General features: G+C 47.0%; 2 protein-coding genes across 2 annotated transcripts; both read left to right on the forward strand.

The window, feature by feature from the left end:
• The first annotated feature begins 7,012 nt into the window (after positions 1–7,012).
• On the forward strand, positions 7,013–51,402 carry ESPNL (espin like). The gene is made up of 4 exons (XM_075571175.1): positions 7,013–7,210; positions 24,106–24,222; positions 46,794–46,973; positions 49,256–51,402. The coding sequence occupies exons 1-4, from the start codon at positions 7,013–7,015 to the stop codon at positions 50,723–50,725; spliced, it is 1,965 nt and encodes a 654-aa protein (XP_075427290.1). The 3' UTR covers positions 50,726–51,402.
• A 144-nt stretch (positions 51,403–51,546) lies between these two features.
• Positions 51,547–107,825, forward strand: KLHL30 (kelch like family member 30). The gene is made up of 8 exons (XM_075569516.1): positions 51,547–51,655; positions 57,278–58,100; positions 84,032–84,194; positions 90,805–90,891; positions 91,329–91,484; positions 91,896–92,084; positions 104,405–104,550; positions 106,243–107,825. The coding sequence occupies exons 2-8, from the start codon at positions 57,327–57,329 to the stop codon at positions 106,498–106,500; spliced, it is 1,773 nt and encodes a 590-aa protein (XP_075425631.1). The 5' UTR covers positions 51,547–51,655; positions 57,278–57,326; the 3' UTR covers positions 106,501–107,825.
• Positions 107,826–119,579: the final 11,754 nt, after the last annotated feature.

Below are 119,579 nucleotides of genomic sequence, written 5' to 3' on the forward strand. Positions count from 1 at the left end.
TTCTCTGTGCTCCCGGTCAGTCTGTGTGACTGATTCTCTGTGCTCTCGGTCAGTCTGTGTGACTGATTCTCTGTGCTCCCGGTCAGTCTGTGTGACTTATTCTATGTGCTCCCGGTCAGTCTGTGTGACTGATTCTCTGTGCTCCCGGTCAGTCTGTGTGACTGATTCTCTGTGCTCCCGGTCAGTCTGTGTGTGACTGATTCTCTGTGCTTCCGGTCAGTCTGTGTGACTGATTCTCTGTGCTCCCGGTCAGTCTGTGTGACTGATTCTCTGTGCTTCCGGTCAGTCTGTGTGACTGATTCTCTGTGCTCCCGGTCAGTCTGTGTGACTGATTCTCTGTGCTCCCAGTCAGTCTGTGTGACTGATTCTCTGTGCTCCCGGTCAGTCTGTGTGACTGATTCTCTGTGCTCTCGGTCAGTCTGTGTGTGACTGATTCTCTGTGCTCCCGGTCAGTCTGTGTGACTGATTCTCTGTGCTCCCGGTCAGTCTGTGTGACTGATTCTCTGTGCTTCTGGTCAGTCTGTGTGACTGATTCTCTGTGCTCCCGGTCAGTCTGTGTGACTGATTCTCTGTGCTCCCGGTCAGTCTGTGTGACTGATTCTCTGTGCTCCCGGTCAGTCTGTGTGACTGATTCTCTGTGCTCCCGGTCAGTCTGTGTGACTGATTCTCTGTGCTCCCGGTCAGTCTGTGTGACTGATTCTCTGTGCTCTCAGTCAGTCTGTGTGACTGATTCTCTGTGCTCTCGGTCAGTCTGTGTGACTGATTCTCTGTGCTCTCAGTCAGTCTGTGTGACTGATTCTCTGTGCTCCCGGTCAGTCTGTGTGACTGATTCTCTGTGCTCCCGGTCAGTCTGTGTGACAGATTCTCTGTGCTCCCGGTCAGTCTGTGTGACTGATTCTCTGTGCTCTCGGTCAGTCTGTGTGACTGATTCTCTGTGCTCCCGGTCAGTCTGTGTGACTGATTCTCTGTGCTCCCGGTCAGTCTGTGTGACTGATTCTCTGTGCTCCCGGTCAGTCTGTGTGACTGATTCTCTGTGCTCTCGGTCAGTCTGTGTGACTGATTCTCTGTGCTCCCGGTCAGTCTGTGTGACTTATTCTATGTGCTCCCGGTCAGTCTGTGTGACTGATTCTCTGTGCTCCCGGTCAGTCTGTGTGACTGATTCTCTGTGCTCCCGGTCAGTCTGTGTGTGACTGATTCTCTGTGCTTCCGGTCAGTCTGTGTGACTGATTCTCTGTGCTCCCGGTCAGTCTGTGTGACTGATTCTCTGTGCTTCCGGTCAGTCTGTGTGACTGATTCTCTGTGCTCCCGGTCAGTCTGTGTGACTGATTCTCTGTGCTCCCGGTCAGTCTGTGTGACTGATTCTCTGTGCTCCCGGTCAGTCTGTGTGACTGATTCTCTGTGCTCCCGGTCAGTCTGTGTGACTGATTCTCTGTGCTCCCGGTCAGTCTGTGTGACTGATTCTCTGTGCTCCCGGTCAGTCTGTGTGACTGATTCTCTGTGCTCCCGGTCAGTCTGTGTGACTGATTCTCTGTGCTTCCGGTCAGTCTGTGTGACTGATTCTCTGTGCTCCCGGTCAGTCTGTGTGACTGATTCTCTGTGCTCCCGGTCAGTCTGTGTGACTGATTCTCTGTGCTTCCGGTCAGTCTGTGTGACTGATTCTCTGTGCTCCCGGTCAGTCTGTGTGACTGATTCTCTGTGCTCCCGGTCAGTCTGTGTGACTGATTCTCTGTGCTCCCGGTCAGTCTGTGTGACTGATTCTCTGTGCTCTCAGTCAGTCTGTGTGACTGATTCTCTGTGCTCTCAGTCAGTCTGTGTGACTGATTCTCTGTGCTCCCGGTCAGTCTGTGTGACTGATTCTCTGTGCTCCCGGTCAGTCTGTGTGACTGATTCTCTGTGCTCCCGGTCAGTCTGTGTGACTGATTCTCTGTGCTCTCAGTCAGTCTGTGTGACTGATTCTCTGTGCTCCCGGTCAGTCTGTGTGACTGATTCTCTGTGCTCCCGGTCAGTCTGTGTGACTGATTCTCTGTGCTCTCAGGCAGTCTGTGTGACTGATTGTGACGGTGAAGGGGTAACCAGGCCATTAATAAAGGTATTTGGCCCAGTTGGGTGCCCCTGAACCATATTGGGGAATTGTGATTGTCAGCTCTTCAACCCAATCATGGCATGTAACTGAATTGGTAATAAAGATGTATGTGTATTTTTACTGTTCCAGGAGTGCCAACCAGCGGAGATGGGCAGGGCGTGGGTTTCAGGGGTGATTTTACGGTAAAATGTTGTCAGGGTGTGTTTGGGTAGAAGGGGGCAGTTTTGCGGGTTATCCCGAAACATTTACTCAGGAAACCTCTCAGGTTCCTGAGGACATGAGGAACGCAGACCACCGGATAAAATCCTACATGGAAAGCAGTTTGCAGCTCACTGCCAAATCTCCCTGCTTCAGCACAGGCCAGGACAGTTAGAACGGGCAGGGAACTGAATTACATTACAGGTCCCGGTATATGCCCAAACCCCAGATCCCAGTGTGGGGTTCAGTGTATCTGTCAGGTGAAGAGAGATATAGGTGTTTTAAGTTAAAGTGTAGAGTGTCAGTTCTGCGACCCAGTAATGGCTGTAATACTGTAATTGTATTAAAAACTGTCTGTGTGTCTCCCACCAGGGATAAGGTGGCGAGAATCATATCATGTTTTAAATGTATGGGTTATTGGAACAGTGTTTCCCTGTAAACCGCGCAAAGGAAAAAAAGGTTTTAAAAAAAGCAGCAGCTTGCAGCACAGTGCATAGCATTTAGCTAACTGCGGCTAGGAAGGTCCTGGAGCGCTGAGTTTTGCTGTGAGTGCTGCTGGATTAAAATCATTAAAAAGGTTATACCACAATTTTTATAAAGATATATAAAAATTGATGTATAAATGTCCTCAAGGGTTATGTTTTAGTAAAGTAATGTTCAGAGGAAGTCATTCAGTCTGGATGAAGACCCATTTGCATGGGAGCCAGCGTGGCTACTCCACCCCTAAGCTTCAAAGGACAAGTTTCAAAGGCCGTCCAGGATATGAAGGTGTTAACCATGTGTTAGCAAGGGTTTGGCAGTGTTAGACCCTGTGTTGTGAGCTGGCAGGGGGTCTAGCATGACAAGTGGGGAAAAGATGGCGTTTGTAGCACATGCCCAGTGGCTATGCTGAAGCTCCCAGTGGCAGGCTACGCAAGACCGGCAACCTCCAGAATAGGTGGGATAATTTATTGCCACGTAGAGATTGGCTGGCCAGGTTAGGTATAGGGAGTTTTAAACCTATAATAATCCGTGCAGCCCATCAGGAATCAGTTCCATCTAAGTTCCATCTGAAAGTCAACATGCGGTAACAGATTCACCTAAGATTTATCATGCAGTGAAAGATCCATCCTGTAACAAGACTTAACATCGTAACAAGTAAGTGTAATTTTCGTTGTAATTGTAAATCAAGCTGTGTATGTTCATTCTGTAAATAAATTACAATTTATTTTATCTCTTGCTTTGCTCAATCAAAGAATCTGAGTAATTAAGGTGTTAAAAGCATTGGTCTCACGTGACACTGATACTCTGTGCTCTCATTCAGTCTCTGTGAGTGATTCTCTGTACTCTCGGTCAGTCTGTGTGACTGATTCTCTGTGCTCTCCGTCAGTCTGTGTGACTGATTCTCTGTGCTCTCGGTCAGTCTTTGTGACATTCTCTGCTCTCGGTCAGTCTGTGTGACTGATACTCTGTGCTCCCTGTCAGTCTGTCTGTGACTGATTCTCTGTGCTCCCGGTCAGTCTGTGTGTGTCATTTTTGGAGTGTCTCCTCTGTATGTTTCTGCACAGTCCTTTGTGTAAAACTGGCTTAAAAGTTTAAAGTTCCTCCCAATATATTTTAGATTCAGTGCTCCATCTGATGCCCAGACTCCCAGGGTTGTCCAGCTGGTCCCCTTCCTCTGCCTAGCTTTCCCTCCACGGCAATGGCAGCACAGAGCTGATTTCCCATGCAGTCTGCAAAGGATCTTATATTATAATAATAACAACATGTTCTTGTATAGCGCTGCTTGTTGTACGTAGCGCTTAACAGAGACATTTTGCAGGCACAGGTCCCTGCCCTGTGGAGCTTACAATCAATTTTTTTGGATCCTGAGGCACAGGGAGATAAAGTGACTTGCCCAAAGTCACAAAGAGCCGACACCGGGAATTGAACCAGGTTCCCCTGCTTCAACTCAGTGCCAGTCAGTGTCTTTACTCGCTGAGTCGCTCCTTCTCATATAAAAAATGTCTTCTCTTAAACCTATTTAAAACCAAAGACATAACATAAAACACAGACAAAGCTCAGTGCACATCCAGAAAAACTTATATACGGTACAGTCCCTAAATATACATGTTTAAATAACTAATAAATAAAATGGTCTTTTAGTTTAACATTTTGGCCAAATTGTTGTAAGCCCTTGAGCCAACTGCACAGCAGACCACATTTCAAGGGTCCCTACACTAATATAGATTCTTAATAACCTGTGCATTGCCAGGAAGAATGATTTATAATAAATCTGTCAATATTAGTTGCAAAAGTTCTAAGTCTGATTGAAGCTTTTATTAACCTGTACATTACCAGGAAAAGCACTCTGCAATAGATTTGTCACAATCACACTGTATGCAGGCAAGTTCCCCTGAGAGTGGGAGATGCCATGGAGTGAGCTTTTAACCATTTAAATGTGGGAGTGAGTGAGCTTCAATTAGGTAGGAGGTTGCCACCCTCCAATCAGCTAAGACTAGCTGAACAAGAATTATAAAACATACAGAACACCTACAAGCTCATATTGAACCCCCAAAATACCCACAACATATATAAGCATATAAGTTTCACAGAGGAGAGCTACTGAGCATGGCGATATATATATTTAAAACCAAAGACATAACATAAAACACAGACAAAGCTCAGTGCAAATCCAGAAAAACTTATATACGGTACAGTGCCTAAATATACATGTATAAAAAACTAATAAATAAAATGGTCTTTTAGTTTAACATTTTGGCCAAATTGTTGTAAGCCCTTGAGCCAACTGCACGGCAGACCACGTTTCAAGGGTCCCTACACTAATATAGATTCTTAATAACCTGTGCATTGCCAGGAAGTATGATTTATAATAAATCTGTCAATATTAGTTGCAAAAGTTCTAAGTCTCTCACTAAGTCTTCCCACTCTCAGGGGAACTTGCCTGCTTACAGTGTGATTGTGACAAATCTATTACAAAGTGCTTTTCCTGGTAATGTACAGGTTAATAAAAGCTTCAATCAGACTTAGAACTTTTGGGGAATCAACCCTGTCCGCCGAGTGGAAGGATCGGCTAACGGTCAAGTTGGAAGAACACCCGGAAGTGTTCTCCACCAATGAGATTGATGTGAGCTGCAGCCGAAACGCCCAGCAAACCATCCAGCTAACTGATACCACACCCTTCCGGGAGCGTTCCCATCGCATAGCTCCCAGAGATGTGAGAGACGTCTTACAAGAAATGGAGACGGCGGGCATTGTAACAGAATCCCATAGCTCCTACGCATCACCGATTATGGTGGTTCAGAAGAAGAATGGGTCGGTCCGATTGTGTGTCGACTATCAGAACCTGAACAACTGTACCATGCCTGACCAGTACACCCTTTCGCAGATTGAAGAAATTCTCAACGCACTGTCGGGAAGCTAATGGTTCAGTGTACTGGACCTGAGATCTGGGTACTTACTAGGTACCAATGAGTGCAGAAGACCAAGAGAAGACGGCATTCATATGTCCCCTAGGCTTCTACCAATTCACCCGCATGCCCCAAGGCATTTGTGGTGCACCAGCAACTTTCCAGCGTTTGATGGAGAAGACCATTGGTGACATGAACCCATGGGAATGCTTAGTCTACCTGGACGATATCATCATCTTTGGCAAGACTCTGGAGGAACACAAAGAACGGCTACTGAAAGTGTTGGATCGTCTGGGCCAGGGAGGCTTGAAGCTGTCTTTGGACAAATGCTGGTTCTGCCGCACCTCAGTGACCTAGTGTCCGCGGATGGGATAGCTACCGACCTCGCCAAAGATGAATCCGTGGTGAACTTGCTGAGACCAGAAAATGTAATGGATCTGCGCTCCTTCCTAGGATTCTGTGGTTTCTATCGCCGCTTTGTGGGAGGATATTCAAGCAAAGTGAAGGTCCTCAACAACCTTCTCAAGATCTACCCCGAGGATACAGGGCAGATAGCCACCTCTGCGTGACTACCGTTCAACGACAAGTGGACGATTGCCTGTGAAGAGACATTCATCAACCTAAAGAAAAGCTTAACAGAGGCACTCTTTCTTGCTTACGGCGATCCCGAGCAGCCCTACATCCTTCATGTGCATGCAAGCTTCAACGTCCTAGGTGCGGTCTTGCACCAGAAGTTCCCGTCTGGTCTCCGACCAGTGGCATATGTCAGCTGCAGCTTGACCCCCAGCGAGCAGAATTACCCGTCCACAAGTTGGAATTCCTCGCTCTCATGTGGGCAATTGTGGACAAACTTCATTACTATCTGTATGGAGTCACCTTCAAGGTGCGTATGGACAACAATCCGTTGATGTACATATTGACGTCTGCCAAACTGGACGCCACCAGCCACAGAAGGCTGGCGGCTCTCTCAAACTACTGGTTTTCAATTAAATACAAACCGGGCCCCTGAACATCGGAGCCGATGCTCTATCCAGAAGACTGGGACTGAGTACCAGTCCGGATGATGACCTCTGGGAAGAAATCCCTAGACCAGGGATGCGGGCTATTTGCTCAACCGCGGCCATCGTGAAGATAAAGTGGCCTTCTCAGAACTGAGGGTCGCAGATTCATTGGGATGTCAATCCAAGTCTACCCCTGCCGCCTATTGCCACCCAAAGGGAATGAATATCACCCCAGACAAAATCATCCAGTGGCTGGAGCTATCCTATAGGCCATCCAGCAAAACAAGCCCTCCCTGATGAAACGTGCTCCCAGTGACACAGTCGCAATACTAATGCGGAAAATGGACAAATTAGAAATCAACAAGTGTTTACTCTATTGGGTGGTTCAATACCATAACCACCCAGATAGAAGACAACTGGTTCTACCCGGGAACCTGCAGCACAAGGTCCTTAGATCACTATACGATGAACATGGGCATCTTGGCGTAGACAAGACCTTCGGCTTAATTCGAGACTGGTTCTTCTGGCCTCGCATGAGAGTCAGTAGAACACCACTGCAGCCGCTGCTCACGGTGCATCTAACGCAAGACACCCCCTATTAGAGCCGCTCCAATGGCTCACCTGAAGAGCTCGTACAGTACGTACAGTGACTCCAAGAAAGCCTGCAACGAGCCTACCTAGCAAGTAGCGGAGAAAGCATGAGCTTATCTGAATTCCGGTAATAAAAGGCGTTACGACCATAAGGTCCACCATTGGGAAATTCGTCCTGAGACGCCGTTCTCCTCCGCAACTTTGGGATCCCGGCAAACACAAGCTGGCCGACTGTTGGCGAGATGGAGTATTTGAAGTAGAATCGCAGGTGCTGGGCCTCCCGGTCTAGCTATTAAGAGACGCTGATGGCTGGATAAAAATCTGGCACCGAAATCATCTCCTGCCCATTCGGCAAATGGGGGATGACAATCTCGAAATAGAGACTACATCATTGGACAGTGAGCAGAGTGAGCATGGGCGTCCGCAGAAATTTTTTCGGGGGGGGGGGGGGGCATAATTTTAACGGCCAGTGCCCGGCGTAAAAGTGGTGGTGAGTGCACCGTGGCGAGCGAGCCCGACCAGCATAAGGGGGGTTTCCCCCCCCCCGAGAAAATTTTGAAAAAAAGTGTGCAAATGGTGCATTTTCAAGCAAATTTGAGAAAGCAGGTTAATAAAGCAATTGTGAAAGTGTAGTTATGACATCAAAAAGAGCAACTACTCAGGGTTGCCGGATCTGGTGGGTGCCTGTAGATCTTGCCATGTCACTCTGGCGCTTAAGTGCAGAAAGTCTTCTGCGTTAAGGGGAATTCCGCTTTCTCCCGTGTGAAGCTTGAGAGTCAGATCTGGAAGAAAGCAGTATAGGTTATTTTGGTGTAGGTACAGTATAGGTGCATGTATACTGCTGCGGCCGAGTTTATTCGAGCATTTGCCCGGTCTCGGCCGCAGCAGTAACCTGGCGCGCGCCGGAGTGTGCCGGGCGCGCGCCGAAGACACGGAGGAGCGCCCTCCGATCGGGGCTTTCTCCCTCCCCTCGCCGGGTTCCCCGGAACCCCCTGCCGCCGTCCCCCACATCGCGGGACACCAGGGCTCCCTCGAGGAGCCCTGGACGCGCGGGCAGGGGGCACAGGCACCCGAAGACGCGTGACCGTGCATCGGTGACGCGCGGCACGCCGAGGGGATGGGGCTAGCAAGCCGGGAGATGCCCCGGCTTGCGGTGCTAGCCCTGTCATAATAAAACGTGGCGCCTCTGTAGGTACAGTTAAGATATATAGGGTAAATAAGATATCCAGATCCAGAGTGTGAGACAGAGAGAGCGAGGCAGGGTGACAGAGAGAGCGAGGCAGGATGACAGAGAGAGGGAGGCAGGGTGACAGAGAGAGCGAGGCAGGATGACAGAGAGAGGGAGGCAGGGTGACAGAGAGTGAGGCAGGGTGACAGAGAGAGCGAGGCAGGGTGACAGAGAGAGCGAGGCAGGGTGACAGAGAGAGCGAGGCAGGGTGATAGAGAGAGGGAGGCAGGGTGACAGAGAGAGCGAGGCAGGGTGACAGAGAGAGCGAGGCAGGGTGTCAGAGAGAGCGAGGCAGGGTGACAGAGAGCGCGAGGCAGGGTGACAGAGAGCGCGAGGCAGGGTGACAGAGAGCGCGAGGCAGGGTGACAGAGAGAGGGAGAGAGGGAGACAGGGGGGGAGACCAGGGGAGACATAGGGGGAGGTCCTGGGGAGGCTGTGGGGGGCCAGAGGAGGTCCAGGAGAGGTCGTGGGGGACCAGGGGAGGTCTTGGTGGGACCAGGGGAGGCCGTGGGGGGACCAGGGGAGGTCTTGGGGGGACCGGGGGAGGCCGTGGGGGGACCAGGGGAGGCCGTGGGGGGACCAGGGAGGTCTTGGGGGGACCAGGGGAGGCTTTGGGGGGACCAGGGGAGGCCGTGGGGGGACCAGGGGAGGCCGTGGGGGGACCAGGGGAGGCCGTGGGGGGACCAGGGGAGGTCTTGGGGGGACCAGGGGAGGTCTTGGGGGGACCAGGGGAGGCCGTGGGGGGACCAGGGGAGGCCATGGAGGGACCAGGGGAGGTCTTGGGGGGACCAGGGGAGGTCGTGGGGGGACCAGGGGAGGCCGTGGGGGGACCAGGGGAGGCCGTGGGGGGACCAGAGGAGGCCGTGGGGGGACCAGGGGAGGCCGTGGGGGGACCAGGGGAGGCCGTGGGGGGACCTCTGGAGGCCGTGGGGGGACCTCTGGAGGCCGTGGTGGGACCAGGGGAGGCTGTGGGGGGACCAGGGGAGGCTGTGGGGGGACCAGGGGAGGCCGTGGGGGGACCAGGGGAGGTCGTGGGGGGACCAGGGGAGGTCGTGGGGGGACCAGGGGAGGTCGTGAGGGGACCAGGGGAGGCCGTGGGGGGACCAGGGGAGGCCGTGGGGGGACCAGGGGAGGCCCTGGGGGGACCAGGGGAGGCCGTGGGGGGACCAGGGGAGGCCGTGGGGGGACCTCTGGAGGCCGTGGTGGGACCAGGGGAGGCCGTGGGGGGACCAGGGGAGGCCGTGGGGGGACCAGGGGAGGCCGTGGGGGGACCAGGGGAGGCCATGGGGGGACCAGGGGAGGTCTTGGGGGGACCAGGGGAGGCCGTGGGGGGACCAGGGGAGGTCTTGGGGGGACCAGGGGAGGTCTTGGGGGGACCAGGGGAGGCCATGGTGGGACCAGGGGAGGTCTTGGTGGGACATGGGGAGGTCGTGGGGGGACATGGGGAGGCCGTGGGGGGACCAGGGGAGGCCGTGGGGGGACCAGGGGAGGCCGTGGGGGGACCAGGGGAGGCCGTGGGGGGACCTCTGGAGGCCGTGGGGGGACCTCTGGAGGCCGTGGTGGGACCAGGGGAGGCCGTGGGGGGACCAGGGGAGGCCGTGGGGGGACCAGGGGAGGCCGTGGGGGGACCAGGGGAGGCCGTGAGGGGACCAGGGGAGGTCTTGGGGGGACCAGGGGAGGCCGTGGGGGGACCAGGGGAGGCCGTGGGGGGACCAGGGGAGACCAGTGAGGGGGCCAAAGGAGGCCAGGGGAGAAGCATGGGAGGACATGGGACATTGCTTACCTGCTCTAGAAGAAATGGCGGCTTCACAGCTCAGAGCCTGGCTGCGAGCCAAAAAAAAACAAATCCTGGCAAAGCGCCAGCCAATCAGGTTGGGGGGGGGGAGTCCGGCAGGGGAATTGTAGGGATCGTCAGCGGGTACAATCTGGTTGCCAGGGTTGACTGGAAGGATGTGTCAGCACTGCGCACGGGGATTTTTTTTTTTTGAGACTTCATTGGGCATGGCCAGGACTGCGAGTGATCCAGGGGGGGGGGGCAAGCGCCCCCCCTTTCCCCCCCCTGCCGACACCCATGAGAGTGAGGTACCCTTCCAACCGGGTAACCTATAATTTATTAGGGGCACCCCACTATTAGGCTCAGCAGTGGTCTCGTAGTAAAATTAAATCTGTCATTGTGATGTTTACAGAAATGTATAATCTGATGTAAAGCCATTGCAATGCGTTAAGTTGTATATACATGTCATGAATTTTTATTATGTAACTTCTGTTGTTGGTTATATCAGGGGTGAGCAAACTTTTTATGCCGAGCCCCCCTTTTCATCCATGAAATTTCTCGGGCCCCCCCTGCCTGATGTAATCAAAATCACATGACGTCAGTGCATGTGCAGTGCATGACGTCAGTGCGAACCAGCTTTGTAACGCCCCCGCCACGCGTCTACAAAAAAAGTATTTATAGCACAAATTACATAACTTAAAAATAAATATTATAATATTTGTCTAATAGCGTTCCCATTTCCGCTGTATTATTAATCTCTCTCTTCCCGCCACATTAGAACACCTCAGGACCTCTCTAACCTCTTCCAGTCTCTCCCTGTATTTCTCACTCCCCCTCCAGTCCCTCTCTATTCCTCCCCTCAGTGTCTCCCCCTCCCCCCCTACTCTCTTTCCCTCCCCCCAGTGTGTGTCTCTTTCTCCCTCCCCCCATTGTCTCTCACTCTCTCCCCTCTTCCAGTCTCACACTCCTCTTCCAGTCTCTCCAACTCCCTGTATTTCACACTCCCCCTCCAGTCCCTCTCTATCCCTCCCCTCAGTGTCTCCCCCCACTCTCTTTCCCTCCCCCTGTGTGTCTCTCTCTCTTTCTCCCTCCCCCTAGTGTCTCCCTCCCTCCATTGTCTCTCACTCTCCTTCCAGCCATTGCCTCTCCCTCCCCCCAGTGTCTCTCTTGCACTCTCCAACCAGCTATTGTTTCTCTCTCCACCCAGTGTCTCTCTCACACTCTCCCTCCAGCCATTGTGTGTCTCTCTCCCTCCTGCCAGTGTCTCCCTCCCTCCCACCAATGTCTCTCTCATCCCCATCCCCATGTAGCTCTTTCACCCCCCCTCCCCATGTCACACTCACTCTCACCCCCCTCCCCATCTCACACTCTCACCCCCCTCATGTCACTCACACCCTCCCCATGCCTCAGTCTCACACTCACTCCCCCATGTCCCAGTCTCACACTCACTCCCCCATGTCCCAGTCTCACTCTCCCACCCCCCCATGTCCCAGTCTCACTCCCCCCCCATGTCCCAATCTCACTCCCCCCATGTCCCAGTCTCACTCCCCCCCCCATGTCCCAGTCTCACTCCCCCCACATGTCCCAGTCCCCCCCACATGTCCCAGTCCCCCCCCCATGTCCCAGTCTCACTCCCGCCCCATGTCCCAGTCTCACTCCCGCCCCATGTCCTAGTCTCACTCCCCCCCATGTCCCAGTCTCACTCCCCCCCATGTCCCAGTCTCACTCACCCCCCCCCCATGTCCCAGTCTCACTCCCCCCCCCCATGTCCCAGTCTCACTCCCCCCCCCATGTCCCAGTCTCACTCCCCCCCCATGTCCCAGTCTCACTCCCCCCCCATGTCCCAGTCTCACTCCCCCCCCATGTCCCAGTCTCACTCCCCCCCCATGTCCCAGTCTCACTCCCCCCCCCATGTCCCAGTCTCACTCCCCCCCCCCATGTCCCAATCTCACTCCCCCCCCATGTCCCAGTCTCACTCCCCCCCCATGTCCCAGTCTCACTCCCCCCCATGTCCCAGTCTCACTCCCCCCCCATGTCCCAGTCTCACTCCCCCCCCATGTGCCAGTCTCACTCCCCCCCCATGTGCCAGTCTCACTCCCCCCCCATGTGCCAGTCTCACTCCCCCCCCATGTGCCAGTCTCACTCCCCCCCCATGTGCCAGTCTCACTCCCCCCCCATGTGCCAGTCTCACTGCCCCCCCCATGTGCCAGTCTCACTCCCCCCCATGTCCCAGTCTCACTCCCCCCCCATGTCCCAGTCTCACTCCCCCCCATGTCCCAGTCTCACTCCCCCCCATGTCCCAGTCTCACCCCCCCCATGTCCCAGTCTCACCCCCCCCATGTCCCAGTCTCACCCCCCCCATGTCCCAGTCTCACTCCCCCCATGTGCCAGTCTCACTCACCCCATGTCCCAGTCTCACTCCCCCCATGTGCCAGTCTCACTCACCCCATGTCCCAGTCTCACTCACCCCCTCTCCCCATGTCGCTGATGCAGGAAGCAACGAGATGCTGCTGTGTACTGTAGCGCAGCACAGCGCCACCTAATGGCCAAAAGAAAAATTGCAGCTGCAGACGGCTTTTTTCCCTCTGCTCCTGGCAAAATCGCCGCTGCTTCCTGCGCCCCCCCTAAACAATCTTGCGCCCCCCCAGGGGGGCGCGCCCCCCAGTTTGCGCACCGCTGGGTTATATCATTCCCAAGCGGGGTCGTTGGTTCTTTAACCAGGGGGAGATTATAGGCAGGTCCCCCATAGGTCTTCCTCTGTGCTTCCCCTTTTGCCCCCTTAACTCTGATAGAGCTGCGGAGGGGTGCCGGAGCATCCGGTGAGCTCCGGTAGCTGCAGGGGTAGTTGCGGGCTGTTGGGGAGGAGAGCGCATCGCTGGAGCTCCTCGGCGCAGGTGGCGGCCATTTTGCAACTCCTTGCACATGCGCACAGGACTTCAGAGTTGCGGCGGCCATTTGGCACACCCCGCCCATGCGCACAGACAGTTGGAGGTGCAGCAGCCATTTCAGAGGGTGTGTTTTCTAACAACCAGCTTTCATTCAACTTATCACCAGAGCTTCGTCACAGGAACCCCATGTATATGCTAATTGGACAATATCTATACCCCATACCATACTAATTTGGGGATTATATTTCCTACGGATCTGGGATACCTGTGGTGGGCCTTAGAGGAGCCCTATCTACCCTCTTTAACACTGTGTCACCCTCACCTTATTTTTAATACACTTGTATATACCCTACACTTAAGGCTAAACTATCTATTGTTCCCCAATAAATCTTTTTTGTTTTGCGTCGTTGGGCACTTAGGCTACCATTTTGGGATTATACATTGTCCCATCTTTTGTTGCCCCCATAGAGTGTAATAGTGGGTTTCTTCTCTAGCTTGGATTATTATCCAGACTAGATTTTTGTGCTGATTGAAGTAGCCAATGATCTACATGAAGCCAAATCCTACGGTCATTTTCCCTACTAATCCTGCTCAATCTCTCTGCTGCCTTCGATACTGTTGATAACCCTCTTCTCTTACATATTCTATGTCCTGCTTGTCTTCTGCGTTCTACCCACAACTGTCTCCTTTCCTTTCTCCTCTACTGCTTTCTCTCTCGCCTTAAACCTTTCTCCCTCACTGCCCCTTACCTGTGGAACTCCATCACACTCAATATACATATTTTCTCCCCACCTGTAAGACGAACCTTAAAACTCACCTCTTACATGAAGCACTCCAATAACCTGGACTTATGGCTACTGCCACACACCTACAGTCATTCCTACCAACGACTGCCATCTACAGCACTTATTCCCTCACCTGCCCTCTGTAAGTTTCCCATCATACCACTTAGATTGTAAGATCTTTCATGGCAAGGATTTCTTTCCCTATTGTCTGATCTTATTTGTTGCACTTTTGTAATATAATTACCTGTACTGTATTGTCTCTCTTGTAAAGCACCAAGCACAGCTATGGGCGCTATATAAATAAAGATATACATACATACCCAACACCCTCACTCTTCAACTGCTGGGGATTATACCTCCCACAATGTGTATACTGGCCGTATAGTGCCTAACCTCCATTCATCCCCCTCTAGGCACCTGCGCTGCTTCAGGTTTGTATATGTCTGCGTTAAGTAAATATTTTAAAGGCACTAAATTGTTAGACAGGTTTATCTTTCCTGGTGTGTGTGTCACTTTTTCAGTGACACTTTCATCTGTCTGTCCTTCCCTATATCTGTTACTCTCTGTGGGAGGCATGGAGAGCCTTTATTTCCAATGACCTTTGCCCAAAGTGCTCTGCATGTGTCTCATTTCATTAATGAGTCGGATGTGACACGGATCTTGCTGTGTAGTTACATGATCTCTCTGTCTGCCAGTGCAGGGGGCTGTTTGGAAGTGATAGGAGGGGTTCAGAGGCAGTTGAGCGAATCAGTTTCACAATAAGCACAGGTAAAATATCCCACATGACAGCAGAGCCCCCCTCCTTCTAGACACCCTACACCTATATCCCTGCCTCCCCCCTGCACTGTACCAGAATTATTACTGCCACACCATTCCCCTCCCCTCCAAGGGAGGCATAGCAGCCGAGGTGAGAGTGAGTGAGAGAGAGAGAGAGAGAGGTCTGTGAAGGAAAGAGAGGAAAACAGGTGTGTGAGGGAGGGAGAGGAAGACAGATGTGTGAAGGAGAGAAAGACAGGTGTGTGAAGGAGAGAAAGACAGGTGTTTGAAGGAGAGGAAGACAGGTGTGTGAGGGAGAGGAAGACAGGTGTGTGAGGGAGAGAAAGATAGGTGTTTGTGAGGGAGAGAGGAATACAGCTGTGTGAGGGAGAGAGAGGAATACAGCTGTGTGAGGGAGAGAGAGGAAGACAAGTGTGTGAGGTAGGGAGAGGAAAACAGATGAGTGAGGGAGAGAAATACGGGTGTGTGAGGGAGAGAAAGAGGAAGACAGGTGTGTGAGGGAGGGAGAGGAAGACGTGCATGAGACAGAGGAAGGAAAACAGGTGTGTGAAGGAGAGAGAGAGGAAGACAGGTGTGTGAAGGAGAGAAAGACAGGTGTTTGAAGGAGAGGTAGACAGGTGTGTGAGGGAGAGGAAGACAGGTGTGTGAGGGAGAGAAAGATAGGTGTTTGTGAGGGAGAGAGAGGAATACAGCTGTGTGAGGGAGAGAGAGGAAGACAAGTGTGTGAGGTAGGGAGAGGAAAACAGATGAGTGAGGGAGAGAAATACGGGTGTGTGAGGGAGAGAAAGAGGAAGACAGGTGTGTGAGGGAGGGAGAGGAAGACAGGTGTGTGAGGGAGGGAGAGGAAGACAGGTGTGTGAGGGAGAGTAAGACGTGCATGAGACAGGAAGGAAAACAGGTGTGTGAAGGAGAGAGAGAGGAAGACAGGTGTGTGAGGGAGAGGGAGACAGGTCTGCATGAGGGAGAGGAAGACAGGTCTGCATGAGGGAGAGCAAGACAGCTGTGTGAAGCAGAGGAAGACAGGTATTTGAAGGAGAGGAAGACAGGTGTGTGAGGGAGAAAGGAAGATGGGTGTCTGAGGGAAAGAAAGACAGGTGTGCGAGGGAGAGGAAGATAGGTGTTTGTGAGGGAGAGAGAGGAATACAGCTGTGTGAGGGAGAGAGAGAAAGACAAGTGTGTGAGGTAGTGAGAGGAAAACAGATGAGTGAGGGAGAGAAATACGGGTGTGTGAGGGAGAGAAAGAGGAAGACAGGTGTGTGAGGGAGGGAGAGGAAGACAGGTGTGTGAGGGAGGGAGAGGAAGACAGGTGTGTGAGGGAGAGTAAGACGTGCATGAGACAGAGGAAGGAAAACAGGTGTGTGAAGGAGAGAGAGAGGAAGACAGGTGTGTGAGGGAGAGGGAGACAGGTCTGCATGAGGGAGAGGAAGACAGGTCTGCATGAGGGAGAGCAAGACAGCTGTGTGAAGCAGAGGAAGACAGGTGTTTGAAGGAGAGGAAGACAGGTGTGTGAGGGAGAAAGGAAGATGGGTGTCTGAGGGAAAGAAAGACAGGTGTGCGAGGGAGAGGAAGATAGGTGTGTGGGAGAGAAGAACTGGTGTGTGAGGGAGAGAAGACAGGTGTGTGAGGGAGAGAAGACGTGTGTGTGAGGGAGAGAAAGGCAAGTGGGTGAGAGAGAGAGACAGGTGTGTGAGGGAGAGGAAGACGTGTGTGAAGGAGAGAAAGACGTGTGTCAGAGCGAAAGAAAGGAATGTGAGGGAGATAGGAAGATGGGTGTGTGAGGGAGAGAAGGGCAAGTGGGTGTGAGAGAGAGAGAGAGAGAGAGAGAGAGAGAGAGAGAGAGAGAGAGAGACACAGGTGTGTGAGGGAGAGAAAGATACGTGTGTCAGAGAGAAAGAAAGGTGTGTGATGGAGAGATGAACACAGCTGTGTGAGGGAGAGGAAGACAAGTGTGTGAGGGAGGGAGAGGAAAACATGTGTGTGAGGGAGAGGAAGATGTGTATGAGGTAGAGGAAGGAAAACAGGTGTGTGAGGGAGAGAGAGAGGAAGACAGGTGTGTGAAGGCGGAAGAGGAAGACAGGTCTGCATGAGGGAGAGCAAGACAGCTGTGTGAAGCAGAGAAAGACAGGTGTTTGAAGGAGAGGAAGACAGGTGTGTGAGGGAGAGGAAGACAGGTGTGTGAGTGAGAGAAAGATAGGTGTGTGAGGGAGAGAAAGATAGGTGTTTGTGAGGGAGAGAAGAGAGGTGTGTGTGAGGGAGAAGAAGACAGGTGTGTGAGGGAGAGAGGACAGGTGTGTGTGAGGGAGAGGAAGACAGGTGTGTGATGGAGAGAGAGGAATATAGGTGTGATGGAGAGAGAGGAATACAGGTGTGTGTGTGTGAGGGAGAGGAAGACATGTGTGTGAGGGAGATAAAGACAGGTGTTTGTGAGGGAGAGAAAGGCAGGTGTTTGTGAGGGAGAGAAGACGTGTGTGTGTGTGTGTGTGTGTGTGTGTGAGGAAGAGGAAGGCAAGTGTGTGTGTGTGAGAGAGAGAGAAAGAGACAGAGAGAGAGAGAGAGAGAGAGAGAGAGAGAAGACAGGTGTGTGAGGGAGAGGAAGATGTGTGTGAAGGAGAGAAAGTCAAGTGTGTTAGAGAGAAAGAAAGGTGTGTGAGGGAGATAGGAAGATGGGTGTGTGAGGGAGAGAAAGGCAGGTGTTTCTGAGGGAGAGAAAGACAGGTGTTTCTGAGGGAGAGAAGACGTGTGTGTAGGGAGAGGAGGCAAGTGAGTGAGAGAGAGAGAGAGGAAGACAGGTGTGTGAGGGAGAGGAAGACAGGTGTGTGAAGGAGCGAAAGACAGGTGTTTAAAGGAGAGGAAGACAGGTGTGTCAGGGAGAAAAAAGGGGTGTTAGGGAGAGAGGAAGATGGGTGTGTGAGGGAGAGGAAGTCAGGTGTGTGAAGGAGAGAAAGACAGTTGTTTGAAGGAGAGGAAGACAGGTGTGTGAAGGAGAGAAGAGAGGTGTGTGTGAGGGAGAGGAATACAGGTGTGTGATGGAGAGGAAGACAGGTGTTTGTGAGGGAGAGAAGACAGGTGTGTGTGACAGAGCGAAGACTGGTGTGTGTGTGAGGGATAGGAAGACAGGTGTGTGAGGGAGAGAAAGATAGGTGTGTGAGGGAGAGAGACAGGTGTTTGTGAGGGAGAGAAGAGAGGTGTGTGTGATGGAGAGAAGACAGGTGTGTGTGATGGAGAGAAGACAGGTGTGTGTGAGGGAGAGGAAGACAAGTATTTGTGAGAGAGAGGAATACAGGTGTGTGAGGGAGAGGAAGACAAGTGTGTGAGGGAGGGAGTAAAATACAGGTGGGTGAGGGAGAGAAAGGAAGACAGGTGTGTGAGGGAGGGAGAAGAAGAGGTGTGTGAGGGATTGAGAAGAAGACAGACGTGTGAGGGAGAGAGAAGAAGACAGGTGTGTGAGGGAGGGATAAGTAACAGAGATAGAGTGTCAGGTCTGTGATGGGGAGATACTGTAGGTATTTGATATGGATGTAATTAACAAAGCTGTTACAAGTACTTCAGATTAATGATGTGTAAAAACGAGAGGGGCGCAGTAAATAGAATTTGCATGACAGGTAGGAGTGTGGAGGGAAGAGACCTGAAGTTACATAGGGAAGACCAGTGATGGTGGAGAGGAGACACATCTTTGCACAGAACAATGAATGATATACTTGTCTTAGGGAGAGACACAACAAAGGTTTTTTGAGGTGAAGGTTTTCGGTGCACAAGTTTATGTTTTTGACGTGGTTATGGAGCCTTTGGAGCAAGCAGTGATTTCGGAGCCGAAGGTTGGAAGATGTCTTCAGAAAGCCAAGATCGAGTATGCAGAGACTCCAATTTGTATCCTTCAATCTGAACTGTAAAATGTATACCTTCTGACCTGTACCGCTAAATCTCTACATACACAACCTATATTCCCCCGTCCATACCGAAATACCTTTCTATCTGAACCTTTCAATCTTTTCCTATGTACCTGTTAAATCTGTACCCTAAAAATATACCCGGGTATCTGTGCCATAACGTACCTCTTATATGTACTTTCCATTGTGTTAGATCTCTCACCTCCCCTTTAAATCTGTTATCTGTGCTTCATTCTTCTTAACTTGTACCTTTGAAGGGCATCTACTCTCCTGAACACCTCTCTCAAAACATTACTGTATGTGTAAATGTGCTCCCTGAAATGTATCCTCTAATCTGCAACCTCTATTTAGTTATTTCCCTAAATCCTTACACTTTAAACAGCATCATCTTAATAGTAGTTACATACTTACATAGTTACATAGTAGATGACGTTGAAAAAAAGACATACGTCCATGCTAAATTTAGATGACAGATACTTTATCCTATATTTGTATTTGCAGTATTTTGATCCAGAGGAATGCAAACAAAAAAAATCATTGAAAAGTCACCCAATGATGTCTCATAAGGGGAAAAATAAATTCCTTCCTGACTCCAAATATTGGCAACCAGATTTCTGCCTGGATCAACATCCTTCCCATGTTTACTTATTTTTATATGAATGTATAACGTTCCTTTCTAAAAAAAAAAAAAAAGATGTCCAACCTTTTTTTGAACATTACTATTATATCTGCCATCACAGGCTCCATGGGTAATGAATTCCACATTTTTACTGCCCTTACTGTAAAGAACCCTGCGCTTTTTTTGCTAGTGAAATCTTCTATCCTCCAATTTTAAGGTGAAAGCTCCTTTTCTTGTCCCTGAATATATTTGTATATAGTTATCATATTCCCTCTTAGACGCCTCTTTTCTAATGTAAACAAATCTAATTTAGCTAGCCTCTCCTCATAAGTCAAACTATTCATCCCCTTTATAAATTTTGTGACTCTTTCCTGCACTTTTTCTAGTTCTATTATGTAGTTTTTATGGAGTGGTGCCCAAAACTGTACTCCACGTTCAAGTTGTTGTTGTACCTTAATAGAAGGGCATAATTATGTTTACTTCCCTTCCATCCATTAAACAGTTTATTCCAAGATAAGATCTTGTTTGCCTTTGTAGCTACTGCATGACATTGGGCTCTATTGCTAAGCCTGCTGTTTACAACCCCTCCTAAATCCTTCTCCATCAAGGATTCTCCTAATTTATCCCCATTTCATTTGTGTCATCTGTTTATTCGTGTTTCCCAAACGCATAACATTACATTTATTTGTATTAAACCTAATCTGCCATTTACCTGCCCACGTTTCTAGTCTCTCCAAGTCCTTCTGGAGAGAAATTACATCCTGCTCTGATTCTAATACCTTACACAATTTAGTGTCATCAGCAAATTTGGAGACTTGCATATTAATTGTAAGGGTTTGACTATTACTGATGTAACTCCTTGAGAACTCTTGGATGTATGCCATCGGGGCCAGGTGTCTTATTTACTTTAATTTTTTCAAGTCGGTTATGAACTTCTTCCTCAGTTAACCAATTGGTCATTAATATGGAGGTTGTGGCTTCCTCCTGTGGCACTACTATTGAACTTGATTCTTCCCTGGTAAACACAGGGGCAAAGAATTTGTTTAATACCTCGGCTTTTTCCTTATCTCCAATAATCTGCCTACCCATCTCACACTGAAAGGGTCCTATATTTTCTTTTCTCATTTTTTTGTTATTAAGATACTTAAAGAACTTTTTAGAGTTGACCTTACTTTCTATTGCAATCCTTTTTCTTCAATTTTTGCTAATTTGATTGCCCTTTTGCAACTTTTGTTACATTCCTTATAATTCTGATACGATGTCTCCGTCCATTCTGACTTAAAGAATCTAAACACCTTCCTCTTCTTTTCCATTCCCTCTCTTACCTTTTTATTTGCGACGTTGGTTTAGAAATATTCCTTTTATACTGTATTTATTACCCACACTGATAAGTGTGCTTTTCTAACAATGTTTTAATGACTGCCCATTAATCTTCCGCATTTTGTTCCTGCAAAAACGTCATCCCAGTGTATTCATTGTAGATTATTTCTCAATTTATTAAAATCTAAAATGTAAAGTCTTTTTAGAAAGTAATATGGTTTTTGATAATTTATTTCAAATGAGACCATGTTATGATCACTCTTTCCCAAATGTCCCAGGACTTGAATATTTGTTATTATTTCTATATTGTTTGATATGACCAAATCCAGTACTGCCCCTCTCCTGGTTGGTTCCTCAATAACTTTTGGGCCATGTAATTGTCTTTAAGCACCCCTAGAAACCTGTTTCCTTTAGTTGTAATCAGCGGCGGATGAAGATGTGAGGGTCGCCTGCTTGCTGTAACCCTCCTCTTTCCAAATTGCAGCGTCAACATCGGATATTTTTGACGTTCCCAAATTTTACCACTGTAGGCCCTATCCTATCGGGCGTAATGGCAAATCATCCTCTGGTTGTAATGCCAATCTCATTGCCCCAGTCTATGTCTGGATAATTAATATCACCCATTATGCAAACATGACCTAGTTTTGATGCTTCTCCATTTGCAAAACTATTTTAGCTTCCTCAATCTCACAGATATTTGGTGGTTTATAGCATATTCACACAAACATTTTCTTTATACTTTTACCTCCACTGCTAATTTCTATCCACAAAGTCTCTACATTTTCATCATTCCCTTCATAGACATCATCCCTTATAATAGGTTTTAGATCCGGGTTAACATATAAACTTACTCCACCTCCCCTTCTATTTGCTCGATCCTTCCGAAAAAGGGAATAGCCCTCTAAATTAACTGCCCAGTCATGAGTTTCATCCCACCATGTTTCAGTAATGCCTATGACAGCGGTGCGCAAACTGGGGGGTGCGACCCCCAGAGGGGGCGCGAGACTGCCGGCGGGGCGTGGGGTTTACAGAGGCCCTGCGCGCTTCCCGAAGGCACTTCAATTATGTGCCGGGGGAGCTGCAGGGCCTCTGTAAACATTGCTTACCTTGGCTCTGGCGGCTTCCTTCCTGCGTCGCCATGGCAACGCGGCGTCAAAATGACGCCGCAAGGTCATGTGACGTCACGTTGCTATGGCAACGTGACATCATGACGCCGGAGCGCGGGTAAGTGGGGGCTGGGGCGCGGGAGTGAGGGGACCGCCGTCAGGGGGCGCAGGGACAAAAGTTTGCGCCTCCGTGGCCTATGATATCATACTGCTCCCTTGCAGCTATTAATTGAAGCGCCCCCATTTTATCTGTCAGGCTTCTTGCATTAGCAAGCATGCATTTCAGTTTTTTCCATTCTGTGGTACGGTTATCTTATCATGATAACCAACATATCAGCAATCACTTTCCACTCATATACAGCTCAATATTGCAATCTCTAACATGCACCTTTTTGCATCTGCAATCTACAATTTGTACATTTAAAATATAATATTGACCGAGGGTCGGTGTGATGGAGATGCCGTCTGTGCCACTGCCCCAGACCCCATTGTTACAGAGGCACCGTGCTGATTCCGACAACAATAAAACTGATTGCTGGGGGTGAGTGCGGGGCTTCTGTAACCCTCTTACCCTCTCGTGCAAGGTCCCATCATCATCGTGGCGTGACATAAAATGGTGTCACATTGCCATGACAATGGGACATCACGTCTCCCAGGGGACAAACTAGGGCAACACAGCACACACACACATACTGTGTCCCACACATACACTGTCCCCCCCTCCCCCACACACACACAAAGCCCCCCCTCCCCCCCACACACACACAAAGCCCCCTCCCATGTTACAGGACTCACAGCACCGCTCCTCTCTCCCGCGCTCCTCCGATTGTCGCGCACCTAGCCCTTCTCTGCTCTCCCTCCTCCCGTCCGGGGAGCGCTGCACACGCGCCCCCTCTCTGCACCTGTGAGCGCGAGCCACCGGGAAACGTGCAGCAGGGAAGGTGCGGGGCCTGTCCGGCTGAGGGGGGAGAGTGACGGCCACTAGGACTGGGGAAGGTGCGGGGCCTGTCCGGCCGAGGGGGGAGAGTGACGGCCACCGGGAGGGGGAAGTTGCGGGGCCTGTCCGGCCAAGGGGGGAGAGTGACGGCCACTGGGAGGGGGGAAGGTGCGGGGCCTGTCCGGCCGAGGGGGGAGAGTGACAGCCATCGGGAGGGGGTAAGGTGCGGGGCCTGTCCGGCTGACGGGGGAGAGGGACGGCCACAGGGAGGGGGGACGGAGGGCTGCGGTCCGGCTGACGGGGGAGAGTGACGGCCACCGGGAGGGGGGGGAGGGTGTGTGTGTGTGGTGTTGGTCAGAGGCGCACGTGGTCACGGTGTGAGGAGTGTGTGCGTGTGTGTCTCTTCTCCTTGCCTGGCTCCTCCCTGTCTGGCCCGCAGGCCAATGAGCTTCCCAGCAGACATACACACACAAACATTATTTGATACTTATATATATATAGATGGGAATTTCTTCTTTTTTTTTTGCACAATAGTCAAATGGCAGAAACTATTTCATTCAGCGCAGCTTGTAAGAAGCCAGAAAGTTATTATGCCCCCTTAAAGCAACATTCCACCCCTTTTTACCTATTGATTTATTTTACAGAATGTGAACCGCGTGGTCCTCCAGAGCAGAACCGGCTATTTTTAGCTCAGTGTCGCCCGCCCGGGTTCCCCAGATATTTTTACCTTTATTGTTTCCAGTAAGGGGGCCAGCAGCATTGTCCAATAACATTACAGCCTCCTTTTGACCAGGAGGCTGCTTTGGCATCCATTTTTATTTCCCAGGGGACCCCCAGAGCTAAAAACAGCACAGTTCAGCACTGGAGGACCTTCTGCTTCAGAGCTTGAAAAAAAACAAAAATTTAAAAAAAAAAAGGAATGGGAATTGCTGCTTTAACTATAAAGATTTTTTTGAGACAGATTGAAGAGAAGTGATGCAGAATTTGATACCAAATTATATATATATAGCATGTTTTAGCACATTACAACCTTTACATCACGTAACTCCTCCCTAGCTCCTTCTACTGACACTGCGCGGATCGCAAGATGATGCTCTTGGGGCAGTTCCCAGTTCTTGTAGTCCTAATGTTTTTGTGTACAGAACGCATAGGTTTGTTCTTCACATGTGCTGCGTGGCTTTAAGACAAAAATATCAGACAATGAAAATTATGCTCTATATGTCAATTTCACTACAAATTTGGCTTAGTACATAGACCCCTATATGTTGATTCATAGACCCCCTATATCTTTAAATGATCTCCATGTTGCTGTCTCTTGTCTATATTTGCCCATATCTGTGTCTCTTTATTCAGGTAGCTTTTTACCCTTTGTCTGTAACAGGTCATATATCTGCAATGACTTTGTTTGTGTCTTTGTTTAGATTTGTTCCACATGTCCGGTATCTATGTCTTTGTCCCTTTCTCTCTTCTTCTGTCATTGCATCCTCATGTCTCTTTGTCACTCACTGGGCTTTTCTCCTAGAGAGGTGCCCTGGGAGAGCAGTCTGGGAAGGCAGATGATGTTCTACAGATCCCTGACAAATCCAGAATCAGTCAGTGCCTTCAGAAAGCCAGAATTACGGGGATCTTCCTTCGTGCTGTGAGTGTTCAACAGATGGAATGGGAATAACTTTATATCATACTCGTTATTATCCATTTCCCATGGGGATGTCATCATCTCTTATACTCGATTAACAGATGACTATTTCTTGTGGCATACTCATTCCTCACATTTCCCAACATCTGTATGTCCCAGTATGGGACACCGAAGGTGTCGGGACCAGGGAAGTTAATTGCACCGACCTCTTCTCTACTATTCCAAATCCTTCAGTATATGATATAGTGGAGTCAAATAACCCATATTATTTCCCCCAGTCATTCACAATATGATATTATCTGATTAACTTACTGCCTGGGGCAGGAGGGGTCAGTCCATACATTGGCCCACTCTAACCCCAATTCTCCGAATGAAGGAATGACATTCCATTTGGTCCACTTAACATTTTAAAAATCAATGACCTGAAGCATTCAGACAACTACATACTGTGTTGCCATTTATACCTTCCTGTATCTTAATCATTTAACACTGTTATGCTCCCTTTACCCTCCTTGTTTCTAAGCAGACACAGAAGAGAAAAATGCCCCCAGAACTTGCACTTAATATCCACCAATACAATGTAAGGTTTAATCCTCAGTTAAAAACTATATGCAATATTAGAAAATGTATCAATTAAAAACGTTGTTGCGTTAAAATACAGAGCTAGGGCAGTTGTTCCAATCAGGGCCGCAGACAGATTTCCCGGGGCCCAGGACTAGAGTTACGTCCGGGCCCCCCCCCCCCCCAGCGGTATTGTGAGCCCCCCCATCTCCATTTCACACCACGAGCGCCCTCCCTATCCCACCCTCTTCCCATGTATTTCTCTCCCCTCTGTCTCACTCCCTCTTCTTCACTCACTATTAAAAAGACCCCCACTCCCCCAATACATATTTAAAAGACCCCCAGCACCCCAATATATACTAAAAAGACCCCTGTTCCCCCAATACATTTAAAAAAGACCTCCGCAGCACCAATACATTTTAAAGACCCCCACTCCCCCAATACATTTTAAAAAGACCCCCTCTCCCCCAATGCATTTTAAAAAGACCCCCCACTCCCCCAATACATTTTAAAAAGACCCCCACCCCCCCACAATACATTTTAAAAATATCCCCACTCCCCCAATACATATACAAAAAGACCCCCACCCCCCCACAATACATATAAAAAGACCCCCACCTTCCCAATACATACATAAAAAGACCCCCCCACAATACATATAAAAAAGACCCCCACCTTCCCAATACATATACAAAAAGACCCCCACCCCACCACAATACATATAACAAAAACAGTGTCATGGAACAAGAATCACATTCCTGCCCGACCCCCCTTCTGCTTGTCAGCTCCTTAAGTTCAGCTGCAGGCATTGGCTCCACATACACACACTGTGCCTGTGTAACATGCAACAATGTTGCATTTTTTGCCTCTGAGCACATAATCAGTGAACTGCTACTGCAGCTTCTCCAGTCCTCCCAGTTAATGGACTTTCCCATGTTCTCCCCTGTCTTTTGCTGACAGTTAGTGCAGTCCCACTCAACCTTTAGTGTGACCCCTGCCCCTCACTTTCTTTTCCACCCTAGATTACAGTGAGTACAGACCTGTCTGCATCCACCCCTGGTAAGGCCTTTCTCTCTTACCATAGTCCAACCTCATAGAAGCATCCCACATAGAGAAGCACTCTCTGCCTACACTACACCCACAAGTTCCTGTGTTTTCTAATCCAGCAATAAAATTAAGAAAGACATTAAGGACTTGTCGTGCTTTGGAAGAGGGAGGACATGAGTTGAGCTTACTGGAACTAATCATACATCATTCGTGACCCTGGTTCCAGGAAAGTAAGAGAGAGACCGTGTATTAGAGGTCTACGCAGAAGCTATCACTCACAGCCTTCATGCTACAAAAGTGCAGCTCTACACAGCTATACAGCAAACTGCTACAGCTTTCTGCAAAAACAAGCAGCAGTTTAAACAGAACAGTAAAACAAAGACCTGTGTTAGGGAATCACACAGGAGCTACTACTCAAAGACTTTATGCTAAACAGAATAGTCTCTGCACCCCAGGACAAGCAGCAGCTTCACTCTGCCAGACAGGGCAGCAAGCTTTATACAGCAAACTGCACACAGCCTTGCAACTAACAGTGCTTCTCTCACAATACCTAATTGCCTTTTTCTCTGTCTGAGTCCACCCGCTGCTCAGCCCCACAGTGAGGAGCCTACGGACACCTGTAAGTACAGCTACCCCAACGCGGCACGCTGCAGGACACCGCTCGGCACTATCTGAGACAGACGCCCTACGCTGACAAGGTAAAAGACCGCACGCCACACGCACTGGCAAAAGGCCTACACACACCTACAGCATGGCAGAACTCAGAGCCTCACCAGACATCACGCAGGAAAGCGATCTCTCAGACACAGAGACCGCTGCGCATCTGCAACAGGCGCAGGCAGGCGCAAGGCCCAAACGGACAGTCACACTGACACAAAAGGGCCGCGAAAAATATGAGAGCGACATTGAAGCGCACCGCGCTAAATTAGAGTTGGCCTGGGAAACAACCGCATTGGAGTTACGCAATGTCGTTAGTATTGGCGATAATGCACAACAGCTCGCGCAGGCAATTATTCAAATAAAGTCTGATCACTCGTGCTACCAAGGGCTGTCAGAAACATACATCACCTACTTGACCAGAATCAACACCGGCGAAAGCCTGCAAGAAAGAGACTTACAAAATAACATTGATCTTGCACGTGACAGCCGCGTGCGGGCCGCCATCACAGACGCTCAAAGCGTGAGAAAAGACCTTTTGCTGGAAACTGCATCGCAGCGCTCAAGCACATCCAGACACTCATCAAGGTCAGCAAGATCAGTGCAATCTCACGCGTCTAGCGCAAGCGCGAGCGCTACCAAGGCGCGAGCCACAGCAGAGGCCGCACGTGCCAGGGCCGAATATGGTCGGAGAGAGGCAGCCGTAAGGGCAGAAAAGGCGCGCATAGAAGAGGAGGAGCAGGCCGCCTCCGCTGCCAATGCCGCCGCCGCTGCTACTGCCGCCGCTGCCAATGCCGCCGCCGCTGCTACTGCCGCCGCTGCCAATGCCGCCGCCGCTGCTACCACCGCGCTGCCAATGCCGCCGCCGCTGCTACCACCGCTGCTGCCAATGCCGCCGCGGCTACCACCGCCGCTGCCAATGCGCGTAGAAAGGCCGAATTAGACGCGGATCTAGAGGCTCTAAGCAAAGAAGAGGACGCCGCTGCCGCCATAGCCCAAGCCGAAGTCCTAGAAGCAGCTGCGAGACAGGACGGCGGGGAGCTACCGTACAGACGGATAGCTTCAGAGGATCCAGCCCAACGCACTGAAGACTACGTAAGGAGCCTCTTCAGTGTAAACACCAGCGCACCATCTCAACACGGAGGGAGCGACACCACAGACAACGAAGACTCGCTAGGACCACGAGGAGAAGACGCTGCTCCGTCAATGGCACACGCTGCCTGGGATAGCCACAGCCGCAACAGTGATCCACACGCCAGGGCGCACACGGATGCACCACCACAGGCTCGTAATCCAGGTACACCCACGCGGGAGAAAACAGCCCCTTACACTGGCCAGCAGCCATCACGCGTCCACGCCAAGGAAGAGGCGACCGCACAGACCGTCCCAGCAACTACCTCAGAACGGGGCAAACGCGCCGACGTCTCAGGTCTGACAGACATAGCCAAGTACATGATCCGGCGCGACTTGGTGCACGCAGGACTCATCAGCTTCGACGACCGCCCTGAGAACTACCGGACGGGGAAGTTCACGTTCAAAGACGCAATCGACAGCTTGGACTTCTCAGCAAGGGAAGAGCTCAACCTGTTAGTTAAGTTCTTGGGGAACGTATCCAGGGAGCAAGCGCAGAGACTTCGGACGGCAAACGCACATCAACCCCAAGTAGGTCTGGACCTAGTGTGGGAAAGGCTAGAAGAGACCTATGGCAGCCCTGAAGCAGTCGAGGATTCACTCTTCAAAAGAATCGAGAGCTTCCCCAAGATCACGAGTAAAGACTACTCGAAGTTACGAGATCTTGGAGACCTGCTGCAAGAACTGGAGTTCGCAAGGAAAGACCATTCCTTAATAGGTCTCAACGCCCTAGATTCAGCTCGTGGAGTGAGACCCATCCTGGAGAAGCTACCCTTCAACCTCCAAGAAAGGTGGCTTTCACAAGGTTCCAAATACAAAAGGGAGAAGCAGGTTGTCTTCCCCCCATTCTCATTCTTCGTGAGCTTCATCTGCGAAGCGGCAAAGACAAGAAACGATCCCAGTTTCATCTTAGGTGCGCAAACCACATACAGTGCAAGCAGCCCGAAGAACGAGAGACCAGCGACGAGATATGGTAACCCCCAAACACCCATCTCGGCCCGCAGGACGGACGTGCCTCCCACGGCCCAAACTACTCCCGATCAGTCGGTCGCCGGAGACAAGGAACCAAGGGACCCAAACAGGGAATGTCCCATACACAAGAAGCCACACCCACTCAACAAGTGCTTTGGGTTCAGGATGAAGTCCCTAGAGGAACGCAAGAGGTTACTTGGAGAATTCGGAGTTTGCTTCAAGTGCTGCGGTTCCACGACCCATCTAGCCAGGGACTGTAAGGAAGAGATCAAATGCACAGTGTGCGAGAGTGACAAGCACGTGACAGCGTTACACCCAGAGGCGATGACACTCCACCAACTCAAGAACCCATCCTCCATAGCGGAGCATGGCGGGGAGAAAGAAGAAGGAGAGTCAACATCCGTCACATCTCAGCGCACTGAGGTTCGCGGAAAAGAAGGTGACAAAATGTCCTGCTCCAAAATATGCCTTGTCGCAGTGCACCCCCAGGGACAACCTGAGAAGGCTATTCGGATGTACGCAATCCTCGACGACCAGAGCAACCGATCACTGGTCAGGTCAGAGTTCTTCGACATGTTTAACATACAAGATGGTGCCTTTCCTTACACTCTCAGAACGTGCGCAGGGCAAATGGAGACCACAGGGAGAAGAGTGAACGGCTACACCATATGCTCAATAGACGGCAAAGTGAACATGCCCCTTCCCACACTCATCGAGTGCAACCACATGACCACAAACAGGGACGAGATACCCACACCAGACGTGGCACTCCATTACCCCCACCTCAAAGGAATAGCCAACCACATCCGGCCGGTGGAACAAGACGCCAAGATCCTGCTGCTGCTCGGTAGGGACATCATGAGGGTACATAAAGTCCGTAAACAGCACAACGGACCCCACAACGCGCCATACGCCCAAAGACTCGACCTAGGATGGGTGATAGTGGGCAACTCGTGCACTAACAGAGAGCACGGGCAAGACTACGTTGATGCCCGCAGAACGGAGGTGACAGAATGTGGACACACATCTCTCTCTGAACCATGTCTTGGCCATCTCCAAGTGACCGAAGGGCCAAGTGAAGAGGAAAGACAAGGTCATACCCCTGAGACCAACAAAGACATCCTCACGCCGATGGGATGCGACAATGGCTTAGGATGCTCAGCAGTCCAGACAGCCAAGGATGATGAGTCGACTCCACCGAAGGAAGAGAGTAACCTCCCAAAGGTGACCGATAAAGGGATCGTCCTAAAAACAACAAACAATCAGACAATACTCCCGCGAGCAAGGGCACAATTAAGACGTACAGTTGTTCCTCTCCACAGAGTATCAAGCAACAGAGCAACCAATTGCCACGGCTGGCATAGCCGCAAAAGATTGCGCCCCACAGGCGAAGCCACAGTGTCAAAAGGACTGTTCGTTCAAACACGTAAAAGGGGACAGTTGCAGAGACATTTCCCAAAAGGATTTACAAGGACAAAAGAGACTGTTCTTCGTCATGTCCAGGGAGAAAACAACCTCCCGATGGCAGTCAACAAAGAAACACAAAAGCGTTTCACCAAACTATGCGGAGATGTTCTCGTGCAAGAGAAATGTACCGATGAACTACGGTGCACAGCGTTCCAGACAACAAGGAACGATGACAAACAAACACCCTCGAGGGAAGATAGAGGATTCCCGAGGTTAACTGTCAAGGAGCTCTCTAAAGACGGACTAAGCAGTCGGGTGACTCCGCTACCATTCCGTTCACCAAGGAGGCGCTTCCCAAACAATGGAGAACATGCCATCTCTAGGTTCACCTCGCACCTCTGCGGCCCACAAAGGGAACCAGAGACCAAAAACAACTTTGTGGTCTTCATCCAGAAGATATTCTTTACCGGCCACGCAAAGCCAGCACCTCTAATGGAGCAAAGAATGTCGGTACCTCCAATCACCTGGGGCCTACCACCCTCAGGAACCCGATCAAATCCGGGTAATGTTCAACCCCAGCGCTCAGCTTCAGGGAGTCTCCCTGAACGACGCCCCCTTTATTGGATTACATTCGACAACCAGTTTTCCAGGGACAGTAATCCGCTCCCACAAGGAGCCAAAAGCCCTCTCCTTCTGCCAAACGCCAGGTGATAGAGCAACAGGCTGCCACGGCTGGTATACCTACAAGGGGATACACTCTGTGGGTGAAACTACAGAGACAAAAGGACTGTTCTCTCACAAGACTAAAAGGAAACAGTGCCAGAGACTTTTATACAAAGACATTGTGGTGCAACCAGCAAACCTGGAGCTGTGCATCCACCCTGCATCCTTTGCCAAAGAACCTTGGCCAAGGGACCTTGATACCAGTGATACCGGCCGGTGTCACATCGCTATGTGGACATGGACTCTTGCATTGTTTGAGAATGTGATGTTATCTTTGTTATGCATTGCACATATGTTCCACATATTCCAGTTATATAGTGGTATCTCCAGATACCAGACGGGGAGTGTCATGGAACAAGAATCACATTCCTGCCCGACCCCCCTTCTGCTTGTCAGCTCCTTAAGTTCAGCTGCAGGCATTGGCTCCACATACACACACTGTGCCTGTGTAACATGCAACAATGTTGCATTTTTTGCCTCTGAGCACATAATCAGTGAACTGCTACTGCAGCTTCTCCAGTCCTCCCAGTTAATGGACTTTCCCATGTTCTCCCCTGTCTTTTGCTGACAGTTAGTGCAGTCCCACTCAACCTTTAGTGTGACCCCTGCCCCTCACTTTCTTTTCCACCCTAGATTACAGTGAGTACAGACCTGTCTGCATCCACCCCTGGTAAGGCCTTTCTCTCTTACCATAGTCCAACCTCATAGAAGCATCCCACATAGAGAAGCACTCTCTGCCTACACTACACCCACAAGTTCCTGTGTTTTCTAATCCAGCAATAAAATTAAGAAAGACATTAAGGACTTGTCGTGCTTTGGAAGAGGGAGGACATGAGTTGAGCTTACTGGAACTAATCATACATCATTCGTGACCCTGGTTCCAGGAAAAACAGACTTACCTTGTGGATGGTCTGGCCAGGTCCAGTGGCTGTGGGGGCCCCGTGGCCCACAGGCAAGTTAGGCCCGACCTCTGGCCAAGCCCAGCTGTCGTCCTCTCGTGGCCAGGCCCTGGCTCTGCCCTCAGCTGCAGCCTGCATGCCTCTCTCCGTCGGTCCCATGCTGAGCTTCCGACGTGCCTCCTTCTCATGCCACCGTGCACCGGATGCGGATCCAAGCCTACTTCCGGTGCGTTGACGTCAGAGGCCCGTCGGCATGGTACAGAGGAATAGAGGCCTGCATCTGATGGAGAGCCAGGGCCCGGCCGCGAGACAACCGTCAGCCGGGCCTGGCAAGAGGTCGGGCTCAACTTACAGCGCCGGCCGGGCCCCCCCAACCAGTTGGCCCTGAATACCTGTCCCTTCTGTACCTTCTGTCGGCGGCCCTGTTTCCAATGTTTTGTTTATTTTGGTGTCCCCATAATCTTAAAGATGCAGTCAAAGCAACACTTTAAAAAAAACAAACAAAAATAATACTCTATTTTTTTTTAATATATGCAGCCTTTGATTACCTTTATTGAAAACGAATTACCTATGCTGACCATCGATTAATTCTCCCGTGATCGATCAGCAAACATCCAGCATCCAGGGTTCACTAAATAGCCTGGAGAAACTTGTGGGGAGCGCAGGTATCACCATAAACATGTAAGGGAAAAGAATAATAATAAAATAGTGTGGTATGTCTAAATAAACACAGCAACCTATGCAGGAATCATGAATGGGAACTCACATTCTCCCAGTGGTAATACAGCCTTTGAATAGCAATAGATGCAGTGGGTAGATTCAGCAATGTGCAGGGGGGTCTTGCTTGTACACACTCCCTGATGGTGGCAGGACGAACCCTCAATGATTTATTAAAAAAAACAAACACATACTGTAGGATATTGTATGAATTTCACCTTTAAAAAAAGAACAATTGAATGAAGATTGAGACTCTTTTTGTTGTGTTTTAGTTTTTTTTCTATATACACACATATACTCGACCAGGGGTACGCAAACTTTTCTGTTTGCCCCCCCTGTCTGCTCTTCCCCCCCTGCTCGCGCCCCCATCCTTACCTGCTCTCTGGCTTTGGTGGCGTCATTGCAACGTGTTGCCATTTGACCCTGCGGTGTCATTTGATGCCGCGTTGTCATGGTGACATGTCGCCAATGAGCCGGCTGAGAGCAGCTAAGGGAAGTAACAGAGGCCTGGCGCCTCCCCCGACATTTTATTTAAATGCCTGGGGGAGGAGCTCAGGGCCTCTGTAACCACAGCAGCCCCCCTGGGAAATCCCATGCCTCCTAGTTTACGCACCACTGTACTAGACTATATATAGTCTTGTAAGTGGTATACTTGTGTAGCCATGTATCCTCTTGGCAACTAATCTGCCCTACCTAACAGATAAGCCCTGGTACCAGTGCAGGCAATGTTAGGGTTAAATCTATGCCCTTGCTTCTGCTGCAGCTGTAAACAACTCCCTTGAGTGACAGAGGGGTGGGTCTAAGGTCTGGGTACTGCCCTATCAGGGGCTCAGACCTAGGACACTCCCCCTGGGTACAAAAGGGACTGCAGATGCAAATGTAGTTGTTCTGAGTTGTTGAAAGTGTGGAGCCAGGGCTCTGGTCACCTTCCTTCCCCTCCCTCAGGGGAGTGGGATACTACCCCTTACTCCACCAGGAGGGGAGGAGAGCAAAAGATTGACCTTTGGAGCCTCAAGCTTTGGGGGTTGGTTCCAGGGTCCAGAGAGAGAGGAAATAGTGTACATGTTGGTATGCTGTATGAAGAATAAAGAGCCTTTGTATTATACTCCTGCCTGAGACTGCAGTTTATCAGAGGGAGTGCAAGAGGGTTTTCCTGCAGGAACTGCACCCGGCTCTGCTGGGGCCTGCTGGAAATAGAGGCGCTGCATCCATGAAGAACTAGGAAGATGTTATGAATTACAGGTAGCATAAGGTACATATATAGTATAATTATATGTCTTAGTACAGCTTAGAGCATACTGTCAGAATATTAGCTATTTTTTCTTGCCTTGGAAATAATATCAGTTACTAGAATTCTTGCAGTTAGGATTTCTTTGGTCTGCTGAGAAATGGCCAGGATATAGTGTTGTGACATATGTCGTTGAGAGGCAGGTACTTACGCATAAAAGCAGAAGTTGTTTGAACTGTAAACACTCTGTGGTTAAACTGTAAATGCCAGTAAGACAAGTCGTCAGCCACAGATAATGCTCACGTACACCACGTATCACATGTCACGAAAAGAACAATAAAAGGTTAGCGTGACGCCATGTTAGGAAGAACCGAGTTGCAAGCCACACTGAGACGAGACCTAGTGAGACTGGTGTGACCTATCATAATATCTTGGGTTCGTGAGTATGACAGGCATACTAACTAAATAATCTCTGCATAGGTAGAAATTGATTGTTAGCTTACTGTTAGCTGTTAGCTTACTGTTAGCTGTTAGCTTAATGTTAGCTCATTTCTTTGTAATTTTGCTTATGATGTTTTCTGGTTATTTTGTTGTATTACAATAAACAACAAACCTTATCTTATACAAACTCTGAGTGACCTTTCTTTATAATAATCTCACAATACCCTGACATAAAAAGGGTGTGAGACTGAGAGTTCTGCAGGTGAAACATCGTGATGAGTGCTTCTGCTTAGGGCAGAATATAACTTATTACGAGGCATTACCTGAGAGAAGAAGGTTTGGCATCGTGCCCAGATTAAAGATCCCTAAAGCCTGTCCTGTTTTCCCCACTAACATTGGCGGACACTCAATATCCTGTAAGCCTAGCAGGTGAGCAGCACAACAACACCAGGTAACAGTGAAATCTCCCATAGGGTGGGGCAACACCTGTTACACTAATTAACACCACTAGGTAATTATTGAAATAATTCTTTGTCCAATTGAATCCGGGATAAATATGTAAAATACGAATGTTCCAAATGTCCAGCTAATATTGCTACCCTCCTTTGAAGGATATAGCAAAATAATAGCATCGACAGCACTAAAACATGGAGGTATGAAAGAAGATCCTATTACTTGTCTAAGCCCTAATCGAAATCAGCTCAACTCTCTGCTATATACTGCACCTAGAATGGAATTGGGAAATTTCAGTCAGAAGGGAAAGACACCCCTGAGCTTGCGCTGCTCAGATGTCGCACATAGGCTGAAACGCATTTCGCTTAATACACAGATTCTTCCTGGGCAGTGCTGGCACGGCTACGCTCAGATAGTATATTGTTTCATCGCCATGGTAACCCCTAAGAAACACACAGTATTGGAATGGCAAATACTACAATTATTATACAAATATGTTCACTACAATATTGTGCCTAAAACAGTGCACAGGACTCTCAAAATATGTATAAGTAAAGATCATGCAGCAGGTGAACATTAGTTTGTATATCAATCTTTTCAGTTAAATACCATTATGTTGGCATTTTTTCTAATACTATATCAAGTGTACTGTACGAGGACATGTGCAGAGGTATGCAATGGAGACTTTTTAAGGTGAAATTAAATAAGGCTTTTATTGCGCTTGTTTCTTTAACACAAGAAAATCATCCACACGTATGCAAATAAGGGGTCAAACAAAGCTTCTGTTCCACTTGGGAGTATTTCTAGTTAAACCTATGCAGTCAACAACTCCCTTTAGATTAGCATGTCTCCCAGCCCCAAACATATATCTTGATATGTGCAGATATACAAAAAGTCTTAGAAGTAAAGTCTTATCTGTTTCTTGTAGGGGAAGGCTTCTTTGTTCTCCAGGTTTTAGAAGTCCTTTCCCCTGTGTCTTGCTGGCAGCGTGCAGTCTCTGGCAGGCTCAAGACGTCTGTTCCTATGGTCAGTCCCACAACTTGTGAGACTCAGGAAAAAATCTCACTTCCTACCTCAAAGGCAGGCTTTTCTAACAAACCTAATCAGCCAGGTGATGTTGGTTAATTGACTATCAGCAGTTAACCACCACACTGCTGGATTAGAGGCACATTTCCTGAACAGGGATAAATCCCCTGTTACATACCTCCCCTGTTTGTGGGAAGCTCGGGCTTGCCACGGCCAAAGCCCATCCTTCCACTCTCATTCGAGATATCTGTGACTTGAATAGGAGTGGATGGAGGAAGAAAACCCTCAGTCCCGCTGGGATTGGAGACCTTTTTCCAGTTTATTCGTGTCTCCTCCCGAAGGTGCTTGAGATCAGCACTCCTCAGTCGCTCGAGGAGGACTTTTTCCAAGTATAGTCTTTTTACTGCGTGCGCGGTCATGAGATTTCCCTTGCGTTGCGTGCTCCTCTTATTGTAGGCAGACTGTATGGCCACAGTTGCAGAGCGTTTAAAAACAGCCCTTTGAGTTTTCCGCTCTTGAAGCTTTCTCTCTGCACTTTTTCCACTCAATGGAGTTGCTAGTTCAGCCTCTTTGGGATTGAGTTGCAATTCCATACCCACTTCCAGAGAATGTCCCATCTTTTCAGCTTCATCATCTAAGGATTCTTCTGGTTTTGATTTAGCACGTGTGCCTTTTTTTGTTCCCTGTTGGGTGGCTGGAGGTTTTGCTAGTGCTTGTTTAGGTGGTTCAAATTTTGCAATCTTGTTTTTCAGACGAGCGGTATGCCCAGCTCTCACTGGGTTTTTGTGGCTGTGGGATACTGATGCTTGGTCAGGGTCAATACTTGTCCTTGTAGAACTGTAATCTCATCCGCGAGAGATCCCTGTTTTTTGAGTGCATCTTGCAAGTCTCTTCTCAGGGAATTTATCTGCACACTTTGCTTTCTCTGAGCTTGCTTCCACATTTCCATTGTATTGTGAAGCACTGTGAATTTCTTTGCTCGGGCCACAGTTACTTGTCTGAGTTTCTGGACCTTCTTGTGCTCCCTCTTGTGCCGAGTCACCTGGGCTCTAAGCTTGGCCTCTAGCGATGCTTTAGTGATGCTCAGGGTAGCTTTCAGTTTCTCATGCTGCTTTGGGGACATACTGGGTAATCAGACGTTCCTGCAGCACTTGTACTTCTTTAGCAGCCTGCAGATTGTCTACCTGCAGAGTTTGCTGCTTCTCCTTGGCCTTCTGGAGGTGCGTACGCAGACATTGCAGTTGGTTCTGCAGTCAGTGCTCTGCTTCAAACTTCTCATCTTCCAAAAGTCTATTTATTTCTTTAAGCTCGTGCAGCTTTTCATTCTTTTCCTTGACGAGGTCTGTCAAATGAGAATTTTCTTCTTTCAGTTTTAAGTTTTCTCTTTTTTCAGTCTCTGTAATTTTCAGGGCCTCCATGTATCCCTCCTTCCATTTACGCACATCTGCTTTGAGGATGACAGTCTGCTGGCGGGAGACTTCCATATCTAGGTTGAGGGTCTGAAGCTCCTTCAGAGAGATTTTGAGATTCATATTAAGACTGAGGTTAGTTTTTTGAAAGATGTCCAGCTCCTCCGGGAGACTGTGAAGTTCCTTTTTAGAGACTTCCAGATTTGTGCGGCAGGTGCCGATCTCGTGGTGTGAGGCATCCAGTGCTGTGCGGAGTGTATGAACCTCCTTCTGGGATACGTCCACCTCTGTCCGGACACTGTTGACCTCTTGTTGTGAGGCATTCAGTTCTAGGCGAAGACCGTGAACCTCTTGCTGAAAGACTGTAATCTCCTTCAGTGCCTCCTCATACTTCCGCTTCAGCTTATCCATCATTTTATCGGATTGGCTCTGTTTTTCCACCATGGTGGCTTTTGTAGTGTTTGCAGCATCTAGCTCAGTCTTGAGATCCTCCAATTCAGTCCTGACCAAAGAGTAAATTGTGAGCACATATTTCTGTAGCTTCACGTTATTTTTCTGTAGCTCTGTGTAATCATCTTTCTTTTGTTTCAATTGTTCACGGAGCATATCACAGTCATGCCTGGCATTTTACAGGGCATCTTCAGGGCTGGTCAAGGAATCGACACTCACTGGTTCCAGCTCCGCTTCCCTGGGATGGTTGGTTGAGGGTTCCTCACTGTTGGCACGGGACAGACACTTCTTTGGGGTACACGATTTCTGCCTTGGGCCCTCTGGATATTCGGTTAACCGTGGGACGAATTCTCCATTTTCTCTAGGCTGCAGGGCAACTCGGTCCCCTTTTCCTCCACAGGATCTGCGGACGTGTCTGTTCCTTCCACGGTAAGTGAAGAACCGCTTTTCTTTCTCTTTTCCGCCTTTTTGTTTTGGATGACTCCGTCCCATCAGGAATACTGGGGTCTCCTTCTTTATTTGATACTTCAGCGGCTTCATTGTATTAGCCAGGCTTTTCTTGCAGTTGCGTTAGCTGACAGAAATATTTGGTGATCTGCTGCTCCCGCTCTTTTTCCTGCCGATCATATTCGTCATCATAGAGAGCGGTCTTTTCTGTTCGTGCCGAGTTCAGGCACCCCCACCATTCTTGGGGTGTTTTGTGGGTGTGACTCGGTTCGGGTTCCCCGTAAGAGATGTGTTCCTCTTTATTGGACTGGAAGGGCCACTCTTCCGTGGGGTAGGGTTCATTACAGGAATGCTGCATCTTGTCCTCCATTTTGGGGCTATCAGGTGTAATTTTCTTCCTGACCTCAGGAGGCGCTATTGCAGCTGTTGCCACTGTATTTGCTAGAACCCCCAATTGTGGTAGTCTACAGGTGGGCATATTTTGCTTGTAGAGGTCGTAGCTCTCACAGGCATCCCTGTAGACTTTTTATTTTTCTTTCCTTGGGTAAGTTTTACAATATCAGCAGTACTGTGCATGCATTCTCTCAGGGGTGTACTGGATGTGCAGTTGCTAGGTAAAAACTTCTATTTGCTTTACACCATTTACTTGCTAGGTGCGATCCTTCCGCTTCAGCAAAATAATGTGGTTTTCCGCTTGAGTTCAGTATTTTTCAGTCTCAACTTTGGGTATTATGGCATTCACTCTTCACACTTTGGGTGCCTGTTTTACTCCCAAGATACCTAGACAGACTTTACTTGCAGAAAAAAAAAATATATTCTTTGCAGTGGAATATTTCTTTCACTCCCGGCAGGGCGACTCAGCACTCAGCAATTGGCTTTGGGATACCTTTTCCACAGCTCAGCAATTCCTTTTTCCCCGGTAGGGCAATTTTACCCTCAGCACTTGTTTACTGAAAATCCCCCTGCTTCAGCACAGTCTTGCATCAATTTTCACACTTTTCTGCATATACTCCATTCACAGCTGGTAGTCCTATGCGGTGTGGCAGCCTTTACTTGCAGAATCAGTACCTGCAGGGTTACCTGCTTCAGCAGTCTCTCTCTCTCTCCTCTTGGGATTGGGGAAAAGAGTCCATCTGTGCAGTGTAGATTTCCTACCTGGATGTGTATCCCTTTAATTCTGTCTCTGCTGCATGAGATTCTGTGTTTATGTTGCCCAGGCTGTTTGTAGGCAAAAAGCACAAAAAATATTCATAGGCAATCTCCGGGGCCCCTTTTAACTTCAAGGGCCACCTCTCGTCCGACTTCTGACAACCATATGTAAGAGGACATGTGCAGAGGTATGCAATGGAGACTTTTTAAGGTGAAATTAAATAAGGCTTTTATTGCGCCTGTTTCTTTAACACAAGAAAATCATCCACACGTATGCAAATAAGGGGTCAAACAAAGCTTCTGTTCCACTTGGGAGTATTTCTAATTAAACCTATGCAGTCAACAACTCCCTTTAGATTAGCATGTCTCCCAGCCCCAAACATATATCTTGATATGTGCAGATATACAAAAAGTCTTAGAAAGTAAAGTCTTATCTGTTTCTTGTAGGGGAAGGCTTCTTTGTTCTCCAGGTTTTAGAAGTCCTTTCCCCTGTGTCTTGCTGGCAGCGTGCAGTCTCTGGCAGGCTCAAGACGTCTGTTCCTATGGTCAGTCCCACAATTTGTGAGACTCAGGAAAAAATCTCACTTCCTGTCTCAAAGGCAGGCTTTTCTAACAAACCTAATCAGCCAGGTGGTGTTGGTTAATTGACTATCAGCAGTTAACCACCACACTGCTGGATTAGAGGCACATTTCCTGAACAGGGATAAATCCCCTGTTACATGTAGCAACCATTTTAATAGAGTGCAGAGTTAGGGTTCTGTATTTTTTTTTATCCATGGAAGTTAGTTATTTACTATTTGTTAAAGATAATGAAACTTTAGATCTTAAAAGCTATTATAATCTGTTTCCAATGATATAGGCAATCAATATATGTTTTAATTTACGCATATCCATGAGACAGGAAAAAAAGAAGAGACATTCAGAAAAGCAGAACATTTCAATCGAAAATACAATGAGACTTTGGACTAGTAACAGATAGGATTAGGATCCTCTTTCATACCTCCCTAAAAAAGTATAGATGCTATTATTTTGCTGCACCCTGCTAATGAGGGCAAAAATGTTAGCTGGAAATTTGTATTTTACATCTTTATTTCTGATTCAAAGTTGACACAAAATGATATCAATAATTACCTGGGGGTAAAAATAAGTACAGTATACCACTTAATAATGCAATATTATCTATAGTCTGATACAGGGATAGCAAACGCCAGTCCTGTAGAGCTACCAACAAGTCAGATATTCAGGATATCCCTGCTTCAGCACAGGTGGCTCCTCCCTCCCCTCCCCCCCGGTCTAATACTGTATATAAGTATGTATACAGGAATCTTTGTTAAAGCTTATGGGTAAACTAAAATAAACAACATATTGATCTTTGGAACAACTGCCTTAGCTCTGCATTTTAACTGAGGATTAAAAGTTCAATTTCATTAGTGGATATTAAGTGCAAGTTATAGTGATACCGTCTTCACTTCTGTGTCTGCTTTTGTACTTTCCCTTATGCACCTTTACTAATCAAGGTCCCCACCTCCCGTTCCCTTTTTCTCCCCCCACCTCCCATTCCCCCCACCACCCATTTCCTTCCCCCCAACCTCCCGTTCCCTTTTTCTCCCCCCACCTCCCATTCCCTTCTTCCCCCCACCACCCATTCTCTTCCCCCACCTCCCCTTCCCCCCTCCCATTCCCCACACCTCCCATTGACTTCTCCCCACCTCCCTTTCCCTTCTACTTCCCGACCTCACCTTCACCCCCACATCACCTTCCCTCACCTTACCTTCCCCCCTACCTCCCGTTCCCTTCTCCCTCCATCTCCCCTTCCCTTTTCCCCCACCTCCCATTCCCTTCTCCACCACCTCCCCTCCCCAACTCCCATTCCCTTCCTCCCCCACCTACCATTCCTTTTTTCTCCCCTCACCTCCCATTCCCTTTGCCCTCCAACCTCCCCTTCCCCCACACCTCTCACTCCCTTCCCCCCACCTCCCATTCCCTTCTTCTCCCCCCACCTCCCATTCCCTTTTTCCCCCAACCTCCCCTTCCCCCACCATCTCCCACTCCCTTCTTACCCAACCTCCCATTTCCTTCTTCCCCCACCTCCCTTTCCATTCTTCTTCCTCCACCTCCCATTCCCTTCAGCCCCCCACCTCACCTTCCCCCCCCCACCTCCTGCTCCCTTCCCCCCACCTCCCGTTTCCTTTCTCCCCCCCCCCCGGCTCCCGCACACTATGAATAAAAATTACACTAAAGCTAATTCATTACCTTAGCGGATAGCCGCCAAGGCAATGAAGGAGTTAAGGCACAACAGCAGGTTTATTGGGGGCAATTGCCCCCAATAAACATTGCAATATGTACTAAGCATCAATACACAACCCACCCACCCCCTGTGCCCCCACATAAAATCAGATTTTATTTTTTAATACACAGGATTGATACCAGAGGCCAGCGGGGGTCGCCAGGTGGTCCGTGCGAGTGTCTGTGGGCCTTCAGGTGCCCCCCCCCCGGGTGTTTGGGGTCCCCAACGGGTTCCCCAGGTGGTCCCCACGGGTGTCTGGGAGCCCTCGGGTTGTCCCCACGGGTATCTGGGGGCCCTCGACTGGTCCCCACGGGTGTCTCTGGCCCTCGGGTGGTCCCCATGGGTATTGGGGCCCTTGGGTGGTCCCTGCGGGTGGTCCCCGTGGGTGTCCGGGGGATACTCAGGTGGTCCCCGTGGGTGTCCAGGGGTCCTCATGGGTGTCCGGGGTCCTCGGGTGTTCCCTGCGGGTGTCTGGGGGCCCTCGGGTGGTCCCCGCAAGTCCCTGCTGGCCTGTGGTACCAATCCTGTTCCAAAAAATAAAACTTGGAATACATAGCAATAAATACACCTCCCCCTTAACACATACAGTACAGTAATGGGCAAAATAACTATTATCCAGATATGGATAATAGATTATTTGTCCATTATTAAATCAAACATTAGCCGGGCAGCAGAAATAAAGTAAATAAACCTTTCTACTTACCCCTGCCGTCATGAAGGGCATCCTCATCAGCATACTGCAGGGCCATGTCTTCTGTTGCCAGAAATAATACATACAAAAATACAATCTAATGGCCCCTAACCCCATAATCAATTTAGCGGTTATTAATCGCTATAGTAATTAAGGGGTTAACCCACCCTCCCCCGCTACCCACCTGGGAGGCCTAACCACCCACCCTTGGTGACCACTCGAGGACCCCCAGACACCTGTGAGGTCCACCCGGGAACCCCCGTCAGCCTCTGGTATCAATCCTGTTTATCAAAATATAAAATCTGGTTTTATGTGGGGGCACAGGGGGTGGGTGGGTTGTGTATTGGTGTTTAGTACATATTGTAATGTTTATTGGGGGCAGAGGGGATGAATGAAGGGCCAAGTACCCACCTCACTCACCCCCTCTGCCCCCAATAAACCTGCTGTTGTTCCTTAACCGCTTCATTGCCTTAGCGGTTAGCTGCTAAGGTAAGGAAGTTGACTGTAAATGCATTTTTATTGCATCGGATTGGTGCCGGGGGTCACCGGTGCTATTAATGGATATCAGTTCCGGAGATTCCCGGCATCAATCCGATGAAAGAAAAATCCATAATTTTGTCTAAGTCCCGTCTCGCCAGTTATCGGCAGCTTCTCACCACCATCTTGCCAACTTTTCCTGGCGAAATGATTTTGAGAGGAAATCTCAATTCCAGAGCCATGATTAGCCTCGATAAGCTAATCGGGGCTACTAGAATAGCACAAGTTTTCATCTCGAATGGCATAACTAAGAATTCATATACCACTCAGAGGGATGAATGCTGACTTCTCCTGTGCCTTCCGGGTCAGAGGAATTTGCCAATACCCTTTGGACAAATCCATAGTGGTCAGATACTTTGCACCCGCCAGCTCATCTAAAACCTCTTCCATTCGGGGCATGGGATAAGCATCTGACACCGTCTGAGCATTGAGCTGCCGGTAGTCCACACAGAACTGAATGGTTCCGTCGTTCTTTGGTATGAGGACTACCGGAGAAGCTCAAGGGCTCTGGGATGGGACAATTACTCAAAGGGTGAGCATCTCCTCTACCTCCCTCTCTATACTCCCCTTCACCTCTGATGATACCCGATAGGCATTCTTATGCAGAGGTTTCTGATCCCCAGTGTGGACCGGGTGAACAGTGATATGGGTCGTGCCCTGCTTATCCATGAACAGGACCTTATACTGTTCTAACATAGCTCGTGCTTGCACCCGCTGAGGTGAACTGAGCTGGGACCACATCTCTACCTGCTCCACTGTGCCCCCTTGCCTTGCTTCACCTAGGAAGTCGAGCAGAGCTTGGCTCGCCGGGTCCCCCATCGGTGGGCTACAGATAGCCATCACCGATGCCACACTCTGAAAATATTCCTTCAACATATTGATATGATATGTCCTATGTCTCCCTATCTCTCCATCTAGCTGTACAACATAATTGCACTCATTCATCCGCCGGAGTACTGGATATGGGCCAGCCCTGGCAGCCATGAGTTTGTTCTGTCGAGTGGGCTTCAGAACAAGCACTTGCTGCCCAGAGATGAACTCTCTGCCACAGACACGTTGGTCATACCAAGTTTTCTGCTTGGTCTGAGCCTCCCTGAGGTTAGCCTGTGCTAACCCCATGAGCCTTTGTAACTGGTCCCTGAGATCCACTACATACTGAAGCTTCAGTAGTAGTGGTCTCCCCTTCCCATCCCTCACGGAATAGGTCAAGCGGTCCCCGGACCCTGCGGCCATAGAGAAGCTCGAAGAGGGAGAAGCCAGTGGACTCTTGTGGTACCTCTCGGTATGCAAACAGCAAATGCTGCAGATAAGTCTCCCAGTCTTTCCCTTCAGCCTCTATAAATGCCCGAAGCATCTGCTTAAGGGTACTATTGAACCACTCACACAGTTCATTTGTCTGGAGGTGGTAAGGGGTCGTGCGCTGGTGGGTCACCCTGCACGAATCCCAGAGACAGTGATGCAATTCAGACATGAATTGCGACCCTTGATCAGTTAGAACCTCACTAGAAAATCCTACTCTAGAAAAAATCACAATCAATGCCTTTGCTACTGTGCTAGCTTCAATGGAGGACAGTGCTACAGCCTCAAGGTACATGGCAAAGTCCACCACGGTGAGTATGTACTGTAGCACTTTCCTGTCCAGCTAGGGATCTTCAGGGGTCCCACTATATCCATCGCTACTCTCTGCAAGGGTTCCCCAATTTCCAGTTGTGGGTTCAGGGGAGCCTTCACACAGTCACCCACCTTGCTTACTCGCTGGCAGGCATCACAGGACCGGCAAAAGTCTGCCACTGCCCCGGATGCCCCCGGCCAGTAGAAACGCTGCAATAGCCGGGCTCTAGTGCGAGTGACCCCTGATAGTTGAATGGAGTGCGGCTACCTGCATTAACTGCTGCCTATACTTCCTGGGTACCACTAGCTGTCTTCTACCTGTCCGCACTCTGTCTGGAGCATTAGGAGCTTGCTCCCTGTACAAGAGTTCATGGTGCCAGAGATACCGGTACGACCCACTCTCAGAGGCAGACTCAGACGCCCGGAGTCTCATGCCCTATAAGTCGGGATCTGACTGCACCATGTCTCTGAACTGTGGCCTCAGCTCCGGCCACTCATCCTGAGTCACTAAGTCAGGGGATGGGGGAGCATGTAAGTCAGGAGAAGGGTCAGTACATTGTATCGACTCTGTCTGGGTTACCTGCCTGGTCTCCGCAGGGACCTCTGGAGCTGTAGGTTCCAAATGCAGGGGAACTGTGAGATCCTCAGTGGGCAGGGGTACCAAACGCTCCCCTGCTGGGCAAGTGCCCTGCTTTGGCTTCTGATGATGGCAGCTATAGGAGCAGCATCCTCCGCGAATGAGCAGATGAGGTGCCCCAGGTTGTTACCGAGCAGCACCTTAGTATCCAACCCAGGCAAAACACCAACATCCCTCATACCGTGACCGGCACCCCAGTCAAGGAACACCCGGTCGACCTCGATAGACCTAGGTCCCCTGTCAGGCATGGTGACCTGCATCACTGTGCCCGGGAGCAGGTCCTCTGGATTGAGCATGTCAGGTCTCACAAGCGTAACAGTGACACTGGAGTCAAGCAAGCCGGCTGCCTAGCGAGCTCCGACAGTCACTGGCCACAAATGTTTTCTCCTCACATAATTGCAATGCAGCCCGGCAGCTGCAACCTGATGCCCGTCTGCCTCCTCTGCTGTGCCACTTGCTGAGGGGTAGAAATCTCTATCTGGGTCCACTGCTGTACTTGCTGGATGGCTGCATGCTGCTTCGCTGTGTGTGCAAGTCCCACGGCGGGGGCGACTGTCCTAGCAGCTGGAGTGCGTTGCCCCTGAGGGGGATTGCTGAAACGGTTCCCCTCCGGACAATCTGGCTTGATGTGCCGAGACGGATTGCACTAGTAGCACCGCTTCTCGTGCCTGAATTCTGCAGACTTGGGTGTACTCCCCTCTGTGGCTGCTTTCGGCTTCCAGTGTGGAGTGCCGTTACTGGACTTAGTGCCCTTGTGTGCCCGAGCCGGGGTAGCTCCATTATGGGCAGGCGCCTTCCTGCCCGACAGCGCGAGGCTGGTCACAAATTCATCAGCCAGGCTGGCTGCATCCCAGCAAGTGGTGGGCTTACGCTCAAATACCCAATCCTCACCTCAGGCTGGCACCGTTGTAAAAATTGTTTCTTGAACATCAAATCCAGCAAACTGTGGTACTTGGCGGCTTTGCACCCTTCCACCCACTGGGTGCCATGCTGCATGAATGTTATGTGAGTGTCCCGGGTGGTCTTCTCCCCATACCGGAACATTCCCCGGTATGCCACTGGAGTGAGGCATACTGGTGCAGTAAAAGAGCCTTTACGTGCTGGTAATCATTGCTGTCCGCTGTCGGGATCCCTTGGAAGGTCATCAGGGCTCTCCCGGTCAACAGCGGGGACAAGCGCAAAATCCAGTCCCGTTCTGGCACACGAAACCGGTGACACTGATCCTCAAACACCTTGAGATAGTCGTCAATGTCGTCCATGCCATCTACAAACTTGCTGAAGCTGTAGTTTGACACCCTTGGTGGTGGAGGTTGGTCAGGGTCCCGCCACGGTCGTGGGGTTTGCACACCTTAAGAAGCTGCAATCAACTGTAACCTCTGCTCAAAGGTGACCCTCTCTCCCCAAACAGTGAGGAGAGAGGTAAGATCTGTGGTAGGGAGACCGGTAGCAATTGGGACTAAAAATGGTTTTATTACAGACACTATAATGCAGTAATACAATGTTATTGGGCCCAAGAGCTAACTCTCTTGGACCCTTATACATGGAGCAGGGGTATCCAAATGGGCTTGACCTTTATCATATAGCCTGGTTACCCCCTCCCATCACATCCCCCACCTTCCCTTCTGCCCCACCTCCCCTTCCCTTCTTCTCTCCCCACCTTCCCTTCCCCCACGATCTCCCATTCCCTTCCCCCAAATCCTGTTCCCTTCCTCCCCACCTCCCATTCCCTCCCCAACTCCCATTCCCTTCTTCCCTCCAGCTCCTTTTCTCCCACCACCTCCAATTCCCCTCCCCCACCTCCCATTCCCCTCCCCCCACATTCCCCTCCCCCACCTCCCATTCCCCTCCCCCCCCACATTCCCCTTCCCCACCACCCATTCCCCTCCCCCCCACATTCCCCTCCCCCACCTCCCATTCCCCTCCCCCCACCTCCCATTCCCTTCCCTCCCCACCTCCCGTTCCCTTTCCTCCCACCTCTCGTTCCACCCCCCCCCCCTCAGCTCCCTTTCCCTTTCTTTCCTTATTAGCATATTCCTCATTGCTTCTGCTAGCACCATAGACCAAGGTTTCTATAAATTACTATGTCTTATTTAGGGAGAACGTTCTGAGGTCATCGTAAATCAAGCGGAAGACAGCCAGGCCGAGTCGGAGTCCCCATTTGACTTGGATGCTTTGGTGCCCACACATGATGATCATGGACGCGGGATTCCAGAGTGGAAGAGGCAGGTGATGGTCCGTAGGTTGCAAGCTCAGCTGGAGGAGGAGACCAAACAGGTACAACCAGACCAAACAGTGACAATGTACACGTCCAGCTATAAAAGTACCAAACTGTCTATTTTTGTATCTACTTCCCATTTAGTTCACAACCAGAGCTCATACAGTAGTCTCAATGCATCTTACAACTGTAAGACTTCAAGGTGTTCAGTATATACGGTAACTGCTGCTCTCCTTTATTACAGTAGCTGGACATGTTAAAATTATTGTTCTAACCACTTCAGCAGTAGAGGAGCTCGGCAGACTTTTTATAACCAAGTCTCCCTTATGTTGTATAATAGTGTGTATGTTCATCAGGCTGCAAATAGGTAATAACTTGGGGTATTACGAGATTTTGGCATTAGTTATTCCTGTTGGGGATTAGTGCCTAGCAGAAAAAGGTCCCTCCAAAGGTTAAGTGCTGGATGGAGAGATCGGAAGAGGCCACAATCAGGAGATCAGAGAGGGCAAAGGTTTAAATACCCTAAGTTGCCACAATGATAGGCATTAGCACTTTAACGTGGAACCTCTGTTTTCTAGCACCCGCTATTTCTACCACGTAAGTCTGTAGGTCACATGGTAGGTGCGTCCCTTGAACTAGTGTTAAATGCACCAACCACAGGGTCAATATATTGGACATTGGTGGAGCCATGATGCTGATAGACTTACAGGCACTTTACAATGCACTTATAGTAAGTAAATCTTATTAGCTTTTTGGATATACTTTCCCTTGGATTTTAGCAACATGCTGGGCTGTGACAGTATAGGGGTCTTTTAGTTACACTCATGCTTATTATTATCACACTCCTTAAACTTCCCATAGAGGGCTTAGCTTTGTACAACTTTCCTATAAGTTCTAAAATTGAATGCAGTAAGTTACTTAACATTCCAACATCCTTCTCTGTAACTGCTCCGTCCTGTCTCCGTCCTGCCTGAAATCTCTCTTTCATACCACCCCCTCCCTACCTCATGAACTTACTTCCGCACACTGTCATGCTCCCTTTCTTCCCATTCTCAAGACCCACCTGAAAAGGACCCTACACAAGGAAGCATTTCCATAACGATGCTATATGACTACATAACCCACAGCATATGCACGCACCTTGCAACCTAGCTTTGTAAAATGTGCCCTTCCATGTACTCTTCTGTCTGTGTGCCTCCCAATGCAACAGTTATGGATCCAGAAAATCGTAAAGTGAGGGCAAAATAGGACAGCGCACAGCAAAATAGAAGCTTTAAATATAAAAAATAATATTATTTAAGCCATCTCAAAGGAGTCTCGCAGACCTCCAATGCATGGACAAGGTACAGCATGGAGGGGGAAGGGGTTGCTGTGGGAGGGGGGGAGATGTGGATAAGAACGTTGGCAGAGAGGCAGGCAGGATAATTACAAACAATTATGATAGTGTGTGAGAAACCCCATATCCGCATTGAGCCCCCTTGTTTTGGTGTCAAAGAGTCTTATCATTCTGAGTTCAAATATTTTCCGTTCTTGGGTGCGTTTAAACATTTCATTGGGGATTTTGATTTATAAATCATTTATGGAATGATCTGGTAGTGAGAAAATATGTCCCACTGGTGAGTAGTATCTTCCTTCTTCATGGTATTGTGTGTGTGTATATATATATATATATATATATATATATATATATATAATATAATATATATAAAGCAGAAAATAGCCGTGTTAGTCCAGTTGCGATAGTGCAGAATAAATGAGTTCTTCAGAATTAGGTGATACCTTTTTTATTGGACTAACAATTTATGTCATAGGACAAGCTTTCGAGAGTTCTCCTCTCTTCTTCAGGTCAAGCAATACTGATATACAAAAGATTCTCACACCCTATCAATATTGTTTGTAATTATCCTGCTTGCCTCTATTCTTATCCACACTTTCTCTCTCCCCCCCAGTATCCCTCCCCTCCCTACCTTTCTTTGACACTGTCCCCTGGCTTCAAACACTTAACACCCTACCTTATCTACAGTAAATATCTGGGTTTTTTCCCCCTCTCTCTACACTGTTTTAGCCATTGAATCCTTTGTATATCAGTATTGCTTGACCTGAAGAAGAGAGGAGAACTCTCGAAAGCTTGTCCTATGACATAAATTGTTAGTCCAATAAAAAAGGTATCACCTAATTCTGAAGAACTCATTTATTCTATAATATATATATATATATAAAAAAAAATATATATATATATATATAATCTCTAAAGCGCTGCGTACAATAGCTGGTACTATATAAATAAATGAAAATATGAAGGTTACCATATACTCTGACCCTCCAAACCTTTTTTCTGCAGGGTGAATGGCGGTATTCTCGTGCCAGCAGTGCTATGCTGGGTCCATATGGGGAGTTAGTGACTGAGGAAGAGCTCCGTTACTTTGACGGGCAGATGGACGGACTACGCATTCGCAAGCAATGCCAGCAATATGAGCGGGAGCTCTGCCGCCAGGTGCGGGAGTTGCAGTCCCTGCTCCCATCACCTTTGGTCAGTGTCAGCCTCAATGCCCAGCTTCTCCGAAAGAGAGAGGATCCAGATTGGTGTAATTGCATGTCAAACATGGTGAGCAGCATGTCACAGCTCCTTTCCAGCACTGGTGCAATCGCAGGTACCCCTTGCATGGCTGTCAAAGCCAGTAAGAAGAAATCCTCCTCACCTTCTCCCATGAAGGAGCTGCTGCATTGTGGGGTGTCCGTTCGAAGACTAAGGGGTCATTTTGAGAGGCAACAGCAACCACACGGAAAGCCAGATGTTAAGATGTCCAACGTTAAAGGAGAGGCAGAGGAAGCCAGTGATTCAGGAGTGAGTTCAGAAGAGACCTCATCTCTTAGAGACTCTCCTGTCCCTCCTCGGACCTTGAGGAAAGAACGCATTGTCCTCTTGTTCCTAAGCCACTGGAAGAGATCAGTGTATTCCCTGCATTGTACAACAAGAGTCACAGGAAGCCCAAAGTCCCAGGACACTATGAGGATGATTAGAGGACACGAGGAGCCACAGGACACTAATGATAACTCAAACATGGACCAAAAGGTAAAAGATACTGACACAAGAGCAGAAAAGAAACTGGAAACTGAAACACCAGAGAAAAGGACTATGGAGAGTGAAGCAATGGCTAGAACCCAACACGGGATATTAGACATTCATGGAAGTGCTATGAAATCCCAGGGCACACAGGACACTGATGAAAGGATAAGGAATGGCCAAGATCCATTGGACATTGAGGTTTCCCCTCGTATGGGGGCTCTGCTGGACCAGCTCATGAAGCAAAGAACCACTATCCAGCGTCTGATTGGAAGCTGGAGAGCAGTAAGTGCCCCTCCAAAGCCAGGGAACCCAACCCTTCTTCTGTCCCCTGAGCACTTTCTTTCCACATCTGGCAGTCAGCCCCCTCTAAATCATGACAGCCTTACTCTTGACATGTTCATGTTGGGCTACTTCCGACTGTTGGAACAGGAACTACCAGAGGAGGAGAGACGGATGAGGCACCTACTCTGCTTTGAGGTGTTTGACCAACTGGGACGTCATGGTTGGGCAGTGGCCAGAGATTTCCACTTCACTGTTCTACAGGAGATTGCTTCTGGACGCAGGACCTGGTCTGATGGCTTTGAAGACATCAAAGCCCGCTGTTTCGGACCCAGTGTGGAGCAGAAAGAAGGAACAAGTCATAACCCACAAATTTCAGATGCCCAGGATATTTGTCAGTGTATCGAGAGGAGCTTCACATTTTGGAAGGAGAAAGAGGCTGAACTAATTGGGGCAGAGCCATGACAAGTTAATAGGAGGTTCAGGGTTCTTTGACTTTAATAAACATACACCCACATGAACCTCAAAGTGTCCTTCTCAGAGATCAGGAACCACCACCACTGAATTTGATCAATAATATCCCATTGCCTGAGTTCCAGTCACATGTGACCGTGAGCGACTTTTAATGGTCATACTACAATACGAATAACTTACACTGAATGTTACAATCTCCATAATATTTGACACAGATGAGAGGATGGAAAACAAGCACAGAGGCCGATATATCGGGGTTTTTTTTTTACAAATGAACATTTATGAGAGAGTGCATGTGTGAGGCAAAATCTTGTTCAATCGTGTTTTTATGCTGGAGTGCAGTATGTGACATTGTGGGCACAGTTACGTAGCGGTTCTAACTTCAAAGCTATAAGACACGTTCCTGCATCATAAGACTCATTACATTCACGTAAACTGGCAGTAAGATGTATTAATGCTCCGTTGGGTGTCTTCAACTTAGCACAGCTTCCTGGATATGAGCCGGTTAATTGGAACATATGTAAGAGAGTGTGTGTATGTGCAAGAGAAAGTAGTTGATGATGATGTGTGTGTGTGTGTGTGATACAGACATCAAATTGCACAAACATATACGTTCACACTTAGCTTTAAATAATAAATATCATTATTTCTGCACATGACCGAGGGCCTTTGCTGGTATCCCTTAAATAAGTAATTGTGTGTTTGGCTTTAAGAATATAGGGAGGGAAGCAGCTAAGAGGGGTCTGGAATGTGAGGAGCAGGTCGGCACTGACTGGAGCATCTATTAATAATCCAAGCTCAGCTCTTAGCACAGTCACATACTGAGAATACTCCCACCCGATAACAGCTGAGTAACAGCGACAGAAAGGGGTACAACTGAATCAGTGGACAGACAGGAAAGTCTCCAACAGACCAACAACAGTGAGTAATGGAAGGGAAGAGTCTGCAAGTTACATATTATATACAGTATATATATATATATATATATATATATATATATATATATATATATATAAATATATATATATATATATATATATATATATATATATATATATATGTAGAGGTTTCTGTACCATGTTAGTCGAGTTTTAATAATCAAAAATTAAACCACAGAACGGTATCATCTATTAATTTTTGATTTTCTCTCTCTCTCTCTCTCTCTCTCTCTCTCTCTCTCTCTCTCTCTCTCTCTCTCTCTCTCTCTCTCTCTCTCTCTCTCTCTCTCTCTCTCTCTCTCTCTCTCTCTCTCTCTCTCTATATATATATATATATATACGAAACGTTGGAAGGATGTCTTGTTAACCACAATATATTTTTTGACTACCATTTGGAGTGCTGCCTTTGATATTCGTCTCAACACAGTATCATATTGTATATATATATATATATTCATATACTGTGATGTTATGGAAAGTATACACCTAAAGAATGGAAGATTTTGTCCCTTCCCACCAATTTCCCCACTGTCCTCAGGTAAACCACGAGTGGCGGATGGTTTACCAGAGGTCCGTAAGGATTAGCATGTGTTTATATACACGTATACATGCGAAAAAGGCGGGAAAACACATGATGAGGCGTCAATCGGGGTAAGAGATCCAGAGACGGATTTATTTATAGCGGCTCATATAATGGTGTGGGGGGGGGGGTATTGCAGACACGCTGGAAATTAACTCCTTCAGTGCCAGAGGCCTACAACGCACTGTGAAGCAGCATCTGTTCTCAGATGGTTCTGTAAGCCCTAGGTCTTATATCGGCTCTGCGCCTGAGTGTCATTTCTCACTTCCGCTTACTTACTCCGTGTGACTTTGATGCAGCTGGATTAGGCTATACTGTACAACAACCCCACTGCTTGTATGATACAGTTACTCTTATATATTAACCCCTTCGCAGACAGGGGGCTCACAATGCATTTCAAAGTAATGGGGTCAGAATGTTGGATGCACTCTTATCACGTTTCTGACTTAGGGGTATATTATTATATTATTACGCAGTGCTATCCCATTAGATACCTCCAAGTGAATGGTGTTCTATGGCTTTGCACCGCTTAGTAAACATGGTCCCGTTATGTGTTGTTGCGAATATATTAATGTTCAGTTGTGTAACTCTCTATCTCAGGGGTGGACAACTCCAATCCTCAAGGGCCACCAACAGGTCAGATTTTCAGGATATCCCTGCTTCAGCACAGGTGGCTCAATCAGTGGCTCAGTCATTGACTGAGCCACCTGTGCTGAAGCAGGGATATCCTTAAAACCTGACCTGTAGATGGTCCTTGAGGATTGGAGTTGGCTGCCCCTGCACTATCTGGTGCCGTAAAAGTGCTACTTTCGTGTGTTGATTTGTGGCTGTCCCCCAGCGTTATGCAGACTAAGCTTGTCACTGTGTCTATGACTGGGGCTCATCACTTTTACTCTAGTGGGGCTATTGATTGCCTCCATTGATCAGGTTTAACACAGTACAATAAACAATATTACAGGTATCATGCATGTTAGCTACCCATGGACGGCATGAATCATTAACTAGAACTGGTTCTTATATGGAGCAATAGGATGGGTTATGGGAGAAGTTATTTGATGCAATAAACTCATACATGCCATGATTATTGTGCCATGCTTTTTTACTTTACCTTTCTTTTAGTAATAAGCGAGTTCAGATTGAATTTTTTTTGACCCCGACCCTAAATGTCTGCGATCTGGAGTAACTCGGATCTGTGTGTTGGGCCCCAACTGAAATAGAGGCAAAACCTTTTTTGCCGCTTGGTTTGGAACTTGCTGAATTTCCCCCCTTCTTATAAACAGATTACCGTGCCATTTTTCTCACAGTCCCATGCAAATATAAACAAAATTGAAACTTGGAGAATATACGGAAATGTTGGAAAGTGGAAAGAATATTGGAATATTTGAGAAATTAAAAATATATATACAGCTCAACCCCGTTATAGTGCGATCCGCTGCAACGCGAATCCGCTAATAACGCGGTGCACGCGTGGCTCCCAATTTATCGTATTTATGAATACTTTGCAACACGGTTATTGGTATCTTAAAGCTGCAGTTCAGTCAATATCCTGCATGTGTTTTTTTTTTTAATAAATCAGTTCTGTAGTAAGAAAAAATACTTTTAGCATTTTCTGTTTTAAAAACAACAACTTTGAAAGACCAATTTTCTTGTATTCTATTTTAACAACCATTTGCTAAGGCACCGCCCCTTCATGTCCTGTCACAAGCCCTGGCACACCCCTTTGTCAGCCCTGCTCTCCCTCTAGCACATGTCAGTCCAGGAGTGCTCATGAATATTCATGAGCTTCCAGTGAGAGACAGAAGCAGAAGAAAAACATATGCCAGCTCTAATTATGTCGCCAAATTTCGCCTATCAATACATGGAGAACGAATTGACTGGCAGCTATGCAGTTCTTTAGGTAATTAGAGATTGCACACATGAAACTATTGACGTAAAAAATAAATTAAAAAAAAAAAAAGACTGAACTGCAGCTTTAAATACTTTATTGTACAATGCATACAATTGTACATTAATTCTAACGCGATCCGCTTATAGCGCGATGTGATTCTTTGGACCCCAAGCACAGCGTTATAAGGGGGTTGAGCAGTATATTTAATCTCATCCAATTTATATAAAATCAACCAGTTGCAGTTGGATTAACATCCTTGGGTTACCTGGCTACTTTGACACATATGTGATAAGAGATATTCTGCCATCTGACCTATATTACTGTCTACTTGTCTCAAAATCTCAAGCAGACCAGCACATCAGCCAATTAGTTGCAGTCCAGCTCCAACATACAGTATCATAGTTGATCATTTGATGGCCTTACTAAATAGACTCATCCTCATTGTCAAGGAGTGGCTAACTCCAGTCCCCAAGGGCCACCAACAAGTCAGATTTTCAGGATATCCCTGCTTCAGCATAGGTGACCTAATCAGTGGCTCAGTCTTTGACACGGGGACAAGCTAAAAGTAATGGACTTGACAGCGTAGATAGAAATGGGGAAATAGCTAGGGGTCATGGGGATGGAGTTGGGGGAAGTTGGAGTTTGATTGAGCCACCTGTGCTGAGGCAGGGATATCCTGAAAACCAGGCCTGTTGGTGGCCCTTGAGGACTGTATTTGGCCACCCCTGCCCTAGTCTGTTCTTTGCCGGACTAGGAAACAGATATTAACCACAGGTAGCAAATAGCATTGTAAATACAGTAGGAAGCAAAAATCAGACTCAGATTACGACATTAGGATTTTATTCATCAAATTCACAATTTTCCCCATAATCCAAATCCAAGGCAAAGACCAGAGCCAAAACACGAAAATATTTTCAGATCCAAAACCAAATTAAAGGATCGAGTGCTTTAAAAAGTAATCTTCCTGGACTAGATTCCAAGTAATACTTTAAACAATGTGGCACATTGTACTATATTTAAAAAGAATATTATACAATAATTATGCTTAATAAACCAAAAGAGAACAACTTTTTTTAAATAAAGTCTCTTTACTTTACATAGAAAGTGAAAACTACTATAAGTTTGTAAAATAAAAGAAGGGGTACTCTGGGGTTCTAGATGGAAAGCGCGGCTACTCTTTACCCCGGTAATATCCTACTTTGACATCAGACTTTATAGATGTCCTGAACTTTAGGTCATTTTATCCATTTACAATGTATTTAAAAGGTTTGGGAAGTAGTATTAACCATGTACTGTCAGAGAGACTTTCAAATCTTGAGTATGGAGTACAATTTTCGGCACCAATCCTTAGAAAAGACATTATGAAACATGAAAAAGTACAGAGAAGATCCACCAAATTAATAAAGGGGATGGACAATCTAACTTATGAGGAGAGGCTAGCTAAATTAGATTTATTTACATTAGAAAAGAGGCGGCTAAGAGAGGATATGATAACTATATACAAATATATTCAGGGACAATACAAGGAGCTTTCAAAAGAACTATTCATCCCACGGGCAGTACAAAGGACTCGGGGCCATCACTTAAGGCAGCGGTGCACAATATTTCCCACATGTGCCCCCCTTCCTGCTTCCCTCCCTGCTCGTGCCCCCTTCTCTTACCTGCTCTCCGTCGTCAAATGACGCAGCGGGGTCACGTGGCATGGCAACGCGACGGAGTCATGTGACGTCACGTTGGCATGTGACCCCGTGGTGTCCTTTGACGCCAGGCTGCCATGACGACACATCGCTGGAAGGGAAGGGAAGTGTGTTATAGAGGCTTTGCGCGGTCCCCCGGCATATAATTAAAATGCCTGGGGGGAGAGCGCGGGACCTCTATAACTGTCGCGCCCCCTCCAGAAAATCTAGTGCCCCCCAGGGGGCTCGCCCCAGGTCTATTATATAACCTCATATGACTGATACCATTACTGAGAAGGCTTTTGACTATTAGTGCAGGGGTGGCTAACTCCAGTCCTCTAGGGCCACCAACATATTAGGTTTTCATGATATCGCTGCTTTAGCACAGGCGGCTCAATCAGTGCTGTGCTGAAGCAGGGATATCCTGAAAACCGGACTTGTTGGTGGCCTTTGAGGACTGGAGTTGGCCGCCCCTGCCCTAATAGTACAGTGAGAATGTGATCGATTGTAACTGACAGCACAAAGTTAAAGGATCAATGCAGAAATGGCTGGAGCCGACTGTGTACTAATAACAGCTACTACCACCCAATAAATAACCTCCTATTACAGTTACCAAACGTTTCTTTCAGTCAATTGTTTTGTGTGACTTCAATTTTGTATTTCTCAGTTTAACTTGCTGATTAAAATGTCATGATTGCTAATTCCAATGTTACTCTGCGATTCTATTTTCTGTGTAATAGTTATAAAGTAGAAATTTAGATTACATAGTTACATAGATTGAGTTCCTAGGCCTCAATAACTAGTACAGCATGTATTAGGGATACAGACTGTCATACATTTGTAGGGAATGCCCCAACTCAACGAGTTGTCCTAAATTTAGGAAGATCTTTATGGGCTTTTGACCGAGGTTGGTAGGGCCACCTAAAGATGAGGGGGGAGGGGGGTGGGATGGTGTCTGGTGGGGAAGGGACCCAGCCATCCCAATATTGTCCCTCCTCTTCTGAGGTTGCTCACAGTTTACACAGCTGCCCTTCCCCAACAACAACAACTGCAGCCAAGCTGCTCAATAACTCTAGTTTGGGGCCAGTTCCTTGCAGGAGTCCTGGGCCCAGGTAATCCACGCAGGCAGCTTGGAGTTTGGTAACGAGTTGGTATAGACTGGTTGGTATAGACTAGAGATAGAAAGAAAGAATCAGAAGGAAGCCAGAGAAAAGTAGACAGGTTGCTTAGTGATCCCCATGAAGAGGTTGCAAGGAGGTTAGAGCTGGTAAAAAGTGCCCAAGACTCCCTCTAGGGCTCTGCCTTGCCCCCAGCCAGACCTTACCTTACAGTACATATCGTCAAGTTATGAGCTTTGTGTGTTACATTATTGTTTTGCATCCTCATTGATATGCTGATGCCTTATAAATAAATGACAATAATAATGGTTGCTCATTAATACCCGCTCTTCTTCTCCTGCAGATTCCTTTGTCCATGCCCTGTCTCTTCTGGGTGTTGTTCAGAGGAAAGCATGGTGAGAAATGTTGATGACCTGGAGTTTTGCCTCCCCTCACACTCAGACTCCATCCTCTCCGGCCTGCGGACTCTGCGCTTCACCCCCCGGCTCGCAGATGTCACTCTGGTGGTTGGAGAGCGGGAGTTTCCCTGTCACCGCACTGTGCTTGCTCTATGCAGCCAATACTTCCACACCATGTTCTCCGGTGAGTTCCAGGAAAGCATCTCGGCTCGTGTGGAGATCAAAGAGGTGGAGGCGGAGCTGATGGAGACCCTGATTGACTTCTCCTACACCGGGCGGCTCACCATTAACCAGAGCAACGTGGAGGGGCTCATCCGCACATCTAACCTCCTGCACTTCTCTGCTGTGCGCAAGGTGTGCAGCCGCTATCTACAGCAGCAGATGGATGCCACAAACTGCCTGGGCATCTGGGAGTTTGGGGAAACACATGGCTGCCCTGAGGTGACAGCAAAGTCCTGGTCCTTCCTGCAGGAGAACTTTGAAGCGGTGTCTCATGAAGAGGAGTTTCAGCTTCTGTCCCTTGAGCGTCTACTCCGTTACCTGGGGGACCCGCTGCTGCAGGTAAGGGAGGAGCAGAGCCGGGCGGTGGCAGTGCTCCATTGGGTGAGGCAGGACGAGGAGCTCAGGGCCCGATACCTCCCACAGTTGCTGAGTATGGCCAGGCTCTCCAACTTGACTGAACACTATCTGCAGGAGCTAATGGAAGCAGAGCCATTGATCAGGGAGTCTGAGGCCTGTAAAGCACTGATCAGCAGAAATCTTGGGCAGGTGAGCACTGAAATCCCTATGACCACACAGCTGTCTCCTCTGGCACTATTTCACTGTGTTACCTTTCAAACCTGATTTACCTGTAGAGATGGGTGAATGTGTCAAATTCTTCATGGTGTTTTGAGCTAAATTTGATTCGCAGGCGGATATTCGTAGGCCGTTTGGGCAGTACAAAAATTGGGCGAATGCTCCTGAACCTGCCATTTTTTCCTTCACCCTCCTTTTCTGGGAACGACATAAAATCTACAGACGAATGTTTATACAATAAATTAATTTTTGAATGTTAAAACATATGATTTGCTTGCGCGCTCATGCTAAGCCCCTCGCACTTTCTCACTGTTGTTATTGAGATTGATAGGGAAGGGAGCATGGTATGGTGGGCTACTGGCTGACTGGATTAGTGTGTGTAGGTAGGCAGGTAGATTTCAGGGATTAGGGAAACCACAGGAGAGAGAGGGATTTTTAAAAACATTTTGTGGCTCTTCTGTTGAGCTTAGTGAGAAGCATCTTTGAAGGAGGTGAGGAGGAGGAACATGGATGTGTGTCTCAAACACATCATAGTGGTAGGCCCCAGGTTGGTATTCATGGTATTCCCCTGACTCGCAAGCATCACAGGGAAGTTGTCATCTGCCCAGAGGAACCACCTCCTGTGGAATTTATTTCTATTGCCCCACAATAGTTCAGTGTGTGACTCTGTGGTGGTACACTGCGTCCATTCTGGTGCAACTGTTTGTAGGGGCCAAATTGAAGGACGCCTGGGGACGACTTCTTTGCAGCAACACATGCAGAGCAATCCCCATGACTTCTGGAAGAGGCGACGTCAGTGAACCTCCGCGTCCTCACGTGTCTCCAGACATGATGATCCTGCTCTGGGTCAGCACCTACAACCCTCTCGAAGTAGTTGTTCACTCACTCCTTCTTATCGATTACACACCATGCCCTGATGGGCTGCACGGTCCACCCCTTCTGTGAGAAGTGTACTTGTTGCTTCTCCACCCATTTCCCCACCTATGGAACCTCCTCCTTCTCTCCCACATCCACCACAACCCTTGAGACAACAGGGCCAGGAAGTGAGAGCGAAACGTAGTGGGATTCAGAGTGGGACAGGCTGCCACAGAACACACATTGTATCCCTTTGTGTGGCATTCTGTGAGGGTGCAATGTGTAAACTGTGGGCACGTTGTTAGTAGGGGTAAGGTAGCTGATGAGATGAGTATAGGCACCCTCTGCGAGCAGGTTAGGCTGTACCAACCCTGGCAATTCCACTATTAGGAGCAGTCGTGATCAGATTGAGTACACACCAATGATTCTGTACCTGTAGTTGCACTTCATCAATTATGCGGTAATCCAGATCCTTTGTCCTTTCCATCCTCACCTTGAAAACAATTGGCTCAGCCCCAACTCAATTATCCTGGCCTACTTTTTCTCTCCCTCACTCCATGATCTTGTCCTTTGCTGTCTGTTTCTGTCACTATACAGAACACCAAATTATTTAACAGTCATCATGACAAAGATGTGTACTAGTTACTGACACAGGTTGCATCTTGCCCATTTGTTAGGTTTGAGCTTGTGTAGGGGTGCACCATTATTTATTTTAAGGATGGTGTTTGATGTTACACAATCCCTTACTATTATTCTATTACTATTATTCTCACCTTTAATAAATAAATCCTCATTCTATTTGCTTCTGCTGCTTCCTACACAGCCTCTTCCTCGGACATGGTTTGAACACGGCTGTTTTTGCTGTTCTGCAAGGTTGGCGTTAGTGAGCTTAACCCCCTCAGCTCTTTTTTTCTTTTCTTATTTTTCGTTACATATTTTCTTTATCAAAAGCAAACAAAACAGAAAATGAAAACGAAAAACACAAAAAAACCTACAAAAAATAAAATAAAACGTTTGTTGAAAAGTTGAATAACAAAGTATCAAAAAATATAGTTAATCGTGTGTATAAAAGTTTGTTAGATTGACATTATTATGGTACATTAGTCATGTTTTTCTACTTGAAGGCTGTGTTAATTGCCTTTTTTTTAAATTAAACTTAATATGTAATATTTCATGAATAATAGATATATTTAATTATTACTACTAGTTACCTATTAGATACTGTAGTACTAGTAGATTAAGGTGAAAGAAGAAAACAATTTAGCAAATTCAATTTATGTTAACTTTAAATCATGGACGATGAGTGAGACGATGAGTGAGACGATGAGTGAGACGATGAGTGAGACGATGAGTGAGACGATGAGTGAGACGAGGAATGAGAGGATAAACTGATGAATGAGACGATGAATGAGAGGATAAACTGATGAATGAGACGATGAATGAGAGGATAAACTGATGAATGAGATGATGAATGAAACAGTGAATGAGAGGATAAACTGATGAATGAGACGATGAATGAGAGGATTAACTGATGAATGAGACGATGAATGAGAGGATAAACTGATGAATGAGACGATGAATGAGAGGATAAACTGATGAATGAGACGATGAATGAGAGGATAAACTGATGAATGAGACGATGAATGAGAGGATAAACTGATGAATGAGACGATGAATGAGAGGATTAACTGATGAATGAGACGATGAATGAGAGGATAAACTGATGAATGAGATGATGAATGAGAGGATAAACTGATGAATGAGACGATGAATGAGAGGATAAACTGAGGAATGAGAGGATTAACTGATGAATGAGACGATGAATGAGAGGATTAACTGATGAATGAGACGATGAATGAGAGGATTAACTGATGAATGAGACGATGAATGAGGATGGATGGGCTGATGAATGAGACGATGAATGAGGATGGATGGGCTGATGAATGAGATGATGAATGAGAGGATGGGCTGATAAATGAGCTGATGAATGAGACGATCTGTGCCAGCCTGGTAGATGCAGTGCCTGCCTTCCTACCCTCGCCTAACCCTGCCCTAGCTAATCACTGCCAGTATTCGTGTGTTGTTTATTTTCTAATCAAACCGCAGAGGTTGCTATTAAACGAGGACAACTTGTCACCAGGTTTTAAGCTTTACACAAGTAAACAACAGATGCGTCAGCCATCCACATGGCTGAACTTTTACAAGGCAATTAGCCAAGTTTGCTCCTTCTGCTTTCTCAGGGTCGCCTCTCAGAGTTATACTGGATCTTGTCCCTCCAACCTATACGTTACGTTCTCTTCTCAGGTAAAAGCTATATTTGAATTCTGTCTCTAAATCATCCCTTGATGTGTCTCTTAATTAAATTCAACTTGTAACACCTAGCCAGGACAACAGGCAATTTAGAAATGCCATTTGTATTAATGTGCCTCACATGTGCTAATCAAGCTGGCTGGGCTGAACTTAATTCAGTCAGGTGACTTTTTGGAGCTATATAACTACAGACCAAGCAGCCTTAGCTGTTTTTCAGCATATATTTAAAGTAGCATATATTTTAAGTAGCATGTAGTGTGGAGATGAACAGGAGTGAAACAAGTGGATAATGCAACACCTGCTGGCCCTGAATCCTGGATTTGAATTTTGAAAGGAGGATATTATCTATACCAGATTGCACATCTCAGCACTAAACAATTGCTGCCATGCCGCCGCTACTATTTATATTTGTTCTGACCTCACTTCTTTTCAAAATACCTGCTTCTTTCTACCAGCCTCATTATGTCTCTAACTCTATTCATATATCTCCATCTCTCCTTCCTTTGCCACTTCTCAGTTCACATGAACTCCTTTCTTACCTGCGCCCTCTGTCACCACACAGCTATATCCCCAGCACTAAAACACACCCCTACAAATCATCCTCACACATTCTCTTTCTTTCCATTCTTCTCCTCCGCTTCAGGGGATATCTCTCCCAATCCTGGTCCCTGCCTTATTTCTACATGCTCTTGTCCTCACCTCCCACATGCAACTTCTACTGCTTCTGGTATCAACCCCTCCAACCTCATACCCATCCCCTCTCACCCTCCCTCCTCTCTCCCTTTCTCCTGTGCCCTTTGGAATGCTTGCTCCCTGTTTAACAAGTCCCTCTCTGTGCATGACTTCTTTTTCTCTCCCACTCTCTGCTCCTCTTTGCTATAACTGAGACCTGGCTCACTCAGTCTGACTCCCCTGCAAGCTGCCCTCTCTTATGGTGCTATTTCTTTCTCCCACACTCCATGCCCTGATGGCAGGGGTGGAGGCTTCTCCTATCCTCTCTCTGCCGTTAACGTACCCTTCCTATTCCTCCCTCTCTTGCTTTTCCCTCCTTTGAGGCTCACACTGTCCAAATCTTCTCTCTTCTCCCTGTCCACGTGGCAGTCATCTACCGCCCACCTACCTCTACTCACCCCCTTCTGTCTTTCTCACTTTGAATCCTGGCTCTCTTTTTCTCCCCTCAGACTCCCCTGTTCTTCTCCTTGGGGACTTCAACTGCCACATTGATGACCCTTATCTCCCTTTGGGCTTCCCGCTTTCTCTCTCTAACCTCTTCTTTTGGCCTTCAACAGTGGACTGCAGCCAGCACCTACATGGCTGGCCACTACCTATATCTGGTTTTCACTAAAAACTTCTCTCTCTGAGTTCTCCCCTTCTCCACTTCCATTTACCCCTCGTTTCTGCAGGGGCTCTATTAACCTACCAGCTTTTGATTCCACTTTACGCTCCTCCCTCTCCTCTCTCAGCTCTGCTCCAGACCCTGACAACCTGGTCAGGAACTACAACTTTCCCTGTCCTCTCTTGATCTACATGCCCCGCTTTCTCTCTGCTGTTCTCGCCCTTCTAACCCCAGACCCTGGCTAAATTCCCACACGTGCATGCTGCGCTCCTGCACCCTTTCTTCTGAACGCCTCTGGAGGAAATCTCACACTCTCGCAGACTTCCTTCACTACAAATTCATGCTATTCTGTTTCAACTCTAAAACATCAGGTGTTTCATGGCGCAAATTTAAATCAACAGTGCGGTAAATTGCAAAAATACCCAGTGAATAAAATCAAACACTGATCATACTTATACTGTTACTCCATAGACTGGAATCCTCTGAGTTGACCTCATATGGAGAAGAAGACACAAATGCAAAAAAATGTAGTGCATTAACGTTTTACTTATAGAACAGACAACACAGAGGGGAAAGGGACAACTCACCCTTTCTCCGCTGGAAAAAAAGCAAGGAGTGACTCTGGGCGCACTCCAACCATCTCTTGATTCAGCTTCCCAGCGTGTGTGGGCACATGTGCACGGTCTCCCTGCTCCGCGTCTCTCACTGGAGTAACAGTAAAAGTGTGATCAGTGTTTGATTTTATTCACTGGGTATTTTTGCACTTTACTGCACTGTTGATTTCAATTTGTGCCATGAACACCTGATGTTTTAGTTTTGTCACAAATAGCGGTTTGGGGAAACAGCTGGTGTTTAGGGAGCACTTGAATTCCGCAATATATCTTATATTTGTTGCACCTTATTTTGTTTCACTGTTTCAACTCGGCCCTCTCTCAAGCTAAACAAACCTACTTTTCCTCACTAATCAACACATACAACTTGAATCCACGCCGACTCTTCTCTCTCTTTGTCTCCCTACTCAGACCACCCTTTGCTGCCTGTTCTTCTTCCTCCATCTCACCTCAGGATTTTGCCGACTATTTCACGGAAAATATGGAATACATATGTCAGAACATCCCCTCTGTATCCTTCCATCCTACACCGCTTCCTAACTCTCCTCCTGCATTCCTTGACTCTTTTTCCACTGTCACAGAGGAGGAGGTGTCTTTGCTGATCTCCTCTTCTCCCTCCACCACATACACTCTTGACCCAATTCCCTCCCATCTCCTAAAACCTCTTGCTCCTACTATAATCCCTATGCTCACACACATTTGTAACTCCTCCCTCTACTCTGGTACCTTTCCCTCTTCCTTCAAACATGCAACAGTTATACCATTACTCAAAAAAAGCAAGCTTGACCCTAACTATCGGCCTGTCTCCCTCCTGCCTCTAAACTCCTTGAACGTCTTGTATTTTCTCGCTTGCTCCATTTTCTCAACATCTACTCTCTCCTTGACCCTCTACAATCTGGCTTCCGCGCTGCTCACTCCACTGAAACAGCCCTCACTAAAATAACTAATGACCTCCATGCTGCCAAAGACAGAGGTCATTACACTCTGCTCATATTACTTGACCTCTCTGCGGCGTTTGATACCGTGGACCACACTCTTCTCCTTCACATTCTACATACTCTTGGTATTTGTAACAAATCTTTATTCTGGATCTTCTCTTACCTCTCCCATCGTACTTTCACTTTCTCTTTTGCTAACACCTCTTCCACCTCTATCGATCTCTCTGGGGGGGGGGGGGGGAGAGTGGTACCCCAGGGGGGGGGAGGGGTATCCCAGGGCTCTGTCCTGGGATCTCTTCTCTTATCTCTTTACACACTCTCTCTAGGTCAGTGATTTCCAACCTTTTTTGTTTGGAGGAACCCTTGAAGTATTTTGAAAAATCTCGGGGAACTCCTATCTGGCTGACACATAATAGGTTCGACAGGGGTCAGTCACAAAATGTCACACCTCACGAGCCACCTCTATTTCCCACCCCCTACCCATGTATTTCTCTCCCATCCGTCTCACTAACTTTCCCCCCATCCAGCATTGCATGTATTTATCCCTTGCGTCTCACTCTTACTCCCTCTTTTCCTCACTCACTCCCTCCCATCCACCTCCATTCTCTAACTCGCCCCTACCTTCCATCAATTACCCCACTCTCACTCAATCCACCGTACAAAATACATACCAAAAAACCCCACCACCAGGGGGGGGGGGCTGTGGACCGTAGGAGGAACCCCTGAGACTGCTTCAAGAAGCCCCTGGTTGGGGCTTCAAGGTGCCCCAGGCACGGAACCCTGATTGGGAATCACTGCTCTAGGTGACCTAATCACATCTCGTGGGTTTAAATATCACCTTTATGCAGATGACACACAAATTTACTTTTTAACCCCTGACCTTACACCTGCAATACAGACTAAAGTTTCTGAATGTCTTTCTGCGATGTCATCCTGGCTGGCCCTTCACCGACTTAAACATAACATGGCACAAACAGAGCTCCTTATACTTCCTCCCAAACCTGGTTGGAAGTACTATCATTCAGCCAGTAGCCCAAGCACGCTGCCCAGGGGTCACACTCAACTCCTCTCTCACATTCTCCTCTCACATTCAAAAGGTAGCTAAAACCTCTAGTTTTTTCCTCCGCAGTATTACAAAGATACGCCCGTTCCTCTGTTGCTTGACTGCAAAAACTGTGACACAGACCATGATTCTCTCCCGTCTCGACTACTGTAACCTCCTGCTGTCCATCCTTCCTGCCTCTCACCTGTCTCCTCTACAATCTATCCTAAACACTTCTGCCAGAATTCCTCCAGTACTCTTTCTTAAATCTGTCTCAGCGTCTCCCCTGCTGAAATCCCTCTCCTGGCTTCCTATCAAATCCTGTATCACACACTCAATTCTCCTGCTCACTTTTAAAGCTGTACACTCTTCTGCTCCTCCTCCTTACATCTCCGCCCTAATTTTTCGCTATTCTTCATCCCGACTCTTGCGTTTTGCTCAAGGATGTCTTCTCTCTACCCCTTTTGAATCTAAAGCCCTCTCCCACCTTAAATCTTTCTCTCTGACTGCCCTGCACCTCTGGAATGCCCTCCTCTCAATATCCGACAACACCCTCTCTATCCACCTTTAAGATCCAACTCCAAACACACCTGCTTAAGAAGGCTTATGTTACGCCGATGCTGCCCGCAGACCAGACCCGTCCCCTGAGCTGAAGGGGGAAGTGGTAATACACACACCCGCAGCAAAGGGAGCGTGTCCGGAGTGTGGTATAAAGTGTTGCCAGGCCAGGTGTAGTAATGTAGACAATACTTGCCGGTACCGGTTGTAGAGATAGAGTGAAGAATGCCTTGCCGAGGTCAGGGTTCGAGGGGTTACCAGAGTGAGCGTTGTCCAAGGAGTGCCAAGATCGAGAGCCAGAGGGGGTAGTCGTACAAGCCTTGTCAGAACCTGTGAAAACACTGAGAGAATCCTGAAGTACTTCCATACAGGCTCTATGTTGAGCAAAGACTGAGAGCAGAGAGGAGCTAGATAAAACAGGAAGGTCCAATCGGGAGATTCTGGTAATGACAAGGGGTAGGTCTTGGACTTGGGTAGGGAGTAACCTGGAACCAGATCGATCGGACAATCGTAAGTCCTGTGTGGCGGCAAGAGGTCTGACTGTAACTTATTGAAAACGTCCCAGAATTGGTGGTAAACAGAAGGTAGCATAACCTCAGGAACAGAGGTATTGGCCAGCAGTTGATAAGTTTCGCCTGACCTCGGCCTCCAGGAGATGGGAGCAGAGGAAGTCCAGTCAATGAGAGGATTGTTAAGCTGTAGCCAAGGAAGACCAAGGGTGATGGGTATCCCAGGAGCATGAATGGCATTGAGAACTAAGATCTCCTTGTGCAGATGTGTGGACAGAAGCAAGGGGACGTCTCTAAGGAAATGTGTGCCGGGGTAAGGGGACGTCCATCGATACCGACGAGTGCGATAGGAACTTTCTTCCTCACGAGCGGTATGCGGTTTAGCCTGGCGAATTCAAGGTCCACGAAGTTTCCTCCAGCTCCTGAGTCAATGAAAGCGGCGGTAGAAGTCTGAAACTTATCGCCTGAAAGGGAGACTGGAAATGTAAGTCTCTTAGGGAGTTCACCTTTATGAAGGGGACGTGGAGACATTACACCCAGAGAGAGCCCCTCTGTACTCACTGTGTGTTCCCGTTTCCCAGACGCAGTGGACACTCCTGAACCAGATGTTCCATGGATCCTCAGTAGAAACACAATCCCCCGGCGTGGCGGAACTGCCGTATCGGTGTGCGGATGCGTTGTACCCCCAATTGCATTGGCTCTGGCAACTCCAGTGCAGGACGAAGAGGTGTGGTAGCACTTGGGAGTGCAGGAGTGCTGCTGGGAGTACAGGAGAAAGGAACTTCAAAGTTATGGAAGCGAGTGCGCTGACACTCTGAGCGGCGTACCTGGATACGTTGATCCACTCGGACAGCCAAATCAATGAGGACCTCCAATTGATCCGGCCTGGGTTGGCGAGAGAGTTCATCTTTGATGGGATCTGCCAGACCTTGACAGAATACAGAGACAAGAGCCTCTTGTCCCCAGTTAGTCTCGGCTGCTAGAGTCCGGAATTTCACAGCATACTGTGTCACCATTCGCCGTCCCTGAGTGATCTGGAGAAGAGAAGCAGATGCCATCTCCCGACGAGCGGGGGAATCGAATACTTGTTGGAACTCGGCTTTAAATGCCGGATAATCTTGGGTAAGGTCAGAACGTCGCTCTTTCTTGGGTATATTATCTCCAACAGAGGCTTGGCCATGGACCCAGAGAAATTGAAAGCCGTCGTGGATTGGCCACAACCCAATTCTCTCAAATCTATTCAGCGATTTGTGGGTTTTTCCAACTATTACCGGAAGTTTATTCATAACTTTTCTACCATCATCGCTCCTATCACGGCACTAACCAAAAAAGGTGCAGATCCATCCTTTTGGTCACCCGAGGCAGCCACGGCTTTCAAAACGCTGAAACAAGCCTTTGTCTCTGCTCCCATCCTTCGACATCCAACACTAATTTTCCATTCACCCTAGAGGTTGATGCTTCTGACTGTGGGGCTGGTGCGGTTCTGTCTCAGAGATTTTCTCCCCAGGACAAACTTCACCCTTGCAGGTTTTTCTCTAAAAGATTTTCTTCAGCAGAAAGAAATTATGACGTGGGCAATAGGGAACTTCTGGCCGTCAAGCTGGCTCTTCAAGAATGGAGACACCTTCTGGAGGGGTCAAAAGAGCCATTCACGATTCTCACGGACCATAAAAACTTGTTGTACATTGAGAATGCCCGCCGTTTAGGTACTCGCCAAGCTCGCTGGTCGTTATTTTTCTCCAGATTTAATTTTGTTCTCTCATATATTCCAGGCACAAAGAACGTCAAGGCGGATGCCCTCTCCAGGCCATACTCTTCTGAAGATAGACCAGAGAAGACCACGAGTCCATCCTTCCTAAACAAAGGATCATAGCGGCTGCGGCGTTCAAGAATCTCGATAAGATCATCAAATCACAAAAACATCTTCCGACCGGTCTTGCGGTTCCGAAAGACACTTTGTACGTAGAACCCAAATTCGTTCCTGAGATACTGGACTGGGGACATGCCGTCCGTTCGGCAGGGCATCCAGGATTCAAGAAGACGTTGGATCTCATCCGTCGCACTTTCTGGTGGCCCAATATGGCCAAAACCTTCTTGAATTTACACGGTCTTGTCCGGTATGTGCACGTAACAAGATTCCTCGTCAGAAACCTCAGGGTCTTCTCTTACCCTTACCTATTCCGGAGCGTTCCTGGTCACACATATCGATGGATTTTATTGTGGAGTTACCTAGGTCGAATGGCATGAACACCATCCTTGTAGTAGTGGACCGTTTTTCTAAGATGGCACACTTTATCCCTCTCAAAGGATTACCCTCCTCACCCACCCTAGCTGATATTTTCTCCAAAGAGATTTTCCGTATCCATGGGATTCCCACATCCATCGTATCTGATTGGGGCTCTCAATTCGTCTCCAAATTCTGGAGGAATTTCACCAAGAGACTGGGCATCTCATCTTCCTTTTCTTCCGGATATCACCCTCAATCTAACGGACAGATCGAGAGGGTTAATCAATCCCTCGAGAAATACTTAAGGTGCTTCGTTTCTAACTCTCAGGATGACTGGGCAGAATTACTTATCTGGGCTGAGTATGCCTTTGATTCCTCTAGGAATGAGTCTACCTGTGAGACTCCCTTCTTTATCAACTACGGATTCCATCCGGCTCGCCTACCCATTTCTAAAAACTCCTCTGGAGTACCAGCCGTGGACGAGCATATCGCCCTCTTACAGGACTCTTAGTCCAGAATTTAATCCGCACTGCAAAAAGCCTCCTTGACATCTAAACCCCAGGCCGATCGTCACCGCCGTCCGGCACCCAACTACAAACCTGGGGACAAGGTTTGGCTATCTTCCAAGAACATCCATCTCAAGACCCCTTCCCCCAAATTGGCACCGAGGTTTCTGGGCCCCTTTTCCATCATGGAGCAAGTAAACCCGGTTTCCTTCCGACTTCAACTACCTCAAAGCATGAGAATCCCGAATGTCTTTCACACCTCGCTTCTCAAGCCCTTCATCTCCAGTAGCCTCTTTCCGGATCACACTTCTAAACCAGACCCTGTGATGGTACAGGGTAACGAAGAGTACGAGATCCAGGCTTTACTAGATTCCCGTCTTTCGAGAGGTAAGGTCCACTTCTTGGTCCATTGGAAGGGTTTTGGACCCGAAGAGAGGTCGTGGGTACCCCTTAAAGACATTCATGCCCCCGGACTCCTCAAACGCTTCTGAAAGAAGTTTCCATCAAAACCATGGAAGGATCGTCCTGAGGCTGATCCCGAGAGGGGGGGGGGGGGTACTGTGAGGAGTTTGGGATTCCGGCGCCCGTGCTCTGGCCCCTCCTCACCTTCTGTAATCCCCGCTGCCAAGGTGCGTGCCCCTCGATGGCGCCACTTACGTCCTGCTGTCCTAGAGGGTCCTCGCAGTCCCCGGCGGTCTCCCTTCTTCTGCTGGCTCTTCCCTCTCCCATGCGGCTGCCATGTGTCCCGGCCGCGCGCGTGTACAGCGCGCACCGGGTGAAAAGAATTTATTCACTGCTCTAGCAGTGAAACCACGCCCCCTGCAGACTAATAGGACCTCCTGCCAGAATAAGAGTCCTCACCTGCCTGCCAATCAAGTGGACCTATCCAGGACAGCTCTACGCACTCCTCCAGGCCTGCCTCCACCTCTGATTGGTCAGCCGCACTTTATAATGCCTGTCCTCCCACTCATTCATTGCTCGACATAGTTTCCATTAGGATTACTACTCTGGCGTTCTCTCTCTTATTCTCTCAGGTTACGACTTGGCTTGGCGGACGTCCTTCTCTGGCTCTCAACCCCTGTTTGGACAACAACCTTCCGGAATTCTCCAATCCCTGACCTTGGCTAACACGGCAACGATGACGGCACTTCTTCTCCGGTACCAGCAAGTATTGCTAGCTAACATCACCTGGCCTGGCAACGCCTAAATACCACACTCCGGACACGCTCCTTTTGCTGCGGGTGCGGGCCCATATACGTTCCTCACCTCAGTAGAAGGGACGGGTCTGGTCTGCGGGCAGCACCGGCGTAACAGCCAGGTGTCCGGTATTGAACTGGACAGGCCGGTATTTGGTTCCCTGTGACAGGGTGAATGAACGTCACCAGCCATATACCTGGCAAACCTATGTTTAGGCTTCCAGTGCAGCAGTGACGAGGTTAAGTTTCAGTGGAGAAAGGCTGCTTAATTAGTCTGACCCCAGCTGCATAATCAAGGTGTTTAAAAACCCCAGGCACACACATGCAAACTAGCTGGTCAGGAGACAGGACTGAAATACTGAAGAGATTACTGCTATAAGGTCTGTTTTTCAAAGTACATGTGTGATGAACTGTCTGTGTCCTGCATGCTGAAGAGAAGCTGCCTTGTTTTCTATGCTGAAGAGAAGCTATTTTGTTTTTGTCTGCTAAAGAGAAGCTATTTTGTTTTTGTAGAAAAAAGTGGGAGAGGGGCCCCCGCAATGATGCTCCAATGCTGCGCAGTCAAAATTAATGAATAAATTAATAAAAGAATGATATATGCCAGAATGAATAAATATGTAAGCCGTGGCTCCTCAGTGAAGCCAAAGAAAGTGCATAGTCTGTGCTGTAATCACCTCACCTGCACCCCGTAGCGAGGACCCTCCTGTCTCCCCGCTGGCCGTCTCCCCTGCACGCACAGAAACCGAGATAGCCTAGCTCCCACCTCGGCACTGCATCCGAGGGAGTAACACTCCCACCCCGGTGCTGCAACCGAGGGAGCCTAGCTCCCACCTCGGCACTGCGTCCGAGGGAGTAACACTCCCACCCCAGTACTGCAACCGAGGGAGCCAACTCTCCCACCTCGGAGTGATCACCGAGGGAGTACACCTCCCACCTCGGACCGCGGGGATGGCGACCTGGGCAGCCCAAATCTGAATGAGGGCAGGGACCTGGAGGGTAGACTCCTATTGCCCCCTCAGGTGCTGCGAACTCACCCGCGCGATGGAAATCGAAGCCGTGCAGGGGGTGGGGACTGAGGGGTGACCCGCAACAGACCACAGCTGGATATTGGTCCCGTTGGTCAGAACTTCACTCTTGCTGGTAGGAGGGTCAAGGTGGTGGATAGCACAAACACTGCACCGGCTAAACGAGCACCACGGAACAGCTCTGGAGGAAATCTTCCTGCTGGACAGCTGATAAAGTGTCCGGAAAGGCGTGCTGCTATACCATAATGGTAATAGGAAAAATTGGGGGTAAGGTAGAGCACTGCAAAAAACAAAAGGCTGGAGGCAAAAAGTGAAATAAAAAGATAAACTATTTTATTTGGCCATTATGCCATGAATCTGACAGACACAGTTAAAAGGAACTCTGGCGCGTTTCCCGCCGTGGAGGCGTTTTATCAAAGAGTGCTGGTGCTTATTCCATGGCTGGTGATATAGTGATCTGAAGTGAATACACACCCACAAACCAATTGTCTTAATTAAATAATCAAGAGATGGAAACCCTATTTAGAGCCACATGTGTGTTAAACCTGAAGCCCAAGGTAAATGCATCACAGCTGATCACTATCCAGTCAGGAATAGAACTAAGTTTAAAAACACATAACATAACAGACATGCAACATTTCTAAATAGACCAAACATATACACATTGGGGCCTATGCAGAGAGCAGCGCTATTTCGAAATTCGCCATTTTTTGGAGAAAATCGCGCAGAAAACAGCAGAAAATGGAGATTTCCGAAAAACGCGCCAATTTTTCTTTTCTATTTGTAAAACTCGCCTCGCGGCTGGCGAGAACCTCAATCTCGCCAGTTTTAAAAATATCCTAATGCAGAGAGCCGCGAACGGCATCTAGCGGCTGTTCGCGCCAATAAAATGGCGCGATTGTCTCCTTTTTGCCTCGCCAGAAAAAATTGGCAAGAAGCGGCCGCTCGCGGCCATTGCAAAGGGGGAAAAAAAGGCGCGAATTTGTTTTTACACGTTTCTGAAGCGCGCATCTCGCCAATTTAAACTCGCCACACGCATCCATGTTAAACATAGCAGAATTCGCACTTTTCTGCATATGGAGAATAAAACTCTCCAAAAAAGCTACTTTTTAATAAATTCGCCATTTTTCAAATTCGCTGCTCTCTGCATAGGCCCCTTAATGTATCTGTTACCTAAGTAATGAATCATAATACAATGTATAAAGAATATATAATATAATAACTTCAATACTTAAAAATAATGAATAAAGAAACAAAAACAGTACCTAATGAAAGAATATATAATGTAAACTAAATCATTAGAAAGAAAATATCGAATGTGTATATGAATGAAAAAAATAATAATAAAAGAATAATAATAAAATCAAAATAACAAAACAAAACCCTTCTTGAAAGTATGTACCAATAGTGTCATCTTTAAATATTTCTTGATTGATATAAACAAATATATAAAGTTTAATCAGAAAAAATCTGAACGATATGTAATAACATTTGTTACAGAAAATTTCATCAATAATTGAAATAATTTATATGAGATATATCGCATGACACATGCATAAAAATTCACCATCATATCCATTCACCATTTGGAGTATAAAGGTGGCGTCTCAGTTCCACTTTTTTCTTGGACTCATTTACAATTGGTGGCTCATACTAGCGTGGTTTGTGATTAATTCAAGACTTTATGTGATTTATATGCAAAGGACTGGGGAGGCTTTATCTGTATTATAATTGTTATTATTACTTCTGATTATTGAACTGTCAGTCACACAGACACCCCTTTTTTAATTTTCATCTAACCTTTATTTCACCATTATGGAGGACATTGAACAAATCAGTATTGAGGAGATACAGAGTAATATTTTTGTACAAAACTGTGGGGACAATACAAGAAGAACCAGGCGAGCACAACATGCCTTTGATAGTTCCACAGAATTTATATGTGAAGAGTCAGGTGATCTCACTGCACATTTTCTCAAATTGGAGAAACTCTTAATACAAAATATAAGACTCTGGTGGGACATCACCACTTTAGAAAATTATGTTAAAGTGAAGAGAATACCAAGGGGATTGAGAATAAAAAAAGCCCCAACCTTTGGCTTCAGCAGTAAAGAATTTGAAAATTTGTGGAATAACACATTAAATGATTGTTCTTTTAAACTTATAGATCTGATTATAGAACATAAAATGAAAGAGAGAGTGGTACTTGGAACCGATATTAAAATGTTACAAACAAAACTCCACGCTTTTGAAAAAAATGGAACATTTTGCTAATAATGATCAAGTTCTATTAACTAATATAGAGGCTATGGAGGAGGTTTTAATGGAGAAGAAACAGTCAAAATTTGATCGGGATCGCTTAGATTATGAGCGTCACCAAGTTTATGCTTGGGAAAAAACAGGGTTTACAAATAATACAAGAGGGAGATCAAAAAGCAACTCACGGCCACATGGCCAAAGGGAAGACACATTCAGTACCCCAAAAAAATCTATTCTTAAAACTAAATATACTGACACTTCAAGTTTTGAGTCAGATAATTCTGAGAGTGAGAATAGATTTCCCTCTGTATCATTTGACATTACCTCTGATACATGGAGGGGAAGAGGCTCCACAGGTACACAATCCCGAGATCCAATTGTCCCAGGCACTTCTGGACACTTTATACAAGCTAATACACAGGAGTCAAAAAACTATATAGGACGAGGAGGTCAAAGAGGAAGAGGGGGGACAAGAGGGGCAGCCAAGCGCAAGAAATATGCCTAGATAACAGTGATGATAATGTGACTAACATCTCACATAAAATATTAACAAAAGGACAATTATCATTACTTAATAAAGGTTTAAATTTTGCCCCGCAGAAAGATTTTCAACTCTTTGACACCTTCATAGATTTGCAACGCTTCACCCGCAAACTAAGTCTGAAAAAGTTTTTTCTCCAAAAACAGAAAGCTGTAATGCCAACACTGGGAGATCTACCAGACTCTCCAACTACTGTTTCTGGAGATGAAATATTAGAACTTGATCGTGAAGATTTAGAGTTTACTTTCAAAGAGGTCTGTACCATTTCAGACTTAGATGATCTCTACTTAGAACAAAAAGTTGAGGATGAAACACAGGAGTCCTCACTGTCCAATTTTTTAAGTTATGAGCATACAACTTTTAGGAAAAAAACCACTTTCTGTCCTTCAAGTTACAATAGTCCACATATAACAACATTTGAAAAGTTGGTGGAAAGGGATCTGAAAAGTTTGGCTGAAACATCAATACATGATTCATCTAGATATAACAATCTTACCCCTTTGGAATTGAGGGAACTACATACCCTCAAACAAGATAAATCTGTCATAATAAAAACCGCCGACAAAGGGGGTGCGATTGTTATACAGTCAGCTGAAAATTATAAAAAGGAAGCCATAAGACAACTCTCTGATATTAAGGCTTATTGGAAACTTAATACAGATCCTACCACCAATTTCTCAAACCAGTTGCATGAATTGCTTGACATGGGTAGAGAACTCTATGTTTTGAGCAAAAAAGAATATGACTTTTTGTGTTCCCCGAATCCAGTGGTGCCCATCTTTCACCATCTCCCAAAGATCCATAAATCACTTACTGACCCTCCGGGGCGCCCAATTGTGGCCAGTATTGGCTCTCTCGTTTTATCGATACATATTTACAACCATTGGTACAAACATTGCCATCTTTTCTTAAAGATTCTAATCAATTATTATTTGACATCAGGAATATTCGGTGGCGCGAGAGTTACAGATGGGTAACAATGGATGTTACATCTTTATATAATATCATCAATCATGAGCAGGGTATCTCCGCGGTACAGCATTTCCTTAAATTATCACATTTATCACCAGCACTTTGCATGTTTTTGTTAGATTCTATCACTTTTTTATTAACACACAACTATTTTTCTTTTGATGCACAATTCTATCTTCAACTTCGGGGCACGGCTATGGGCACATCTTTCGCACCTTCATATGCTAATCTTTTTATGGGGTTGTGGGAGTCCATCTTCATTTACAGTGATCACAATATCTTTAGACACCAAATTATATTCTATAAACGTTATATAGATGACCTTCTATTTATTTGGGATGGGGATTCTATTTCACTTAATAAATGTATTCACCAATTAAATATTAATATTTATAATCTAAAATTTACTTTTCAAGAGAATATTAATCACATTTATTTAGAGCCACATGTGTGTTAAACCTGAAGCCCAAGGTAAATGCATCACAGCTGATCACTATCCAGTCAGGAATAGAACTAAGTTTAAAAACACATAACATAACAGACATGCAACATTTCTAAATAGACCAAACATATACACATTGGGGCCTATGCAGAGAGCAGCGCTATTTCGAAATTCGCCATTTTTTGGAGAAAATCGCGCAGAAAACAGCAGAAAATGGAGATTTCCGAAAAACGCGCCAATTTTTCTTTTCTATTTGTAAAACTCGCCTCGCGGCTGGCGAGAACCTCAATCTCGCCAGTTTTAAAAATATCCTAATGCAGAGAGCCGCGAACGGCATCTAGCGGCTGTTCGCGCCAATAAAATGGCGCGATTGTCTCCTTTTTGCCTCGCCAGAAAAAATTGGCAAGAAGCGGCCGCTCGCGGCCATTGCAAAGGGGGAAAAAAAGGCGCGAATTTGTTTTTACACGTTTCTGAAGCGCGCATCTCGCCAATTTAAACTCGCCACACGCATCCATGTTAAACATAGCAGAATTCGCACTTTTCTGCATATGGAGAATAAAACTCTCCAAAAAAGCTACTTTTTAATAAATTCGCCATTTTTCAAATTCGCTGCTCTCTGCATAGGCCCCTTAATGTATCTGTTACCTAAGTAATGAATCATAATACAATGTATAAAGAATATATAATATAATAACTTCAATACTTAAAAATAATGAATAAAGAAACAAAAACAGTACCTAATGAAAGAATATATAATGTAAACTAAATCATTAGAAAGAAAATATCGAATGTGTATATGAATGAAAAAAATAATAATAAAAGAATAATAATAAAATCAAAATAACAAAACAAAACCCTTCTTGAAAGTATGTACCAATAGTGTCATCTTTAAATATTTCTTGATTGATATAAACAAATATATAAAGTTTAATCAGAAAAAATCTGAACGATATGTAATAACATTTGTTACAGAAAATTTCATCAATAATTGAAATAATTTATATGAGATATATCGCATGACACATGCATAAAAATTCACCATCATATCCATTCACCATTTGGAGTATAAAGGTGGCGTCTCAGTTCCACTTTTTTCTTGGACTCATTTACAATTGGTGGCTCATACTAGCGTGGTTTGTGATTAATTCAAGACTTTATGTGATTTATATGCAAAGGACTGGGGAGGCTTTATCTGTATTATAATTGTTATTATTACTTCTGATTATTGAACTGTCAGTCACACAGACACCCCTTTTTTAATTTTCATCTAACCTTTATTTCACCATTATGGAGGACATTGAACAAATCAGTATTGAGGAGATACAGAGTAATATTTTTGTACAAAACTGTGGGGACAATACAAGAAGAACCAGGCGAGCACAACATGCCTTTGATAGTTCCACAGAATTTATATGTGAAGAGTCAGGTGATCTCACTGCACATTTTCTCAAATTGGAGAAACTCTTAATACAAAATATAAGACTCTGGTGGGACATCACCACTTTAGAAAATTATGTTAAAGTGAAGAGAATACCAAGGGGATTGAGAATAAAAAAAGCCCCAACCTTTGGCTTCAGCAGTAAAGAATTTGAAAATTTGTGGAATAACACATTAAATGATTGTTCTTTTAAACTTATAGATCTGATTATAGAACATAAAATGAAAGAGAGAGTGGTACTTGGAACCGATATTAAAATGTTACAAACAAAACTCCACGCTTTTGAAAAAAATGGAACATTTTGCTAATAATGATCAAGTTCTATTAACTAATATAGAGGCTATGGAGGAGGTTTTAATGGAGAAGAAACAGTCAAAATTTGATCGGGATCGCTTAGATTATGAGCGTCACCAAGTTTATGCTTGGGAAAAAACAGGGTTTACAAATAATACAAGAGGGAGATCAAAAAGCAACTCACGGCCACATGGCCAAAGGGAAGACACATTCAGTACCCCAAAAAAATCTATTCTTAAAACTAAATATACTGACACTTCAAGTTTTGAGTCAGATAATTCTGAGAGTGAGAATAGATTTCCCTCTGTATCATTTGACATTACCTCTGATACATGGAGGGGAAGAGGCTCCACAGGTACACAATCCCGAGATCCAATTGTCCCAGGCACTTCTGGACACTTTATACAAGCTAATACACAGGAGTCAAAAAACTATATAGGACGAGGAGGTCAAAGAGGAAGAGGGGGGACAAGAGGGGCAGCCAAGCGCAAGAAATATGCCTAGATAACAGTGATGATAATGTGACTAACATCTCACATAAAATATTAACAAAAGGACAATTATCATTACTTAATAAAGGTTTAAATTTTGCCCCGCAGAAAGATTTTCAACTCTTTGACACCTTCATAGATTTGCAACGCTTCACCCGCAAACTAAGTCTGAAAAAGTTTTTTCTCCAAAAACAGAAAGCTGTAATGCCAACACTGGGAGATCTACCAGACTCTCCAACTACTGTTTCTGGAGATGAAATATTAGAACTTGATCGTGAAGATTTAGAGTTTACTTTCAAAGAGGTCTGTACCATTTCAGACTTAGATGATCTCTACTTAGAACAAAAAGTTGAGGATGAAACACAGGAGTCCTCACTGTCCAATTTTTTAAGTTATGAGCATACAACTTTTAGGAAAAAAAACACTTTCTGTCCTTCAAGTTACAATAGTCCACATATAACAACATTTGAAAAGTTGGTGGAAAGGGATCTGAAAAGTTTGGCTGAAACATCAATACATGATTCATCTAGATATAACAATCTTACCCCTTTGGAATTGAGGGAACTACATACCCTCAAACAAGATAAATCTGTCATAATAAAAACCGCCGACAAAGGGGGTGCGATTGTTATACAGTCAGCTGAAAATTATAAAAAGGAAGCCATAAGACAACTCTCTGATATTAAGGCTTATTGGAAACTTAATACAGATCCTACCACCAATTTCTCAAACCAGTTGCATGAATTGCTTGACATGGGTAGAGAACTCTATGTTTTGAGCAAAAAAGAATATGACTTTTTGTGTTCCCCGAATCCAGTGGTGCCCATCTTTCACCATCTCCCAAAGATCCATAAATCACTTACTGACCCTCCGGGGCGCCCAATTGTGGCCAGTATTGGCTCTCTCGTTTTATCGATACATATTTACAACCATTGGTACAAACATTGCCATCTTTTCTTAAAGATTCTAATCAATTATTATTTGACATCAGGAATATTCGGTGGCGCGAGAGTTACAGATGGGTAACAATGGATGTTACATCTTTATATAATATCATCAATCATGAGCAGGGTATCTCCGCGGTACAGCATTTCCTTAAATTATCACATTTATCACCAGCACTTTGCATGTTTTTGTTAGATTCTATCACTTTTTTATTAACACACAACTATTTTTCTTTTGATGCACAATTCTATCTTCAACTTCGGGGCACGGCTATGGGCACATCTTTCGCACCTTCATATGCTAATCTTTTTATGGGGTTGTGGGAGTCCATCTTCATTTACAGTGATCACAATATCTTTAGACACCAAATTATATTCTATAAACGTTATATAGATGACCTTCTATTTATTTGGGATGGGGATTCTATTTCACTTAATAAATGTATTCACCAATTAAATATTAATATTTATAATCTAAAATTTACTTTTCAAGAGAATATTAATCACATTTATTTTTTGGATTTAATGCTGTACGTGGATATACAGGGGAACATTCAGACAGACATATACAGAAAACCCAATGCCCGCAATTCCTATTTAAGAGCAGATAGCAATCATCCAAGATTTTTGAATAAAGGTATTTTAAAGGGACAGTTCATTAGACTGAAAAGATTGTGTTCGACAGATGAGGCCTTTGAAACACAAGCTAGGGATTTATTCTCCAGATTTAGGGCTAGAGGTTATCAAGAGTCCCAAATCAAAGATGCTTTTGATTCAGTTAAACTTGTGGACAGAACGGCCTTGAGACTGAAACCTAAGAGATATTCTAGACAGAAAACACCAAAGGAAGATGTGACAACTCCTTTATTCATTACACAACAAAGTAGGCAATCTGATCAAATCAGGTCCATTATACATAAACACTGGGACACTTTAAAATTGGACAGTGATCTTAAAAACACTTTGGACAGTAAACCTAAATTTGTTTTTAGAAAGGCCAAATCCCTTGAGTCTTTTCTTTCTCCAAGTTTATTCAATTCTGGGATAGAGCAAAGGCGAATACATAATATTCCTAAAGGCTTTTATAAATGTGGTCAATGTGTTATATGCAAGTACACCAATCCCATCAAACAAGTGACATGTATCTTCCCAAAAAGTATTTGGAAAATTAAAAATGTCTTGAATTGTAATTCAAGCTATGTGGTTATGTCTTGAGATGTGGATGTGACAAGGGCTATGTAGGCAGAACTATTAAACCATTAAAACAAAGGATTATGGAACATGTTCGTGCCATTAAAAGAAAGGACCTGTCACATCCAGTCTCAAGACATTTTGCCACTTGCCCAAAAGGTACCATTCAAAACTTCTCTTTCTCTGGCATAGACCAAATAGACCCCCCAGTTCGGGGAGGTGATAGATTACAGATGCTGAATAGGAAAGAGATGGACTGGATCTATACCTTAAATACCCTACATCCTTCAGGAATTAATATAGACTGGGTGGTCAAACATTTTTTATAGATTGAGTTTACATTTGATTATTTTCTACTGTGACATGGGTTCATATAGAATCTCTCCAGATTCGTTTTGATCTTTAGGTGTTTTTTTCCCCTCCTTTTTCATTTAATATATCAGATTTATTAGTCATGATTATTAATGTATCTTTTCATGTTTAAACCTGTTTAAAATGAATATTCGGTGTCGGTTATATACAATGGAACTGAGACTCCACCTTTATACTCCAAATGGTGAATGGATATGATGGTGAATTTTTATGCATGTGTCATGCGATATATCTCATATAAATTATTTCAATTATTGATGACATTTTCTATAACAAATGTTATTACATATCGTTCAGATTTTTTCTGATTAAACTTTATATATTTGTTTATATCAATCAAGAAATATTTAAAGATGACACTATTGGTACATACTTTCAAGAAGGGTTTTGTTTTGTTATTTTGATTTTATTATTATTCTTTTATTATTATTTTTTTCATTCATATACACATTCGATATTTTCTTTCTAATGATTTAGTTTACATTATATATTCTTTCATTAGGTACTGTTTTTGTTTCTTTATTCATTATTTTTAAGTATTGAAGTTATTATATTATATATTCTTTATACATTGTATTATGATTCATTACTTAGGTAACAGATACATTAAGTGTATATGTTTGGTCTATTTAGAAATGTTGCATGTCTGTTATGTTATGTGTTTTTAAACATAGTTCTATTCCTGACTGGATAGTGATCAGCTGTGATGCATTTACCTTGGGCTTCAGGTTTAGCACACTTGTGGCTCTAAATAGGGTTTCCATCTCTTGATTATTTAATTAAGACAATTGGTTTGTGGGTGTGTATTCACTTCACATCACTATATCACCAGCCATGGAATAAGCACCAGCACTCTTTGATAAAGCGCCTCCACGGCGGGAAACGCGTCAGAGTTCCTTTTAACTGTGTCTGTCAGATTCATGGCATAATGGCCAAATAAAATAGTTTATCTTTTTATTTCACTTTTTGCCTCCAGCCTTTTGTTTTTGCAGTGCTCTACCTTACCCCCAATTTTTCCTATTTTGTTTTTGTATGCTGAAGAGAAGCTATTTTGTTTTTGTATGCTGAAGAGAAGCTATTTTGTTTTTGTGTGCTGTATATTTTTAAGGCTCAATAAAGAAGCCTTATCAAGAGAACCCGCGTGTGTGTGTAGTTGCATGTACCCTGCAACATTCCCCTGTCCGGTAAAATATGAGAGATAATACCGGACATGGGATAGAGCAGGGCTGCTGCTAGGGGGCTGGGCAGCTTCTGATTGGTTGCTGCTGTGTAATTCAGCCAATCAGGATGTGGCAGGAGCCTGGGGGGTGGGGCCAAAGAGCGGAGGAAAAGCATGCAACAGAGAGGTGAGGCTGTGTCTGTGTGTCTCGGTGTGTGTCTGCCTATCTGTGTCCTGTCTGTGTGTTTCAGTGTCTGTGTGTGTGTGTGTGTGTGTGTCTGTCTGTCTGTGTGTTTCAGTGTATGTGTGTGTGTCTCAGTGTGTGTCTGTCTATATGTGTCCTGTATGTATATATCTGTGTGTGTGTATGTGTGTGTGTGTATCTGTGTGTGAGTGTATGTGTATGTCTCAGTGTGTGTCTGTCTGTGTCCTGTCTGTATATGTGTGTCTGTCTACCTGTGTGAGTGTATGTGTGTGTGTGTGTGTCTGTCTTTCTGTCTCTGTCCTGCCTGTATATGTGTGTGTGTGTGTGTGTATCTGTGGGTGTGTATATTTCTCAGTGTGTATGGTGACAGACAGTACATACAGTACTGGCACCTTTGTTTAATTGCTCACTCACCCTTACTTTTCTTTTACTATAGTAACAGTTTTCCCATTTTCAAGATCTATTAAAAATAACCACCATTGTAAATGCTCAGAAAGGCTCCATAACTCAGCTCTCATCACAGCAGCATTGCAATCTCTGCAGCACTCTTACTTACAGATCATCCCCAAGAAGGCAGAGCAGGTTACTTATTCAATGGCATGATTCAATATGCAATTTAAAGCTGCATTTTGAAGTCTAAATTTGAAAGCTACTGTACTGATAATGACAGGGATGGGGGGGGGGGGGTGGGTGAGAGGATGAAGGGATAGGGGGTAACAGAGGATGAAGGGAGGGGGTGAGAGAGAGAGGATGAAGGGAGGGGGGTGGGGGGATGAGAGAAGATGAAGGGAGGTGGTGAGAGGACAAGGGGGGTGAGAGGACAAGGGGGTGAGAGGGTGAGAGGACAAGGGGGGGTGGGAGGGTGAGAGGACAAGGGGGGGTGGGAGGGTGAGAGGACAAGGCTGGGTGGGAGTGTGAGAGGACAAGGGGGGGTGGGAGGGTGAGAGGACAAGGGGCGAGAGAGAGAGAGGATGAGGAGGGGTGCAATAATCTAGGAATGTGTGGGAGGAGCAGTAAGATCAGTATTGCTCGCCATGTACAGTATGACTGCAGGTCAGTTATTTATAAATTATCTGACCATAACCTTATTTGTTCTAAATTTCACTCCAAGCGTGCACCAATTCGCACCAATTTGCACTATTTCATATTCTATTTCCTAAAACAATCCTCGGAAGGGCGCTTCCTCCCAAGACCCCTCCCCAGATTTCTTACGAAATAGAATATAAATTGGTGCAAATTGGTGAATACTTGGAGTGAAATTTAGAACAAATGACATAACAGTCAGGTCATTTATAAATAACATTCTTCCCCACCAGCGATTCTCGCGCACATCGCACCTTTTACCATTGTGTCCAGTATTTTTGGACAAGCCACCTGGCAACCTTAGCTGCAGCCCTTTCTGGCCAACTAAACTGGTTCCCAGCTTAAAACATGTACTAACTTATGCACCCCACATGAATAGTCGTAGGTACATTAATATATCTCTTATCTGTTTCTGTTGGGGCTCCAGGTAATTCCCTCTGGACCCTGTGAGAGTTCAGAGAATCCATCTTCTAATTTAGTTTCAGTGTTAAGGACAGGAGATCCCTGCTTCAGCGTAGTCTCACGTCCTTCATTCTTCTTACTGGGATTTACAACCCAGGCAGTCCCGGCAGGCTTCGTCCAGCAAGCGTAGGGGACTGGCCAGCCTCTTCTTAGCTGGAGAACTCTCTCCTCCATTCTCTGGGGAAAAGCAGGCTCTCTCTGAGCAAGCCATTTACTAACTTTTAACTCCCTGTGCAATCAGGAGCCCAGCCTGCTCAATTAGTTGCAGCTGATGCAAGTTTCTACAGAGCACTTTAACCTCCTGTACGCTGGAAAGTCCACTAGCTGCACTATTCCATGACCTAGAGACAGTGATTGTATCACAACACGTATAAAGTGTAATTGTTACACATGTCACCTTTTGCTCCCGAGTTCTCTCTCATGCAGGATTTATATCCTACGTCTGAGTTAACTCACATCTGTTAACACCTCTTACATCGGTGTTACCTTTCACTCATATGTAACCTTTCAAACTTGTGCAGACTCTTAATCCTGTGTCACCCAACACCAGTGTCATCTCTTACACCGAAGTTATTTCTTGCACTTGTGTAACCTCTTACATCTGTGTTATTTCTTAGACTTGTATCACTGATCACACCTATCACCAGACACCGTTGTTACCTCTCCATCTCTCAGTATCGTTTCTCACACACTGGGAGTTATCAATTACGCTTCGTGTCACATTTCCCCGCACCTGTCACCTCTCACGTCTGTCACTCTTGTGTTACCTGTATGAGCGCTGGTAATTATAGATGTATAATTGAATGGTTATAGGGAAATATATACAAAGTGAATAATGAGCAGGATATAATAACAGTTACAGAGGAGAGGAGATTGTTGCCCCTGTATAGTAGGTGGTCTGGTTCTCTTTACACAGGGTCTTTCCTCTGCATCTTCAGGTGACGAGGGGTTCCACAGAGCAAGCACCTGTGTCTCTCCAGGAAGTGCTGGTGGTGGTGGGGGGGAAAGTATTGGATGAGGAAGAGGAGGAGGAAGATGAAGATGAAGATGAGCCACCACCCCGAACATCCTCAAACTTCACCTTCTACAACACCAAAACCAGTAAGTGAAATGGGTGATTATGAGAGAGGGCAAATAAAGAGATGCTGGGAGAGGGGATCAAGTGAGAAAAAATACTTAGATCAGCAATCCCACCTGACCATGTTAAATGTTTTTTAAACATTTTTTTATGGCACTGAAACAGGGGCATCCTTTAGAGCAGAACGTTCTATTAGCCCTTGGGACTCCTCGGTTCTAGAGACACGTGCCGGTTTATTTGCCGGCGTTCTCCACTCCTTTTGAGAATGTCCGTCAAATCGCTGGCCAATAGCAAGCTGCAATGTCATTCGGGGAGAAGTAACACCAGTAACTAAACTGATGAATATCTCAAGAACCAGGAGGCCCCCATAGCTAAAAACAACACCATTCAGCTAAGGAGAATCACCTGGTTCCAATGCTGTAAATAAAAATAAAACAAATCAATTTGGCGGGATTACTGCTAAGGAGTACATAGGTGGTCCACGTGAGTTAGGAAAGGCCTCTTTCCTTCCCATAAATTGCAACCCCCTTTCACTGAATAGATAATGCACCATACTGTCAGTGAGAGGCGTGAAATGCGTTAGCACTACACTCTTTCCATATCAAAGGTTCGTTATGTGCTAATACATTTCTTTATCTTCAAAGCAGTCTGGCCCTGTCACGGGAGACCAAGCATTTACACCTTTATACCGGGATCATATCAGTGAGCAAAACCAAATGATAAAACAAATTGTCATTTATTCCATTGAAACAGACGTACACACAGTGGATTACAAAACACAAGAGAGAAACACACTTACTGGGGTTCTGGGGGAAAAACTAGACTTTCCTAGCTTCTACAGTCCATACAACAAAGTTTGTAGATGTCCTGGAACTCAAATCGGCCTGAAGTTCCTGAGGCCACCGCTGTATAGCTACCACTGAGATAGCACCAAACGTCCTGGTACTCTTTTCGGCTTATAGTTCCAGCCACGACCGCTACAGTCTCTTCTCAGAACTTGGCCCCGAAAAGTGGGACTTGCCTTGAAAGTTCTGAAGCCAGCTCCCGTTTATTTCTCCAAGAGCATCTTTTGGTGATTTTGAATTTGCCGCTATAGTCTTGGCGCTCAAAGTCTTAGAGAATCTCAACACCGAATTGGCTGCAGGGATTCTTATAGTATTTTGGAGTTCATTCACAAAATACTACAGCCAATCCCAGTGTGGGAATATTACAACCAGCCAATCGGATGCCTGCCAGTCTTCTGAAGCCGGGCAAGCGGATCTTCTGAATGAAACAAGGGCATGCACGAGTTTGCCACCTTAGCCACTTGTCATGCAGAAACCACCCACTTGGCTAGGTGCCACCAAGTCTGGGATGGCGAATACTTGCCGGAACGGCTTGCATTGATCTCAAGACGTGGATACTTCACCTAGCCATCCTGCCCAAATATTCTTCACACTTCTGGCAGCATCTGTGACTTTCATGTCCGGACCCTGAGTAGACACAGTGGCACCACAGCTTGGTAGCCATCTGGCTCACTCAGAATATCGGCTTTAAAAGTCCCAGCTTATTTTACAGTGCACAAGCATAATACATTTTAAACATACCTGTTTAATAAAATATACTTTTACCCTTTTATTCTGTCTAAGGGGGTCATGCACTAAGCACCGATAAGTCGTTTTAAGAACGCCAAGTGCTCTTAGAATGTGATGTTGCGCTGAACACGATTCACTAAGCCATGCAAAGAGGCACTTTGCAAGTCCAACTTTGCTCGTTCGTTACCCTGTTTGCGTGAAATTGTGCCCTTCAGCGGGATGCACTAAGCTACGCAACCTTAGCGTACGCGAAAGTTGCGTTCAAGAAACCCACGTCAACTCAAGGTAGCCGCAAAAAAAGCTGGACTTAGAAACATTTCTTGCTTTACATTTTTGTATGCGCAAAACCCATACAACAGGCCAGCAGGTGTCCCCAGCTTACCCCGCGGAGGTCCGGGGGTCCCCGGCTCAACAAGCGGGGGTCCCTGCGGGAGTGCGGGGGTCCTTGTGGGAGTCCCGGGGTACCCGCGGGCCTGCGGTACCAATGTTGCGCCTCCATAAATAATAAACAATATTTATAACTAGATACACCCCCCTAACACATACAGTACAGTAATGGGCAAAATTACTATTATCCACATATGGATAATAATGCATTTTCTCATGTTAAATACATATAACTTTCAATAAATACAGTAAATACATATTACACTTACCTTTTACAGGCACCAACGATGAAGGCCGTCTTCATCCTCATCTTCATCCTGCCCATGCCCCCTCCGGTGCTGCAAACCATACACAAGAATAAAAATAGCCCCTAACCCCTTAATCACCTTAGCGGTCATTAACCGCTACCGTCATTAAGGGGTTAACCCACCCTCACCCACTAACCCAGGCGGGAGGCCTACAGTAAATACCCTCCCCCACTACCCATCCCGTGAGGCCTAACCACCCTCACCCACTAACCCAGGTGGGAGGCCTACCCACATACCCTTGGGGCCAATACCCCCTTCCCCCACCCCCAGTACCCACAAGAAAAACAATACACAGCCCCACAATAAACATCATTATATTTATTCTATACATAACCCACCCCCTGTGCCCCCCCCCATAAATACATGATTTATTATTTTACATACAGGGTTAATACCCCAGGCCCACGGGAGTCCCCGGTGAGCCTGACAGGTCACCTCACAGACCTACAGTAGCCAAGCACCTGGTTTCAAACAGGGTCTGGAGGCCTATCGGTGGTCCCTGCCTGGCGCCTTGGTCCACCAGGTGGTCTCCGCGGGTCACCGTGGGCCACAATGGGGTCTCCACGGGTAGGCCCGCGGCTGTCTGGGGGGCCCCGGGTCAGACCCACAGGTGTCTGAGGGGCCTCGGGTGGTTCCTACGGGGGTCTGTGGGCCCACGGGTGGACCCTATGGGTCCGCGGTGCCCCCACGTGGGGTCACCGGTTCTTCCCCGCAGGTATCCCCCGTGGACACCTCCAGCCTGCTACCCGTGGAAAGCCCGAGGAGACCTCTGGTGGTCTCCAGAGGTCTCCCGCAGACCAAAAGGAACCAACCCTGTATGTAAAAAAAAATAAACCTGACCTATACATTAAATACATCAATCCCCCCCTCCCCCCCAACACATACAGTACAATAATGTGCAAAATAACTATTATCCAGATATAGATAATAGATTATTTGCCCATTATGAAACACATAAAAAATGCATAAATAAAAACATGAATTCTTAATCTTAAAATCACCACATTGCATGTTACAATTAATCCAGCAACACTTGTAAAAATAAACCAACAAACCAGCAGCTACACAAATGTATATGAAATGTCACACAATTGCATTGAGTGTGTACATGATGCAATTAATCTATGCATCATGTAACACTATGCAAAATATATGTAAAAATAAAATACACTCTGAACAATGTCCCCTAACCACCAATGCCATCATGAAAATCAAATAGAAACTAAGCAACATAAATACATTTACCATCAATCAATTAATCAATTTCCTAAACCAATTACAATCCAATCCAAATCAATTATACAATTCCCTATTCAATTCCTAAAGCCAAACCATTGTCAAAAGAATTCTAATTGAAAGTAACCACCATCATTCCAATCTAACTACCAGAAATAAGCCATTAAAAATAACCTGTAACTAAATACAAATTACATTATTCACACCAATGTATAAATAAAGCTGCTAAATACATTAGACATATATGAAAAGAACATAAACATTAGCAAAACAATGAATTATTATCCCTGTATGTCTATCCATATAGATAGATATACATAACACACAGGGACAATAATAGAGCATAAAAAACAATGCATTTACATCCAAAAATCACATAGAATACACCCATTTAGTGTCTGTGAATGTATGTATATCCATAGGGACATAGATACATTCAGGGGCATTAAATGGGAATGAAAAAATAAAAGACATGAATAAAAATCAAACAAACCTGTAAAAGTAAAAATAATAAACTTTTCTTTTGTTTAATTACCATTAGATGCCCACTCACTGAAATCCAGGCGACCCGGAAGCACTGGAACCAATCCAAAGCTAACCATAAAATAATAAACCCTTACAATACTCAACGTTGGAGGGGACATTGGCCTCCGATGCCCCATACCGGGGCCTGTAACTCGGGAAGAAGGGGGTCTCTGAGGCAGAAATCAATGCGGTTCAGCTCAGGGGACCCCCTGCTTCCGCACACTATTATTAAAATGTCCAAGAATGCAGCTTCATTACCATAGCGAATAGCCGCTACGGTAAGGAATGATTGTTTATTGTTATGTGTGTTTTGACAGTAGTGTAGATGAGCAGGGGGTCTCCAGAGTTGAACCGCATTGGTTTCAGCCTCGGGGACCCCCTGCTTCAGGAGATACGGGCCCCGTTATGGGGTGCCGGTATCCCCTGCAAAATGTAAATATCCCGGTCACGTGACGCGGGTGCTTGAAAGTGCAGGGGATACCGGCACCCCATAACGGGGCCTGTATCTCCTGAAGTAGGGGCCCCCGGACCTGAAACCAATGCGGTTCAGCTCAGAAGACCCCCTGCTCATGTACACTATTATAAAAATGTATTTATTTAGTGTACGATCGCCTGTAACAGCCTTGCATGGAGATACAGAATCACCATGCAAATGTTACAAGCGGCTTTTTTCTATCAGCTAGCGTACGTGAAGGTTAAAAACGCTAGCAGGGGGAAAAAGCAACACGTACGCTGTGGCTGTTTTGAGCACGTACATTAAAATATTGGGCACAAGGCCTTAGTGAATCGCGTCCCCGACCTCACTTTTTAACGGACGTGCTTTTTTCTTTCATCTGGACGCAAAAGCATTGAGTTTAGTGCATAGCCCCCTAAGTCTTTTGGTTATGAGGGGTAGAATGGGACTCTATACTTTTATTCCCACTAGTAATATCCCTCACACACTGCAAACCTGACGTAGCCCTCTTAGCCTTCTGGGCTATTACACATTTATGAAACACAAAATATTTTTCAGAATTTTTCTTCTAAGTCCCAAAGTAAAATGAAAAGATGTTTAGGTTCATTCCCAGAGCTGTAGCTCATTCCCTTAAGAAAAAAACAAACTCAGTTAGAACTAAAAATGCTTAGGTTCATTCTCAGAGCTGTATCTCCTTCCTTTAATGAAAATAGGATTTAGGTTTCATAAAAACTTGCAACTTCATATATGGTTGAAGTAACCCCCAGAACCTCTATACTGGCATATACAGGGGGACCCTTACTAACTTAGAGACCCCTGACTGTACCTGGGATACACACATCCCTATGCCCCCCTTTACCTTTCTAGTCTGTGCTGAAGCAGGGAAACCTGGCGGTGAGTCACGTAACTGTTTTCAAGGGAGGATTTTGACGGGAGTGATGTGTCTATATGTCACCGGGAATCTTACCTGATTCCGGATACATTTTTGGGATGGCCAGCAATTCTGGACCCCGGCTACCTAGACACAATCTGACAACACTTTTACCGCAACTCCCCCCCCCCCCCCCACCCTTGAAATTCATAGCCTGAGAATCTCCACTGGTTAGCACTCCTGGAAAGGTAAAACACAAATAAATTATTTTTGTCATACAAGCATATGCATTTCATGTAGGACAGACAGGTTCAAGAGCTGACACTCTAAAACCCCAAATATGGATAAGAGGTAACCAGCCGGGCATAATACCTTTATTAATGGGCTGGTTACCCCCTCACCGTCACAGGCCCTTTTTCACGTAGTGCAACAAGAGTGGTTCTATCTTTTTCTGCTATATACTGTAAGAAATTCATGTTCTTCACTGTGAGTTCCTATATTTGCTTATTCTGGGTTTCTGTTTCTAAATCTGAAACTTGTCACTATTGTTATCATTATATCTACTATCTACTCATTGAGGTCAATGTATCAATGCACCCAACGACCCTTATTAGGTGTAGGCAGTGGTAGACATTTAGATGTACGGGGCACAGAAAGGAATGTTCTATCCAACCCTCAACAGCAAATATAATACTTTGGGCACATTAAAAATGCCTTTATGTACAGATGTAGTGTGTGACATTGTTCCACAAGCTAACGCAACATATCTCGTTAAAACGTAGACTATGCCAGAGTTTCCAAACTATTCAATGGCAGTGTTGGTGCACAAAATCACAACACGTCCCACCTTGTACCACCAGAGGGGGAAATGAAGCCAGCTACATCTGTACCCATAAATGTTTCAAAAGCTTTGTAAACTATCTAGTTCATCCATTCAGTGGTATCACAATGTTTTATTGTTCTTTGTGTTTACATTCCTCCTGTCCTCCTTTTCCCTGGGTGTTATGGAATATATACTTCTCTAGGATCAGTATGGTTAGTAAATATAGCCTTTTACGTCCAATTCTCTTAAATGGGGCTGTAAGGTGTCTCCCAGCCCAGAAGGTGTTTTATGGAGTAGCACTGTTTAGTAAATGTGGGCCTAAATGTTGAGTACTGTTGTTGAGAGCTTACCTTTAACCAAGAAGGGGTTCGGGTAACGCTGCAAAGAATAGGAGGTAGTGTATGTGCTATATACGTATATTTGCCTGTTGTGATGGACTCTTCCCTCTGTGGCAGAAATGTGGATGGCTCTCCCTGATTTCCCAGATTATAATAAGTGGGGATTCTCCATCACTTCGCTCAACAATGATGTGTATGTCACAGGTGAGTATGAAGTAGTACTCAGGTCGGTCTCTAGGATATAATCGAGTGATATCCCTCTAAATAAACGAGTGAGGTTTAGCAGGAAAAAGGGCAATGTAACTATGTTCTGCAAGTCTCTAGCAAAGATGGGGAATTAGCAAGGAACATTTAGCAAACCTCTCTATAAAAAAAGAACGAGCTTCTTTAAGTGGGAGGATTATAGAGTGATACTAATGTGGGGAGAGTTAGTGGGGCGAGCTGTTCTTCTCGTGATCGCACATGTTAATCGAGTGGATCTCTGTATCTTCAACGCTTGGAAATAGATGATTCCAGCAGTGAAAGCGTTCCTTCCTGCAGCATGCTTTGTATACTGTAGATTAGTAAATGCTATTTATGAGAGGTTCACACGTAGATGATCATCGGGTGAGGGTTTAATGGGCTCTGTACCTCCTCCACAGGTGGTTCCCGGGGGTCTCGGGATGATTCCTGGTCAACACGGCAGTGCTGGCGCTTCGTGCTGAACGAGGGGATCTGGAGACCAATCTCTCCTATGATGAACCCACGAACCAACCATGGCAGTGCCTCTCTGAATGGAGAAATATATGTCCTTGGAGGTCAGATATTGTAGTGCATCTCTAGTTCACTTCTTCAGGAGGGACTGAACAGCTCAGCTGGCACCTCCCAACCAATTTGATTATCCAGGGATAAAGATTTTAATTGGTATGAGGGTTTTACCCACAAGGTGCACACAGCTTCTCGCCTTCTCACTGTTCCTCTCGTAATTGCACTCATTAATCGAGTGGAGCTTTGGATCTTCAATGCAGGGTGATAGAGGATCCCAGCACTGAGAGGGTTTCAGTGCATCACTCGGTCAGGCCTTCAGTATCCCTCTGTAGATTCCAGCCAATAGTATGGTTCTAGCCCCTAGGGCTGGTACCCCTAGGACTGCACATTTCTAGTTACATATGAAAGATTATTGAGGTGAGGAGTCAAGTAATAACCTTTGATCCTTCCTTCCTTCCTAGGAACCTTGCAGGAGGTGGTAGAGGTAGAGTGTTATGACCCTTACAGTGCAACGTGGTCACGAGTTAGCCCTGCTCACAAGTATGTAAGCAACTTCAGTGCCGTGGGGTGCTCCGGAAAACTGTATCTGGTTGGTTCCTGTGCCATGAAGTACAACGCGCTGACCCTACAGTGCTACAACCCAGCTACAGGTACCAGCAGGGGCTTCACACCAACCCTTCAGATAATCGGAACCTTATTGCTAAATTATCCTTCCCACTGACACCATCTAAAAAGAAACCCTTTCTACAAAACTGCTCTCTTTTATCAAACTCCTACATTAACTTGAATGGGTCATACGGTGTCTTCCGAGGTCAGATGGATGTGCACACCATGCTATATAAAGGTCTCTGTATCATACCGATGGGCATGTTTGTTTGGTTTGAAATCTGAATTTCACAACGTTAAAAGTTTGTTCGGATATTCGAGTCAGAAAACTAATTTTCCAATTCAAATACAAAAATGCCAGAACTCGAGGAGCCTCAGATTATTTATATATATATATAAAACATAGTTGCATAGTAGATGAGGTTGAAAAAAAGACATACATCCAACAAGTTCAACCTATGCTAAATTTAGATGTCAGATACTTTATCGTATATTTGTACTTACAGTACTGTATATTAATCCAGAGGAAGGAATACAAAAAATCCCAGTAACACATCATCTAATGATATCTCATAAGGGGAAAAATTAATTCCTTCCTGGCTCCAAATATTGGCAGATTACTCCCTGAATCAACATCCTTCCCATGTATACTTATTTGGTACAGTATACCTTGTATACTTTTCCTTTCTAAAAACATATCCAACCTTTTTTTGAAGATATCCATTGTATCTGCCATCACAGTCTCCATGGGTAATGATTCCACATTTTAACTGCCCTTACTGTAATGAACCCTTTCCTTTGTTGCTGGTGAAATCTCCTTTCTTCCAACCTTAAGGGATGACCCTGTGTCGTTTGTACTGCCCCTGTGATGAATAGTTATTTGCAAAGTTTCTTGTATCATCCCTGAATATATTTGTATATAGTTATCATAACCCCTCTTTTCTAATGTAAACACATCTAAATTAGCTAGCCTCTCCTCATAAGTTAGATTGTCCATCCCCTTTATTAATTTGGTGGCTCTTCTCTGCTCATTCTCAATTTTCATAATGTCTTTTCTAAGGAGTGGTGCCCAAAATTGTACTCCATATTCAATGTGCGGTCTTACTAATGCTTTATAAAGGGGCATAATTATGTTTACTTCCTTTCCATCCATTGCCCGTTTAATGCAAGATAAGATCTTGTTTGCCTTTCCAGCTACTGCATGACATTGGGCACTATTGCTAAGCCTGCTGTCTACAAGCACTCCTAAATCCATCTCCATCAAGGATTCCCCTAATTTACCCCCATTTAATTTGTAAATTGCCTGTTTATTCTTGCTTCCCAAATGCATAACCTTACCTTACATATATTATTTATCTGTATTAAACCTCATCTGCCATTTACCGGCCCATATTTCCAGTATCTCCAAGTCCTCCTGGAGAGAAATTACATCCTGCTCTGATTGTACTACATTGCACAATTTAGTGTCATCAGCAAAGATGGAGACTTTGCTCTTGATACCAACCTCAAGGTCATTAATAAACAAGTTAAAAAGCAGGGGTCCCAGTACCGATCCCTGAGGTACTCCACTCACGACTTTAGCCCAACCTGAAAAAGTTCAATTTATGACAACCCTCTGTCCTTCAACCAGTTTTCAATCCAGGTGCATATATTTTTACTGAGTCCAATTTTCTTTATTTTGTACACCAACCTCTTGTGGAACCGTATCAAAAGCCTTTGCAAAATCTACGTAGACCACATCAACTGCCTTACCTTTTTCCTTATCTCTAATAATCTGCCTGCCCATCTCTCACTGAAAGGGTCCTATATTTTCTTTTCTAATCTTCTTGTTATTAAGGTACTTAAAGAACTCTTTCTTTATCTGACTTTCTATTGCAATCCTATTTTCATTATCCATTTTTGCTCATTTGATTGCAATTTTTGTTACATTCCTTATAATTCTGATACGATGTCACCGTCCCTTCTGACTTTAAGAATCTAAACGCCTTCCTCTTCTTGTCCATTTCCTCCCCTACCTGCTTATTTAGCCACACAGATTTAGTCATTTCTTTTATACTTATTACCCAAGGGTATACACTTATAAGTGTGGTTTTCTAACAATGTTTTAAAGACTGCCCATTTATCTTCTACATTTTTCCTACATAAACATCATCCCAATGTATTACTACTAGATTTGACCTCAGTTTATTAAAATCTGCCTTTCTAAAGTTTAATGTCTTTGTTGAACCAAAGTAATCTGTTTTTTTGTGATAATTTATTTCAAATGAGACCATGTTATAATCACTGTTACCCAAATTCATACTTGAATATTTGTTATTACTTCTACATTGTTTGATATTACCAAATCCAGTATTGCCCCTCTCCTGGTTGGTTCCTCAATAATTTGGGTAATATAATTGTCTTTAAGCACCCCCAAAAACCTGTTTCCTTTTGTTGTAACGCTAATCTCATTGCCCCAGTCTATGTCTGGATAATTAAAATCCCCCATTATGCAAACATGACCCAGTTTTGATGCCTTCTCCATTTGAAAAAGTATTTTAGCTTCCTCAATCTCACAGATATTTGGTGGTTTATAGCATATTCCCACAAACATTTTCTTTATACTTTTACCTCCACTGCTAATTTCTATCCACAAAGTCTCTACATTTTCACCATTCCCTTCATAAACATCTTCCCTTATAATAGGTTTTAGATCCAGTTTAACATATAAACATACTCCACCTCCTCTTCTATTTGCTCGATCCTTCCAAAAAAGAGAATAACCCTCTAAACTAACTGCCCAGTCATGAGTTTCATCCCACCATGTTTCAGTAATGCCTATGATATCATACTGCTCCCTTGCAGCTATTAATTCAAGTTCCCCCATTTTATCTGTCAGGCTTCTTGCATTAGCAAGCATGCATTTCTGTTTTTTTTCAGCCTGTACTATTATCTTGTCTGCTCCTTCCTTTCTGCTCCCACTTTGTTTAGTCTTTAGAAGTTTTCTAGTATTATCTGTATTTACTATGGGAATCTCACTGCTTGTCAAACTTGCACTTGCCCACATTCTACCTCCATACCACCTTGTATCCTCCTCTATTCCATTTAGTTCATTATCTGTTTCATTCCCCTCCCCCCTCCATCCTAGTTTAAAATCTCCTCCAACCTTTTTAGCATTCTCCCCCCTAGCACAGAAGATCCCTCTTCATTGAGGTGCAATCCGTCCCTAGAATATCGATGGCACCTCTCAGAAAAGTCCCAGTGCTCTAAAAACCCAAACCCCTCCTTCCTGCACCACTTTCTTAGCCATGCATTAACCTCCCTGATCTCTGACTGTTTCCCTGCGGTAGCGCATGGCACTGGTAGTATTTCAGAAAATACTACCTTGGAGGTCCTTGCCTTAAGCTTTTGGCCTAGATCCCTGAAATAATTTTTTAGGACCCTCCATCTTTCTCTAACTTTGTCATTGGTGCCAACATGTACCAAGACCGCCGGGTCAATCCCAGCCCCCCCCAACAATCTGTCTACCCGATCCGCAATGTGCCGAACCCGAGCACCCGGGAGACAACAAACTGTTCGGTTCATGCGGTCACGGCAACAGATTGCCCTATCTACCTTCCTAATAATGGAGTCCCCTACCACCACAGTCTTTCTTTGTATCTGAGCATCCTGAGTCCCCACTGTGCTGGAGGAACTATTCCCCTGGCTGCTAGAGGAATTAGTCTCCCCCAGCCTTGCCATTTCTGCCCCGACAGTCCCAATATCTTCACTCAACATGGCAAATCTATTGGGATGTGTCAGCTCAGAAACGACCTGCCTCTCCCTATTGCCCCTGCTTCCCCTTCTAACTGTCACCCATCTACCTACCTGCTCCTCACTAACAGCAACCAAGCTACCTACCTGCTCCTCACTAAAAGCGCCACCATCTGCACCACTAGTCAAAGCAAGGGCCTGCTCAGTGAGCTCTAATTCCCTTTCAAGATTGCCAATGTCCCTCAATATTGCAAATGTTGTTTCTCTGTTTGTCACAGTTGAATATAAAATGACATACTGCACCGACACACTTTATTCGAGCAAATACCCAGTATGTACCTGGCAGATTCCTGGAATGCGCCGCTCCTCACCTCTGACAAGCCCCGTTGCGTTTGCCTTCCCAGCCTGGGTTCATGCCTGGCTGACGGGCGGCTGATCTGTTAAATGATAATGATTAGGATTTAATAGGCTGCAATGCTTCAAGTGTCTACCAGATGGCATAAATTCATGAATTGTAATGCAGTATATATATATATATACTGTGCAGTATTGCAGCCAGTGGGAATAAAATGCTTCAATCCCTGCTTGGAAAATAACCCAATGCACTCGGGCAGAAAACAGTCACAAACCTCAATACACCCGGGTATACCCGAATTCGTGGGACTAGCCGAGCTCGAATAAAGTGTGTCGCCAGTGTATATAGTAGAAACTTTATATTGTTCAATTGTACAATACATGTACTAAGAATGTAATAACAAATTCGCTACGATTTGAAAATCATTATTAATTAAAGACATTATTTAATATTCAAGAACAGATAGATTATACAGTATATGAACATTTCCTACTCACTATTTGAACAATGTCACCTCTGTGTTACATCAAAGATTCTCTTTAAGATGATGTTGCACTTCATATAATGTTGATGTAAAACATGCAAATATGTCCGAGCTTTATCTAGAAAAACCATTTCCACTTACATAAAATAAAGATGAGTTTTGTTACATCCAACTGATGTGGGGAAACCATGGTTGTGTGTGCTTCAGCGCATGCACCCCCAAAAAACATTTTGTGGGCGCATGTGCATGATTGCGTGTAAACTGGAGGACAACTGCACATCCACACATGTCGTTGATTTAAATGAAAGTCACTACATGCCCACGCACACAAACACGGACACACTACAATTATGGAGTGTGGATAATCCATTGTAGGACAAGTATGAATGTTTGCTGCGTGTGATTTGTCGACGAATACCTTTCACGGTGTATGTGCGTGTTCAGCACTAGTTTTGAAAATGTGAGTTGCTTATCCTTTCTGATCATCTCAAAGAATGTTATTGATTACATTCAAGTCACCTACTTGTGAGATCTTGAATGTTATGGCCCCAAAATATGTATAAGATGTGCATAACACCATGAATGTTCATTTGTAATACTATACTGTCACATTAACATAATCATATTATTTTATACATATCAGAGTATAGTTCTATTTACACCACAGTTGTAAGCTGAGTTCACATCTAAACACACAACTATTATAGTGTTGACACAAAGATCACATCCATTACACGTAGCACTAAACATTTAAGGTTTTTTCAGTCTGCACTATTATCTTGAAACAAAGATAAACTGGGGTGCTCCTTATAAAATGATAATGATGGTTAAAATGATCCCTAAATTGCTAGGAAATACTCAAATAGACATCCAACAGAAATAAAAAGGAATACAATAAACTCCAAAATACTGGCCTCAATTCTTCACTGCTGCTCAGCCAAAAGAGGATCTCCCAGGATCCTCACACAGTATAGGAACACAATATGGTGAGCTCAAAAATGAAGAAAAGGGAAAACGCAATTACCGTATTTCCTCGATTCTAAGACGCCATCGATTGTAAGACGCACCATCGATTTGGCCCTTACAATCGAGGAAAATTACCTTTTCACTTACCATGTTCCAGGAAAGGTCCTATGTCAGTGGAGGATGAAGCGGCGGTGGCGGCAGCAGTAGAGGTCCCACGTCTGCAGATTGTTGAAGATGGACAGTGGGCAGGTGTGCGGCAGGAGAACAGGGCCCAAGTCTGCAGGTGAATGAAAATAAGAAGACAGCGGGCGTGAGGTGGCGGCAGGAGATCATAACAGCAGGAGAGCAGAGCAGGAGCAGAGTGGCATAGGGTAGCAGCTGGGAAGGAGCACACTGTAACATCAGAAGTTGACCGGTGTCTGACTTCCGGTTACAGTGCGCTCATCCCCAGATGTTCCCCCATGAAGCTCTGCTCCTGCTCAGTTCTCCTGCTATTATGATCTCCTGCCACCACCTCCACCGCACTTCCGCTGTCTTCTTATCTTCATTCACCTGCAGAATTGGTACATGTCCTGCCGCCGCCGCTGAACTCCCGCCCGCTGTCTATCTTCAACCATATGCCTACGTGGGACCTCTCCTGCTGCCGCCCGCTTCATCCTCCGCTGACATGGGACCTCTCCTGAAACATGGTAAGTGAAAAGAGGGGGGTTAGTACTGGGGACTTTTTATTTTGTATTTTTTTAATACATCGATTCGAAGACGCACCCCAATTTCAGACATGGGAAAATCGGAAAAAAGGTGCGTCTTAGAATCGAGGAAATAGGGTAGTATATTCATATAATGTTTCATAAAGCAAAATTATGTAATAAGCATAGGGGTGGAGGGGATGGTAGGTATATAATTAATGAACCACTCACACGGCCATGTGTGAGTGTCTGCCCATCACACAATCCACAGCCTCGTCTGGATGGTCACTCAAAAGGTCACTGCTGGTGGAGGTGATCTCACAGGAAAAGATGGAAGAAAAAGGCACTGTCGGTGTATGTCACTGATAAGTGACAGTGGTGGAAAGTAATAGCTATATATAAATTCCACTCACATGGCCATATGTGAGTGGGAGGCACTCAGAGAAAGTCCAAGCCTCACTGCTAGATGGTAGGATCAAATCCTCTGATGTCACTCGTAAACATAATATGCCGTGAGGGTATAAAACGAAGTGAATTTATTCAAAAACATGCAACAATAAAAATGTACAAAATGCACGGTACATGAGTACACATAAAAGATGCTGCTGCACAGATGAACTCACAGCAGCTGTCCTTTGCAGTTCGTTCGGCGTGTGTCCTAACTTCCGCGTCCAGAGGGTCTGGCAATGAATGGCTACTCAGGTCTGCCTACGGGGGCTCACTGTGTCCAAAAGTCTTCCTCAGAACAACGCGTTTCGCTCGGTTAGCTTCGTCAGGTTTTGGAGGAGGGATCTGTGTTTCTTCTCAACACCATCACCTGCTGCTGCTTCTCTCACCTCAGCACTACCACCAGCTGCTGCTTCCCTCACTATACTATAGTGCTGAGGTGAGGGAAGCAGCAGCAGCTGATGGTGTTGAGAAGAAACACAGATCCCTCCTCCAAAACCTGACGAAGCTAACCGAGCGAAACGCGTTGTTCTGAGGAGGACTTTTGGACACAGTGAGCCCCCATAGGTAGACCTGAGTAGCCATTCGTTGCCAGACCCTCTGGACGTGGAAGTCAGGACACACGCTGAACGAACTGCAAAGGACAACTGCTGTGAGTTTGTCACGGTAGCTTATGACAAGATATAATGAACACCAAATATCTGGGTTGAACTGAACGAGGCTTAGATATAATCAAATATAATTTATTCCTTAAATAAGGTGAATACAGCAATATAGTACAATTAACAGACAAGAAGGTAACACTTACTTAGGGTTGGGGAATGGAGAAGTATCCGCTAGCAATTCTCCAGCAGTCCAGTGACATTCAAGATGGTATCAGAAGCACAACTCCAGCAATCCAGTGACATTCAAGATGGTATCAGAAGCACAACTCCAGCACAACTAAAAACTGTAGGGTTGACACAGTTTATATACCTGTGCAACCATATTCCTAACATTGAATACAGCCTATTGGTGAACAATTATCTGTATCCACTCCCTAATGTGGAGACTAACAGACTAACAGACTAACCCATGCCCTCAGGTAACAGAGTTTGTTGATTATTAATACTTAATCCCTAGACTTTGGGTAAACAATCAAAGCAGTTACTTTTTGATCACCGTGCTTAGGCTACTCAGCCGTCTGCCCTTCATGACCTATTAGCCTAGCAAATGGCGTCTGCATTTTCAGAACAGATCCAAAATAAAATACATATACACTTTAATATCTACACATATTAATAAGTTCCATTCTGGTGGGCTCAGTGGGTCGACCTTTGCCAGTTTTTAATGCCTACAGTGACTCCACATATTGGCCAAATATGAACTCTCTGCGACCTCCAGAACTGGAGATACAGAAACGCACTTTAAAACATTAAAATACAGGCTTATAATGAAACATGGGAACAGGGGAACATACATTTTCAAGGTACAACAAGGTGCAAACCTCATCCCTGGACCACAGTCCAGTTAACCCCTTGTCTCTCTGGTGAGGTCAGGGGATGGCCATATGGGGTGCAACCCCTTTAATACCGGGCCACCCCCTTTCTCCCTCTACAGAGTTCATCTGTGCAGCAGCATCTTTTATGTGTACTCATGTACCGTGCATTTTGTACATTTTTATTGTTGCATGTTTTTGAATAAATTCACTTCGTTTTATACCCTCACGGCATATTATGTTTACGAGTGACATCAGAGGATTTGATCCTACCATCTAGCAGAGAGGCTTGGACTTTCTCTGAGTGCCTCCCACTCACATATGGCCATGTGAGTGGAATTTATATATAGCTATTACTTTCCACCACTGTCACTTATCAGCATGGGCGTCCGCAGAAATGTTTTCGGGGGGGGGGGGGGGGCATAATTTTAACTAGACAGAGAGAGTGGGTGTGGGGGGTGTGTGGGTGACGGGGTGGGTGACTGATACTTGGGTGGGTGACTGACTGACTCGTGTGTGACTGACACTTGGGTGACTGACTGACACTTGGATGGGTGACTGACTGACTGTGGGTTGGTGTCTGTATTCATTCACAGACAGACAGACACAAACACACACACACCCTCCCTCTCAGACTCTCCCTCTCAGACTCTCTCAGACTCTCTCAGACTCTCCCTCTCAGACTCTCTCAGACTCTCCCTCTCAGACTCTCCCTCTCAGACCCCCCCCCCCCTCAGACACTCTCTCCCCCTCAGACTTTCTCAGACTCTTCCCCTCAGACTCTCCCTCTCAGACTCTCTCAGATTCTCTCTCTCAGACTCTCCCTCTCAGACTCTCTCAGATTCTCTCTCTCAGACTCTCCCTCTCAGACTCTCTCAGACTCTCCCTCTCAGACTCTCCCTCTCAGACTCTCCCTCTCAGACCAGACTCTCTCAGACTCTCCCTCTCAGACTCTCTCCCTCTCAGACTCTCTCAGACTCCCCCCCCTCAGACTCTCCCTCTCAGACTCTCCCTCTCAGACTCTCCCTCTCAGACTCTCCCTCTCAGACCAGACTCTCTCAGACTCTCCCTCTCAGACTCTCTCAGGCTCTCCCTCTCAGACTCTCTCAGACTCCCCCCCCTCAGACACTCTCTCCCCCTCAGACTCCCTCCCCCTCAGACTCTCTCAGACTCTCTCCCCTTCAGACTCTCTCCCCCTCAGACTCTCTCAGACTTTCTCCCCCTCAGACTCTCTCCCCCTCAGACTCTCTCAGACTCCCCCCCTCAGACTCCCTCCCCTTCAGAATCCCTCTCTCACTCTCAGACTCTCTCTCTCACTCTCAGACTCTCTCTCTCACTCTCAGACACACACACACACACACACACACACACACACACACACACACACACACACACACACACACACACACACACACACACACACACACACACATACACACACACACACACACACACACCTTGTCTGGTGCCACTCTAATGCAGATAGTCCCAAGGTGTAGCCCCATCTTTTTCTTACCCCCTCTCTTTTTCATTCACTCTCCCCCCTCACCCCTCTCTTCCTCATTTCCTCTATTACACCCCCTGTCTCCTCACTCTCCCCCCTCCATCAATTATCCCCCTCTGACTCAAACCCACTCCCTGAATCCGCCCTCCTCACATTCATTCCCTCCCCCCCTGATCACACACACACACACACACACACACACACACACACACACACACACACACACACACACACACACACACACACACACACACACACACACACACACACACACACACACACACACACTCTCACACACACACACACACACACACACACACTCAGACACACACACTCAGACACACACACACTCAGACACAAACTCAGACACTCGCAACAAGGGGGAATCGGAGCAGGGGGGGAAACAGAACGGGGGGGCCGGAGCAGGGGGGAATCAGAACGGGGGGGGACGGGGACCGGAGCAGGGGGGAATCGGAACGGGGGGGGGACCTGAGCAGGGGGAAATCGGAATGGGAAGGGGGGACCGGAGCAGGGGGGGAATCGGAACGGGAAGGGGGGGGAATCGGGGGGGACCAGAGCAGGGGGAAGATTTTGGAATGGGGGGATCGGAGCAGGGGGGGGAATCAGAGCAGGAGGACAAGGGGGAAGCGAGAGTGGCATGTAGCAGTAGTCACCTGACTTGCTCCATGCAGGAAAGGGCGGGCCTCGATATGCAAGCTCAGATAGAGCTTGCGAGGGCCCAAAAAAAAAATCCTGGCAGCGTGCCAACACGCGCCAGCCAATCAGGAGACAAGGGAGGTTTTTTTTTTTTTTGCAGAGATGCGCGCGCTTCCTTGCACATCGTGAGCGTGCTAAATCCTGTCACGCCAGTTCCCTCTGTCCCCCGCTGTTGGCGGCCCTGGATCCAGGGGGGGGGCAAGCGCCCCCCCCTTGCCCCCTCCTGCGGACGCCCATGCTTATCAGTGACATACACTGACAGTGCCTTTTTCTTCCATCTTTTCCCGTGAGATCACCTCCACCAGCAGTGACCTTGTGAGTGACCATCCAGACGGGGCTGTGAATTATGTGATGGGCAGACTCTCACACATGGCCGTGTGAGTGGTTTATGAATTATATACCTACCTTCCCCTCCACTCCCATGTTTTCTATATATTGTGTTGATATATGCCACACTATATGAGTGTACTAATTGCGTTTTCCCTTTCTTTCGTTTTTGCGCTCACCATATTGTGTTCCTGTACCATTATCTTATCTGCTCCTTCCTTTCCGCGCCAATTGGATTTAGTCTTTAGAAGTTTGCTAGTATTATCTGTATTTAATATGGGTGTCTCCCTGCTTGCCAAACACGGACCTGCCCCCATTCTACCTCTATGACCCCTTGCTATTTTCCCATCCCTATCTATTCTGTCATGTCCTTTACTTCTTGTTGTCTCTGTGTCAATGACTGAGCCACTGATTGAGCCATCTGTACTGAAGCAGGGATATCCTTAAAACTTGACCTGTTGGTAGCCTTTGAAGACTGGAGTTGGCCACCCCTTGTCTAGGATATTCTGCTGCTTCCGCTGCCACTGGTACATTTAGCCATCGTCCGTTTCGCTGCCAAGGTATCCCCCTAACCTTAACCCTTACTCTAAAACCCCTAACAAGTTTAACCATACCACATCACTCTAAAGCCCCTAATGCTAATCACTTAGCTTGGGGGCGAAACGGCACACGGCTGGCTGTCCCTGGCAGCTGAATGGCTGCGGCGAAAGGTCACCTTCTGTTATAAAGTCTCTTGGGTAATGCAATATCAATTTCCAGCTGTTAGCAGGTTTTATTACTGCTATTTACGCATGCTGCCTTGTTGTTACCACAATGTTTCTCACGACCGCTACTGGAAACAATGAGAACGCTTGCATTATCTCCTCGGTGCATGCGTTATTTCTTGCGTTATCTCCTCAATGCATGCGTTATTTCTTGCGTTATCTCCTCAATGCATGCGTTATTTCTTGCGTTATCTCCTCAATGCATGCGTTATTTCTGGCATTATCGCCTCAATGCATGCGTTATTTCTTGCGTTATCTCCTCGATGCATGCGTTATTTCTTGCGTTACCTCCTCAATGCATGCGTTATTTCTTGCGTTATCTCCTCGATGCATGCATTATTTCTTGCGTTATCACCTCGATGCATGCATTATTTCTTGCGTTATCTCCTCGATGCATGGGTTATTTCTTGCGTTATCTCCTCGATGCATGCGTTATTTCTTGCGTTACCTCCTCAATGCATGCGTTATTTCTTGCGTTATCTCCTCAATGCATGCGTTATTTCTTGCGTTATCTCCTCAATGCATGCGTTATTTCTTGCGTTATCTCCTCAATGCATGCGTTATTTCTTGCGTTATCTCCTCGATGCATGCGTTATTTCTTGCGTTATCTCCTCGATGCATGCGTTATTTCTTGCGTTACCTCCTCAATGCATGCGTTATTTCTTGCGTTATCTCCGCGATGCATGCGTTATTTCTTGCGTTACCTCCTCGATGCATGCGTTATTTCTTGGGTTATCTCCTCGATGCATGCGTTATTTCTTGCGTTATCTCCTCGATGCATGCGTTATTTCTTGCGTTATCTCAGCTTAATGATGCGTGCTACATATGCAGTAAGGGAATATGGCGCCAGGAGTCACCCTTTTATAAATATGTAACCAGAGGCCTCGTGTCATTGTATCATGCAGACGGCTGGAGTGTCATCGCGTCCCCGTTCATCCCAAAGTACTTGTCGTCTCCTTGCTGCGCTGCGGTGGGGGGTGCGGTGTACCTCATCGCTGACAACACTAAGAAGGTGTATATGTACCTACCCGAAGCCAACCTGTGGAAGAAGGTGAGGCAGGGGTTAAGGGGGGGGGAGGCTTCCGGTGGCCTCCAGCAGTGATGGGGTTAATGGAGTGATGTTCTGCAGGGATCTGTAGCAGATATTGGGCTAATGGAGCAATATTCTGCAGATCCTCAGTTCTGTGTGTTGCAGGAAACGGGTTTATAAGAAATCGCGTTACTAATAGTCTGGCTATTACACCAGTCCTACCTGCAATCCCTCCATGAAATGCTCAGCAGTTTTTTATTTATTTTTGGCCTTTTTTTTTTACATATTTCACCATCTTCTCCCATTGGAAAGGATGTGCAGCAGCTTCCCTGTGCTGGAGCAGCTTCCCTGTGCTGGAGCAGCTTCCCTGTGCTGGAGCAGCTTCCCTGTGCTGGAGCAGCTACCCTGTGCTGGAGCAGCTACCCTGTGCTGGAGCAGCTTCCCTGTGCTGCAGCAGCTTCCCTGTGCTGGAGCAGCTACCCTGTGCTGGAGCAGCTTCCCTGTGCTGGAGCAGCTTCCCTGTGCTGGAGCAGCTACCCTGTGCTGGAGCAGCTTCCCTGTGCTGGAGCAGCTACCCTGTGCTGGAGCAGCTTCCCTGTGCTGGAGCAGCTACCCTGTGCTGGAGCAGCTTCCCTGTGCTGCAGCAGCTTCCCTGTGCTGGAGCAGCTTCCCTGTGCTGGAGCAGCTACCCTGTGCTGGAGCAGCTACCCTGTGCTGGAGCAGCTTCCCTGTGCTGGAGCAGCTACCCTGTGCTGGAGCAGCTACCCTGTGCTGGAGCAGCTTCCCTGTGCTGGAGCAGCTACCCTTTGCTGGAGCAGCTACCCTGTGCTCTGCTGTGCTGGAGCAGCTTCCCTGTGCTGGAGCAGCTTCCCTGTGCTGGAGCAGCTTCCCTGTGCTGCAGCAGCTTCCCTGTGCTGGAGCAGCTACCCTGTGCTGGAGCAGCTACCCTGTGCTGGAGCAGCTTCCCTGTGCTGGAGCAGCTTCCCTGTGCTGGAGCAGCTACCCTGTGCTGGAGCAGCTTCCCTGTGCTGCAGCAGCTTCCCTGTGCTGGAGCAGCTTCCCTGTGCTGGAGCAGCTACCCTGTGCTCTGCTGTGCTGGAGCAGCTTCCCTGTGCTGGAGCAGCTACCCTGTGCTGGAGCAGCTACCCTGTGCTGGAGCAGCTTCCCTGTGCTGCAGCAGCTACCCTGTGCTGGAGCAGCTTCCCTGTGCTGGAGCAGCTTCCCTGTGCTGGAGCAGCTTCCCTGTGCTGGAGCAGCTACCCTGTGCTGGAGCAGCTACCCTGTGCTGGAGCAGCTTCCCTGTGCTGGAGCAGCTTCCCTGTGCTGGAGCAGCTACCCTGTGCTGGAGCAGCTTCCCTGTGCTGGAGCAGCTACCCTGTGCTGGAGCAGCTACCCTGTGCTGCAGCAGCTTCCCTGTGCTGCAGCAGCTTCCCTGTGCTGGAGCAGCTTCCCTGTGCTGGAGCAGCTTCTCTGTGCGGGAGCAGCTTCCCTGTGCTGGAGCAGCTTCCCTGTGCTGGAGCAGCTTCCCTGTGCTGGAGCAGCTTCCCTGTGCTGCAGCAGCTTCCCTGTGCTGGAGCAGCTTCCCTGTGCTGGAGTAAATGTTTGTCCTGTTTTTTTTTAAATAAAATTGGACCAAACCCTTCCCCAGCACTGGGAGGAGGCTTCACAGGCCAGAATCCCATCTCTCTCTTCCCCTCCCTCCTGCTTCTCCAGGTGCAGCTGCTCCATACCCTTCATGAGAACGGAGGAATGGCCTCCCTGGGGCCTCGCCTCTATGTGACGGGGGGACACTGGCACGGCATGGCACGGGAGTACAGCGTGGTGATGGAGTCTTACGAATGCAGCACAGATGTCTGGACCCGCGAGGGGGCCCTCCCCAGCCGCTGGATGTACCACTGCACCTCCACTATCTTCATGGACACCTCCCGATGGACAGACATATTCCAGGGCCAGACACAGGCAGAGCTTTGACCTTCGGCTTCCTGCCGCAGGATCCTGGGACAGAGCCTGAGTGGGAATGCAGGATAGAAACGTTTCCACGTTTCCCTGGGGCCTCTAAGGGATAAAATCTAGGCGATGGCCTTTGACACACATACCTGCTGCGCTCAAGAATCTTTTGCCTCCACCGCCACCACCACCGCTCTGTGTCAGGCGCTCCACCGTTAGCCGCCGCCACCACCGCTCTGTGTCAGGCGCTCCACCGTTAGCCGCCGCCGCCACCACTCTGTGTCAGGCGCTCCACCGTTAGAGCTGTGGTGATGGCGGCTGTGTCAGGCGCTCCACCGTTAGCCGCCACCACCACCGCTCTGTCTCAGGCACGCCACCGTTTAGCCGCCAAGGTCATGTACAGTATACCGTAATCCCTCGGCCTAAAACCCCTAACCTTAACCCCTAATGCTGACTCTAATCTTTAACATCAAACTCCTAACCGTACTCTTAACCCTAAAAATCTCAACTTTAATCCATTTCCCTTACGTTACCCTAAAAAGCTTAACCATAAACTATTACCCTAACCTTACCCATAAAAGTTTAACCATAATCCATTCCCCTAACCCTACCCATTATCTGAAAAAAATGAATGATTACCCCCTTACCCTAAAACCCCTAAAGTAAACCTCGAATGCTAAAGCTAATCACTTACCGTAGGAGGCGAAACGTGCGGCGGCGGCTGTCCTTGGTGGCTGAACGGCTGCAGCGCAGTGACGGGGAAAGGTCCCATTCTGTTCCTGCAGCCCCTGCCTTACTATTCTTTCACGAGTTATATCACAGACAGGGCTCTGCAATCTTGTGATAAAGGATTAGCTGTGATTTTTCAAGCCCCTGTCCGTGCTCGTCGCCAGTTTCTTTTTTTACTCATTTTAGGATATTTCTTCCTGCTCTTTCCATGGCAGTTTTTATTTTTTTTTAGATATGATGCTCTACTCAGTTGATATAAGCGGTTCCCATATTATGTGTCCGGGAGGTTAAAATGAAGCTCTCCCCAGAGCCCAGTGCGTGTAAAGGTTACCGTGGTAACCTCAGAAGCTAGAGATGATTTTTTTTTTAAACAATAGAGGTAAACTCACACATGCTTCTGGGGTTGGTGGCTTTAAAAGCCAAGATTATGAATGTCGAACCGTGTCACGTACTATACACCTACATTTGATTACTCTGTTTTTCTAAGATTTTATTATATTTAAGGTTAAGCTATAATGTAATATTGACATGTTTATTTTTTATTGAATTTCTTTGTGTTTTTTTTTTACCCTGTACGGCACTGAATACTTTACATCAGGGGCGGCCAATGCCAGTCCTCAAGGGCCACCATCAGGCCAGGTATTGGGAATATCCCTGCTTCAGCACCGGTGGCTCAATCAGTGGCTCAGTTATAATGACTGAGCTACCTGTGCTGAAGCAGGGATATTCCCAATACCTGGCCTGTTGGTGGCCCTTGAGGACTGGCATTGGCCGCCCCTGGTTTACATCAATTGTACACTTATGTATTGCAATACAAATGTGAAAGTTGAGGGATGCGAGAATCCCAGAAAACTCTCTCCACAGATTGTTATGTACACACAAGCAATAAAGTGAAATATCTAAGGAATATACTATGCTGAGCTACTGTTTGCACAATAGAGAAATATTTATTAAGCTCAGGAAATGTGCTACTTTGTATCTGACGTCAGGAGGTCTCAAATTAAACCCTCGGTTCCTAAACAACCCAACCCATAACCAATCAGACAAAGACTCCAGAGTTGGGGTAGAAAATGGCCACAGCTTTTATTAGAAACATAGTTACATAGTAGATTAGTACTGTATATTACATAGTAGATTAGTACTGTATATTACATAGTAGATTAGTACTATATATTACATAGTAGATTAGTACTGTATATTACATAGTAGATGAGGTTGAAAAAAGACATGCGTCCCTCAAGCTCAACCTATGTTAAATTTAGACGACAGATACTTTATCCTATATCTATACTTCCTTATTGATTCAGAGGAAGGCAAATAACCCCAGTGACATATCATCCAATGATATCTCATAAGGGGAGAAATTAATTCCTTCCTGGCTCCAAGAATTGGCAATCAGATTACTCCCTGGATCAACATCCTTCCCATGTTTACTTATTTGGTATATCCCTGTATAAATTTCCTTTCTAAAAAGATTTGTCATCACAGTCTCCATGGGTAATGAATTCCACATTTTAATTGCCCTTACTGTAAAGAACCCTTTCCTTTGACGCTGGTGAAATCTCCTTTCCTCCAACCTTAGGGCCTGACCCTGTGCCCTTTGTACTGCCCTTGGGATGAATAGTTCATTTGAAAGCTCCTTGTACTGTCGCCGAATATATTTGTATATAGTTATATCCCCTCTTAGACGCCTCTTTTCTAATGTAAATAAATCTAATTTAGCTAGCCTCTCCTCATAACTTAGATTGTCCATCCCCTTTATTAATTTGGTGGCTCTTCTCTGCACTCTCTCTAGTTCCAGAATGTCTCTAGAGAGAGTGCAAAGAATGCCTCAAATTGTACTCCATATTCAAGGTGTGGTCTTACTAATGCTTTATAAAGGGGCATAATTATGTTTACTAACCGTCCATCCATTGCCCGTTTAATGCAAGAGAAGATCTTGTTTGCCTTTGCAGCTACTGCATGACTTTGGGCACTATTGCTAAGCCTGCTGTCTACCAGCACTCCTAAATCCTTCTCCATCAAGGATTCCCCTAATTTATCCCCATTTAATGTGTAAGTCGCCTATTTATTCTTGCTTCCCAAAAGCATAACATTACATTTATTTGTATTAAACCTCATCTGCCATTTACCTGTCCAAGTTTCCAGTCTCTCCAAGTCCTTCTGGAGACAAATTACATCCTGCTCTGATTCTACTACATTGCACAATTTAGTATCATCAGCCAAAGTGGAGACTCTGCTCTTGATGCCAACCTCAAGGTCATTAATAAACAAGTTAAAAAGCAGGGGTCCCAGTACCGATCCCTGAGGTACTCCACTTATGACTTTAGCCCAACCTAAAAAAGTTCCCTTTATTACAACCCTCTGTTGTCTATCTTTCAATCTAGTTTTCAATCCAGGTGCATGTATTTTTACCGAGTCCAATTTGCTTTATTTTGTACACCAACCTCTTGTGTGAAACCGTATCAAAAGCCTTTGCAAAATCTAAGTAGACCACATCAACTGCATTACCCTGGTCTAAGTTCCTACTTACCTCCTCAAAGAAACAAATAAGGTTAGTTTGGCAAGATCTATCCTTCATAAATCCATGTTGACTACTACTAATGATTTTGTTTTCCTTTAGGTGTTCCTGAATATTATCCCGTATTAAACCTTCAAATAGTTTCCCCACTATTGAAGTCAGGTTTACAGGTCTGTAATTCCCCGGTTGTGATCTAGCTCCCTTTTTAAATATAGCCACCACATCTGCTTACCGCCAATCTTGTGGTACAGAGCCTGTGGAAAAGCAGTCCTTGAATATTAAATATAATGGTTTGGCTATTACTGAGCTTAACTCCTTGAGAACTCTTGGATGTATGCCATCGGGGCCAGGTGCCTTATTTACTTTCATTTTGACCAGCCCGGCCACTGTAGCCTAGCAACACCTTCCCCAATTTATTGCCAACCTGATCAATGATCCATCGTTCCCACGTGCAATCTGACCTCTACCCCTCCGCCAGCTATGATAATAAACAAATCACCTACAGATATCTTTTTATTTCCATTTTTTTTAGTAGTAGTACTCTGTTTTTCACCATTATATATATATATATATATATATATATATATATATATATATATATATACACGTTACGTTCATATTTACAATAGACTTAAGTCTACCGCAAGAATGTTTGGATCCTCTTGCTGCATTAGTGCCCACCACCTCTGCTGGGAGGCCATTCCATGAATCCACCACCTCTGCTGGGAGGCCATTCCATGAATCCACCACCTCTGCTGGGAGGCCATTCCATGAATCCACCACCTCTGCTGGGGGGTCATTCCATGAATCCACCACCTCTGCTGGGAGGCCATTCCATGAATCCACCACCTCTGCTGGGAGGTCATTCCATGAATCCACCACCTCTGCTGGGAGGCCATTCCATGAATCCACCACCTCTGCTGGGAGGCCATTCCATGAATCCACCACCTCTGCTGGGAGGCCATTCCATGAATCCATCACATTTTCTACTGCCCACAGCCCACAGGCATGTCAGGATACCATAATACTGGAGAGGCCAACTCCAGTCCTGAAGGGCCACTAACAGGTCAGGTTTTTAAGGATATCCCTGCTTCAGCACAAGTGGCTCAGTCGTTGATTGACTCCTGCCTATATACAATAGGGGATGCTTACTTAACCCCTTGCATGCAGGGCCAGCTTGATGGCAGTTGCATCAGGTTAGTCACACCAAGCCCTGCGCTCTTTCCCACAACAGATAAACTGATTACCGCGGAAGAGCGCGGGCCCTCTACAACGGTCACGTAACTTCTATCTGGCTTCTTCTCTCTTGTACCTCCTCCTGCTCCCAGGGACGCCACCACACCGGGTGTGACCTGGAGACTACGGGTTTCAGCCACTTATCTCCAGGCTACGAGTTGAGCTGAGTAATCTCCGGGTGGCGGTGGCGGAAGTGGCAACTCCTCCTGCATATCCTGTCAACATGGCTGCGCAACGTCAAATGGCAACGCGTTGCCATGACAATGGAACACTACGTGATATCACATGAAGCCCAGTTGCCACGACAACGGGACACTACGTGACGTCACGCAGTATTGCGTTGCCATGACAACGGGGCGTCATATGACTTGTCATGGCAACTTGACGCTGTGGGGCGCTGCGGGATGCCATGTTGTCATGGCAACGTGCAGCATTTGAAGCCGCGGAGCCATGCTGACAGCACCTTGCAGGGGAAGATGTTGCTGGGGGAGAGAGGAGCGGTAAGAGAAATAAATATATAAAATAAATAAATGTAAAAAAGTGTAATGTAAAAAGTCTCCGGGTTAGACTTCAATAGAAGGTGGCAACCCTGCGTGCTCCTCATCTCTGCCACGTAGCAGAATCGCGTTGCCAGGACCACGTGCTGAGGAGGAGATGCTGGAGCAGGTAAGAGGCCCCCGTGCTCTCCCCGACAACCTCTACATTTCAAGCCTGCTCTGCGTTGTATGTCCCCATGTGCTCCAGGGGCCCCCTAACGCCTCGGTGACCTACATGGGGCACATCGTGTCTGCTCAAGGAATCGCCACCGACCCAGCCAAAGTAAAAGCGGTCGTGAACTGGCCGCGTCCCGAGAATGTCACGGAACTACGATCCTTCCTGGGGTTCTGTGGGTATTACCGTCGCTTCGTGGAAGGGTACTCTAGTAGAGCTAAACCCCTGAACCATCTGTTGAAGATATACCCCGAAGATACAGGAAGGAAGGCCGTATCGGCCCGCCAACCGTTTGGTGATAAATGGACGTCTGACTGTGAACAGGCCTTCCTGAAATTGAAGAAGTGCCTGACCGAAGCGCCGCTGCTTGCGTATGCTGATCCCGAATAACCATACGTTCTGCATGTGGATGCCAGTCTCAATGGACTGGGTGCTGTCCTGCACCAGAAGCACCCCAAGGGTCTTCGGCCTGTAGCCTACATCAGCCGCAGTCTGACACCCAGTGAACAGAAATACCCCGTCCACAAGTTGGAGTTCCTGGCTCTCAAGTGGGCGATCACCGAGAAGATCCACGATTACCTTTATGTGTTACGTTTGAGGTAAGGACGGATAACAATCCCCTCACGTACATCAATACCCCAGCCAAATTGGATGCAGCAGGACACCGATGGCTGGCAGCCCTGAACAATTACCGATTCTCCCTGAAGTATAAGCCGGGACCCTTGAATGTCGGGGCTGACGCCCTCTCCCGACGGCCAGGGCTAAGTGCTACTCAAGATGATGAGGAATGGGAAGAACTTCCAGGACAAGGGGTGCGAGCTATGTGTAGCACTGCCGCCATCGTCAATGATCAAGTGGCCTTCTCAGAATTATGGGTTGCGGATTCCTTGGGATGCCAGTCGCAGGCTGTCCCAGCCGCCTACTGCGATCCAAAAGGGATGAACATAACTCATGACAAAGTGCTACGGTGGAAAGATCTGGTAGACTACCAAATACTAGATCCTGTCATTAGTATCATTAGGCAAGCCGTTGAAAAGAAGAATCCAGCCCTTCTGAAGTGTGCTCCCAACGACTTGGTGGCCTCGCTCATGCGGGAAGTGGACAAATTCAAAATCTGCTTACTCTATCGGGTGGTGCAATACCACAACCACCCGGATAGACGACAACTCATCCTCCGTAAGAACTTGCAATACATGGTGTTGAAGTCCCTACATGATGAGCATGGACATCTCGGTGTAGAGAAGACCTTTTGGTTGGTCAGAGACCGCTTTTTCTGGCCCAAGATGCGAGAGGCCGTAGAGCGCCACAGTCGCCGTTGTACTCGGTGTATACAACGCAAGACCCTACCTACCAGAGCAGCACCCATGGGCCATCTGAAGAGTTCTGGCCCAATGGACCTTGTGTGTATGGACTTCCTGTGCATTGAGCCCGATAGCCGGGGAATATGCAACGTGCTGGTCATCACGGATCATTACACCCGGTATGTCCAGGCCTTCCCCACGAAAGATCAGAAAGCTATCACAGTGGCAAAAATATTATGGGAGAAGTACTTTGTGCACTACGGTCTTCCAAACCGCCTTCACTCAGACCAAGGTCGGGATTTTGAGAGCACTCTGATCCGAGAACTGCTCAAAATGCTGAACATCGCCAAATCACGAACGACCCCGTACCACCCCGAAGGAGATGCGTTGCCAGAACGATTTAATTGAACCTTACTGGACATGCTTGGAGCTCTACAGAGTGCTCAGAAGACTGAATGGAGTCGACACGTGGTGGCCCTGGTGCATGCGTACAATTGCACCCGACACGAGTCAACTGGATTCTCCCCATACTTCCTCATGTTTGGGCGAGAGGCTAGACTGCCAGTGGATGTACGTCTTAGAGTCTCGACGGATGGGATACACAATGCTACCCATTTCAAATACGTGCAAAGACTTAAAGACTGTTTGCAGCAGGCCTATCAACAGGCTGAGAAGTCTACAGCTAAGCTGAACGCTGGCAATAAAAGGCGATACGATCATATGGTCAAATATCGGGAGCTTCATCCTGGAGACGCTGTGTTGCTTCGAAACCTGGGAGTCCCAGGAAAACACAAATTGGCCGACCGATGGAGAGACGGTGTATATGAAATAGAATCTCAGATGCCTGGTCTCCCGGTCTATCGCATCAAAGACACCGACGGCCGAGTAAAGGTATGGCACCGTAACCAACTTGTCCCCATTCCACAAGTGGGAGATGAGGAAGCAGAAATACTGGCCACACCGCTCAATGGTGACTGCCGACTTATCAGAGATGGGTCAAGAGACTGTAAATAACGAAACCCACTCTGAAACTCCTGAAGATCCTATGGAAGGACCCTCTCAAAGGGACTATTCCATAGAAGGGGCATCTCCCGGAGGAGCTACGGGTAAAGGGCCCCGTAGGCCAACGCCTACTAAGGTGGCACCAACAGGCCAGCCTTTGGATCCACAGAGCCCGTTCTTTGTGCCAAACAGAGACTGTCCAGAGACATTTCTCCCCTCAAGGGAAGAGGCTGAGCCTCAGGACTGTGTTTATTACTCCTATGAGTGAGTTGCAGAAGAACAGCTCCGAAGGAGCCAAAGAGTCAGGTACCCTCCAAATTGGGTAACCTATGATCAAATTGGGGCACCCCATTATGAGGCTCAGCAGTGGTCTCTGAGCAAAATCCAATCTGTGATTGTGATGCTCACCGAATTGTGCAACATCGTATAAAGTCAATGCGAATGTGCTAAGTTATATGATTGAACTGCATTTTTATTATATAATTTCTGTACATGGTTGAGTTATGTATCCCAAGCGAGGTCGTTGGGGTTTTTACCAGGGGGAGGATGTAGCCAGGTCTCCTTTGTCCCGCGACCCCCCCTCTTACCTCCACTGCCGCGGGTCACTCGACGGACCCGCCGGCACTTCTGGAGGGTGGGGGCAAGTGCAGGGAGCACTTTTGGCGGCTCCGAGTTCCCGGTGGCTCCCGAGCAGGGCGCCGCCATCTTTGTTTAGTTCGTGCATGCGCAGTGCCACAATTCATGCGGCGCCCAGCCAGAGACATTGCGCATGCGCAGTAATAACACGCGAACGCTGGCCAATAGGGAGAGGGCTCTAAGCAGGGACTACAGCTCCCATGAGCCTTAGGAGCGCCCCACATGACCCCAGGGAGCCAATAGGGCTAGAGTATCTCACTGCACAGAGGGATTGATACATTTCGCGGGCTCTGAGCACATTAGTGAGTCAGGACCAGGAAGAGCTAGGGGAAGGAGGTGAGTGCAGGGGTCAGTGACCCACTGCATTAGGCCAGTAACCCCCTAGGCCCCAGATAGGTTCTGAACTCCCCAGCTTGTGGTGCTACAGGGACAGGCCCTAGGCTAGGGACCCTGTCACAGTAGTACTAGTGTTAGATAGGGACACAGCGGACGCTGCGCTCCACGAGAAGAGACTTGGGCTCAAGTCTGTGCTAAAGAGACAGAGACTATCTCCAGGGTGGGATCGCCCCTGGCGGACCCTCGTGTGAGGAAGCATTGGATGACAGACGGGATCACCAAACGGCAGATCCTTTTTGAAGTTGATTGCTGGCCCGAGTGCAGGAGCGCTCGGCAGGTACCTTCCTAAGTGCACCAACGTATCATATCTTATATAATAAAAATGAAAGCACTGTATGCCTGTCTGCATCTTCCTGTGTCCCTAGGGGAAATCTCATTGGTCCCTTGGGCCGCCCGCCCCCACACCTCTCATTGGCCTGAGGCGGAGTGACGACACACACACACACACACACACACACACACACACACACAACACACCACGCCTGCAATACTCCCTAACCTCACCCATCAGGAGCGCACACCCCACCGGAGCCCGCAAAACTACCTTCCACAACCCCTCCCAGCAGACGAAACACCCCACCTGTCTCCGGAGCCCGCAACCCCCTCCCCCACAACACCCCCCCCCCCCACAACACCTCCCCCCACAACACCTCCCCCCCCCACAACACCTCCCGTATGCCATCGCAGCCACACACAACACCACGCCTGCAACACTCCCCAACCTCACCCATCAATACCTCCCGTCAGCGAAACACCCCTCCAGAGACACCGGAGCCCCCCCACAACAACTCCCGTAGGCCGCAACCCCTCCTGTCATTCCAAACACCTCCCGTATGCTACCGCAGCCACACAAAACAACACTCCGCAACCTCACCCATCAGGAGCGCACACCCCGCCGGAGCCCGCAAAATTACCCTCCACAACCCCTCACGGCAGATGAAAGACCCCACCGGAGACACCCTCCCCCCCCACACCTCCCGTCAGCGAAACACCCCGCCGGAGACACCCCCCCCCCACAACACCTCCCGTAGCCCGCAACCCCCCCTAGCCCGCAAACACAACAACCACTCCCGTAGGCCGCAACAACCCCCTCCAGGGGCCACACCTCACCTTCACCTTACTGCCACAGCACTGCTTCACAATACAAGATAGCACTGATTCCATTCAACACATCCTGCCACATGTCTGCTCACAGCGTCACTTACACAAAAAACAACACTCAGCCACACACCCAACAGCCACGCCGCACGCCCTCAGACCCGCCGCACGTCTTCAGACACGCCGCACGCCCTCAGACACGCCGCACGCCCTCAGACACGCCGCACGCCCTCAGAAATGCCGCATGCCCTCCCGCACGTCGCACGCCCTCCCGCACACCGCACGCCCTCCCGCACGCCGCACGCCCTCCCGCACGCCCTCAGACACGCCGCATGCCCTCCTGCACGCCGCACGCCCTCCCTCCCGCACGCCCTCCCGCACGCGCACGCCCTCAGCCACGCCACACGCCCTCAGCCACGCCACACGCCCTCAGCCACGCCGCACGCCCTCCCGCACGCCCTCAGCCATGCCGCACGCCCTCCCGCACGCCGCACGCCCTCCCGCACGCCACACGCCCTCAGCCACGCCGCACGCCCTCCCGCACGCCCTCCCGCACGCCGCACGCCCTCCCGCACACCTCCCGCACGCCCCACCAACCAGCACTCCTGTGCTGATACGCCACAGAGAACAACACTTCAACACCACCCTACCTGCCCACACACACGCTGCGGCATATGCAACACACCTTCCCTACCCAACGCCTCAACACACACCCTCTCGGACGCTAAACCAATCCAACACACCTCACCTTCACCTTGCTGCCAGACACACTACACTCAACACAATGCAGATTCACAGGTGTAGGCCACCCCTCCCCTTGCACCTCAACCCCACACCCCACAAACGTGTGCACCAAAACACCCCCTCCGCTGGCAGCACACCTCCCACAGTCACTCAGCTCTTCGTTGAAATAAAAAATATTCGGAACACAATGTCAATTGAGCCGTCTGTGTAATTTCTTGCACAAACAGTCAGCACACCCACACACAACACTCACTAACACACACCACCAACACTCCATCAACCACACAAGCAACACTACAACATCCACACACACAACACACAACACTCACACAACCACCCACCCACCACTCGCACAAACACAACCACCACTCAGCCACCCCTCACCCCACCCACCCCTCACCCCACCCACCCCTCACCCCACCCACCACTCACAACCACCACTCCCACCCCTCACCCCACCGACCCCTCACCCCACCCACCACTCCCACCCCAAAGCTCCCACCTACCCACCACTCCCACCCAAACCCACCACTCCCACCCAAACCCACCCACCACATACCACTCCCACCCACCCAACACCACCCACCCACCACTCCCACCCAAACCCACCCACCACATACCACTCCCACCCACCCAACACCACACACCCACCACTCCCACCCCAAAGCTCCCAAAGCCACCCAACCACCACTCCCACCCAAACCCTCCCACCACATACCACTCCCAACCCACCACTACCTCCCAAACCCACCCACCACATACCACTCCCACCCACCCAACCCACCACCACCCCAGGTTCCCCACAAACGGAGGCTTAGGTCTCTTGTGAACCTACAGGTATATGCACCACACCTGGTAACACATAGGTTCCCACACACTCACACTGTATCTGTGATTGGGGCGGAGGGAATACCCGTTACATATACATATATATATAAAATCGAAAAGGTCGAAACAGCTGTCTGTGAGTAAGTTTACTGGCTTTGCATTTGAACCCAGGCAGTGCTGAAACGCTGTGCAATTCAGCGGGCATAAGCTAAAAAATAAAGGGGTTTGATCTCATAAATGAACCAAAACCGTATATAACTTTGCCAACCACAATACAGTAACTGTCACTCATCAACCATAGGCAGCACCTGCAGGGACACAGGAAGGGCAGAGCCAGTCAGGGGCCACAGGATCAACGGCAGAGACTGACTCCAATGTCACAGCCATAGAACAGCCAGAGGATGCTCATGGTCACACACACACAGAAAAGCATGCTTAGGGTCTCACACAAAGCAAGAGGCAGAGCCAGCGATTGGTCACACACAGAACCAGCAGAATCCTGCCATGGGTCATGAAACTACCCAGGCAGAGCTTCCATTGCCACTCTGTAATGCCTGTATGCCCGCAGACCTGGCCAGTCCCCAGTACTGAGGTGGGAAGGGTTTTACCACGCACCCACAGCAGTGAGGGCGTGCCCGGAGTGTGGTATGGCATTGCCGGGCCTGTAGAGAGATAGTTAGTATACTTGCAACGCCTTTGGAGTTCAGAGTTCGGTTAGTGATGTCCATGTGCCAGATTCCAGGGATATAGAGAGCAGGATCGTAATGTTCGTAAGCCAGAGTCCAGGAATCACAGAAGTCAGCAAAGTCGTGTCCGTAAGCAGGGTTCAAGGGCAGTAGAGAGCAGGGTAATCCAGTACAAGCAGAGGTTAAGCCAGGGAAATCCAGGGGTAAGCAGGAGCAGGAACAAAGCTGGAACACAGAGGAGAGCCAAGCATAGGACTGCACACACAGAGGTTACAAAGAACTATGCAGAGCAATGAGTGAGGGGACAGACAGGGGTTATAAAGGAGGGAACACCAATAGGAGAGAGAGGAGGAGCAGAGGGTGGAGTGAGAGGCAGGAGGGATAGGTGAGGAGGAGAAGAGGAGGAGACAGGCGAGCCAGTGAGGGAGATAGCCAGTAGAGCATGAGAGGAGGAGCCAGGGCTCTGGGACAGCCTACAAGAGGAGCGTGTGCGCGCGCCCTCTGTAAGGTTAGAGTGAGCGTGCACAGGCTGCGTCATGAGGTGCGCGGAATGCCGAGGGCGGAGAAAGGACAGGAGGAGAGACTGCAGGATGAAAGGGGTCCGGAACGGGAGCCGAGGGGGGCCATGAGCGGGGAGCACCGCAACGGGGCACGGGAGACCGAGGAGGCGCGCGTCTTGCGGGGAGCGCGCGCAGACGCCGGGAGAGCGTCAGAGGCTGCCGCACAGGGACAGATGCGGGAGGAGGAAGGGAGAACAGAACGGGGAGGCAAGGAAGGGAGATGAGAGGCAGGAGGGAGCGGTGTGCCAGAGACACATGGAGGGGAAGGAATCCCCTGAACCGTCACACACTCGCACACCGTGTAAACAGGACCTGCTCAGGGTCACGCAGAGCCTGTTTATGGGTCACACTTGGGCCAGTGACATTACTTGTCTTGTGGTCACGCAGAGTGAGCGTCAGGTCCTGCTGGGTATCTCACACATACAAAAAGGCCGAAACCTGCCCGGGGTCCGATGCAGATAGAGCGGCAGAAACTGCCCAGGGTTGCATACCCAGGTAAGTGGCAGAATACTATTTGAAATGTGATTTCTGGATAACGTGCATGTACAAATATAGCCAGACTAACTTTCACCGCTGACAAGGAAAGCCGTGGGAATGCAACCGCGGAATACCCCAGCAGCAGGGATTACCACGGGGGAAGTCTGGACCCCCCACA

This window comes from Ascaphus truei, chromosome 14 (assembly GCF_040206685.1).
Source record: "Ascaphus truei isolate aAscTru1 chromosome 14, aAscTru1.hap1, whole genome shotgun sequence".
Taxonomy (NCBI): domain Eukaryota; kingdom Metazoa; phylum Chordata; class Amphibia; order Anura; family Ascaphidae; genus Ascaphus; species Ascaphus truei.

Excerpts from the sequence above, each read along its gene's own strand:
- ESPNL (XM_075571175.1), top strand. The coding sequence starts at position 7,013 with ATGGACAAATTAGAAATCAACAAGTGTTTACTCTATTGGGTGGTTCAA. Across the intron at positions 7,211-24,105 it reads TCTTCTGGCCTCGCATGAGA|AGAGGTGCCCTGGGAGAGCA; the intron begins GTCAGTAGAACA and ends CTTTTCTCCTAG. Across the intron at positions 46,974-49,255 it reads TGGAGGAGGAGACCAAACAG|GGTGAATGGCGGTATTCTCG; the intron begins GTACAACCAGAC and ends TTTTTTCTGCAG.
- KLHL30 (XM_075569516.1), top strand. The coding sequence starts at position 57,327 with ATGGTGAGAAATGTTGATGACCTGGAGTTTTGCCTCCCCTCACACTCA. Across the intron at positions 58,101-84,031 it reads TCAGCAGAAATCTTGGGCAG|GTGACGAGGGGTTCCACAGA; the intron begins GTGAGCACTGAA and ends CTGCATCTTCAG. Across the intron at positions 92,085-104,404 it reads GTGCTACAACCCAGCTACAG|ACGGCTGGAGTGTCATCGCG; the intron begins GTACCAGCAGGG and ends TGTATCATGCAG.